Here is a 116080-nt window from a genome sequence, read left to right as displayed (position 1 = left end):
CCCAGGAACATGAGGTATAAAAAAGACCTTAGCACTGTTTGTTCTATGTGGCTTGGCTATTCCAAACAAGGCATGGGAAATGTATACACACAGATCCACTTATCTGTATTTGACTAACAGGTTGTGTGTGCTTCTGGTTCCTGTTCAGACCTGCAGTAATATATCCTGGTATCATAAGGAACTAGCAATGTATCGCTATGGCTTCTGAATGGGCTTTTCATGCATCACTATTTGCAAATAGAAATATAGCCTGTAAATTGCCTCTCCATGAGATAACTAGTCAAAGATCATAGGAACTAATTCTGGAGGTGGGTCTGCAAAATCCCCTCTGCTATTCCCCTCTACGCTCCACAGGTTCCTTAGCAGACTGACCTGTCCATCCCTGTGAATGAGGAGAACTGGACAAGGCCCAGTTCACCTCACCATTACCTCCGTGGACCAGAATTTAATGCATCTTCCTGCCCTGGGAAGTGAGGATGGGGGAAAGGAGGAGGGGTATTATTTACATGCTCTAGGGAAGAGGCACATTTGCTGTGGTCTATGCCGGTGTTATAGCATATCGGTTTTTAACCCAGCCAGTCCAGGACTGGAGCTTATCCATTCTCATCCTGGGTTAGACAGAGTTGCTATCATGACTAGTTGCACGGGGGAATGCATGCTGAGCCTTCCGCAGTTTGCTATGCTTGGGTAATAGCCACTGCAGCAATGCAGCTCCACACAAACTTTTACCCAGGGTGGAGGCTTGATGGAACACCCCTGACCTATGTAATGAAATAAAATACATGCCCACTCGGTAATGGTGACTGCATCTTCACTCTATGTGGCTGCAAAGCCTCTGAACTAGTCATTGACGTGTGGGAAAAACATCACGTTAATTTCAGCCTAACCACAGCCTGGGCTCCCTCACTAAATGATTTCAGTGTTTGCAAAACTGAAAGACAGTAGAAAATGAGTTAAGAAACCAATAGATACTTTTTTAAAAAAAGTATTGATGGGGGAAGACTGAAATGTAAGGATAATATTCAGATACTGCTCTGCTGGATGTCCCTTTTTTAATGCAGTTCCATAATGTAGCTTGATTCTCCTTAAACATTAGTTTTATACCTGTGTAATTCCATTGACTTCACTGCTGTTACTCCTTATTTGCATTAGCATAAGCAACAGCAGAATCAGGCTCAATATTACCATATTACAAGAGTACTTTTTGCTATTCTCTGTTTCCTTTGAATACATGGGGCAGAATCCTGCTCCCCTTCCGCTATCAAGGTCAATGCCAAAATTCCTATTGACTTCCTGGGGCCAGAATTTCAGTCTGATATAGAATCATAGAAATCATAGGTTGGAAAAGACCTAAAGTCTTTTGGTCCATCTTCCTCCACCTAGTGAAGGATTATGAATGCTGATAATTTTGCAAAAACAAAAGTTACTTCCTTCTCTGTGACTCAGACACGTTTATCAGGCATGTCAACATATGATGTTACTAATAAAACTGAGGAGTAAATATTACTCCACCTTTTAGTCAAACAAGTCAAGACAACCACTTCAATGTACTCTTAGCAAGCAGAGCTTTTGCCACATTATCTTTTACACTCTCTTAGGTCTATTTAAATTATCATAATTAAGATCTAGCTTATTTTTACCACAGCTTTGTTAAAATAAAAGAGAAGAAAGTGACTTTAGTCCTAAAGAAGGTGCCAGACTGGCAGCCCGGGAGACTGACAGCTTCTGTTTGTCAAAGGAACAAGGGCAGCATGTACAACAGCAGGATTAACATGTCCTCCTCCCTCATATGATTTATCCCTGAGCTGGATCGATCTCCTCTAAGACTGAAAAGGATGTTTGGTCACAACAGACCGTGAGAGCCTTATAGCAAGATTTTCACAAGAGCTCATTACCAGTTAGGTTCCAAGCTGAAATGCCCCGGTGTTTAAATGTGCTCAGCACCCTGCAGCTCCAACTGAGCGCAATGGATTTGGTTCAGTTGCCAAGCACTCTTGAAGAACTGACTTAAGCTCAGTCGTTTCAGGGGAGCTGACCTATTCTGAAAACCTGGATCCTGGTCTCAGAAGAGGCTGACAGCAGCGGTGCTATCACCGTGTGGTGGCTGTCTTGTGTGATGTGGATTCCTGACCACTCGGAACTGGACTGGGACTGCTACCTGTAAGTAGTTAAGAAACACCCAATCTAAACCTTAATTCATATCGCAGGGGCCACTGAATATTGCTGTGCTGCACGGTGTTGGTGGCTGCCTACAAGTCTTTTGATCAATGGGCAATCCCAGCTCTTGTCGTCGAGCATGCTATTCACCTGAAATGGAAGAAACAAATTAAGCTCCTTTATGGAATAAAATAGCTGAAGCACTAGAAGCCTCCACCCAAGACACTGGACCACTGGGCAAGGCCTGAGCAAGAACTGGGAGAATGAGAGGTTTCCCTGGGACTGATCGCAAATGCATGGGCTGTTGTGTCTGTCAGAAATGGGAAGTGACCAGAGAGCCAGGAAAAAGACAGAGAAGCACTGGTGAGTGTAGCCCTGGGAGGAAGCCAAAAGAAATTGCTTCTTTTGGGGCACAAGACTGGTTGGAATGCAGCCTTGGACTTCTGAACAAAAAACACACCTCCTGTTTGTTCCTCCTGTGTTTAGGGAAACAGGAACTTTTTGTACATCTTTGTAAGTGAGCGGGATTGCACCCAAGAAAGAGTTGACTCATTATCAATTTCCCCTCCTAATGGAAACCACCCAGCAAGGCCCCCAAAACTGGCTAACTGCTCAGGCCAGATGTTCAGATGGTAACAATATTCATTCACTACCAATCTGGACCACGTTCAAATGAACAACCTTGTGGTGAAAGGCTGCTTATCTGCGTACAGTTCCTAAAATACCCCACCCCCATCAAACAGCATCTTTTAACCTGATCTAAGATATAGCTTGCATTTTCTTGTCTCAGTCAAAAGTCTATAATACATTCGTAGCAACTCAGCTTTCCTTGGTGCTCAAGTTCAGTAGAGATGGTTATTCTGGAAGATGATCAATAGACGAGCTCCCAAGTGCCAGTGTTCAGTAGTGCATGAATCTTCACATCTTTCCCTGAGGAAGGGCTAATGATCAAGATGCTTCTTAAAAAAAACACTTGCTGACTGTGTTTAATTCTTCATTTCATTTTCAGGCCTCTGTCTCTGATCATGTTTTGCAACATTGTCTTGTTTGGGTCTTTAAATATCTTGAAAGAATTTGGTCACAAATTACCATTCAAAAATGACATCTGGGACAGGCAGAAGACGAAAATTTATTCAAACCTGGAAAAAAAACCCTTCTAATTAGAAGAAAAAACATTAATTTAGCTGGCTAGTTACTGAAATGGGAAAGTTGCACCACGCTTATCCATATGGTGTCAGATACACCAGGGAGGGCACATCATTAGCTTCTTTATAAAATGGAGTGAATTGAAGAAAGATTCTGAATAATCGCCCATGAGGATTTCAGACAATGGGCCAAATACTCTGCTGATGTAACTCCATTGGCTTCCATGGAATTATACCAGTGGAGAATTTCATCCATTGTGTGTATTTAATGTAAACTATCTAGCTGGTTTCAGGCCCAAAATAGATAGGTGGGCATAGTTCAGCACTTATATTTGGGTTGGGATTGGGAAAGTCTAGGTGAAGACTACACCTTTGTGATGGCCTGACTTTCACTTCCTTGTCTTTGAAGTCAGGGCACACCTTTGCCTGACTTTGGAGGACCTGTTTTATTGTCTATCCATGGAGGCTGATGAATTTGAGTAATTTTTAAACTGTCTCCAAGGGACAGTACCGTACAGCCAGTGGGCTGCTTGAATGATGGGCCTGTCTTCAGCTATCCATAATGTCTCCTAAACATCCTAACAAGTCACACCTGAACATACTAAGGCCCTACAACAAATGAAACACATGTGGCTGAAATTAGACCTCCAGTACTGATCACTCCATTGAGAACAACTGATTGTCACATGTTTATTATTAGGCTGAGAGTAGCATCTAGGCGGTCCATATCAAGATCTGAGTCCCACTGTGCTAACTGATGTACAAACGTAGTCTAGAAGACAGTCACTGCCCTGAAGACCTTACAACCTAAAGATGACAAGATGTAGCAACGGGGTGTAACAAATGATCTGTAGAATCAAGGCAGGGAGAATAAAGAAAACTGCAAGCAGAACAAGTGTTATATAGGCCTGCAGGTGGCAGTTTTCTGAGGGTAGCCTGGTAGGAATGGGTCTAGAGGAAGGATTTGAAGGATAGGATAGTGCCTTATGGATTTGTCTGAGGAGGGTGCACCGTTCAATGTGATTGCATGAAAAAGTGCAAAGGTTCTTGTGGGAGAAGCAGACAAATGCATGATCAAAGCTGGTATCATTGGTGGAACTACCAGGGTCAAGGCAATGTGATAAAATGCCATAGCAGACAAAGAGAGGAGCTAAGTTTTGAAGAGGCTGGAAAAGGGAAACCCAGAATTTGTATTTTACATGGTTGAGAACAGGGAGCCAGTGAAGAAACTCGAATTGAGGGGAAAGTAACATGGAAAAATGTAGAAACAGAAGGCTATTTTAGCAGGAAACTTGGGAATGGATCTGAGCAAAATAAATAGATGGAGTGGAAGTGGAGGGAAGGTTACATTGGATCTTCTCAATCTTCTTTTTGAAAAAGTTCACAATATCCTGGGGGTGGGGCGCGAAAGGGATGGGTTTATGAAGGAATCAAAGGCCATGAATAAGTATTTGGGATTGCAGGTGTGGGATTAAGTTAGGGTGGAGAAGTGAAGTTGCCTGACCAGGAAGATGGCAAAACTGAAGGAAGAAAGAATGATTTTACATCAGGGAAACTCAGGGAAGACCTGAGATTTTCTCTGGAGGTGCCCAACACCACATGAAGGGAAGTTAGGATCAGTGGGACAGACTTGATGATGGGACACAGGGGTAAAGAAACGCCTTGATAGTGGAAAGGGTGGAGCAGAGTGAACTGACAACCAGATCTATGGAGTAGCCAGCAGGGCAGAGAAGGCTGAGAGTGACAGATAAGTAATGGGCATTAATCTGAGGTTATAGGAACTCTGGATGGAGGGCCATAGGGCAGTGGGGTGATGTTGAAGGAGAAGTACTGGTGGCCAAAAAGAGAGAGAACTCAGTTTAGAGATCAGAGAGGAAGCAGTGTGTAATGAAGAAGAGGACAAGTGAGAGGCCATTTTAGCAAATGGGAGAATTGATCTGGGCTGAATCTCAAACAAGGCAGTGACAGTGAGGAGATGGGAAACTGAGAGATTAGGCAAGGCAGCAATGTGGCATCTGAGGTCATGGAAAATGATGGAAAGTGGTTTTGAGTAGAGGAATGGGGCAGCCAGGTGTCAAAACCAGAAAAGAAGGTGGATGAAGAGGAATAAAAAAAGTGGTGGTTAATGGCTGCGTGGTGGAGAAGGGATCAGTAGAGTTGGATGGAGAAGCAATGAGGGAAAGGGATGGAGAGAGTAATTGGAATCAGCGTGAGCAGGAGAAGAGAGCCTATAAAAAGTTGTGCCATGACTGTATGGAAGTAAATAAGGTTTTCTTCTCCATTAGTAGTCTCTGCAGAATGTCCTCCTGGGGGATTGTTCTGGTTGATGTACAGTTTGGCCATGATTGACTGCGATAGCCTGGAAACATGGTCAGAAATTTATCACTTGAGTTTTCAATCTTCTTTATGGATAAAACAAATCAGAATTGTCCAGAAATGGCTGTTTCCAAGGTGGCAGATCAATGTTGGGAGACAGCCTCATCGTCTCTAGTCGAGTTTTAACCAGATTTTCCTCACACTGGACCTAGATATGCTGAGGAACCTTCTCGTTGCTAACTGCGAATTTGACTCATGATCTTCATAGCTGGTTAAGTAAAGCAGTGTGATACCGGTTCTCTTGTAGCAGCTCCCAAGGGCAGGGCAGGGTGTCAGCTTCCCAAGTGACTTATACACCCTTCTTTTCAAGGAAGTGCTAGGCCCTTCCAGAAGAATTCTGCATTCATTCATCCTGCCAACTTTTTTTGGCCACACCGACATGCCAATCCTGGTGAGGTCCTTCTCCATTAACATGATGTAAAAAGGTCACTATGGCTTTGCAAGGAATGGACTGAAGCCCTGATAAAGTATGTCTTATTTTGTCCCCTTTTCACACCAACACACTACGTTGTGTTGTCTCCAGCAGAATCTTGTCTGACTGCATGCCTCATTGCAACCCCCTGGCAGACCTGCAAATCGGAGGGCTCAATAAAGTTCATTAAGTTCTTGAGATTCTGATATATTTCAGTTCATAAAGCAGCCACGTGGAGTTCTCTGCTTATCTTTACAAAGCATTATTAGATGGAGTCTTCCTGAAAACAGGACCCAAGGTTTAGCCAATCAGTTTTATGAAATGGGATGTCCCTGGTTATGTCTGTTATTCGTGCTTAACTAGGCTGTTTTTACAATCAAAACAAAATTATACAAAAGGACAGCCAGGGAAAAACCTATGCTGGGCCCACACGGAGGGGAAAGTTGGCTAAGCAGCATGTTCTTCACCCCTCCACGTAGCCACCACTCCTCCACTCAGCAAAATGTAAGAGGAAAAAGTCAGTGGGGCCAGAGCGGGAGGGAGAAGAGCTGGAGAAAAGCTGCAGCAAGTTGCACACTCACCTTGCAAACTGAAGACAAGCCACAAGAAACGTCTGCGGATAGTTCATGCTGCTTGATGCATTAAGTCCTGCTGCTTCCTGTGATTCTCCTCCAGAGAGCCACAAAAGGGGGGAGGGGCTCTGCCCAAGACCAAGGCACTTCTTTCCTTGGTGACTAAATTCAGTAGTGAACCCAGACGCCCAGAGATGAAAGACTCGCGAATTATTATTACCACCACCACCACCACAGAACATCACCCCCCTGTTCAGTTACCAGCAACACACACCACTACCAAGACTGTAAACTCTTTTGGGCAGGGGTACTTACCATGATGCCCTGCTCTTGAAATATTGATACAAGGGTGTGATTTTTGTTATGTGGTTAGTTTTTTGCTTTGATCCTAAGCTGTTTTCGGAAGGAGGGCATTTAATTTATACCCTTTAAATTGCCTGAAGTTTAAAATAGCAGTTAGACTACTGAGGGTCACAGGGCAAACCTCGCATTATCCGAGGGTGTTGGACATCTCCGGAGACCTTTTAATAGCTGGAGTTTGCCTGTATCGTAGAACAGAATAATGTAATCTACTTCAAATGGGACAAACTCCATTACTAAATGGGACAGTCTACTGATATAGAGCATAACATTGTTAACCACAAAAAAAAAATGTACGTTAAACTAATACAAAAGTACATATTTAGATGAAAGACCCATTGAAGATTAAAAATACGGAGAAGGACAATTACAGAGCAGGCAGTAACACACACATCAGATTGGGGTAGGAAATGGCTGTCACTCACTCTTTCATTCTTAACCCTCTCGACCTTAGGACAGCCAGCTGCCAGGCCCCACCGTAGTGCTGCCACCCAGGCCAGGGCAGTTCCTAAGCCACACAGCTCTCTAAAAGCCAGCCCACCACAGGAAGCATTCTAACTGCTGCATTGCAACACACTGAGAAGAGAGGAAGGGCTGATGCGTATTGAGACACTGCACCCTTCCTTGCATTCAACAAGTGTTGAAGTTGTTACCTGCTGTTTATTTCTGCAAACAAACTTGTTCCAGGGGATGTTTTCTCTGAAGTGCCCCTGGCTACTTTAGCCCAGCTGCCGGTCCCCTGTTACTTCTCCCAGTCGTCTGTCCACAGATGCCCGTGCAAAAGGGGCAGTGCAGGTCCCAACTGGCCTTCCCCAGACAGCTGTGGCTGGGAAGGGAGGAAGAGAGCGGACAGCTCAGAACATCTCAGACTTTGCTGAGGCATCTGTGGCATAATCAGGTGAGAGGGAGGCTGCAGTGAAGTTTGGGGGCGGGACTGGAGCAAGTCTAACCCGTTCTACTTCTTCCCCAAGGCACCCCCCCCACCAACCCCTCCCTTTCGCCTGTGTGTGGTTTGCAGCTGTGTGGTTTCCTTTTATGCGCTGCTCTTCAAAGTTCTAGCACCTGACGGCTGTCAAGCCGTGACAGCTTGAGGGAGGGAGCAAAAAGCTACCAGCTTAAAGGGGGAGCCACTGAAAGAAACCGTCACGTCTATTTTCATTATCTTCCTTCTCAAACCCTTCCTGAAGGGGATTCCCTGCAGGTATTTTTAGGTCTTGGGAGGCAGTGTTTTCCTACACTATCATATGACACTTGTAGTTATTCTGTTGCCTGGCTCTCTGGCAAGGGGAGGAGGGGTTTAGACAAACAAAATTAGTATTTAACTTTTTAAGTTTAATCCAAAACTGGCAGCATCACCCATCCAAACAAGGCAAAGCCAGCAGGTGCTGTCTACAGAGGCTCCTTTCGCGGAAGAGTCGAGAGCACCCTGTTGGTTGCTAGCGCACTTGTTATGGACACAGATGCTGAAAGTAGTTCAATTCTTGAAAGCACAGAGCAGAATTTTGACTTTGACAAGACAGATCCAGCTACTAGGCCAGAAGAGCCAGATTCTGTTCACTATTTGTGGGTAGAATATGGTCCCATCGTTACTTTAGAAAAAGAGCTTTCACCTAATGAATGCAAAGGAAAGCAAGTAATTAAATCGTGGTTCTTTGTCCAAACTCCTAATGGGGAATTATACCAGTGATCTTGGCTGAGGTACAGTTTGATTCTTCCCTCCTTGTTCTGTTTCGCTTGTTTGCTTTTTCAGTCAAATTCCTGCTCTTCCTCTGCAAACCATAAAACTGAGTTCACAAAGCTTTTGCACTTTAGTAAATGAATATAACAACACGGACATTCACAGGAACACATGGAGGCAATCGCTTGCTGGATGGAACTTGCAGAACGATTGAAAAGGAGTTTCACAAAGAACAAAGGCATGCCAACTTGCTAGCAGATTCAGAAGGCCATGTGGAATATTTTCTGTCATCTCCTGGCTATTATTTTGCTGTACTTCACTGAGAGGTGTTTAGCTTTGAGAGGTTCAGACAATAAATTGGATAGTCCTTGTAACATTAATTTTTGGGGCTCACTTGAATTACTTGCAGAGTATGACAATGTGCCGTGACATCATGGGGAAGCTATTAAGGCTGGTACTACAAAGATATTTATTAAACCAAATTCAAAATGAATTTATCGGTAAGATGACAACAGAAGTACAGCAGACTATTTTTGTAAAGGTTAGGAAAGTTAAACACTTCTCTATTATGTTTGATTGCATTCCAGATCGCTACCAAATTGGACAAGTGTATCAGGTGTTAAGGTATGTCGAGGTTTGGCCAGATGCTCTGAGCTGCAAGCCATTTGTATGACTCATCTTCACAGAGCAGGGGAGGGATAGCAGAACAACAGATGTCTTTTGTCCTCTTTAATGTCCCACAATAGTCTGTCTGGTGTCAATGGACCTTTCCTATCGGGCTGGACATAACACCTTCTGTTGCAGACCAGCACTTCACCAGACAGGGGAGAGACATTAATTAGTGTGATTTATATAGTCACAGAGGCTCACAGTACAACCGCTGAAATATTACTTTACACTATAGGATACACATGCTATAAGTGAGATTAATGCCTGCAGCAGCTCACAAACATTCCATAAAGTCTGAACACTAAACAAACAAACACTAACACACAGGTGAGCCAGACTGGTTCCAGCTCTGTATGTCAGTGTTCAGTTGACACATGGGAACTATAGCATGAGCTGACCGTTGGTCTGCCAGCATCACACCCCTAACCAAAAAATGGTGTAGAAAGGGAGTCCCTGATGTTCCTGAATACACCTCAAGTCCCCCTTTTCTTGGTAAGACATCTGCCACTACATTTTCTTTTCCCTTGATATGGATTTCTGCCATGTCATACCCCCGTCAAGCTAGACTCCCGCGAAGTGGTCTGGTATTGGTCCCCTTGCCCTGCTGCAACCTCGTTAGCGGGAAGTGGTCTGTTAGAATCTTACATTTTCTGTTATACATTAAGACTTTAGTTGTTTAGTTTCCTGTACTACAGCAAAACTTTCCCTCTCAATGGCGCACAGTCCTGTTTGATTGGGGTCAGCGTTTTACTTAAGAAGACAATGGGATGTCGTCTTTTGTCCACCATGCCCTCCTGCATTAGCACTGCACCTAGCGCACTGTCAGATGCATCAGTGCACAGCGCAAAGGGTTTGCTGAAATCAGGCCCAGCTAAAACTGGCACTTTAGACAAAGCCTCTTTTTAGTTATCAGGGAATTTGCCAGTGCCCTTGAGTCAAATCCAAAGTACTTATGAACTTTGGTCTCCCCAATAGACCCAGTAGATGGTCTTCTATTTGGGGTGAAGGGTCAGGATCAATTTAGGTGATGGCATTTGCCCTTCTAAAATTCACACAAAATCTCATGCTTTCATCCCTTTTAGATATCATTACCATGGGAGAAACCCAGGGACTTTTTTAGGTAGTAATCACTCCCACGTCTAGCATGCTTTCCACCTCCTTCTGAATTTGTCTTTGCATTTCTCCTTTAGCATGGTATGCTCTGCTAGGGGCAGGGCATGGCTCTGTGGTTTTAATGGAATGCACTATTTTGTTTATTAAATCTGGCAGATTGGAAAATACCTGCCTGTGGTATTTCAAGAGAGCCAACATCTCCTGTTTTTGGGTTGGGTCCAAACACTCCCAAAACTCCATGATCTTCAGAAGAGGGGCAAGGGGGGAGAGTTGCTTCTTACTTTCCCCCACCAAGTCAATTAATGGGGCAGTAAATGTTCCCTCATCAGCACAACAAATCATATTCATCACCGTCTCTTTCGTGGTAAGCTTTCACTCTCTTGCCATGTACTGTTTGCACAGCTCTCCTCCCATGGGGTTACATTATATCATAAGTGACTTCATTCACTCTCTCTAGCACCTCAAAAGGCCCTTCCCAACAATTTTGCATCTGGTTTCTTCCTCACTGGAATCAATACGAGCACCAACCCACCTATATAAAAACATCTGTCTCCAGTCTGCCTGTCCTATCAGGCTTTCTGAGACACCTGACTCTGTTCAAGGTTCTGATGCACTAAGTCCATCATAGTCTTTAAATTATCTTCAGAACAAGTGACATACTCCCCTACAGGCTATCCTCCCAAGAGCCTCAATTAAATCTAGGGTTTCTCTCACTTTCCTCACATAAAGGAGATCGAAAAGGGCAAACCCATAGACTCTTGGGGGTATACTGGTGTATGCAAACCACAAATAAGGGAGAAACAACATCCCAGTCATTCTCTCACCTGGTAACATACATCCTAAGCATAGACTTCAATGTCCCATTGAATCTTTGTACCAAACTGTTGCCTCAACACTGGAGCTTGCTTCTGATCGTTGCACTAATGTTAATGCAAGCTGGAAACTGGCTTAGCATCTCTTCCCCTGGGTAATGACCAGGCCAGAGCCACAAACAGCTGCAGAACTCCGCTCCAGGATGCCAAGTGCAATAAAAAAAAATCCTTAAATAAAGACTCACCACATTTCACAATTTATTCATTGTGATGGCTGCTTCTCTTAATCGGGAGAACGGTCATACTGCTGGACTGCCAGAGTGTAGGGCAGCTTTTTCTTTAAGCACTGGGATTTTTAAATAACAGGTCTGCTGCCTTTGCTTTCTATGCTGATGAGACCTCTTTTAATTGCCTATGAAAGCGCACACGTCTAGGACAATTTGGCCAAGTTTTGGATTATTATGTTAATTCCTTTCACACCATTATAAACAATGATATCTTATCACTGTGAAGCCTGCTTTAGACAAAGATCTTTGTTTTGTTTCTTTAATTACAAAGCATGGGGGAGCACAATACAATATCCTGGGTCTTAGCATCCTCATTGAACTTTGGGACAGGGTTATTGATTTGGAATCCAGACCCAAATCTAGATCCAAATTTCATGAATGACCCCCTCTCTTTATTCCAAAGCTCACTGAATGCAATAGGTGTCTTTGCATTTACTGCAGTGAGCTTTAGATCATGCCCTAGTCCCTCCACAATCTCAAAAACAGGAAAGAGCTACCAAAAACAAAAACGTAATAAGAGGCTCCTGCAAAACTTCCTCAGCTTAGTCTGCAATTTACTCAGCGACTCATGAGCTTACAGACAGCAGGGCTTGAGACAGAGAAAATGGTTTTGTTTGCATAAAAATAATCAAAGAGGGAGGCAACACTCCCGGGAAAACAAATGTTTCTTGCAAACATTTATACTTTGCCCCTGAAAACTATGTTGAGCATATTGCTGGCACAGCACAACTCCCTAGGGGTGTTCCTGGAGTGGGGAAGGGAGGGATGAAGACTTTATAGGAAATATTTTTGAAGGTGATCCTTATCAATTGCAATATTGGAGGGAAGGGACAAGGGATGAAAGACAAAATGCCACTTGGTGCAATATGGTTCATTCCAAAGGCAAAAGATTGGATCTTGAGAGATTTTTGCATGAACCCATCTGGTGGGTGTGATATAACAGTACCCAGACAGGAGGCAAACTCCATCAAAGGCAAATAAATCATGTTGAAGCTTTCCCTTCAATCTGATGGCAACATTTTAACAGAGGCCCCCACAAAAGCACCCACTAGAACATCACAGCTCTAAACTTGGATATGTTTGGAATCCTGATCACAATATTGTGGCTTGGACTCATCTCATTTATAAATATCCTCCGTCTCTGTCTAGATCAAATTATACCCCAAAATTTAATATTTAATTTTAATTATGACATTATTAAGGAAGCACAAGAGCCTACCAATTTTGAGTCAGATATTAATAGAGATCTATTTTTTAAGTTAACATAGGGAAGGCAGAGAAGTATTTTTAGCATTAAGGCTTCTTATTACTATTTCAGTTAATCACATTTTTGTCATGCATTATGCTTTTACTTACAGCGATCAAGGGCTTTCACAGCAAATAACAAAACATATAATAATAAAACCTAGCACTTACATAGCACTTTTAATCTCTGAGATATCAAAGCACCAGTATCGCTCTCCTCAAGTGAGAAAACTGTAGCAGAGGAAGACATGACTTGCCCAAGGACACACAGCAAACCAGTAGTAGAGCCAGGAACTTAACCCAGGTCTCCTGAGTCCCAGTCCAGTGACGTTTCCACTAGGCTATACTGCCACTTATCATATCACCCCTGAATTTTTGCAATTCCCCTCTCCCTCCCTAGCCTTTAACAATTAGTTCAGAATTGTTCAAATAGTTTCCAAAATGAATAATGACCTACAATACACATGCATGGGGTAAAGGCAGTTGCTACGGCTTATGGGCAGCCACTAAGAGTAATTCCATATCTAAGAGCCACCAGCTAGGAATAGTTTCAATATAATGCCCAAAGAAAACATTTACATTTATTTTAAAAGCAAAGGGAAATTTATCAGTTGAACCATATTGTTCCAAGTGCATTAGCAAACAAAGAGAGATGTTTACTGCACACACATGACAAGCCTAGTTAGATTTGTAAAGCCAAGTTTAAATATTAATAGAGTTTTTTTTTAAAACAGATTTTGGGTCTATGACTTTGGCTTTGTTTTGCTTGGATTTAGATACTTCCCTGCAGTTATAACAATCCAGTCATTGGATCAGTGAGCTAGGGGATTTTTAAAAGATCCTGAGAACGAGGTGTCCAGATCCTAGTGAAGTTCAATGGGAATTGTGCGCCTACCCTCCTTGAACTTGCTAATCAAAGTGACTAGGGGTTAGAGCAGGGACCTGGGAGTGAAGAGAGCTTCTATTCCTAGATCTAATATTAGTTAGCCTCTGATCTTTGCAAGTGACTTTGTCTGTGCTTCAGCCTGCTCATCTATAAAAGGGCAATAAATACCACCCAACGTTCTGTGAGACTCATGGGTGGAAGGCAGTGCTTTATGAATACGAAGTATAATTATTAGTGCATGAAAACCAGAGAGAAGGAAATCACCAAAAGCAGAAGTGAAACTCACTAGTCTCTTTTCATTCTCCAAGGTGAATGAAACGCAAAAAGTAAACAGCATAAATCACAGAAAAAAATGAATAAGGTAAAATTATTTCTCTTTGAATCTTTTGGACACTGGACAGTTCTCACAGAGTTGTTACTTTGGGAATGGCTAATTTTCTGGGATCTGGTTAAAAAAAAAATACTGGGGGGCAGTGTGTGAAAGGTCTGAGTCAGGACTTGTGCCTGTGCCGCATGCCAATTCATCTATCCAGGTAACAACCACTTCTCCCCTAGCTGGGTCCCAACGAGCACTGCTTCTCCACAAATGCAGACCCTAGCTACTAAGTTATCCAAAGAAGGGTTTGTTTTTTTTTACCTGGGGAAAAGCCCACAGTAGTTCATGTACACTAGCTGCTCTGCACTAATTGCTCATATGGACACTCTAACTGTGTACAACAGGTACGTTCACATGGCAAAAAACAAAAGCAAAATAAAGCACACAGCAGCAAGTCTCAGAACCTGGGTCAACTGACCTGGGCTTGCGCGATGGAGATAAAAAGAGCGGTGTTAGATGTTCCTGCTCAGGCTGGGGTGCATGCTCTGAGACCTGCTTCCCCTCACTGGCTATCGATCTACACCTTTGCTTATAGCACACTAACTTAGCTGTTTAGACAAGCCTAAAGCAGTAGGGGAAAGCTACATACAGCCAAGGAATGGGGCTCCTGGAAGAATAAGAGTTGAGGGCCCCGTCAGAAGGGAATCTTCAAATGACTATAACAGGGAGGCATCAGGAAAAGCTAGAGAGCTGGCAGTACACTCATTTTGAGGAGACGTGAGCTGGGGAACTCACATGGAACAGGTGCAAAGGGAGGGACAGAAAAGTACTGAGAACACCCCCTTGTCCTCAGTGGCATTCCAGAGGATAAGGATGCTCAGTCCTAGGGACCTGCAGGTTAATAGTCAAAGGTGTGTGAGACACTTAGAGGGTTCTGTCACCACCTGCCATGTCACCTTGGGTTCCTGTGTGCTGTGCAACTTTGGATCAGAGACCTGACAACAGCAGCATGCTCACAGCATCCTGGTTTCCACCAGCCCAGTCACTTCTTGCAGAGTGACCCCAGCAACTCTTCCGGTTCCAAGTCTCCCCAAAACTATCCCCCCCCCCCCCCCCCCCCCGTGGTGTCCAATTCCTCGTACCAGACACTCACAGAAGTAACATCAAGTCTGCTGCCACCAAAGAGCCAGTACACACACAACAGCTTGTTAGCACAACGGGGGTTACATACTCCACCTTAATACAGAGCACTGAAATAGTCTGTAGTGAAACTAGGAATCAGAACATAGATTTAAATGATTTCAAGAAAAAGAGTGAAAGAGATATGAAAGGGTACAAGCAAAACAAAAACACTTACCAGTTGTCTAAAACTTATTTCTAGCACGATATAGCTTTGTCTAATACAGTTTCTTATTCACATCCATTGTTTGCATTCTCAGACTAGTTTAGCAGGAGAACCTGCCTTTCATAGATACAAAGTGCTGGCTTCTTTGTTCACTCAGGTGATAGGTAACCCAAACGGCTTTTTGCTGGTCTCCACATTCCCTAAAGTTCATAGTCTCTGTCTCAAGGGCCAGGAAGGCTTCCTGGGGTGCAGATTCCATCCCCCATCACGTCTGTTACATGGTCTTCTCCTCTGCTTGTTAGCTTGATGGCTTTGCTTACCTTATATGTAAATGTACTTGCATTGTCCTCTGCCTGTGATCAAGCCGGTCAGCCAAGTAAATACACATTCCTTTGTCTTTAAAAAAAAAAAAAAAAAAACAACCAACAACCAAAAACGTGTTTGACCTCCTTTTCCTGATATTATGTTTTCGGATCTGTAAACAGAGAGTATCCATAATTTCACATACAGTGTTATTACATACATTTCACAGTGATAGTAATGACCAGTGTGTTATTAGTTTTCAAATGATATATTACAAGACATCTTTTAAATGAATATCGTGACAACAGTGTGTTGGGGCAATGAGTGTGTCAGGCCTGATGTGAGTTACAAAATGGTGTGCCCTCTGCCAGCTGGTATTGAGGGGCTCTTGGGGTCGCAGTGTTATTAGCAACAGAGAAGGAATCCAATGTATGGAATTCTATAATGACAAAGTCCCTTTGTGCTTGTCAGCATGCAATATGAACAGTCATTTAGGGATGATTTTTCATGGATGACCCCAGTCCAAAGTCAAAACCCTGCCACAATCCATTTCTATTTGTTGGGTAGGTAACCTAGATTATCAGGACTGGCAAATAGTTACACTGGCCAAAATTTTCCAAAAGTGACTAGTGCTGAGCACCCTCTTCTGAAAATCAGGCCCCTTTAGGATTGTTCAGATTGGACATGCAAAAATTGAGGCACCCAAAGTCACTAGTTACTTTTAAAAATCTTGGCCAACATTTATTTTGATTAAAATAAAAACTTTTGTGCAGTACAAAAAAACAAACAAACAAACAAACAAAAAAGGTCAAGTTCCTGAATGTGTCATAATATTTATATAAACAGAGTAGAGAGCACCCTATCTTTGTGCACCTTTATGTGAATAGTATTCCTATTATAGCCCATTGCATTTTTGCTTTAGATTACTCAGAAATTAATCAAGATAGCACTCAGTACTTCTGAAACCAGGCCTATCAGTTCCCATCAACTAACTAGGGTTGTGAGTGCTCAGAACTTCTGAAAATAGGGTCAGATGTGTCTGCGTTTCAGTGCTACAGAAGATGGTAGGAGCAATAGGATTTAGAAGGATATATAGGATATGATTACAAGTGGTGCACCAGAACTTACAGAATCAAATTTGGAGGTAATGTAAGTTACCTATTGGTAACAGCATGAGAGTCCACAGCAGTAAACCTGAAATAGCCTAAGCAGGAACAACACACTTGGCCCTTTCAGTCCCTGCAATATGTATCAAGTTGGAGTCCATCAAGCCTCACCTAAGAATTTGAACCAGAGTTTTCAGTGTTTTGTACAAATAAGATATTCTCCAGTGAGATCATGCCACCTAGTGTTTAAATACATTTAATCAATTACATACTGCAGCTGCAGTTTTCTGAACATCTTGATAAATGCTGACATACATGAAATAAAGGGGCCGGTCACTCTGCAGTAAAGTGGTTACACTCTGGGGACAAAACACCTTGAACCACACTTGAGAAGTTGATACAGGAGAAAGCTGGAACAAAAGGTTTAATTTCTAAGATATATACAATTTTTAAAAAAAAAATGTTGATGAGAAAACAACCCAGATGAAAAGATGGGAGAGGGATTTGGACAGAGAAGTTGATCTGAATGAGTGGGTCTTTCTGTATGGGAAAAGGGATATACATCTTCAATTTGTATAGCTCAAAGAAAAGATTTAAAAATTACTGTACAGATCGCATTTGACTCATTAAGATCTATCATATTTTTGCTAGTACGGAGGTGCTTTGCTGCAGTGGTTGCAGGGAGAGGGGAAGATACTTGCACAAGTGGTGGTTATGTCCAGGCATTAGGCTGTTCTGGGAGTAAATTATTACAGATATTCATTTTATCACACTGACAGCTTCCTAGAAATCCCGACCGGCTTACTTAATCCTCTAGTAAAGGATCTACATTTTAAACTGAACAAATTAATTTCTTTTTTATTATCAGCTGGACTTTACATTGCACATTACTGGAAAAAATGTGACTTCTCTGGACTTATGATATACTAAAATATGGACTGTCCTTGTAATAGAACAGTGCATACACAAGAGAAGGGTCAAATAGTCATTTAGAAATTTGATCACTGTTTTTAGCCTACTCCAAGGAGGAGAGCTCCCCAGCCAGCAGCCCAGAAGCTTTAGTCAAATTCTTTGAATGTTATCTTGGTCCCAAATAAGTAAAATACAGTGTATTATGTTCATGTTTTATTGTAACTTTGCCTTGGTAAGTTAAGTTGTGATGTGGGAGATTTGGGGTTATCAATACATAACCCAACTTTGTTTAACTAGGCCCCATTTGAACTATTAAATACTACCAGAGACACTTAAAATCAATCAGTCTTTAATATACAAAAGATAAATAACTATGAAAAAGATTTAATAGTCTGATTGAGATTAGAAGGTTGTTTTTAAAAAGAACAAAAACCAAAACCTTGTATTGTAATTAGCTAAAACTGGCACAAGATTGTGCAGTTAATTAGGACTACGGCATAAACTGGTGCTTCTTTTCAGAATCATAAACAACATGGGATTAACATACAGTGTACATTTGTGTAAATCAACAGTTTAATAATCAAGTGAAGACTTTTAAAGTATGCTTTATCTTGTGTTCCCTCCTGAAGCTATGGCCTTTTGTCTCCCACCATCTAATGCTCATTACCCCAAAGTTGTACCTCAAAGTGCATTTATTCTTTTGAGTGCTTGAAAACACTGCTTGCTCCCATTTGAGTTTTTCAAAGCAAAATGAAATTAACCATCTGATCTACTGTGGTTTGTTTGTTCCTCTCAAGGCTCAAAAAGAGAAAAGCTGAATGTTTCTTCTTTGTATGTTGCCTAGTTTGTTACTCATTTCTTCCATGCTGCTGTGATCCTCTTCTCTTGGGGCCCCATCTGATGCCCTGTGAAGTTAATGAAAAGACTCCCACTGGGAACAGAGAGTTTATGTACATTTTCTTATTCATGTCCCATCTTGCAATCACACCCCGTCAGATTTTTCAAAGTAAATTAGATTAACATTTGGATAGGGTGTATTCTAGGGAAACTTATCTACAGGGAGGTAGTATCAATGATTCAGTAAGTGGTACTCTTCCCTCAAAGCCTGTACTGAACCCCAGCTTCATTTTAGCACACTTTGACTACTGGAGGTGGTCCTTTTAATAAGACATAAGCCTGAGGTCTTGCCAACGTTGTAATTAACGATCTTGGGATACTTTTCATAAAAAAAGTTGTCTTGGACAAAATTAGCCAGCAAGACCATCTGGCATTTGAATCTCATTGTTCAACTAACATTTGTTTCTGCAATAGACAGGGACAGTAACGGTACAACATACAACAAAACGTATTCCAAACTGAAGTTCTCACTTCTTTACCCTCTACATACTGCCAACCTAGAGAAAAACAGATCTTAGAATGATCAGCATACCATACACACCTAAAATAGGTTAGGTAAAAATTGGGGTGTCCTCCCCCTCACCACCCACCTCTGAAAGAGAGGGTAGGGTGTGTGTGTAAATTGGGTCCTGGGCTTTAAGAAAGGTAACATTTAATAAAGAAAGTTCTTTAGAGGTGTATTAGATAAAATGAGTGAATCAGAAATGTAGAGCGGGAAGGGACCTGGCTGAGGGTGGGTCCAGAAGTGGAGCCGCAGCTGGGAGCTGGGGCAGAGCAGGGATGGGTGGTGCTCCTTCCTGGCCCCTCTTCCTTCGTGGGCGCTAGCCTGGGCCCTCCATGCACCCCTGAATATTCCTCCACATCCCCCTCGGGGGGGGTGCGCCCCACAGTTTGGGGACCTCTGCTTTAACATACTTGAAGACTATTATCAAGTCCCCCCCCCCCCCCAATCTTCTTTTCTCAAGATCACACATGCCCATTTTTTAACCTTTCCTCACAGGGTTGGTTTTCTAAACTTATCATTTTTGTTGCTCTCCTCTGGATTCTCTCCAATTTGTCCACATCTTTCCTAAAGTGCGGCACCCAGAAATGGACACAGTACTCCAGCTGAGGCCTCACCTGTGCTAAGTAGAGAGGAATAATAGCCTCATGTATCTTACAACACTTCTGTTACTACTCCCCAGAATGACATTAGCCTTTTTTACAACTGCATCATACTGTTGACTCATATTCCATTTGTGATCCACTATAACCCTTCAGATCCTTTTCGGCATTACCACCACCTTGCCAGTTATTCTCCATTTTTGTAGTTGTGCCTTTGATTTTTCCTTCCTAATTGTAGTACTTTCCACTTGTCTTTATTGAATTTCATCTTTGTTGAATTCAGACCAATTCCCCAACTTGTCAAGGTCATTTTGAATTCTAATCTTGCCCTTCAAAGTGCTTGCAACCCAAACAAGTTTGGTGTCATCTGAACATTCTGTAATACTCTGCACTCAATTATCAAAGTCATCAATGAAAATATTGAATAGTAGTAGGCCCCAGACTGACCCCTCTGGGACCCCACTAGATACGCCCTCAGTTTGACAGCGATCCATTGATGAGTACGCTGAGCACGCTCTTTCAACCAGTTGTGCACATTCTTTATAATAATTTCATGTAGCATTTCCCTAATTTATTTATGAGGGTATCATGTGGGACTGTGTAAAAAGTCTTACTAAAATCAAGATATGAAATATTAGAAAGAAAAAAGGGGAATTATTACATCTAATACCACTTCATTTGTTCAACATTACAAAAACATACTCTCTTTAATTCCAATAAGCCTAGCCAAAGTTCACTTTTACTACGTATTTTACACAGTGATTCTTAATTCTTAGATACTGAAACTGTCAAAACAATAAAAACTGGCTCAGTAGATTAGTACAGTATAGTTATTCATTCATCTGTAAACAAACATGACTGAGCAACTCAGCTTCTTTCCTCCTCCTGTATTACTCCACTTCTTTGCCATCCTGGGAAACTTAAATAAGTTTGAAACATCACAGCTGAGTCAGCCATTCACCACCTTCTTCCATAATTTATTTGCATATTACAATTCTATTAGTTAAAATGCCATAAGCTCTCCAAAAAGAAAAATCACAATTAGGAAAGTTAAGTAATACTGCCAGTGCTTACCTTTGTTTTCTTGAAAAAAAAAAGATTTAGATTGCCTATTTTAGTCCTAACTCACAGTCACTTTCATTTTCTTCTTGAAAACAGCTTGCCGTTTCCTGGTTAACTATGCAAACAGGCAGGACAGGAAGGATGTTCAGTTGTGCTCAGCATTGTTTTGAGTTCAATACAGTGTCTACCCTTGGCTTTCCTGTGCACCACACACTATTCCTCAGCACACAGCAGCTTCTACCCATGTAGGCACATTATGTTTCCATTCTCCCCCTGCTCCTTTTAAGTGCAAATTATTATACAATGAATATATATAGCACAAAGAATAGTGACTTACCTCATAACTGTTGTTCTTCAAGATGTGTTGCTCATGTCAATTCTGAATGGACATGAGCTACACATCTCAAAGAACAACAGTTACGAGGGGTGTAAACTGTTCTTTCTTCTTCGAGTGCTTGCTCATGTCTATTCTGAATTAGGTGACTTACCAGAAGTGCCTCTGGAGGTGGATAGAAGTTCAAGGCAGTGACAATTGCAACACCACCCTTCTGAATCCCGCATCGTCCCGAGCTTGCTGTGTGGTGGCATAGTGGGACGTGAATGCATGGACCGAAGACCACGTGGCAGCTTTGCAAATATCCTCAATGTGTACATGAGCCAGAAATGACGCCGAGGAAGCTTGCGCTCTTGTGCAGTGGGCTGATATTAGCGCTGGAGGTATTACTTCCACGTGCTTGTAGCAGCCCCAGATGCAGGCTGTGATCCATGATGAGATACATTGTGTGGAGACTGGGCTGCCCGTCATATAGTCAGCAATCGCTACAAAAAGTTGGTTTAAGCATCAGAAGGACTCAGTCCTGTCCAAGTAGAACGCCAGAGCCCTTCTCACGTCCAGGGAGTGAAGACGCCTCTTTTCACTTGACCTGTGTGGCTTTGGATAGAAGATATCCTGGTTCACGTGGAAGTGGGAGACCACTTTCGGCAAGAAAGCCGGGTGCAGGCGTAATTGGACCTTGTCCTTGTAAAAAAAACGTGTAAGGGGGCTCCGACGTCAGGGCCCTAATTTCGGACACCCTCCTTGTAGAAGTCATGGCTACCAGAAAGGCCACTTTCCAAGACAGGTGCATGAGCGAGTACGAAGCCAGGGGCTCGAAGGGGGGCCCCATCAATCTAGAGAGGATGAGGTTCAGTTCCCATTGGGGAACTGGATCTCTGACTGGCAGAAAGATCCTCTTTAACCCTTTCATAAAGCGTGCCACCATCTCATGAGAGAAAGCTGTCCTACCTGGGAAGGGAGGGTACAATGCTGAATTGCTGCCAAATGGACCTTAATTGATGAAAAGGCCAGCCCTTCCTGCTTCAGGTGCAACAAAAGGTCCAATATCACCTGCACGGATGCTTTCATGGGAGAAATGTTCTGATGCGCCAACCAATGCGTAAAGCGCCTCCATTTTGCTCGGTAGGATGCCCTCGTGGGAGGCTTCTTACTTTCCATTAGGACTTCTTGGACCTGAGATTAACAGAGCCGCTCCTCTGCACTCAGCCATGCAGCTTCCATGCCGTCAGGTGCAGGGAAGCGAGGTCTGGATTAAGTTGCTGACCCTTGTCCTAGGAGATGAGGTCTGGTTGTAGCGGGAGCTTCCACAGGTGGGCCACTGATAGCTCCATCAGCATGTGGAACCAATGTTGACGCGGCCATGGTGGGACTACCAAGATGACTTGAGCCGTGTCCCTCTTGATCTTTATGAGGACTTTGTGCAACAGTGGAGTTGGAGGAAAAGCATACATGAGGTGATCCAACCAGGAGAGGAGAAATGCGTCGGTCAAGGAAGCACTGTCGATCCCTTGGAAGGAGCAAGACAGGTTGCATTTTCTGTTCTGGAAGGCTTCCGGCGAGGTGGGAATCACCAGGTGCCGCAGACCTCTACCGCTACGTGGGGGCAGTGGTGACACAGGCACCGGACTCAACACCTTTACAGGTGGAGCTTCTCTTGGTGCCAATAGGGGCGAGCAGCCCGACGCAGGTCTCGCTAGCGCCCCTGACTTCTTAGCTGGCTTCAGTGCCACTGAATGACCCACTTTCCTCCAGGCTCTTCTTCGAGTGCTTCTTAGGTACTGGAGACTTTGAATGGTGCCGAATGGACTCTGAGCCCGTAGGTGCATTCCTTGTTGATGCCATCATGCTCAGTGCTGACTCCGTCCTTGGTTCCAATGCCAGTGTAAGGGCCGACTCCATCAAGAAGTCTTTTAGGCTAATGTCTCCATCCTTACGTGTTCAAGGACGAAAACTTTTGCAGATCTTGCACTTTTCCCGAATGTGTGCCTCACCCAAGCACTTTAAACAACTGATGTGCAGGTCACTCAGGGGCATTAGTTTTTTGCAGGAACTGCAGGGTTTAAACCCCGGAGACCAGGCCATGCCCTGACCCTGGGTAAACTCACTAACTAACGAGACAAACAAACATAGCTATATACACTGATTAACAAATGAATCACTAGGAGAAAAGTTGTTTGCATGCGCAAGAGAGTATTCCAACACCGTCACTGGCAGTAAGAAGAAACAGAGGAAGGGGGGCCGGCAACACCCAATATATGAGCGCATATGCGCGCCACTGCAGAGGGAGCTAGAGCCAGCCCTACGGATACTACTAGGGAAATATTTCCAGCACAGGTGCATGCGGCGTGCATACACTTAATTCAGAATGGACATGAGCAAGCACTCAAAGAAGAATGTATAGAGATGTTTATCTGTAGCACTCAGAAGTGGGTACTAGTCACCTCCATTTTATAGATGGCAAAACAGAAGTTAAATGACATGCCCAAAGTCACACTGTCAGTGGGCGTGATGGACATATAACCCGAATCTTAAATCGAAACTATAGCTCACAGATGCCTCCACGTACTCCCTTATTCCATCATTAGGCTTCAGAGTCAACACACTAATGGGGTTTAAAAGTGTCCGTGAACAGCTCAGAGCAATTATTTCTTTCTATAGACTTAGATAACTGTGCACCTGGTCATGCTTGGAAGGTTCTCTTTGGAACCATATGGTTTACATTTTAAAATCTCTAGATCATAGCTGCAAATGAAACCTTCAAAATGTGAACCCCGGGTAACCAATATGTCTACCTAACTCTGAAAACAACAGCTGAGCAAGATTATCTTCTCATTTACTACAATGTGGTGATAACAGTGAATCTTAATTACGACGTTTCATGACTCATCCAAGTAGAAAGAAAGAAGAGACTCTCATATTATGAAGACATGCAGGGTCTATTATGAATAGTATCTCATTTTTGTGAGATGAGTGGATGGACCTCAGGACAAAACTACTACTTTCGCTTAATTCAATCCTCCCTGAGAACACTGCAGCTTTCCGTTTTCTCCCAAAACCACATACACCCTCCATTAAACTGCAGATTCCTTCCTGCTCCGTGCCCTACACATCCATCTCTCTCCTGCTTCCTGCACACTCAAGCAGCACTATATTGACTCCTCTTTCCCCTCATCACCCATATAGATCACAAGCTGCTTCCTCACCAGACAATACCCTTCCCCCACCACATACACAGATCACCACAAACAAGGAGGGTTTCACACTCCAGATGCCCAAGCAGCCAAAATGAAACATTGCTTGCTGCTGACATAAAGACCCACAAAGGCATTAGATAGTTACTGCTGATGCTGCCTCTCCCTTCATTTCCTGTGCAACAGGCAAGTGCTCTCTGTAAAACCATCTGCTGACCACTGCTGCAGCCTGCCCTTAAAAACACAGGCCTTTTTACTTAATCTTTTAGATGAAGAGAAGATAAGTCCTATAACTGATGAGTGAACTGAATGGAATTTACTCTGCTGTAACATAAGAAAATCATGATGCCAAGAATTTTAATTCTTATTTTTTGCTGCTCAAAGAAAAGCCTCTGGAATCCCTCCCTGACTTCCAATGTGGTGCCCATGGAAGGGAAGAAGAATGAACAGGAGACGTCTTTACTATTTCCCAATAGAGAAGATGAAAAGGAATACACTTTCTCCCGGGGTGCAGCTACCCTTCTTGGTATATTATAGCACACCTGCATTGTTTCTACCTGCATAGGGGAAGTAGATGGCACAGATGTCTCTAAACAGCTGTATATGATACTTTGGTTTCTGTGACTGAAGGACTAGTTAGTACTGTTGATATAGGAGCCAGCAAGGGGACTCTGGTACCAGGCTTATAGACAGGTCACCTGGTGTCAAACAAGCAAAGGCATCAAAAGAGACAGTACCAAGGGGCTGGGTACCAAGGTGCTCAGTACAAAGATTGCTGAAGAGTTGCTGTCAAAGGAAAGGGAGTGAGCAGATTGAGCATTCTTCACAGCCAATATCAAGGTGCCAGAGGGACTTATCTTAGCCCCATCAGATGGGAAGCTTGAGATGAGTCTAATACATGTTGACTTGTGTGTCTGTTCCGAGGCTTCCAAAAGAAGATGATCTACGTCTCACTTGGTATCCATACTATCTCTTCCTGAAGAAGTAGACCACTGGGGTTTCAGACAACTAGGCCTTGGAGCTTGGGGTGGAAACACAGCTCATTGGGGCAGAAACTGAAAACCAGCATACAAAAGTATTAATGAAACCTTTCATGAAACATAGGAAAAATTAAGGGATGGGATTTTTAAAAGCCCTCCGTGTTGGTTTAATTCTTGTTTCAATAGAATATTATCAACTTCAATGGAAGCAGTTAGGTCATCATTGAGTGCATCTTAAAATTCCAGTCAAGGTATAGAAAAAAAAACAGCACGCACACATGTTTTGTCTCAAAGGGGAGGGATGGGGACAAAAAGCACATTTTGCTATTAAAGTAACAATTCTACAGATCACATCAGAGAGCCCAGCACAGGACTCCAAGGATACCTACCTAATTACTGACCACAAGTGCTGTCAGGTATATTGTTCTGTCACAGCCAGACTTCAACTTATAGGTTATGCAATATTATTGCAAGGTTGCTTGAAACAGTACCAGATACCTAGACTATAACAGGGTGCAAAAAAGAACTAGATAAGTTCATGGAGGATAGGTCCATCAATGGCTATTAATCAGGATATGCAGGGATTGCTGTTTGTCAGACGCTGGGAATGGGCAACGGGATGGATTATCTGTTCTGTTCATTCCCTCTGAAGCATCTGGCATTGGCCCCTGTTGGAAGACAGGAAGCTGGGCTAGATAGGCCATTGGTCTGACCCAGTATGGCTGTTCTTATGTCCTAGCAGCTGGTTCAGATTGATTCCAGACGTTTGCATTCTCTAGACAGATTGTTCTGTAGATTTAAACTCCACTCTAGAAGTAATACATACTGTAGTATATCAACAACTAAGCCCCATGCATTTTGTAAAATTATAAATAAAATCTTTATAAAAGATTATTCACCTGTACACATATTGTATCATATGCATAAATATATATTTTTACACATGGATAAATACATATTTTAAAAAATGTATAGCAGTAAGACCTCTTTGAAGATGTTAAATGTCCAAATGAATTAAGACTCAACTAAACCATATTAAAATTTGTTATAAATCCTAAATGTGAAAAGCATTGGTAAAGTTTATTTACAGGAGGAACAGATGGACAACCAACCTTAAGTCAATAGGATTTTACAGATGTAAGTCAGATTTTCCTTCACATCTCCATCTCTGTTCACCACTATGACTTTTACACAATTTTTAAGTTATATTTCCTTTGCAAAGACATACTGACCATCCATCACAACCACCCCAATATTCAGTGTGGCTCCTTGTAAAACTTAACAGAACTCTATTAAATATTCCGGGTAGATTTGGTTGGCGTCAAAGATAACAAAAATCTTTGGATTCCAAGTACTATCCACACAGCTGTCAAATAAGTTCACAAAGCTCCCATCTTTTGAAGGTGGCCTCATGTATTTGGAATCTCCAATGACATAGTCTCCAGTTAAAACACGAGCAAGGAACATGACTTTATACATTCTGAACACATGATGTTGCAGATGGACACCATGGATTTGAAAAGTGTCTCCATGCTTCATATCGTCTTTGCAGAAACGACTGGAATACGATGCATCTCTTGCAAAATAGGTCCCTTAAAAAACAAACAGCAAAAATTATACCTGATGTCAACATTCTTATTATGAAATCTAGAGGTCCTGGTTCTGATCCCATGTTACATCAAAATGGTGTAAGATCCAAATCAGTCCCTACATCTCTGTTTTATATTCACAATCAATCCAACATTTATAAGAATTATACTAGACAATCACTTCTCAAGCTTTTCCAGTGTGAAACACATCTTAGTAGGGAGATTGCCACATGAAGGACCTACCCTTCCACCACTGGACAACCGTTTTCCCCCACCCCTCTGCATAACATTCAACTGTGGCAATTACAAGAATTGCTTAATATATCTTAGCTGTCTTTTTATCACATTTAGCCAGAAGAAGAGAGCCAAATTAAACAGTTCTCCACAGACCACCAGCAAATGCTCTACACACCATGGTATGGTAAATGCATTTGTGGGACACTTAATGATGTCTTTAGAGAGTGAAGAGCAAAAGAAGTGTACTACTCAAAAATTACGTGGAGCGGTAATAAAGGAATCATTACCTCTTACCTTTTCCATATACAGCAGCATGCATACCATTTAATCTCCAGTCAAAATTATGAATGCATATTGCTTCTACAAATTCATTGCTTGTACCATGAAATAACATGTGTTCATTAATGGTAGGGACATGTCTTCTCTTCTTTAGTTGAGCTTTCTTCCTACAAAAAAAAGCCCATAGCATTACAAAAGCTTTTGTAATTGTGAGGCTGAGCCAGAGAGGGTTAAGCAACCAGCAGGTTGGTTGAACTGAAAGCAACCTTTAAGGACATATTAGAAAAGCATTGAAATGGTAAACAAGGCCATTCCTTGTAGATAGTCAGCAAAGCCATGTGAAAGACTAGTGTTCTTGAAATGTAGGCCTGTATCGTTAGAGGATCAGAAGTAGATACTAATTGTATTTGTCTATGTTTATATTTTGCTAAAGTTTAACAATATGATCTAATTAGCTTGTAGACACTACACTTCTGTTCTGGACTATGATATTTCATTATCATATTCTGTTGATTCAGAGACCAAAAGGGATATTAACATGTGGATGGAACTTGTGAAGGAATGATATAATGGTCTTTATTTCCCTTTGAAGTTTGTAGTAAACTATCTATGAACAGTCTGAATAGTTAACTGCCTTATGCTAAATTAAACTAATTTTCGGTGTATAGGAAATAGACATTTACTTCAAAGCAACAATGTACATTATCACAGCAAGCATTCCTTGGGTGAAGAATAGGTAATGTGCCGCCAAGAGGCTTTCAGCTGAACTTCATCTATATAGGGACTTTAGAGCCTGATCCTTACTATCTCAGATCTGTTTAAACTTTGACAGCGAAAGTCTAAGCCTTAAGGACTTAGATCTCCAGGCTGAATCTCCACCGAAAGAAGAATCTGAACAAGCTCTGTATATGGACTGCTTATTGGACTATAATCTATCAAATTGATTCTAGGATTTTTGGAGATCAGCAGCCTCACCATCTCTGCTACGAAACTGTCCTAAGAACTGTATTCATATCTGAATGTATAATGATTTTTAACAACTAACTCTTTTTAAAAATTAATATTACATTAGTTAATAAGAATTTACTGTAAGTGTGTATTTGGGTAAGATCTGAAATGTTCATTGACCTTGTGGTCAATGTGTCTGAGCTCTTGGGATTGGTAGAATTTTATTTATGGTGAAAAAGGTTCTAAATAATCCCCGCTATATAGACTTGGTTGTCTGGGTGGGAGCCAAAGGCTAGATTACTAAAGGGGACTGTATTTTGGCTTCTTGGTAACCAGTAAGAAGCTGTTTGGTTACTAGCCTGGTGAAATCTAATTAGAGAGTAAACCACCATTTTTGGGATTGTCTGCCTCTTCTTTGCAGTTTGTCCTAATTGAGCATTTTCAGTATGGCCCCTCCAGCAACCACAGTCATAGTAATCAAACTGGAATTACACAAACTTTCTGAGAGGAGAAAAGATACTCCAACAGCTGAATCTCAGAGAAGAGACCAAAGCTGATTCTGCTCCTTAAATGCAGCTCCAAGTTCTACCATTTAAGATGGCCTTAAAAGGGAAGCAGTCAGCTTTTTAAAAAAAATCATACATAAAACACACTTCTTTCTCAAAATCTTGGACATACCATTGTTGCAAGGAAAGCCTAACATTACTATAAATGAATAAGTCATGGAAAAAATAATTGTTTCCACTTTGTTCATTCGACAACACTTTCAGTACACTCAGTTTCCCCGATTGTCTTTCACACAGCAATAGAGAGGAAAAACTCTTCTAAAAACATTAGGAAAATAAGGTTGTAAAACCACAAAAACTGCCAGTGTAATTCAAAGGAATGTGTAGCACTCAACACGTCTTTTGACTTTTTTTTTTAATTGACTAGATTTCACACTGACAATGTCCCACTGAAAGAAAATGGCAAAGATCAAAATTATTTGGATTAGTGTGTTGCTTTATGAATGACACAGATTATAAACAGCCTATTTTAAAAAAAGATAGGATTTGAATACTTAATAATAAGTTACTTGAGTTTAAAAATTAAGCAGTTAAGCAGGTCTAGAAGCAAGTGTACAATTTATGAAACATTAAACACTCATTAAAATACTGTATCTTAAGTAGTTTTAAAAACTATATTAATATGCACACATTGCATTTGACCATGTAAATGGATGATTTTTCAAGAAATTTTTAACATACAATACAAACGAATGAGAATGGAAGAGGGAGACTAGTAGCTCTTGTTGTACTTAATGGGCTAAATTAGTTTGGGTGTTTAAACTATTAGATCACTCCATACATACACTACAGTTAGGTTGACGTAAGGCAGCTTATGTCCGTGTCTACACTACAATGGTGTTCCCACCGATATAACTCCATCTCTGCAAGAGGCTTAGTGCTGAGGTTGATGTAGTTAGCACAACAGAGCATCTGTGTAGATACCGCATTACTGTTGGCTGGCTGTCAGCCAGGCACAAAGCTGACAGCTGGAATCCCCACCCCCCCGCCACGGAACCTGGCCTTGACAGCTGGAACACACAACCTGGGGCTGACAGCCTGACCTGTGAGCCTGGTGTGGGGCTCAATTTCTTGGCAGGGAGTCTACCAGCAGTGAAATTGACATTCTTGTCAGTTTCACAGCTATTATTTCACATTTCTTCTCCTGTTCTGGCTATCAGCCCTGTAGAGGAGAGGAAATGTGAAATAATAGCAGCCATGAAATTAACAAGAATGTCAATTTCACTGCTGATAAGCTCCAGGCTGGCTCACAGGAGGAGGGCAGGAGTGCTTCAGCTGTGAGCCCTGGCAATTGTCAGTGCCCCACAATGCCCCGCTCCAGTCAGTGCAAGCGCTCCAGATAAGGACATGCACTACTGGCAGAAGGAGAGTAGTGTGGACACCAATAGATGAATTAATTGCTGTGGTGGCTGTAGGATGACCTAATTTTGTAGTGGAGATAAGCCCTTAGACAGATTCTTCAAGTCAATAGGTGTTCTGTGCAGAACTAAGGGCTAGATCCTTCATGGTATAGATCAAGCACTAATGAGCAGGGAGAGGAAAAAAGATATAATAAAAACAGCTATACTGAGTCAGACCAATGGTCCATCTAGCCCAGTATCCTGTATTCTGACGGTGTCCAATGCCAGGTGCTTCAGAGGGAATGAACAGAAAAGGTAATCATCAAGTGATCCATCCCATCATCCATTCCCAGCTGCTGGCAAACAGAGACTAGGGACATTTCAGAGCATGGTTTTGCATCCCTGTCCATCCTGGCTAACAGCCATTGATGGACCTATCCTCCATGAATTTATCTCGTTCTTTTTTTAACCTTGTTATAGTCTTCGCTTTCACAACATCCTCCAACAGAGTTCCACAGGTTGATTGCACATTGTGTGAAGAAATACTTCCTTTTATTAGTTATAATCCTGCTGCCTATTAATTTCATTTGGTGACGCCTAGTTCTTGTGCTCTGAGAATGAATAAATAACACTTCCTTATTTACTTTCTCCACACCAGTCAGGATTTTATAGACCTCTATCATATCCCCCTTCAGTCATCTTTTTCCAAGCTGAAAAGTCCGTCTTATTAACCTTTCCTCCTATGGAAGCTTTTCCATACCCCTCATCATTTTTGTCGTCCTTTTCTGTACCTTTCCCAATTCCAATATATCTTTTTTGAGATGGGGCAACCAGATCTGCATGCAGTAGTCAAAATGTGGGCATATCATGGCTTTATATAGAGGCAGTATGATAGCTAATGCAGAAAATCTCTCTTTCCTAATGATTCCCAACATTCTTTTTGCTTTTTGACTGCCAGTACACACTGAGTGGATGATTTCAGAGAACAATCCACAATGACCCAAGATCTATTTCTTGACTTGTAACAGCTAACTCAGACCTCATCATTTAATATGTATATGTGGAATTTTTTTTTCAATGTGCATTACTTTGCATTTATCAACATTGAATTTCTTCTGACATTTTGTTGCCAAGTCACTCAGTTTTGTGAGATCCCTTTGCAATTCTTCGCAGTCTGCTTTGGACTTCACTATCTTGAGTTGTTTTGTATCATCTGCAAATTTTGCCACGTCACTGTTAACCCCCTTTTTCAGATCATTTATGAATATGTTGAACAGTACTAGTCCCAGAACAGATCCCTGTGGGACACATTATTTACTGCTCTCCTTTCTGAAAAAAACTGACCATTATTCCTGGCCTTTGTTTCCTTTCTTATAACCAGTTACTGATTCAGGAGACGACCTTCTCTCTTATCCCATGACCACTTACTTTGCTTAAGAGCCTTTGGTGAGGGACCTTGTCTAAGGCTTTCTGAAAATCGAAGTACACTGTATGCACTGGATCACCCTTGTCCACTTGCTTGTTGACCCTCTCAAAGAATTCTAGTAGATTCATGAGGCATGATTTCCCTTTAGAAAAACCATGTTGACTCTTTTCCAACAAATTGTGTTCATCTGTCTGACAATTCTGTTTTTTACTATAGTTTCAGCCAATTTGTCAGGCACTGAAGTTAGACTTACTGGCCTGTAATTGCCAGGATCACCTCTGGAGCCTTTTTAAAAAATTGGCATCACATTAGCTATCCTCCAGTCATCTGGTACAGAAGCTGATTTAAATAATACGTTACATACCAGTTAGTAGTTTTGCAATTTCACATTTGAGTTTCTTCAGAACTCTTGGATGAATAACATCTGGTCCTGGGGACTTATTACTGTTTAATTTATCAATGTGTTTCAAAACCTCCTCTAATGACACCTCAATCTGAGTTCCTCAGATTTGTCACCTAAAAAGAATGGCTCAAGTTTGCAAATCTCCCTCATATCCTCAGCCATGAAGACTGATGCAAAGAATTCATTTAATTTCTCTACAATAGCCTTATCTTCCTTGAGTGCCCTTTAGCATCTTGATCATCCACTAGCCCCACTGGTTGTTTAGCAGGCTTCCTGTTTCTAATGTACTTAACATTTCTTTTCCCTGTTTCTTTTGGAGTCTTTGGCTAGCTGTTCTTCAAATACTTTTTTGGTCTTCCTAATTATATTTTAACACTTCACTTGCCGGAGTTTATGCTGCTTTCTATTTTCCTCAATAGGATTTAACCGTCACTTTACAAAGGATGCCTTTTTGCCTCTGTTTTTTACACTTTGTTGTTTAGCCACGGTGGCACTTGGTCCTGTCATATGTTTTTTAATTTGGGGTATTTATTTAAATTGAGCCTCTATTATGGTGTCTTTAAAAAGTTTCCATGCAGCTTGCAGGGAATTTCACTTTTGGAACTGTACCTTTTCATTTCTATTTAACTAACCTCCTCATTTTTGTGTAGTTCCCCTTTTGGAAATCAAATGCTACCATGGAAGACTGCTTTGGTGTTCCCCCTTGCAAGGGGATGTTAAATTTTATTGTGTTCTGGTCACTATTACCAAGCAGTTCAGCTATCTTCACCTCTTGGATCAGATCCTGTGCTGCACTTGGGACTAAATCAAGAATTGCCTCTCCTCTTCCAGGCTAACTGCTCCAAGAAGCAGTCATTTAAAGTGTCAAGAAACTTTATCTCTGCATCCCAACCTGAGGTGACGTGTACCCAGGCAATTTGAGCATAGTTGAAATCCCCCATTATTACTCAGTTTTTTATTTTTATAACCTCTCTAATCTCCCTGGACATTTCACAGTCACTATCACCAACCTAGTCAGGTGATTAGTAGTATACACTTACTGCTACATTCTTATTATTCATGCATGGAATTACTATCCATTGAGATTCTATGGTACAGTTTGGTTCATTTAAGATTTTTACTTCCTTTGACTCTATGCTGTCTTTCACATTTAGTGCCACTGTCCCACCAGTATTCTGTTCCACCACTGTCCCACCAGACCTATTCTGTTCTTCCAATATATTTTGTACCCTGGTATTACTGTGTCTCATTGATTATCCTCATTCCACCAAGTTTCTGTGATGCCTATTATATAAATATCCTCATTTAAAATTAGTCACTGAAGTTCATCCATCTTAGTATTTTAGACTTCTAGCATTTGTATACAAGCATTTTGAAAAATTGTCACTTTTTAGCTTTCTGCTATTATGTGATGTAACTGAATGGGACTCTTTTGCATTTGACTGTTTCTCATCAGAACCTACCTGTATTTTATCATCTTCCATCCTCTCCTTACTAGAGAATCTCCCTTAAAGATGGACAGCCATTGCAAAAACCTAGGTGAATAAGAAACCGCTATAGCGATGACAGTAGCTAAGGAATTAACTGAACTTCTTCCTGGGATTTAAGTGTATGGATGCAAAGTATTCAAGACCAAAATGCAGGTTGTCAGAAGGACTTTTAAAAATAAAACATGTTGTTTCAAGGTCTTTGTATGGGAGTATTCAAACAATGCTTTTAAAAAGCTTGTGAGCTATTAATTCATAATAAGAATTAGTGCCACTCAGACACAAAACCCAAAGTAATTTATTTGGGTAAGAAGTTTGCAGTATATATGACAGCTTCAAAAAGGGGTTTTTTGTTTGTTTGTTTGTTTTTTAAAGCAAGCAGGCTACAGGCCAAACCATGCCATCAGAGCCACAATGCCTGTCTTACAAAATATGTTTGACAGGTGGTCAAGCAGACACCTTTACTAATGGGACAGATGTCACCTCCACTAACTCTAACATATCTACCTGCATTACCTACTGTCTTATGTGGACTGAGTTTCAGCCTGCTAAGTTTTCATTGAAAACCTACTCTCAGTTGGACATTGGGAAAGCCAGTCAACCATAATAACTGGGTCTGATGAAACAGACACAGAACTGAGATTCATCAGCATGTTGATGACACTGCATCCCAACCCACCGTGTCACCCCTAATTGATTTATAAATACATTTACCCGACAAATGACAGAACAGAAACTTGCAGCATAAGGTCTAAAAGACATTTGATTCGTTTATTTTAAATTGAGCAACAATTTTAAAAATATTGATAACTAACCACTCTCAGCAAAGTAGGGATGCTAGACTGAAAGGGCAGAATGGAGCTACTGCAATCTACATGGTGAATGTCTACTGTCTAAAAAACTTCTGGATAGTAATGCTCAGCAGGTTTCTGATCAATAGTTCCCATAAATATAATTTTAATAGCCAACAACGAAAATAGCAATGATGATGAAGAGGGTAACATTATGCAGGCCAAAATATATAACTACCCATTTAGATCCTCTCAAGAACATGAGGTTCATATTATACTACTTAGCTCCTCAGTGAAACAATACGCCTTGAAAAAGGGAAAAGAATATAAGACGTAATTTTTGTTCTCAAATGACTATATGTGCAACAGTCCAAGGAAGTGGCACCACGGAGTGCAAAAAACCTACTGAATCAACCCCTCCAAGAGCATGTGCTTACTGAGCTTCCAATGACTCAAAAAATACCAATGTCCTCAAGTCACATGTTCCCCATCAAACTAATACATTTTTTAAAAATAGAAGTGAAGTCCATATCCTTATATTTATAATAAGAGCAGGCTCTTATTATAGAACCAGTCCCCTGGATAGGTAGAAGGGGAGGGGGAAGGATAGACCAAAAAAAAGGACCAGTCATTTGCATTCCCATAAAAAATGTAAAATGTGGCAGCAAGTTTAACTCCACAACAAATACCTTCTACTTGCTCTACTCCTATGTGACCTTTCACAACCCCAAACTCAAACATTGGAAAGAACATCACTGTTTCAGTAAAATAATTCTTCCCACACAAGATGCCCAGACAGCCATAACTCCATCCATAGGGATGCCACAAGGAATCTGGAATGTCAGAGTTTCTTCTCTCTCCCTAACAGACATCACTGGGCAATAATCCCTTGTTTGCGGCGATGAAGTCCATCTGCTCCAAAGGATTGTGTCAGACACAAGCACATTATTTCATCCCAGAAACCAGTTGAGCCTCCAAGAACATTGCTAGTGGTTTATACCCATCCTTGTGACTTTTACACAGATTTTTAGGTTTCCCCCCAGTGGAAAAATAAGGGCAAGTGATTTCTGGACTGAGATGATTCCCCTCATAACTTTATACTCCATTGTGCACAAAATGTTAGTACTATTTATTACTTTGCAATCAAAACATAGTAATATTGCAATACTGTAATAATCATACTGCATGCAATAACGGATTCCCATTCCTGAGTTCATGTTTCCAAAAATGGATAGTGGAAACGCCATAGCTTTGACATTCTTAAAGCATGAACTTTACTATGCAATAGTCCCTATGCTTATCAATTCCTTTTTTCAGCAAAAGGTAGAAAATATAAGAGAAAACAAATCTGCATTGTGGACTCAGAAGTCAGTGGAGATCTAGTATCTTTGCCTGAAATTCTATTCACAGAAGTATGCTACAAATTGAAAAGCTTCAGGGATATTGCTATAGAAATCCAGCTTAAAGCAAGAAATCGTTACAACAGGGAATCTGATAAATATACAAGTTTCAAAGTAGCAAAAATGGCACAAAACCACCAAAGCAAATAAACTCTTTAATTGTATACATGTTTATATACTTAAATACATTCCATGCCAATACATTAAGAGAAAGTTAAAGTAGTCAAATTAATCACTCAAAAGTCAGGAAATGAGAAAATTAAGACTCAATAAGCAATCTTAAGACACCTCTTTGTAAATATTCACTATAAGCGTACAATCATATGATCACAAGGTATTTCTCAAATACAATGTATCATACAATTTCATCTAAAACTGTAGTGCCTTGGAAGCCCATGTAGGCACCTTAGTATTTTTTTGTAGTTTACTTACTGATTTCATTATCACCATGGTCCATCTTCACATTGACTTTTTATAAGTTCCTTTCTTGAAAGATATGTACTGACTTCAATAACTTAGTTTTAGGTTAGGGGTCTATTACAGGAGTGAGTGAGTGAAGTTCTGTGGCCTGTGTTGTGCAGGAGGTCAGACTAGATGATCATAATGGTTCCTTCTGATCTATGAGAGTTTTCTAGGGGTGACCATGTGATACATAATGTTTGTGAAGTGCAAATATTTAAGACTGATAGGGAAGAGGTGGGAACAAAACTCAGGAACTCCTAACTCGCCCTGCTCTGTACAATACCTAGTGGGAAAGAAAGCAGGAACACTCCCTAAGCCAGCAATAGCTTCTGTAACATTGACAGGACTAAACTCGGATTTGTTGCGTAAAGCTGAATCCAATACAGACACTTTACCCTACAATAAGATTCATAAAGAGAAGAGAAGATGAAAAACGTTGACAATTCAGGATTTTTTTTTTTTTTTAAGTTACTAGCAGCACAAAAAATGCAACTCTGTGAAGGTTCATTTCACAAGGAGTTTGTTGCGACCTGTTTACTCCACTATAGCAATATCCTGGGGTCTCTCACACACACTTTCTGAGAACAATAGCCATAGTCACATCTACTACCCAGCTCACATAGAGAGGATTAAAGAGAACTTAATGCATTCCTTCATGACAAGGTAGATGTGCTTGTGCTCTTCCTTTTCATATGTTGCTGAGGGACCTTACCAGTGTTGCCACACATTCTTTACCACTTGGATAATTGTTTACTGTTCAAAGATTTGGTACATTAGAAATAATCATGAAACTGAAGTGTAGTTTGGTACCTTATTGTCCATCAGGAAAAATTATCTTTCTAGCAGCATAGAAGAGAGACATTTGAGTCCTTTAATTAGCAAGGAGGAGTTCATATCAAACCATTCATACAACCATTCAAAATTAGAAACATTTTTCAATGTCATTTTCTCCAAGTGACTACAACTGCAGAGAAAGTTTCCCTATTTCAGACAAATAAAACTTTTTCTAAAACCTTTTATGAATTTTTTTTTTTAAATAATTGAAAAATGACTGCAAAGTTAAATTCAGATGTGGATGCGAACTTCTTCAAAATTCAAAGGCATCTGGACTCATCTCTAGAAAAACCAGATACATTCTGGGAATGTTAAGACTATAACAGTAAATGGCAAAGGCTGTGAATGCCAATCTATGATTTGTGCTGTTGTACTTTTTCCCCTCCATCAAAAACAGTATATCTTTCAAAACTAGTAAATCAGAAACTTAAAATACTGCTTCATCAATTTAAAGTGCAGTTCTTGTCCGAAAAGGAATTTTGTAAAAATGTCACCTTCTTAACCACAAATCTGCTCCATGTGCAAATTTGGTTTCTAAAGTCAGCAGGTACAACTCAAATAAAAATCTGATCTGCTAAAAAGATTGCTTTGTATGCCTTTTTTTTTTTTTTTAAATTCTTTAGTTAAATTTAAATATAAAAACACGTTGAAATTAAAAACCAAATTTTAGCCCAAATGCAATTTGTATTGAAACAGTGCTTTTCAATTTCCTTATTGCTTTTCAAGCTTTACGTAGTTCGTGATCTTTAACTGACAGTTATTATAGAAGTGTCATTAAATTCCAAACTCAAAAAAATCAGGATCTTAAATAGAAATGCTGATATAGGACTATTAACACAAGAGCAGACCAACTAGGCAAAAGAAGAAAAAGAGCAGATGCAGAAGGTGTGTAGACACTAGCTATGTATCACAACAGTTTTATAATTAGATGCATTTAAATATTTCTGCTGCATGCTTTTAAAGAGATTTATTCTATTAGCAGACCTAGTACAATGTTTTAGAAAATCTCACCTGCAAAAAAGCTCCCACAAATCTAGATTTTGAATTCTCTGAATTCTTTTAATTCGGTTGCTATCCATTGTTTTCCCAAAGAGACTAGAAACTTCATTATATTCATTTGTTTGCTTTTGCAAAGGAATAAGCTGGAAAAAGAGAGGTTAGTATAGTTTCACTGAGGTTCACTGCTCTTTCATCATATGTATATTCCATGTCATAATCGCTCTTACCTGATATGGTTCCTCTGTATTTACATTCTCCCAGTGTGAAGGCATTGGGATAGCCTCATTTTCACAGATATAACTTCAAACACAAAAACAGAAGTTAAAAAAAAAAATCACACCCAAGAATTGAAGCTTTCCTCTTACCCCAATAGAATTGCTATTCTGTACAGATTTTTGTACTAATGTGTAATTTGAGATGGTGCTTGGGTCCTGAACTGGGATGCAAACAGTGGATATTTATTTTTAATGGGCAGGGAGAGGTAAGAGGTCTCATTCTGGGACCATTTGTTATCCTTAGTTAATATCTGGGTGGATCATTACAAACAACGTCTGAAAAGCATGATATAAATTGCTGTAGAAATAAAAGTTTTTACTATGCAGTCCACCCAAACAAAACTAGTAGACTATTGGAGGGCACATCAGAAAGAATAGTTAAAAAGATCCAGCAATATCAAGGATAAATCTTTTATTTAATTGCTAAAAATAAGGCATCTATATTTAGGGGGTGCCTAAGTGGTCCAAAGCCAACAGGGGCAGAAAATGGTCAGGATCTCTGAAAACCAAGGCATTAAAAGCCTATACATGGATATAGAGGTCTAAATTTAGGTACACACATTTTAAAATTATGGTCTGAATCTATTAATATATGGTGAGGTGTATTTTAAGTATTTATATCATATATGAAAATTTTAATACCAAACCAGAGAAAATAGAGGAATTAGGCAATGAAATGGAAGTGAGAAGTGGTATCACAGCACAGAAAAAGACAACATAGGGAGTACCAAATACAATTATACAATGCACAAAGAAATAAAAGATTTGAATCTCCTTCTGTATCGGAACTGTGCCATTCTCCTAACTGTTGTGCTAGAACCATGCTCTACTACAGAATGTGAGCCAAAGACATACACACATAAAAGAGAAATGCTCCAGTTTCATACATACACTCACTGACTGAATTACATTGATTAAAGAACATAAAAACTGTAAACAGCTGAACTATTAAAAATAGAAGCTTTTCTGGAATTTCAATGCACAAAGACTACTGTGTCTATATTACAATTCCTAATATTGGACAACTTCTGTCCAAAATTGAAAGTGGACTGAAATTCAGAGTTAAAATAAAACTCTAAAAAAAGTACTTGAAAACCCTACGCTCCAGCTAGTCAACAACTATAGAAACATCACTGCACAGGTCTGTTATTTTGTTTTCTGAATAACCTCAAACATCAACACATCGCCACAATTTATGGCTAATTACTGGCCAAAATGCAAGACCACAATGCTCAGAACTCAAGATGACTGGACTCATAAGACCAGATTCACATTCTGATTTGTTAGTGTTTTTACAACCACTTTGGTGTACATTACTGACTACACAGTAAATTACCGACTACACAAATTACTGACTCCCCAAGAGTTAATCTAGCCCTTAGTCTGAGCTGATTTATACAAATAATTTAATCTAATACAGTAGAACCTCAGAGTTATGAACACCAGAATGATGAACTGACCAGTCAACCACACATCTCATTTGGAACTCAAAGTACACAAATCAGGCAGCAGCAGAGACAACAACAAAAAAATCAACTACAATATAGCACTGTGTCAAATGTAAACTACTAAAACAATAAAGAGAATGTTTAAAAAAAAATTCTGACAAGGTAAGGAAACTTCCTGTACTTGATTCATCTAAATTAAGATGGTTAAAAGCAGCATTTTTCTTCTGCATAGTAAAGTTTCAAAGTTGTATTAAGTCAATGTTTATTTATAAACTTCTGAAAGAACCACCATAATGTTTTGTTCAGAGTTAAGAACAGCCTCCATTCCCAAGGTGTTTGTAACTCTGAGGTTCTACTATATATTTTATATATATATTTAGAAATCAATTAAAAATAGGTAATTAAAAATAATGACCAGTCTTCTCTCTCTTGCCAAGTCTATTCTTTCATGCTTCTCCAGTTTTAGACTCTGATTCAGCAAGGTACTTAAGCATATTAATAGGATTACTTACATGCTTGAAGTTGGGCATGTGCTTAAGAAATTTACGGAATCACGGCCTTAGTGTTTAATATATTTAGCAAATTATTCTTTATTCCAGATTACTTAATTTCTCTAAAAAACAGTGTGCTTTTATCATTCTTCCTCTCCCAGATTTCCTCCTCCTTCCACTTTCCCACTCCAATCTGCCTCCTCAGATTTAATTTGAGGGGGGTAAAAAAAGAAAAAAGAAAAATCAAATATTTCTGGTTCATCTTAATAAAGGAATGATGAATTAAACCAACAATGAATCACCTTTAGTTCTTACCTGAAAGCACTAATAGAAAAGGGAGCTCGCTTTATTGGACGCTGTTTTCCAGTAGTCAGATTGGTTTGTTTCATCTCTGTACATAAAGTGAAAAATAAGTGAGTTCCAGAAACATTCAACCTACAGAAGTATAAATGTTTAGACATCGCACATTACCCAGAAAATGACATTTTTAGAGTGAGCTAGTTAAAATTTAAGAACAGCTTTTCATACCATTATTCTCCAACAATACTACAATGCACAAACACTAGCAGAGCTCCCACATACTTAGTACTAATTCCCATGCTAAGTACTTAGACAGATTGTGTGTATTCACTAGTGATGAAATCCTGACACATTTACGCTAACGGGAAAACTCACACTGTCTTTAAGAAGGCCAGGATTACACTCTAGACCTCTACTTCTAAATGATAATTTTAATGCAGTGCAGAAGCTAACATCTTTGTACCACATTTAAATATAAAAGTGATATTATATTAACAGTATGGTGAAAATTATGTTATGCTAAACAGTTGCCATTAGTGTTTTTAATCAAAGATTCAAGACTTGAATATAGTTTAAAAATCTGTTTTTTAAAAGTAATCTCTAAGGAAGCTATTACAAAAAGTATTTAACAAAATTCTGCATGAATGTACATGTTTTCACACAGTCCACCTCTGTATTACCCTACAATTGTAGACTAGGATCAGAATACAGAGACTGCTATCCACAGAACAGAACACTCACCTCACCTGAGCATAACAACAGGTCTTTGCTCAGTTTAATATAAAAATACAGATGAAAATATAGGTGCAATATTTGAAATATTTTAGAATGAGAAGCTATTACATTGCAGATTTCTACATAAGTAAACTGTATTTAAAATTAACTACATCATAACTACACTGGAAACCAATGTTAACCTGTGATAAAGAGTCCATAGTATGAATATATGAGATCTTTATCTAAAGTAATTTTCTAGTAAATGATATCTGATGCTCTGAGGAACACAACAGAGTTGGTTTGTTGAAGTATCTGCCAGCGCTGAATTATATGATCACTCTGTCAACATTACTTATATCGTATTTGTGCAGAAGACAGAAAATCTCTTTCTGCAACATTTGCTGCTTGGATATTTAGAAGAAAAATGCTTGGTGTACACATTTATCTGAGTAAATGGTACAGCACCACGTATTTCTCAACTGAGAGGAAACAGGACAAACACTAGTGTTACTGAACAAAGTATGCTACTTAATGTAACAAAGCTTGAAGGCTGAACCACGTAACTACCATACAAGAGCTGGTTGAAGCAAACAGCATGCAAAATGTAGCGGTCAACTCTTCTCATACGACACCTACAAATATATAAATACTCTATTGTTAGAAAAAGACATACCTGAAAAGTCTAACTTGTAGTTAAATTTTGCAGTAGTGAAGGAAACAGAGCCATGTGGATTCATTTTGAAGCTCCTTTCAATGTCTTCACTGCTAACTGAACACTGAGTGTTTGAATCAGTCTTCAAAACAAAACAGAAACGACATTTAAAAAGTTTAAATACAGTACATTTGAAGTGTGCAAGATATCATAGATAACATAATCCCATGTTTAGATACCTGAAACATATGCCATTTGCCACATTCAGCCAAGTAAAACCAGCCCCATTGGGTATCAGATGTATCCATCTCCTCCACATCTCTCTCCATCTTTGGAGAGAATTCTTCTGATGTTCTCTGAAGCATTTCCTGAAATATCCACAAACAAAAATCTTCTGTGAAAATCCATTATTTATAGAAATCTGTTTTTTCAGAAACACTAGTTTGTCTTGATTTTTTTTAAATTAACATACAACTCTTATTTAAAAAAGAAAACTGCTATTTAAAAAGTTACTATATGGGGGAAGAAAGGTAGGTACAGTACCCTAAAAGATCAGTCTCCCTTAGACACTTCCTCACTCTTGTGTCTTGCTAGCTAGCTTAACAAATACTGCCCCATAAACACTCTTAAAATCCTTCCCATCTATGTCTTTCTCAAATGCCTGAGGAAAAAAAAAACACAGGCCTTTGAAATGCCCCAGAGGTCAACAGACTCAGGCTGTGTGCAACCCGGGAGAGACAGTAAGTGAATTTGGGAGCTGGAACCCTACCTGCAACCCCATTCCTGTTAAATCTGGGGATTACCAGCTCAAACACCTCCACAAATCTCACCAAGATAACCAATAACCAAGATCCAAACCATTTAGGACCTTTCGATTAAAACCAACACCTTAAATTTCATTGGGCAACAGATAGAAGCCAAGTCAAACCATACAGACCAGTTATAATACATTCCATGTGAGAAGCACTGCTGAACTGAGTGAATAAATAAATATGCAGGATTTAAAAAAAGAAAAAAGAAATCAGATTTTTCAAGACTTAAATCTAATTTTTATTTAAATTAAATACAATTTTTTAAAAAATAAACCTATTTAAATCTGCAATTATAACAACCTATGTTAAGGCCTAAAGTTTAAAAACTTACAAGCTACTAAAATAATTTAAATTAAATAAAAAACATATTAAGCATAAGCAGTACATTATCTGCCAAGTTTTAAAGAAATTCATACCACTGGACTAGTGAAACTCACTGGCTAAACACCAGGAACCAGAGTTTGTTGAAATGCTAAATGAACTTTTCACAAGCAGTAGCCTCTTCTGCAGGTACACGGAAAATATTTTCTTACTTTCAGGACACAGCTACACTAGAGCGTTTACAGTGGCACAACTGCATCAGTGCAGCTGTGCCATTGTAAGCTCTCTAATGTAGCTGCTCTAAGCCAATGGGAGAGAGCTCTCCTGTCAACTTAACTATGTCAGCTCCCATGAGCGGCAGAAGCTATCTCAACGGGACATAGCACTGTCCACAGCGGTGCTTATGTCAATGTAATTTATGTAGCTCAGGGGGGTGATTTGTTCACACCCCCGAGTGTCATAAGTTATACTGATATAAGCTCTAGTGTAGACATAGCCTCAGTTTATTTAACTAGTTCAGTTTAATGAATAGTTCATTCCAAGTTAAGGAGTCAACAGTAGTTGACAACTCAGGAAAGCTTGGTTTTTTCCTTCTACTTTGTGAATAAAAATTAGATGTGAGGATGAAATCTACTAGTTCTAAAGTCTTGAAGGACATGGTGACTAGAAACAATGCGATCAATCTACTAACTACAGATACTTCCTCTGTTTTCGTTGTAAATGCAAAACAAGGGAAAAAAGTTTATCAAAACATATCTATCCAACACATTACAATAGTTTTATTTTACTAATAAATAATTTTAAAATGCTGTTTTTGTGCATTTTAATTGACTCTGAATTTCCATTCAAATAGAGCTTGATTCAAAACACAAGTAAATAAGAAATGCATCATTCACCATTTTCTAACATAATATAAATATAAAAATTAAGAATCTGAATAAATAAGTTAAATTATATAAATTGCTTAAGTTAATTTGTATGGATATAGTGCATCCTTCCAGTTGGCGAAAAGCAGCAACAACTTTAGTGTAAAGACTGTATTTAGTTGCAATAGTTACCAATCAATGAGAATCAACCTTTTTGCAGGAAAATATTAAAAAGTGCAAATACAAACCAAGATTAAAACTGGTTATTTAAATCAAGGTTTCCTGCTTGCTGATTTAAGTCAATCCATACAGACAAGCAAGGTATAGATTTTGAATAGTCTCCAAAATGTAGTATCACAAAGAGGGTGGTTAAAGTAATCCAATCTTGAGGCACAGGTAACTGCAACAGAGTACACTGTATCCAAAGAAAGGGTCACAACCTTCTAGGCAAGCACACACAAAAAAGTACTGCTTCTGGCCACTGCTGCTAGTTGGGACACCCAAAAGCAGATGGGTTTCTATCAACTCCCCAGCCTGTGAACACTTTATCACATATTCCTCCCTGAGAATGAATCCACTGTTTGTAATCATCTGGTTGTTCCAACTGTTTTTCCCAGCCAACAGGCATTTCCTTGGTCCTTCCAATAAGGTTGAATTCCAGCTTTCATTTTAACACCTTCTTTTTAGTTGAACCTAATCTGTTCAACTATTTTTTAAAATATATATGTGGGAAAAGGGGCCTTGAAGGAGGGAAGATGGGGTAAAAACAAGCCAAGCTAGTTTTTGATTATATGAGGAAGAATTAAGGAAGGAGGAGAGAACAGAATGTGTTTTCTCCCTATAGGCCTACCAGAAATGTTGTGCTTGGATAATTCAATAATGGATGAGGCTAGACATGTCAAATTTGGACTGGTTTGTACCACAGATCTCATCAAGTTAAAAGAAAACTAGTTCAGTACTCTTGAACTTAGGTTTGTTTTTACAGTTAGCATTTTTGTACATTTGAACTTTTCTGTTTTATGTTTAAATACATTTGAAAGACACTTTCGTCTGCTAGACAAACCAGTAAAATTTGTAAGTTCTGCAAGCCAAATGTCTCCAAACAACAGTACTTTCAACATCTGTTAGGGAATCTGGGGACAAGAACATATAGACCCCATTTCTTTCACTGCAATAGAATCAGGGCTTCATCTCCAGTATAACAGAAGTGTTATTTTAATCCCTATGTGTAGTTACAAAGAGAAGTCAGTAAGAGACTTTAGGAGTGTTAGCATAAAAAAAGAACAAACAAACAGTCACAGGAATTGACAACTTAGTTTGATGATGTAGAATAAAATTGAAAGAATCCAAACATTGTGCTCCATTAATCCAAACGTGGTCCTCAAGCACCACCCACTGGTAGAGCATGCATCCTACTTTGCAGAAATCATCAACCAGATATGATAGGACTTGCTAGCCAAGGCTGAAAATCTGGGACTGAACCATACAACATTGCACTACCCCGATAGAATCCTTCATACACAATGACATCCTTGGAAGCCCTTACAAACATTTAACTCATTGTATGTAAAAGTGATACATACCCCTTCTTAGCTTGTGAAAGCTAGTGAAAAGTAACTAACATTTATAAAGGGAAATAATAAATGCATCCTTCAGAGAAGAGAATATCATCCTCCCTGAAAAATGCAATCGCCCATCCAGTGTTTAAAATGTACATACTCGAATGAGATGACCTTCCCAACCTCCTATTTCTATGCAAAAATATTAAAATACTAGTGACAACCAAGCTCCAAAAATCACATGACCATGTTTAATATCGTGGATGCCTCATAATAAAGTCTGAGGTCACAGCACAGAGATAAAACCCTTAGTGGTAGTTTAAAAAAAACCCAAACTTTGCATGGCAATGGATGAAGGCTACATCTCAACAGAGACTCAATAACTTTCAATGCAGTTGACCATAAAGTGCTCCTAATCTGTGTATATACCTGGAGTAGGTGGCAATGGCTCCAACCTCTCCTTGAGAACTCTCACTTAGAGAAATCCATCTTTCCCACTCTCCTCTTCAATGTATACGTGAAGTCACTGAACAGGTGGTGAGATGACATAGGCTCAGCTACAAATGGTACACCAATGACCCCCTGTTGTCTATCTCATTTTCTACAGATATAACCAGCACCACTGCAAGGATGTCACAATGCTTGCAAGGTTAAGTATAGCTGTCTCCAATTAAACTAGAGCAAAATCAAGAAATACTGATTGAAATGGCAACATCCTCTGAGGACCTCCCTGTTGTCCTGTTTCACAGGGCATGTCTACACTACAATGTAAACCTGTGCTCGACCAGGCTCAAGGCTATCCCCGCCCATAGCGTCCACACTGCAGTTGCACTAACCCAGGGGTCGGACTCAGGATCCTGCAAGGCTAGAGGGTCCAAGCTCGAGTCAAGCCAGGACCCAGGGTCTGAGCCCTACTGCTCTGCAGTGTAGAAGCAGCCCTGCTTGACTTAGGTCCCAGGAGTCTTCTGGAAGCATTCCACAATTCCATGGGACAACTTCCTTAGTCCTTTCTACCCCAACAACCTGCAATCCACTCTACTGAAAATGGAAGCCACGCCCCCTTTGCAAACTGCAGCAGCTCAGGTTAGCATTAACCCATTCTGTTCTGATCAACAATCTGCAATCACACTATCAGAGAGCCTCCTGGGTCTGCAATGGAGAGCTACTTGATCAAGCCTTTTGCATAGTGGGCTGCTTCCTGGTAATGTTCAGGGCAGGCAGTAATGTTTTCCCACAGTGCACCATGATCCTAGGGCTAGAGCAGCCATATTTCAGGGGTATGGTGCTAGGGACTGTGGGATATCAGGTCTGAACACTGCAGTGTGGATGCCAGAGCCCTAGGTTCGAGCATGGGTCAGAAAATACTTCACCTAGGGCTAAAATACAATGTAAATGCTCAAGCCCTAACACAGGTCAGCTGAGTTCCACTAATCCTAGGCTTACACTGCAGCAGACATATCCACAGAGAGAATCTCCATAGCCCCCTCTCATTTGTCAATATGCTATGAAGTCTCAGAGTCCTGTACAATTCATCACTGATGCTAAATCACAAAGTAACATTAGTAGTGAAGACAAGTCTTCTCTGACTTTCAGTTTGCTTCTTGGTCCCTGGTAAAGATTTGGTCACAATGACCATGTATTTGTTACCTACAGACTGGATTACTGTAATCCATTTTATTTTGGGGCTAACGTGAAAAGAATGCCTTCCCCAAGTTCTTTACAATGTTGCTGCCCACGTCCTCACTCAGATGGACAACTGTAAATACATCACCTCTGTCCTCCTAATGCATTTCCAGTGTCGGTTCAAGGCTTTGGTCCTGGTTTTAAAGGCCATTTAGTGAATTAGGAATTTGCTACAATTGTGACCACATGTGATCCATGCCCCACCAAAACCACTGTACACTTCTGGGACAATGCAGCTCACAAGACAAGTTGCAGAAATAAAGCATTCTTATCTAAGAGGAGACTTATAGAAAGAGTTCCAAGAGGAATTCAGATTAACCTAATGCTTAACCACCTAGATCCGCCTCTTTGTGAAAGCTTTCCTACCAAAATCAGATAAATAACCAAATCAATAGTCACACTGTTGTCTCCTGGACACCAAGCGGCAGGGACTATCTTTTGTTCTTTGTACAACAACAGTCACAACAGCGTCCATGATGGGGGCTTTTGGCAGCAACTGCAATACAAATAAAAAGTAGTAAAGGTTAAGATTATGTCACAGTTATTTTTAGTAAAAGTCACGGACAGGTCATGGGCAATAAAATAATTCATGGAAGCCCATGACCTGTCTGTGACTTTTACTAAAAATAACAGAGGATGGGGGGCACACAGCTTGGACTTTCAAAAAGCTGATAAGGTCCCTCACCAAAGGCTCTTAAGCAAAGTAAGCAGTCATGGGATAAGAGGAAAGGTCCTCTCCTGGATCCGTAACTGGTTAAAAGACAGGAAACAAAAGGTAGAAATAAACGGTCAATTTTCACAATAGAGAGGGGTAAATAGTGGCATCCCCAGGGATCTGTAGTGGGACCAGTGCTGTTCAGCATATTCATAAATGATCTGGTAAAAGGGGTAAACAGTGAGGCAGCAAAATTTGCAGATGATACAAAACTACTCAAGTTAGTTAAGTCCAAACCAGACTGCGAAGAGTTACAAAGGCCATGTCTATACTGATGGCGGCAAATTCGCCACCGCCAGATCGATCTTTCTGGATCCATTGAGCAGTCAGTGTAGACCTGCTCAATCGATCAGGAAGTCAACGCTGGTAAACCACCCCCTCAAGTAGCGTAGCACTGTGTCGACAGGAACAGCGTAGTGTAGACAGCGCGCAGAAGGGAAGCACAGCAGTCGACGTGAGTTACGCAAGCTACTCTGCGTAGTTTGCATAACTCCCGTCGACTGCTGCCGAATCTCCAGGTAAGTGTAGACCAGAGCAAAGGGCTCTCACAAAACTGGGTGAGACCGGGTAACAAAATGGCTGATGAAATTAAATGTTGATAAATGCAAAGTAATGCACATTGGAAAATATAACCTCAACTATACATACAAAATGATGGGCTCCCAATTGGCTATTACCACTCCAGAAAGAGATCTTGGAGTCACTGTGAATAGTTCTCCAAAAACATCCCCGCAATGTGCAGCCATAGTCAAACAAGGTAACAGAACGTTAAGAGCCATTAGGAAAGGAATAAAGATAACAACACTGAAAATATCATCACGCCATTATATAACTATATACTATATGAATCAATAATATGCCCACACCTTGAATACTTGTCACCCCATCTCAAAAAAGATATATTAGAATTCAAAAAGATAAGGGCAATAAAAATGATTACGGGTAAGGAACAGCTTCCATAGGAGGAGCGATTAAAAAGATTGGGACTGTCCATCCTGGAAAAGAGACGATGAAGAGGAAATATGAAAAGGTTTATAAACTCCATTAGGCAGCATACATCAGGAAGTATTTCTTCCCACAACACCCAGTCACCCTGTGGAACCGGTTATCAAAGGATGTCGTGAAGGCCAAAAACATAACCGGGTTACAAGGCGCTGGGTAAACGTATGGGGGATAGGTCAATTCATAGCGATGGGCCAATTTGGTCCCTACGTTGCCCGAAGCTGGGAGGGGGCCACACGCAGCAGCTGGCTCATTCGCCCTGTTCTGGTCCTGGCCTTGGCCAGGCTCAGAGACAGGAGGATGGGCTAGCTGGACCCTGGACGGTGCCCCTCGCAGACCCTCCTGCTAGCGGGGAGCACCCCTTCCTGCCTGCCTGCCCCGGGCTGACAGGGCAGGGCTGACCGACCGACTGGGGGGGGGGTATTTAAAACCTACCTCCATTAACATTTCTCTCCCTCGGGCAGAGAACCAGACACCCCCCGACAGACAGACACTGACAGGCAGACAGAGACAGCCCGCCCCACCGCAGGCAGAGCGTGACACCGGACAGGGCAGCGACACACCGCCCGCAGCTGGCGGGGGGGGGGAGCCGCAGAGCTCCGTGGCCGGGGCGTTTCCCCTCACGCGCGGCGGGGGGAGGGGAGGGGAGGGTCGCTGCCGCGGCTGGGCCAGGAACAGGCCCTGGGCTGGGTGCGGCGGGCCAGGAGCTTCGGGCGAAGCCGCCTCCCCGCGGGCCCGGCTCTCTCGGCTCGGTGCCGGGGCGGGAGAGAGAGAGAGAGAGAGAGAGAGAACCACCGCCCCCCACTCACCGCATTGGCCACTGCCGCCACCGCCGCAGCCCCCCACATGTCGCCGGGCTAGAAGCGGGCCCGGCGCCCGGCCGCTCCCCGACGTCACTGCCCCAAACTGGGCGCTTCCGGTAACGTCAACAGCGCCGGGGGCGGAGCTAGCACAGCTACAGGTTGGGGGGGGGAGGAAGGAGAGCGCGAGGGGCGGGGGCAGAGCGCGGAAGGGGCGGGGGCTGTATGCAAATCAGAGTGGAGGTGGGCGGGCTTTGTGGGCAACGCCCCTCCCACCCGCGTGCCTACCAAGGAACCTGACGCCCATCCCCCACCATCCCTCTCACCCTGGGGACCATCCCCCCCACCCCACGACCCCTCACATCCCTCTCACCCTGGGGCCCATCCCCCCCACCCCACCACCCCTCTCACGCTGGGGCCCATGCCAACCTCTGTCCCAAATGTCTCCTTTGCCCCTCATTTCCCACCCACCCCTTAGGAGAAGCACTACATGTGCTCTGCTACTTCCTGGCATGAAAGGTTTCCTGTGACCTGTCTCTCCTCTGACAAATTGTTGGTGCTAGTGGCGCCCCGAGCTTGCTTTGCTCGAGATGTGCCAATGGGCAGTTGCGTAGGATTGTCCTACCACAAAATAAAACCGCCTCCATGAGAGGTGTAGAGCTTTTTGCACTAAACTTTTAGCAACAAAACATCACTGTAGACACCGTGCTTGGTTATGCTGCAGTAAATGTCGTCCAGATAAGTGTCCCACAATGCCCATGCAGATGGCTCTGATCATCACTTTGAACTCCTCTGCCCTGCAGCCATCTGTCCCCCCTCTCCCCGCTTTAAAATCCCAGGAGTTTTTGAAATTCCACTTCCTGCTTGGGCAGCATGGAGAGCTCACATCTCATCTTCCCAGATGACCATGGTGGCTCCACACACCAAACCCTATCCCGCTTGGAGCATACCAGAGCTTCTGGATCGGACTGGCATTTGGGGAGAGGCTACTGTGCAGTCCCAGCTTCCCTTCAGCCGAAGGAACTATGATACCTATGGTCAGATTTCTAGTGCTATGATGGAGAAGAGCTATGAATGGGACACACTGCAGGGTCATGCGAAAATCAAGGCACTGCTGCAGGGGTACCAAAAGGCTAGGGAGTCAAACTGTCATTCTGGTGGAAAGCCAAAGATCTGCCACTTCTATAAGGAGCTGGAAGCCATCCTCAGCAGCGATCCCACCTCCACCACCAAGAGACCCGTGGCTACTTCCACAGGACCAGGGGCAGCGGACTTAGCCCCAACAAAGATGTGGACGAGGAGGTCAAGTTGGAGGATGATGCAGAGCAGGGGACTGGGTGGTTTGCTGACATAGGGAATCATGACCTCTTTTCGACCCGGAGGGTTCAGACCAGTCCCAGCCCTAAAGCTCTGGCATGAAGGATGTAAGGGAGGGCAGCTTGGGTATGTGATTTTTTTATCTAATGCTGCTCAGTTATATGAAGTACAGCTGTCCTTTGTTGCATTATACAGCCAGTTGAAGGGATAGAAATGCACAAGTGTAGTTGTATTTGCCTATGCTTCCCATTCCCCTGTTAAGCTAGACAGTGTGACAGAAAAGGGTGTTGATACATACTGAGATTTCACGGGAATCCTCCAGAGAGATTTCTAGGAAACTTTCCTGGAGGTACTTACCAATTGTCTGCTGGAGATTCCTTGGCAGAACTACTTTGTTTCTTTCCCCGTTGTAGGAAACTTTCCCATGCCAATTGGCAATCACTTCTGCAGGGACCAAAGCAGTACCAAGGCGAGCAGCATAGGGACATGGCTTGGGGCTGCTCGCATAGAGGAGATACACCCTAGCATCCTTGCTTACTCTCAGGAGAGAGATATCGACTTCTATGGCCCCCGCCTATGGAAAATGGTGGCACAATTTGAAATTTTGTCCCCATCTACCTGCATCAATGCCCCAAACAACCACCCATAACCTTTTTCCTAGCTTGAATCCTGTCCCCCGGCACAACTCACCATGCCCTGGTTGATCATCGAGCTGCGTGCTTGCCAGGGGACAGTGAGAAAGAGGTGTATTTTACAGTAATTCATCAATTCTGTTATTGCACTCATCATAATGCTTCTATTCACTGTTTATTATGCTTCTACAGATGTGCCTTTGAGGGGAAACCCTCCACACCTGCCAAGTGCCTATAGCTGATAAGAAAACGACCACAGCGAAACAAAGAGGACATGTTCTAGGAACTCCTCCAGTCCTCTGAGGCAGGAAAAAAAAGAGAAAAAATGGTGTGAAGGCACACTGTGTCCAAAAATCAGAAATTTGTTAGGAAGGAGAGGAGGGAAAACCAGGAGCAAGTGATATCAGGTCACAAGCACATGATAAAAGCCATGGAGGAGCAGATGGAGCTGCTAAAGTCACTCATAATGCTGTAGACTGAATTCATGCATGCTTGCCCGCCCTTGCAGCCAATACAGAACTGCTTTCCATGCCCTCCTCAAACTCCACCTACACATTCCTAACAAACTCCCGGCCCATCTCAGTACCATTCACTCCACCCCTTCAAACAGTTTCCAGAACAATAACTGGACTTACACCCACTTGTCATAGCTCACACTGCCCCTCACTGTTTTCTCCACTCCAGCCCAGTTTTTTGTGTGTGTTGTGAATTTAATAAAGACATACTCTGTGAAGAATAAGCAATCTTTATTTGTCTTTTGCACACGGTGGTTGCAGCTCACATTGATACACAATTCAAGCTGGATATCAGTCATAGCATGGCACAGTGCTGTTTACAAAGACGCCTAATTGGTCCTCATTGTCAAAATAGTTCAAGTTCTCCCTGATTCGAATGGCCCCTGTTGTACCCTTCTAATAGCCCTGACATCTGGTTGTTCATATTCAGCTGCAAGGCGATCCACCGCTGCATTCCATCTAGAGGGAAACTTTTCACCCTTAGCGTCACAAATATGGAGCACACAGCTATAACCATAGGAATATTTTCCTCATTTAGGTCTAACCTGCCATAAAGGCATCGTCATCAAGCTTTTAATCTGCCAAACTCACATTCAATGGTCATTAATCACTGGCTCAGCTTCTTATTGAAGTATTCCTTGGTGCTATCCAGGTTGTCCATATAAGGCTTCATGAGCCATGGCAGTAAGGGATAGTCTGGGCCTCCCAAGATCACTATGGGCATTTCTACATCCCCCATTGGAATCTTTTGGTCTGGAAAGAAAGTCCCTGCTTGCAGCTTTCTGTACAGACTAGTGTTCCTGAAGATGTGTGAATCATATACCTTCCCTGACCAACCCACTATGATGTCAGTGAAATGCCCACGGTGATCCACAAGTGCCTGCAGTATCATAGAGAAGTACCTCTTTCTATTGATGTACTCCATCACAAGATGGTCCGGGACCAAAATTGGGATATGTGTGCCAGCTATTACCCCATCACAGTTAGGGAATCCCATCGCTGTGAAGCCATCCACAATTTCACATGTATTTCCAAGACTCACAGTCCTTCATGGCAGAATGCGATTAATGGCCTTGCACACTTGTGATAACACAGCTCCAACGGTGAACTTCCCCACTCCAAACTGATTAGCAACCGACTGGTAGCAATCTGGAGTTGCCAGCTTCCACATGGCAATTGCCACGCTATTCTCCACTGAGAAGTCAGCTCTCATTCTAGTGTCCTTGCACTGCAGGGCAGGGGCAAGCTCTACACAGAGTTCCATGAAGGTGGCTTTGCGCATTCGAAAGTTCTGCAGCTACTGTTCGCCATCCCAGACCTGCATAATGATGCAATCCCACCATTCAGTGCTTGTTTCACATGCCCAAAAGTGGCAGTGCTCCATGTGCAGATGTTCCATGAATGCAAACAGTAATCCAGGGTTGTTTGTTTGCATGGCACACAGCAGGTCAGGCACCTCGGATTCCTGTTCCGATTGGGAGCTGATGAGATACTGCATGACCAGCTGTGATGTGTTCAGAACACTGACAACAACAGTGGAGAGCAGTGCAGGAGTCATCATTTCAGATAAAGATGGCAGGCGCTCAGGAAACTGGGGCCATTGAAAAATGCCACGAAACACAGTCGGAAGCCCATGGAATGTTGGGACTAAAATCACTGGACCATGGGACGTTGAGCTCACACCCATGATGCACTGCGATCCTCTCCGCCTTCCCACAACTCCTAGCAGCACAAGGTGGCAAATTGTACAGTGGGATAGCTGTCCACAGTGCAATGCTTTCAGTGTCGACACTAGAGCATCAACTATGGACACACTTCGGTGACACAATGAGTATGGTGTGGACAGGCACAAGCGCTGTAATTACAGCACTTTTTTATCACTGCTGTAACTTGTGTCGACAAAACTTTCTAGTGTAGACGAGGCCAGAGTGTGTGTGTTGGGAGAGTATGAGAGACAGTGTGTGTGTGAGAGAGAGACAGTGTGTGTGTGTTGGGAGAATGTGAGAGACAAGGTGCTGTCTCTTTAAACACAGCACTTACTAGTCTGAAGGCTTGCTCAGTCATAGCTCTCACTTGTGACCCAGACAAAGCAGCACAGACTCCTGTCCCCCCCCACCCCAGCTCAGCAGAGACTGGATATATGGGCAGAGGGATGGGGACACCTTGACATCAGCCCCCTTCCTCTGCTCTGCGCAGCAGACAAGAGGCACCCAGGAGCAGCTTGGCCCTGGGGCAGCTCCAAGCCGGGGTGGTGGGAGGAGGAGGCAGGAGCAGCAGCGGTTACAGGCAGCCGCAGAGCACCGGGGGAGGAGGGACAGGACACCCCTGCTCTGGAGGCACCCTCCTCAGCAAGGCACCCTGGGCAATCACCCAGGCCACCCATGCATAAGGCCAGCCTGGTCAAAGCAATCAGATACATATATGTGACTCCAGAGGCCATATAGTTCTTAGCAGCATTGATTAGTTTGCTGGCTTGTTAAGTCTCTCTGGAACACATCCAAAGCTTGGATGGGTCTGTCATACTTATTTATAACTCACAATACAAAGATGATACCTACATATAAACAAGCTTACCATCTTTAGCAAATCAGAGCTTTTCCACTGATACCTTACATGGCATATTTGGTATAAGATTCACTGCAATTTTGTGATATTGGTATCGAAAATATTATAAATGGTCACCCATATTCCATACAGCGTTACAAGTGTTAAGGTGGGTAAATGGCGAAAAGCAATTGTGACAATGGGCCCTTATTTAGCAGATCTCCTCCCTGTGTGTGTTCTGTGTCATGTCTGCTGAGTTGGCCGAGTAAAATAAGATCTTGCTACTTCTTGCTCCTTTTTGTCCTGTTTGCCATGCAACTTGGAAAGAAGGAGCTGGAGTCCATTCTGCCTCATGCATTGACCACTGCCTTGTAAACAAGTGTTAACTGCAGAACACTTATTGTTGGGGATGCTTGAGCCAGGAAGACAAACCTGGCTTTACTCACATTTCCCATGTGAGTTTGGAAGGATAGCAGCTAGACAATCCATCTCTGTGCTTACAAATTCAGCAGATTTGACCTAGAGTCACTGAGAGACAGTAAACGTGCAACATCTTTATACCATTTTTAGACTCACTTTTCAAAGCAGCACTTGCCCTTTAACATTCTAAGTAGTAGATCTTAACCTGTGTGTTTCAACAAAGCTCAAAGTGAACTAACAGATGCAGCTGTTTTCTTCAAGACTCAAATCTTCGTTTGTTATTTACTACATTAAGGATGTTACTCACATTTTCCTAAACAAAATTGGTTTTGGTAGAAGATATAATATATGTCATAGTAGCATGGCAAATAAGGCACAGAATATTAACACAAAGTGCCTCTAACAAAGACCTGAAGTGTCTTTGTCATAAATAATAATGCTTAACACTTTACACGTTCAAAGCATTTAAACATTAAATAATTAATTCCCACAGCACACAAGTGACATTCTTGCATGGATCACATTACTGAAATTTTTGAATGATTGTGTCTAACAGTTTGGCATTCCTACAGCCTCCCACTGGAAAATACTGTAAAACTTCAGTGTCTCTAGGCCTGCCACATGTAGCAGTCTGGAGGATTTCATTTTGATTTCTTTGCAAGGAAAATCTGGAAACAGCTCCTCTGCTTCTCTACCAGTCTCAACTATTCGGGTGGCTTCATTTAGGTCCATTTTTGCCAAAGATTCTATTTTCTTCTGACTAAGTAATAAATACTATACTTGACACACAGGACTGTTGGTAAGAGACTGGTCTTTATTTGCTGGCATTAGAGTTAGTGTTACTAACACTTAACACCCCTGTTCCATGACAGAAATCAGTATCCACTGATTCCTATGGTAAATATTACACTCACGCTTTTCCAGACAGAGATCACAGTTTTATTCTCTGAAGGATCACAGTAAAAGGAGAAATGAGAGCACAGAAAAAATGAATGATAAGAATGCTTTGTCTCTCTTGTGCTTTGTTGTGAGAGCTTTTCATCTGCAGAGGCGCAATAACTAGGTTCAGCCTTTCTTCCAGATAAGGACAGATGGCATCTGGCACTAGTGAACTTTACTCCTAAAAAAGCAAAGGTACCTTTTCCTAATTCGGGGCTAAGTATGATGTGTAGGCAGCAGACCCTGCCCCTTCTAGCTGGTGGAGTAAGATACCAGGTTCTAGATACAGACACCTTCTCAGTGTTACATATTGCTCAGACTGAATAATATTTTGGGGCAAGCAGTTGATGTATTGTTAAACAGAGAATCTGAAGAACTGCAGTAAATGATACACCCCTCAAAATTCAAATGTGAAACCAGTTTTAACACTAGATGGCGTCAGAGTATTAAATGAAGAACTAAGCAGGTGCAAAGGCATAAATAAATGCTTCTTTGTTTTTTTATTTGTATTTAGAATTTAGTGCTTTAAGGATATTACATGAGCAACATGACAATAGATCTAGCAATTTTAAGTAAATTATACATAATCATTTAATTTAAGATCAAGTAGGAGAGAGAATAGGGTGTGGGAGTCGAGATTCCTAGGTTCTATTCTTGGGTCTGGCATTGACTTGCTGTATGACTTTGGGTAATAATACTTACGCAACCTAATAGGGGTTGTTGTGCAGCTTAATTTATATCTGCAAAATGCCTTTATTTCTTGAGTACAAGGTGCTACAAAAGGGCACAGAACCATTATTATTTACAGACAACCGTTTCCATAATGCAGTTTTAAAGAAAGAAGAAATATAAAAAAGGCAAGATAATGTCAAATTAATCCTATAAGGATAAAATAAGGTCTGTACATTGGGCTTCACAAACTGTGGCTCACTCAGCTATTCTTTTTGCTTGCAACACTTTGTCACATTGCCTGTTCTTAGGCAGAATGAGCAGAGCACTGATCAGAGGAATGCTCTGTATTTTGGAGACTCCTTATACTGCATGAAGAACAGGAGGGCTACATGTACGGGACAGGCCAAGTCAACTGTTTTCCATTCTGCAGGAGAACTCGAGGGCAGGGGAGGCACCTGAAGGGAAGAGCTGTCTGTTGGCCTGCTTCCCTAGGCATTGCTGTTTGTCAGAAGCTGGGAATGGGCAATGGGATGAATCTGATAATTAACTAAAGGAGATATTGTCAGGAGACAATGAAGGGGGTGACCATGTTTGAGATGGAGGTGGAGGTTGATGAATTAACATGAAAAATGTGGTAACAAGGAAAGAAAAATGAGAAACAAATATGGAGCCATGCAACTATGCTCAAGTACCATCAACATATGCTCTGTCTTTGATGAGTGAGAGGATGTTTAGACTGAATTCCAGTGTCGGATGACTTTATACGCCACATTGCCCTTGGCATTGAGGATACTCCTGAGATATTCAACAGCAGGTTTATTGAGAAATTGGGGGATACTAGATTGCATTTCAGAGAATATAATAAAGCTACTGGAAGATGTTCTCTGCAAAATAGATCATCTAGAGAATGCAGTTGCAGCAATTGACACAAGGGGCCAAACTGTGTCCTTAGTTTCATTCTGGGAACACCAGTGCAATCAAGAAAGGCTGCAGTTCCAATTTGACCCAAACTGGGCAGACAAATACACAAGTGCATAATTCTGAGAGGAGGGCAGATATTTTAGATGAGAGTGAGCTAAGCGACCAAGTCACCAAGCACAACAGCTAGGAAGAATGAATAATAAGCAAATCCCAATAGCCTGATTTCCCCCTCTGAGATTCAACTACAAATTCGGAAGGTGGCGATAGATGGTCTGTTTTTCAATGTTCTTTGATTGCAGAGATGTCTCAGGTAGTAGTGTTGTGAGAACTATCACCAGCAACCAGCATTTCAGATGGATAATCACAGGCTTCCCATAGTTTCCAGTGTCAACAGGAACCTGATGGTATGCAGATAGTATTCAAACAGTTCCAGCTGCTGAACTCTGTGCTCTATCTCTGACATCCAATTTATCCTCTTGCCTTCATGTTTTTGCTGGCGTAAGCAGTTCCTTGTACCCTTGCACTTAGCACAAACATTTTATAAGACACATGATATAGTCATACTGTATCTTCCAGGACATTTTACCTGCCCAACACCTCTGTGAGGTCACTGATATATGTATTCTGTAGGACAGCTCACCTGGTATGGGACCTCCATGAAATCACTGATACAGTCACCCTGTATCTATAGCTTGCCTGGCTTGGTCCTTTATGAGGTCAGTGATGTGATCATTCCTATGTCCTGCAGGAATTTTTCCCTGCCTGTAGAGCCTATGGGAGGTCACTGATAGTGTGACTCCAGTAACCCACCCAATTGTTCTTCTGCTCTGAGACCACTGTGAGGACATGCCCTGTCTCCTGCAGGACAGCTCTTTTATTATTGTTATTTGAATTCTATTAGTACCTACAGGGCCCAGTCAGGGCTAATATCCCAATTGTGTTGGGTGCAGTACAGACATGTCAAAAGATAGGTTAATGATGATTGTAGCTGGTGGTCATATAAATCTGGTTTTGTAATGAATTAAGTCCACCTCCCTTTGAGGGCTCACTCATCTGAACACTGACTCTTTCTTTCATCCACACACTGCTTAATTTGTAATGAAAGAGATGCCAGGGCTCAAGCAAACGTTTTACGTTCATAACTGACCTGGCTAGTCCAGGGATGCCAGGACTATAAACTGCTGAGCCTAAAGGTGCTGGGACTCAGCTCTGGCAAGCCCTGGAACAAACTAAGCCCTGCATCTACTCTTCTGGCTTGATATAAAAATGGAATGGGGTCCCTGCAGAAGTGTACCCCAGAACTTGTCAGTCTTTTCTTCTGCTGCCCTTTAAAAACACCTGGTCTGCAGTCTGCATGTCACTATAGAATTTATTCTGCTTTTGGGTTCTTAATTCTGTTCAGAGATGCTGCCAGTGACTCATATCTGACTCTCCCCTCTCAGAGAGGGAGACACCATGGTTGGATTTCTACTCTCATTTACACTGGTGTAAATCCACTCATCTCTGTAGAGTTATTTTTGGTTTATATTGGTGTAAATGAGGTGAGATTCAGTCCCTATGAGCTCTGTGGCTCGACTAGGCTTTTAACTCCCAAGAAGCAGGAGATCTGGAATGCAAGTGTCCAGTATAATATCAAGAATAAGTCTCTATCCACCTCTAGAGTCTCCTTTTTATTAAAAATATTGCTGTGAGTTGGTAAGAATCTCCGCTCACAACAAGAATGTTAGGAATGTGCAGGAATGTTTTTCCACACACATTCTGCCTTTGTTACCTGAACTAATCTAGGTTAAAATGAGCACTGAAAGTGTCTACAAACGTGCACAGCCCATGTGTGGAGAGTTATAATTTAAAAGGATGTTCTTGAATATTGTACAGTTAAATGGTTACCAATAAAACATACCAGGCAGGTATGGAAACCGGACCAGTAGCTGCTTGTGCAGAATGTTACTTAATTGGTGGTAAGAACATTGAATTCTTGTGAAGTGCTGTTTCACTGCTGTGTTCTGCTTTGTCTCTTTTCATAGCTTTTTCCACAGGCTTTTCCAACTCTTTCTCTGGAATAACCTGTTTGGTTGTGTTCTGCACTTTATTTTCCATTGTGTCTGAGGAAGGTGTGTTGAGAGTTAGTCTTTCATTTGCAGCAGTAGGATTTTCAGTCAGTTCACAGTTTACTTTGACAATCATATCTTGACAAGTGTTTTCTTCTGTAAAAAACAAAATAAAATGAAAGCGTGAAACTGCAGTGTGACAGCAGCCCACGTTAAATCTTCAAAGGGCCAGTCAATCATTTCCTCAGCATTTCAGAGGATCAGAACCACCAACCCAAATGCCTTTTTTCTGTCATAAGAACTAAAGTGCATTGTGGTTGGATTGTAGATGCTGTCTCTGATTATTTTCCAATCAAGATAACTGTATTAAGGATCTTTCTGCAGGAACCTATGGGACGTCAATTGTTATTTACCCTGCTGGCTGTAGATAAACCACATGACCCTCAGGGTAACTCTCTGTTTCTACAACGAGTGAATGTGGCCAATGGAGAATGCTATAGATTAGGCCAATGCTTGTATGGAAGGTTCCACCCTTTTACATTTACTTCATCCTCTCTTTTTAACAAAAGCCATTTGCTTGAACTTGAAGGCCTCTAGAAATCATAACTGCCAATGTGTGCCAGAGATGAATATATAAAGAACTTAAAACATTCAGACTACTGCACCTCGTTGTCCAGGCAGTGAGTGTTTATGTACATTCTCCTTCTTCTTCTCTGGTGTGAAGAAGGAGCTTTCACTTGCACTCTGAGGATTTTGTCTTGGTTTATGTGTTCTTGGTTCCTGGATCCATGCATGCTGCATTGCTTCATCTGGAGTCATGCGGAGGGCAGGTTCCCACCTTAAAATACACATACGATAAATAATAACGGAACAGTATTTTTTTTTATATAACACTGTAAGGGAAAATACATTAAACTTAGGTTAGGCCAGAAAATACTTTCGTTGTCTTCAGGAAAATTGAGCCAGGAGGACATTTTTCAAATTCACAAAAAGAAAAAAAAGCCTAGTTGACTTTATCCGTAGTCCCCCATTCGCTAAAACCCTCTTTCTGCTTTTTCAAATTTGCCTGAGTTACTGATCAAATTCTGTGCTGTATCAAACAGACAAACTCTTACCACAGATACTCACATGCAGATCACAGTATTACCAGCAGACCCCTTATATGCATTCCTGAGTGATTTTGTCCTGCTAAGTCTGACAAAGTCAGACCTGAAGTTCTGGAGGGTTGATGAAGGCAAGTATATCAGTATATAGAATTGTTTAAATCCTTTTTGCTACGAATTGAAAGAGGTTACCTCAGATTAATTATAGACACCTGAGTCTAATTAAGGACGGCCTGTGACCTTTAAAAGCCTCTTCCAGTGAGAGGGAAAAGGGAGGAAGGATGAGAGGCTTCTCCTAGGTAAATAGCTGCTTTTCCCTATAAAGGAAAATCTTGTGTTTATTTCTGGCCAGGGAGAGAGCCTTTTTTCCCCACATAGGTGAGCCCACAGCGGGTTACAGAGGGTGGCTGCTGATTGGTAGCCCACATAAGAAGAGGCAGTACTCCATCTGGAGATAGAAAATGTTTTTTTTTTTGTTTTGATTTTTTTGTTTAAAGAAGCCCTCGGCCCAACCCTGTAAATAAACCAAAATGAAATATTAAATCTCTGGAGTGGAACCAATTTACCCCAGGCCTCCTTAAATCCAGAGGGAAACATGCTGAGACCTGATGCAATGACAGAGGTGTGTTGTCACATAAAGTAATAGGATAATATTTATGTCTTGTCAAGTGTTTGAAATTTAGCTTCCCTCAGGGCTGAGTGAGACTTGTGAGGGAAAACAACTGGCAGATGAATGAATTGGTTCATATGGAACTCTAAAACAATTTGGGGCAGGAATTTGGGATGAGGTCTAAGAGTAACCCTCTCCTTACCCTGTATAAGGGTATTCGCCATGAGTGCCTGCATTTCCCCTACCATTCAGGCTGAGGTAAATGGATATTGCCTCAGCTTCCTCAGGACTCTTGGGAACATGAAGATCAGTGAGAAAGTATGCATCAGTCTCAGGGCCCAGGGAATGAGAAAGGCATCTGACAGGGGCGGGAGAAGGAATGAGCAGAAGATGAGTCTGTATTATACCTCCCTGGAGAAGATGAAAAGGAATACCCCTCCTCCAGTTGGGAGGGAGGTTCCCCGATTTCGGCTGTGTTGGGGTGCTCCTGCATCCTTTGTACATGGGCAGGGGAAGTAGACGGCACAGATGTCTCAACAGCTGTATGCAGTACTGTGATCTTGGCGTCCAAAGGACTAGTTAACACTCCTGACGTTGTACAAGCCAACAAGAAGGATTCTGGTACTGGGCCCAGAGAGAGGTCACTCAGTGCCAAATAGGCTATAGGAGCCAAAAAGGGACAGGACTGAGGGGCTGGGTGCCAGTGTGCTGGGTACAGAGATTGTCGAGGAGCCACTGACAGAGAAAAGACGGTCAATGGATTTAGCCTGTTCTACAGGCACTCTATTCATAGCTGTACTAAGGTGGCAGAGGTATCCGTTGTAGGCTGTTGGCTGCTATTCTGCTGCAGAGCTAGAGACAATTCTAACACATATCGACTTGTGTCTCCGTTCTGAGGGTCCCAGAGAGGAGAATTATGCTCCTTCCTCCCTCTTCTTGACAAAGTCAGCATGTGGACTAAGCCTTAGCTACAACCTTCTCTTTATCTGAGGAGGATTCATGGAGAGCTCCAGATGAAATAGCTTTAGGCCTGCATCCCCAGCACTCTGAATTCACTTGGAAAAAGAGCAGCAGGTGGAGCACTGGTCAAGGACATGCCTTTGCCGAAGCAAATAAAAACGCACTTACTGGGCCCACCATTGAGTGGCACAGAATAATCACAGGAGGGCCATGTCTTAAACCCCCGAGATTTAGCTTCCACCAAAACAGTTCAAATCCTGGTACGAGGGGGACAGACTCTGAACCTACTTTCTACGAAAATGAGTAAAAAGTTTCTTTAAAAGCCAAAGGGCAAAGTAAAAGTTAACTAACTACCTGACACTATGTTAACTAGCCACTAACACTAACAGCAGCAGCGTGTCAGAGATGCAGGAGGGCCCTGTAGGGGTTCCGACTCACTCCCATTGATGGTAAGAACTGAAGGATGGTTGGGTTGAAACTATTCCATCCTTTATGACATGTAGTGTGCAGGCTTGTCCCCAACAGACACTGCTGGCCAAAAGAATCCTATTTTGCAGACATAAAGCTCATACACGACAAAAGCAGGATCCATGTGGACAAATACCCAGGAAGAACCAAGTCTTTTACAACACGGCACATTCTCTGCTGGCACTTTCCAAGGTACACCACAGATGCTGTAGTCAAGAACCACAAATCAATGCCCTCATGTGACTCCCATTGACGTGAATGGAAAGATTCCCATCTGCTGCAATGGGACTTAGATTATTACGATAGCTGTTGAATACAAAATTGAGCATTGATCTAGGGAGGTATACAGTGTGATTCCACTCTGCCACCACCCATGTTACCTACATGAAACTTTACCTTAAATCAGATTGAGGTGGTTAATTACTGGGGCTTTTATAAGTGAGGAAGGATGCTTTGATGGTTTAGTCACTGGATTCGGAAGCAGGAGATCTGGGTTTTATTTCCTGGGTCACCTTGGACAAATCACTTAAACCTCAGTATGTCAGTTTTCCCTTATGTAAACTGTGAATAATACTTTCTTGTTGCAAAACTAAGTTAACTAATCTTCGTGAGGCACTCAAATGCCACAAGGATGGGCCTATAAAATAAACATGGGTGAAAAAATTGATACAAAAAATCTTTAAAGGCATAAAAGAAATAAAGTAGGGACTTAGAATCAATGTTAAACAAGTCTGCAGAAAATAAAGAAGTAAAAAGTAACTCACATTAAGCATCCTCTCAGAAAATCCAGGAAAGCAGCATCGTGGATTTTTAACACCGTACTTAGATCCTTGGAGTCTGGGTATCTTTTTTTCCCCCTGCTGTTTGTTATAGTTCTAGGAAAACCTTTGGAATCTTTAAAAATAAAATATGTTTTTTAAAGTCATGTGAACATTTTGCACAGTAATGGTTTAGCTATAGTCATGATATTGCCCTTCAGGAGTGTGAACGTTAAAGAGTTAAATCCATAAGGAAAATGACACATTTACACCACGACTTTCATCCGAAAGGATCCTAAAGTTCTTCACAAACTAACATACAAGAAATATCTTTACCTACCGCTGAACTGCATCTACCTCAGGTGACACATGGTAACTGTTTAACAACACAGAAGGCACAACACAACTGTTCAGGACAGGAAGTGAAGAATGCCATGGCCCATTGAAACCTGTTGAATCTTAGGTAGATCGAATCTAATTACCCAACTGTTATTTTGTGAGAACACCTTGAATCTTACTCACGGCCAGGTCTCTGAGATGGCACCAAGCATTCTCTCTTTCTCAAGCGCTTGGCTGGCTGGTTCTTGCTCATATGCACAGGGTCTAACTGATCACAATCGATGGGGTCAGGAAGGAATTTTCCTGCAGGTCAGATTGGCAGTGACCTTGGTGTTTTTCTCCTTCCTCTGCAGCTTGCAAGTGCAGGTCGCTTGCCAGGATTATCTGGGTATATCTCCCTTAATCATTTCCCTGCCATTGCTGTGACCATGGGCACTAGTGCGCTTCAGTCCCTCCTAGTCTCTGCCTGTGCCACAGAATAGTCTAGTCTCCTGTGGGCTGTAATACTTTGGTCTCATTTTGGTTGTTGGGTTTAGCATGCAGGTGCTGGGTGGTGTTGGTGGCCTGTGATATATAGGAGGTCAGATTGATGATGCGGTGGTCTCTTCTGGCCTTAACCTGTATGACTCTTTATTTAAGGTAAAATCCTGATTGATGTCAATGGGAGAAGGATGTGAATAAGAAGTCCTGAATGGAGTAGAATGAAATGAGTTTTCCCATATTACACCCCATCCCACCAATACATGGTTTTTCCTGCTGTGTGAGTAATCCCTCTAGCATAACTATCTGAAATTATACAGATGGAATGCTGCACTGTGTTATCAGTTTACTCTGTATGTTTTTCAGGACCAAAGTATAATCAGTTCTAGAAAAGAGCTCTTAATACAAATTTGTTTCCAAAGTGGTGTTGCCTCCTTTCATGGTTTTAGCAAGCAATGAAAAAACACTTGTTTTAAAACAGGAAAACAAATATAGATTTCCCAGTCTCTCCTCCATTACCTCTGCAGTGAGAGGCCCTTAAACTATTGACAGCACATTACTGAATTTTTGTATAGTCCTCAAATTACTTATTTCTCATGGATATTTGTTCCTAAAAGCAGTTTGAACTAAGTGGTGACCCAGGGAAGAAGAATCTGAGGTTCTTCTAACCCCATCCTAAACCTGCACATGAAAGCACACTTAAAAGCACAGGGAGTGATACAAGAAAGAAAGAAAGATAATCTCAGGTGCTTACCAAAGAATGTTCTCCTTCTTGATGCAGTCTGAATAAAATCAGCTGGCGGAAGACCCAATACCTTCAAGACAGAAAATTAAATATAAGGAGTTATTCACTATTTCTTGAGTATCTCTAGAAGTCTTGGCTAGAGATGAATGTGCTGTTCCTCCTCCTATTTAAATGTGGCAATTTACAGTAAAATGTTTATAACTTTCTCCATCCCACCCTCATTTTTAATGTGCCTATCACTGTAATACAGTATCTAAGTTCCATATACAGAATTAAGGGATCCATTATAATTGGCTGAAAATGGACTTAACACTCTCCATTTTTAGCTATTTTCTCACAGTAGATCAGTCTTGGTGGTTGTCTCCTTCCATAAAGAATGCTGCCAGGCTAGTGTGCTCTGTTACTAATGACGGTCTTGCTTAAACAGATTTGTTTTCACAGTTGGACTCATTCTGATGTGACTAATAGAATGTAAAACACTGAGGGCCCTCTGTTGAGATATCTCTTTCCCCAGCCCCAGAGGTTTCATCTGGGGACCCTAAAAACAGCACTCCTATTGATTGTAGATGCTGTGGGAGATTGTTGAGAGAGACAGTGTTTCTGAAATAGCTTTGTACCTGCTGATTCAGGGCATGCCCTGGGCTGGAAATCAGACAGGGAGCTAGCATAGGATGCTGGGCAACAAAGTGATATGCTCTCATTGGTCAGCCTTGCTTAGAAGCAGTGATACTCAGACTGACACTCATGAGCCGCAAGTGGCTCTTTAATGTGTCTCCTGTGGCTCTTTGCAACACATGATATTAAAACACTGTGTGATTTAATTCTTAACCAATCTACATTATTAACCATTCAGGAAGCTTTTACTATATTATTAACCAACTGTAGTTGATAAAATAATTATACTTGGTCAGCCATTTTGCTGTGAGAATTATATATATATATATATATATATATATATATATATATACACATATATATATACACACTATATATATATATATATATATATATATACACACATACACACACTAAATATTTCCTCTGTCATACTGCTTAAATATTAATATATAGTAGTACAGTAAATTAAAAAATGAATTCACATGACTGTGGCTCTTTTGGATAATGTGGATTGCTAATTTGACTACTGGACCTCTCGGAGACCTGAGTATCACTGCCTGGAAGACTGATTGCAGCACATTATACCTGCCATAACTTTTGTATCACATTCACAGTTGGCCACAGGTAGAATACATTACAGTACAAACAAAATAAAAAAATGTAACAGGAAAAGGAGACGTGATTAAAATATTATATATTCCTTTACTTCCCCCTTAGACTCAGACATACTTTTGTCATAATCACTCCCTACAATTCTGATCAGATTACAATTTGCTCCCCATGTTGACTGAAATAGCACAGTGACGGAACAAACTGACAGCGTTGACCACAGGGAGTCGGTTTGCCACACAAAGAGAAGGCATCAGCTTTACATGCTGCCTTTTCCTTCTCACTGGGCCCCCTGGCTGTGATAAGCTTCCCTCTCACAGCTAGCCCATCTCCAAAAAATATTTCGGAGTTGCTTCATGTGTCGTTCTGTGGCTGGGAGTGCAGTTTAGCAAACAGCATGTAACCTGTCATTTGAAAATTCATGGCAATGAACCCCTGGAGAAGGAACTGTTCAAACAATTCATCTAATTATAAAATGCTTTGTTTCCGAGACAGGAATGTAAGGGATGGAAGAAATGGCACTTTGATATTCTGACTAAAAATATCCCAGAAGTTACCTCCATGATGCAAGCAAGTTGCTCCACTTCATTCTCTCCTGGAAAAAGGGGATAGCCTGTGTAAAGTTCAGCCATGATGCATCCCAGGCTCCACATATCAATGGGGGTAGCGTAAGGGTGACCAAGAATCACTTCGGGCGAGCGATAAAATCGGCTCTGAACATACGTATACACTACATTAGGAAAGAAAATCGGACACCAAGGAACATATTGTTTTCAGGGCAGCAATTCACATCACAGAATCATAGACATTAGAGAAGAGGAATACACATTAGTTTATCTACTCCGTCCCTCATGTGCTGGAGTGGAACTATTCCCTGCTTCCCATATGTTTCTAATACTTCGTCCAGTCCCATTTTGAATTACACACGTGATGGGTCTTCCTCCACTTCTTTTGGGAACTATTTCACAGTGCAACAGATCTTGCTGTTAGGAAATTTCTCTAAATATCCTCAGTTCATTCCCTTACATGCAGTTATATCCCTTGAACCAGTCTAAATAATTCTTCAGCATCTATAGGCCCCAGGCCTGCAATGGGATTTTCTATCACAAATCATTCCATACCTTCAGAGACCTATGCGGTAGGGTGACCAGATGTCCCGATTTTATAGGGACAGTCCCAATATTTGGGGCTTTGTCTTGTATAAGTGCCTATTACCCCCGACCCCCGTCCTGATTTTTCACACTTGCTATCTGGTCACTCTACTATTTGGTGAAATTCTCATTGACTTCAGGAGGGTCCCATTGGCTTACTAGCTCAATAGAGGCAAATGTTGGGCGTGTGTCATTGTATTAGCACAATGAAAGAAACATCTTTTCAAGTTATTAAAAATTAAGAAATCTAATTAATAAAATTACATCAACTTGACTTTTCTGCAAACCTCTTTGGTGTTCATAGCAGCTTGATCCAAAGTCAATAACTTTCACTGAATTTTGGCCTTTGTGGTATAGCAGTATGTTCTCCTAGAGAGGAAAAATAAAAGGGGGAAAAAGACAATAACACCCCTATAGGTTAGTGAAGTCTTTGGTTAAAGTAACATACAATACGTTGAGGTTATACTTAACTCTACAATAGTCATATAAATAGCTTTATCTTGCCTGTTCACATGCTTCACTGATACTAGCAGGCAATCCTGCCTGATTTTTTGAAATAAGACCAAACTCCAAATGAAAGTTATGAGAGAGACAGAGTAAGAGGAGGAAATAGGGACACCCTTGGCTTGGGTCCTGGATCCAGAGCAGGACCATGGAAGCCCTGAGAATGCTGGCCAAGCCAAGGCGCTCTTCAGGGTCCCTGCTGCACAGCCAGGATCCTGGAAGCCAGGGGTCAGGCTTCCAGGGTTGATGTCTCTAGCAGTGGTGAAACTGACAAGAACGTCAATTTCAGTCAGCAGCTGCAGGGGTCCCAGGGAACATGTTTTGTTTCATAAAAACCATGTGCTGGTGTTTCAAAAAAAATTTTTTTTCAGAATTTCCAGTTTATGAGAAATTTTTTTTAAAAAGGTGGTTAACTTCAAATTGGAGTGAAATCAAATTGCAAAATATTGATGTTTCCCATGAAGCAGAAGTCTGGTGGCTTGACCAATGCTAACCTACCCAGAGCCATTTTTCCTGCAGCTGCAAGATGGCTCTGGTTAGGGATGCAGAGCCAACACTGCTCCATTTGTCCCTCTCTACCAGCCAGTCCATCTCTCTCCAATACAGAGCTGGATTATACCCTCGAGAGATATCTGCTGAGACCAAAAGTTTCCCTCTGACTTCTGTTCTGTTTATGCATTGTTTTGCACTCCTCCTTAGGAGATGGCTACATTTCCCAGCTAGTTGTGTACTGTTTTTACTTTTAACCTATAGGAGACTGAACAGTTCCCAAATGGATATCTACCAAGTGACAAAATAGTTGTCTGGATTTTTTCTAGGGCCACTAGGATGCACTGTGCCTGGGAAGAAGGAGGGTCTGATGCCGTTGCATGTCAAGACCAGGACTTTTGTTGCCCCTGATTCTCCTCTAGCATGAAATGGCCTCTCTCTGCAACTAGCCCTGCCTTCCACACTCACTGTAAGCTGCCTCTGATGCTGGAGCCTGTCTCCGCACACATGCACTGCATCATATACAGAGAAAAGGACAAATGCCATTGAGTTCTCAGTAAGGCCTCCATTAGCTTTGCCAATTAAGCTAAAATTCTCATCTCAGGTCAGCAAAACAGACCTCCAACGGTATTCTGCTCCCCTTAAATATGTGACTATTTGGATTTGTGAGTGAAGATCCCTTTTGCATATTGAAAGCAGAATTTTATCCTTACAGCTTGTCTACACAGTGAGTTGGTGCATGGCCAGCCAGGACATAAATCAAGAGTGCATTAGCCTGCTGGGCACTCACTGGCCATGTGCACCCTGTTTAACAGCAATACGTCAAAGCACACCACAGAACTTTATTGTATGTTAGCAGGGGCCACACAGTGACTTAGTAGGCTACTGCACTGTACATTCCCATCTCCATGTGTATAAGCCTTAAGTATTTCTAATGGTCACAATACACTTTTAGGGTATATCTTCACTTGGAGTTGGGGTGTGATTCCCAGCTTGAGTGGACAAAGACACCTGGACAAGCCACCCTGAGTACAAACCTACCCAGATCCTGTGGGTACGTACTCAGCACAGCTACACTATTATTTCTAGCAAGCTAGCATGAATATGTCTACTTGATCTGGGAATCACACCCCCTGCTCTGAGACTAGTTGTATCCTTAGAGGAATCACAGCTTCTACCTATGACTGTTGAGTTTTAAAGATCCTCTCAGAGGCTCGTCTCTGTCCGTGAAAGATAAGAGGCACCTTACAAGAATTGTACACGGTGGCTTATCATGAGATGACAGTACTTACAGGTTTCAGGTCACAGTGGATAATTTTTTCCTGGTAGAGCATTTGTAAACATCTCAGCACACACTGAGTGAATCGTCGAATCAAAGACAAACTAAAACCTTGGAACTTGTTCTTTTTGATCAGCTGATACAAATTTATTCTGTGGAGTGAGAAAGAGAGAGACCAAGGCACTTTCGGTTTATGGGGTGAATAGTTTAGGGCAGAAAGTTTAAAGTTAGAAAGCCTATTATTTTTCTCCTACATGAGAGAAAGGCATAGGAGTAGGAAAGGCATAGGAGTAGGAGAAGGGCTTGGCAATGAACTAAAATGGCAACATTGCTAGTTGGTGTCAAAGGTTTACCAACAGCATGTGCATTTTGTAGAACGTGGAGACAGAATTTTCAGAATAATTGGTAGTTTTTAGGTTTAGATTCTTCCCTGTATGCTGGAAACATATTGAGGTAGGGTGTGTGGGGCTGTGTTGCCACTGGAATCCCCAGAAATAATTCTGTCTGAGTTAGGCAGATTTCTTCTTAGGGGCTGTGGGCCAGAGTGGTAGCTCCACAACTCCTGGAGAAGGTGCAGCACGTTTCCTGCTATGCACCTGATCAGTTGTGCTGGGGACACAGCTAGTTCCTGCCCTCACCCAGCTTACTTTCAGGCAGCTGGTACCTCTCGAGGCCCTAGCAGGGAACTGATGCTATGCTCCCCAATGGAATTCTGACCTCTTACTGAGTGTAGCTTCAAGACTGGGTGTGTAGGGGAAGAAATTTCCACCTCCCTCTCTTGCACATCCGCACAAGGGATGAGCAGAGTCTGGCTGTTAGAAAACAAACTAATTAGTCCATGATGTTTTCATTCTGTAGGAAACAAAGTTCATTAACCAAGTTATTGCTTTACTCATCATTTAAATTACCATCAGGCCGATAAGGCAAAAATATGCTTTTATGTTACGGACAGAGGTTCCAGGCCTTTTTTAAAGGGACGAACATACCGGATAGCCAGAAACTGTTTTCCTATCAGTTTCCCACAGTGACTTTCTGAGATCCCAGGCTTGTGCCTTTATTGGACCCAAGAGGCCTTTGATTACATCATGTTAATCAGCACATGCAGCAGACTTCGTGTTTATACATACATCAGTATGAGCTGGATGTGACACTGAGTTTAGGTCAGAGTCAGGGATCAAATCTTCTAATAATTTGCCGAGTCTTCAGGATACTGAGCATGCTAGAACGAATGGGGAAGAAAAGCCTGCTTTTCCTCAATTGGGGAAGAGATTTTTTTTTTTAGAAAACAGAAAAATAAGCAACCACTTGAACTCCCATTTGACATTTGATTATCAGAAATATGAAGAATAAAAATGTCCGTGATTTCTCCAAATTTCCTCCTATAAAGTACATTCACAACAAAACAATAATAGTCATATTTTTAACTTCCGACATATAGTATCTTTAAAAATAGCTGAAATCATGGAATAATCATTTTAAAACACACCCCACAAAGCTCATGTTCCTGATACTTGTTGCCACATTCTTGATATTCTGTTGTCAGCCAACAGATGCAATTATAAAGGTCAGGTTCACTTGCTGTTCAGACTTACTGGTTCCTCTATTTTTCTCCTTTTCTATCATCTCCACCTGGTTACTACAGAGGGAATCATGGGGTTTTTTCAGCTCAATATCTTATGGGAGTCTGTCATGGCTTGTTTTCCTTTGTTAAAAATTGCTGTGTTGTACCTTATGTATATAGCATTAGACTGTGCTATAGGACAAACCTAAACTACCTGTTCTTTATCAGGAGTTGTCAAAGGGAACAAAAAAGGGCAGATCAGCATAACAAACTCTAAAGTTCACCAACCCCTGCATTCACTTTTTAATTTTTTTCCATTTCATTCCATCAGCTAAAGAAATGTAACATGCACAGAACAAGAATTATGGGCCAGATTGTCCCTGGTTCTAATAAGGGTGCATATAGTGTGTGTGTGGGGGGCGAATTAGGAGGAGTCCAAAAGAAGCCTTTTCCGGTCTGCTCTCGAACACCAAGAACTAATGTCAATCACATGCTCTGTGTTGAGAGATTGCTTCTTCTTTGCACCACTCAGGAATGCAAGTTGCCCCAAAAAAGGGTGGGGAAGGGGCAGGACCGCAGCTCCTCCTCCTTAGCATAGCCCCTCAGTCACTTATCATTGGATGGTCACCATGTACACCCCCCTGTGCTCTGGGGAGCTAAGGAAGGGATTGTGCCTCTTGGGACACGGAGGTATCCTCTCAGGGCTTCCTTTACATGGTGCTGCCCAAAGTGCACCTTACGTTGGGCTGTGGCTAAATACCACAATCTAGCCCTAAAAGTAAATAGGTCATCTGTGTCCTTTCTACATTTTCAGGCCATTTTACTTTACTTTGTTCCCCATCCTTTTCTGAGGGCTCTTGTTATTCAAGGGGAAAATGACGTGTAAATTAACACAGATGTCTGTAAATTCACACTACCTGGTGTGAACCAGAAAAAACCCAACCAACCAACTCAAAAATGCCTAACAAGCAAGAAAATAAGTAACAAGTTATCTTCATAATGAGTGGCTCTGTGATGCTCTCTCATTTGGCCCATGATATATGTAGAAGAATATATGCCTTACCCTAGCAGTTCAAAAGAAATGCAGAAGTGATTGCGAAAGTAAAAGCATTCCTTCATATGGACAACATTGTGAGTATTGTCTCTGTCCTTCTTCCGAAGAGCATCGAGAATCTTCACTTCTACCAAAGCCTGATTGTGAAATCTACATGCATAGGACAAAGTCACATGATATGGCGAGGACCTGATTCATTTAGTCCAATTGTAAATGGAATACGACAACCAACATGATCTTGCTCTAGATATAAAACAAATGGCTGCAATTAAAGAATCAGTAGTTACCGGTAATTACCGTACAGTGGAATCTGAACTACAATCGTTATTTCCTAGTCTAAGTAGAGGCAAATACTGTGCGGTAATTATTGGCAAATGCTGACTTTATATTGCTGACCACTGTCTACTCTGGGTATTTTGAACCTGGCCGGCAAAAAAAATACAATGAAAAAAATGTTTCAAACAATAAATGCTAGAGCATCTAGAGTGAAATCCTGGCCCCAGTTAATTCAATGGGAGCCAACCCATTTACTTCAACAGGGCCAGGATTTCCCCCCTCAAGTAACAAGGTCTTCAGTTTTCTATATGATCTTTACAAGAGGCTCACTGAAGCAAGAAGAAATGTACAATGAAAGGGGCTAATCCAGCTCCCGCTAAAGATAAAAGCACAACTCCAGTTGACTCCAATGCTGCTGGATCAGACCCAAAGAATTTTAGTAGTAAAATTCTCTGGGCCTGATTCAGTAGCACTGTTTAGTAGAACAAGCCTGGCCATTAGTAAGAGGGAAAGAAAATATGTGGGACCATACTGTAGAATTTCCTGTGCCAAGACCAGCCACTGGTCCTCCTGACGCAGTATGCTGCCTCCAGCAACGGATTATTGCTGGGTCCTTCATAAGAAGGTGATGTCACCCACCCTACTTTCTAACTATGCAACGTTATATCATGCTGGAAGAGGGGTGAATTTCCTCTGCTTTGGGCTTCAGCACAGGTCTGGATATTCCCTGTACATTTTATACATTTCCATATCAACAGCTAAAGCTTTTAAAATCATGCTACACTGTTTGCCCGGTTGATTTCCTGTGGCACTTATTCCAACAAACTGACTCTATGCTGGGAAAATAAACCGCTCCCTTTTTGTCAGTTTTAAACTTGCTACCTTTTGATTGTCTTCCCTTGGTCTTATGCTAGGAAGAGGAATAAATAAAAGCATGATCTTTGTTTTCTGCATATCCTTTTTTTTTTTTTTAATTTTCCTCTTATTCTTCTCTTTTCCAAACTAAATAGTCCTAATATTTGTAACCTCTTTTACAACTAAGCCTGCCATTCCTACGCTTTTTACCATCTTTTTTTTTTTGCACTTCTGGTTTTTTCCACAGTGAAAGGCTTTGCTGATACAAGCTGTACCAGTGTAGCTATGCTGGCAGAGTCCCCAAGTGGAGACTCAGCTTTTACTAGAAAAAGGAGTTCTTTTGTTGGTATAATTAAACCCTCTTCCCAAATGATAAACTATACTGGCCAAAGGACTCTTTTGCCGATAGAGCTAACTCTACATTGGTGGGGTGGAGGGTTTGCCAGCATAGCTATGTCACTCAGCGATGTGTTTCTTTAACACCGCTGACTGGCATAGCTACGCTGACAAAACTTTGCAGTGTAGACCTGGCTTAAGGGTTTGTCTATCCAGGGGGAAAGCCTGGAATAGCTAGTGTGGAACAGCTACTCTGCATTGTGTGGGCATTCTTATTCCACACCAAAAGTGCCTTTGTGTGGTTTAGATTAATCCACTTAGAAATGGATTAAGATAAACCACAAAAAGGCATTGTTATTGCAGAATAACCGTGCCCCCATGGGGAGCAGGTGTGGAATTGCTCTGTACTTTAAAGTCATACTCTAGCCATTTCACACTAACTTCCCCATGTAAACAAGCCCTACTCACTGGACAACTCTTTAACAAAGCAATTTGGGAGCCCGGTATTGGACTAAAATGCAGTTTTGCAAGCCAGGATAGAAGTGAATTGGTAAAGTTCTGAAGTGGCGGGATACAACTGGAATTGTGGGGGATGCAGTGGGACAGGGATGAGGTACATTGGCAGAGCTACGTGTAGGGAGCTTGCATCGCTCCTGCCCACATCATGCCTCACTCTGCCAGTGTATAGCGTCCTCCCAATTTTATTGCTGACAAACCCATTTGAAATTTTTTAAAACATTTATAAAAATGGAATAAGCAAGCGTCCTTTTTCTTATGACATATACAGATCATTACTTGTAAATTACCCATAATAAAGCAGGGGCTGATTACTCTGACAAATAGAATAGTATCAGCATATCAAACACCTCTTTAACATACTAGTTTGAAGTCGTGACATGCCATACCTTTTCTTGTTCCTTATTATTTTCACTGCCACGACTTCATTGGTTTTGTGATCCAAACATTTTGCTACTTGTCCAAAAGACCCTTTCCCAATGACCTCTAGCACCTCATAGCGGTATGCGATATGGTCATGTAGGACCTGCAGTAGACAAGGAAATAAAAGGCAAAGTTCTGGCGCCGGCAGCAATTCAAAGTTCCTGTTCTAAAGTGGTGTGTATGTTTGTGAATTCACCGTTCATGAAAGGTGCTGGACTGGCAAAACCTGAAGTCTTATGCCCCCAGGAGAAGTTGGGAGAGGCTGCAGAAGTGGCACTAGTCCCCGACTAATGTGACTTGTGTCAAGGGAAGGTGGATCTCCATTCAGAGCTTCTCTTCTAAGATTCAAACAGGTTGTCAATAGTGCTGGGTTTGCAATGTGGACATTAACTGCTAGCTGCTGGGCTGAGACCATCTTTTTCTCACATAGACTAGTTAACAGTGGACAAAAAGTCACTGCAAATATTGTTGCCCAGAATACCAGTCCCATGATTTTCCCTCTTACCTTTATGTAAGTGCCATGTTCGTCATCATAACAATTATTATTCTGTGTTTCAGGCAACCCTTCGATCTTCTTAGCTTCCAGCCCAAGAAACCACAGCTCTGCATAGCTTAGAATTTCTTCTTGCTCATACACTGTTAACTGGCTTCTAAAATATTTCAAGGCTTCTGAATTGAAAAAAATTAAAAATCAACAGTGAAAATGTGAAATACCTGAGTCATGCGACTCAATTGTGATTCTTACAGTGAACGTTTTCTTTAAATGTAATTAATTTGTTATTTTTATTCTTCCCTACCAACTCCTGGGTTCTTTTCTTGACTCTGCCTCGTTGTGTGACCCTTAGCAAATCATTTATTCTCTGAGAGTCACACTTCTAAAGACATTTAGGTGCCTGGTAGAAATGTCAAAAGCCTAGATGCTTTGCAGTTGGGCATGAGATGAGGAAACAAGTCAGACCTAGATCCTCTGTATTTCTAAGCAGATTTCTTAATTACCCACTAGAGCCTCCTCTCTGATGTCACTGGCATCATTGGCAGCTGGAAGATTAGTCTGCCTGCATCATGATGAGGCAGTGCTCTCCACAGAAGGGCTTTATGGATTAAGCCCAGATGCTCTGAGTAACTGGGGGACCTGCTAATGCTTCTTCTTGGGCAGCCAAGGGATGGAAAGAGCCCCAACTGCCACTGCTGCTTGATCTTCGTCTTTGGCCCTAACTACATAATCTGCACTCACAGTTAAGTAGGTAGAAGTTTGATGAGTGTGTTTTGTTCCCATTTTTGAATAGTGGGTACATACAGCGTCTGGAATGCACATGTGGGTGGAAAATGTGGGTGGCCAATGCGTGTCCATGAACAGAGCTGCTGGTCTTTGGAAGTTTGTCTTCATTTGCACACTGCTTATTCTATTTGTAGGGCTTCTGATTTTTGGTTTTAACCCATAAACACTGATAAAATACCCCCAATTAAAAAAAAATTAAATTGATGTTTATCCAATAAACCCTGGAAAAACACCAGAAATGGTTACTTGTATCTAAGGGCTTGTCTACACAGATCAGTAGTGTGGACTACGGGGGTGTGATTTCTGAAGTGCACTAATGTGTTGAGCATTAATTAGTCGGTGTAGATCCTGCTGGTACATACTAAAGGTTCCCCAGTGTGCTTTAACAAAGGACTGTTTGAAGACTGTTAAAGAGCACTAGGTAACATTACCAAGATTACTCATTATGGTATATACAAAGAAAGTCCCAAAAGCCATCTACATGAAACTTAAAAATTGCTAATAACCCCCATCCCCTAAATGAAATGAATAAATCCTAAAAAACAGAAGTGCTGTCTATCTATCTGTCATGTTGTAAGAAGGACTCTCATGCTCCTTTGTCTTACAATTTATCTTATTTATTAAGTGTGGAAATTTCAAATCCACTCAGCACTGGCTTAACTCTGCTCCCATGGAGATCAATGGTATAACTTACATTGACTTCGGAGGGAACCGAGCTAGGCTTAAGCTGAGCTCTTTTGAAGATCTCTGCCTGAATTTCTGAAAAAGCATCTATCACAGTTGTCCCTAGGCACATTTACAACAACACACGGGTTGGAGGCCCAGAACAATTTGAGTTGCTTGACCACTGTCCTACAGACCTAGCATAGCTTCAGCTGCTTGCTTGGCTATTCTGACCCCTGTATGTGACATCTTCCAGTTGGCAGAGACTGAATAACCTTATAGATGTCTCAGTTTCTGCACAGCACAGCACATAACAAGACAAAATACAGATACAGTATTGCTTGCAGCTGCACATAGATAGCGGTGATGGGAACAACAAGTTATCCTTGAACGTCTGGGGTACACTGTTTTATTGCCAAGGGGCATACTTTTACTCCGCCCCTCCTACCACCAGATGTTGTTTTGATGACCCCAATTATTATGGTAAGAATGGAATGTAGTTAATGGTGGAAACCCAATGTAGGTAATTAGCATATATGATAATGAGAGAGATAATTAGGTGAAGGTTGTTTATGGAGGGGTATAAGTAGTCACCACTTAGACAAAGGGGGGCGCTCCATCAACACCTGACTCAGCGGGAGGTGCTGCCGGTTGAACCAGAGGATCCATTGGCGTGGCCCCTGAAGAAAGACGTTCCTGTATACAGCCTTCTGAGTGCTTGCTTAGCTCTCCAGGCTTAGTGAGTATGAGATATTGTAGTTAATTTTCAGCTTTATATCTAACTAGTATGTTTATAGAAAACCTTGCACATTAAACCTTATTGATCTGCAAATCAGATGTACCGTGTCTCACTGGTATCCACACTAATCACTAAGTGTCCAGAACCAACAACACTAAAGTCAGATGCTCTCACCTCCTAAAAATAGCTAAACAGTCTTCCATCGCTCAGGCCAAGGCCTCAGAAAACAAATGGATTTAGTCTTTAGAAGGGCTAACCCTAGCATCCGCCCTCTAGTGCTCACAGGATCACCGTTGAACGGTCAAACCAATGAGCTATTTTAGCTAACTTATTTTTGCCTGTATATTGGTCTGAAGACAGCCTTATTGGCGTCAGTAAACTTCTCAGCAATTGAAGAGTCCAGAATTGTTCCTGTCACTGCTGGTTGATTTCCAGAAGAATGTTGCCTATGATCACACAACAAGGTCACACACCCTGTTGTCACTTACCTATTCGCACTTGTCTATTTGTTCCAAAGTTCGTATAAAAACAAGTTAAATTATTATTTTAAAATGCTGTCACACATCCCTTCTGCCATACCCCAACAAAGGCATTTCAGTGAACACGTACAGCAGTACACCTTCCCAGTGAGCATTGCTAGTTACACCATTCTCTCTGGCATGCATTGTTTCTGCTCATACTGTACCTGGAGCTGTCAGAGGCAGCCTGAGACTGGTTTCTTCGATCTCTGTCTTATTGGACTGGACTTTGGTAGCACTTTCAGGCAGGTTTTCTGCAAGGTTAAATCGGGAAAATTGTGGCTGGCCTCGAGCTCTGTTTTCCTGCCAAGCAACAAAGATTTTCATTTTCTTTTCTGCTCATCCCCATCCTTACAGAAACACTGCTGTATGTAGCCTACTCAGAAGTAAGCTCTGAAGACTTTGGACTTTATTAGGGATTTTAAAGTTAATGGAGTGCTGAAAAAAGGCCTGAAAGCCTTGGAGACCATATATTTATCCACAGAACAGGTGCAGCATGGGCAACAACAGTGAAAACTTCCAGCACAGTGTGCCTTCATTCCGATTTAGAGAGAGACACCTTCAGGGGAGAGGAGGGAATTCAGTTTCCATATGCATGTCCGATCAGCTGGTGTGAACCATCATAGCTCCACTGACGTCAAGTAAGCTATGTCAATTTACACAAGTTGAGAATCTGGCCCTCGTCTTTCTGCTGAGGAGATGGACAAGATGATCTAAGAGATGTTTTCCATTTCTGACTTCTGTGAGTCCATGTGTCAAAGTGTGTCTCTTGACTTCTAAACTTGAGCAAACAGGTTTGGGGGGAGGAGGGGGAACCAAACTGGCCGGAACCTCAGTCCTAATATGGGCCCTGATTTACCTAAACATGATCGGAGTACATAAACATGCATAATGGAAGCGCTATGCTCCTGTGGGATTTCTAAGTCTTGCTTTAGGAGGGAGTCTGGTGTCTATGCAGCTTCTTAGAACAATGGCTTTTTCAAGTGTTTTCTTAAAAAACAAAGCAACCTCCCCAAACCCTTAGATTAGTAAATTAACCTGTTCATAGCATGTGCTAGGGAAGAGACTGGAAATGATTAGCGTTGGAACTTGAGCACTGACTGCGATGGGACTTGAGCACATGTTTGGCTGAACCAGGCCATGGGATTTAACCATTCTGATAGTTCAAACCATTTCAGGTAAGCAGCCTCTCTACCCCCTTCTGTATGCTGTTCTGTGGCCTGGAGCTGTTCCCAACCCTTACACCCACATTTCTAAGCAAGTTATACAATCCACAGCAGTGTCTCAGTAGACTTCTGTCTGGTAAGCTACAGTTTATAAAACTTGCATTCTCCAGGCATTCCGTGGCATCTAGTCCATAAGATCTGAAGATAGAACGGAACAGGGCCCAAAAGAACCTGCCAAATCTACTGAGACTCCACCATAGATTTGGTACACTAACATCACAGACAGGAAGAAAAAAGGATCAACATGGTGGAGATGAAGAATGTGGAGTCACCAACTTTAGATCAGAGATCTGATCTATTGAAGGAAAAAAAAGACAGGAATTTAGAGAGCGGGGATAGGAGAAGGATGGAGGAGTTGGGCAGAAATGAGGAAGAGGAAAGGAACTGGTTGGGCTTTTAAATGCCAACATTGAATAATACTTCTTAAAGGTTCAAGTAACTTTGGATAATCATCAAAACTTTTGGGGACATTTCCAGATTTAGCTGCCACACCTAGGTTTTCATCCCTCACTAATTCTTTTTTTTTTTTTTTTGAACTGGAGCTTTGCTAGTGAAAATAGAAACTGAAAAAAATACTGCCAGTAAATTATATCTATCTATACATATACAAACATATAGATAACTCTCTAATCAACTTCACTAAAATTCCATAGCTCCATTAGAAACAAATCAGTTAACATCAAACAAAGATGTCTGTCTCATTGTTAGACAAGGCGGGTGAGGTAATACATAGTTTCTCAACCTGTGGTATGTGTACCCCTGGGGGTACACGAGACATAGGCAGGGGGTACACAGCTGCCACTCATCTCCCAGTTCTGAGCCGAGAGACAGCCTCCTGCATCCTGGCTTGAAGACGGGGACAGCAGCTGCCTGCCTCCTGCCCACATCCCCGGGTCCCAGCCTGAGCGTGAGCTGGGCTCGCAGCTGGGTGGCTCCTCCGCCCCAGCTTGGAGCAGGTGGCAAGTTGCCCCTGCCCACATCCCCGGGCCCAGCCTGGCAGCCACCTACAGCAGGTGGCTTTCCCAGGTGGCAGCTCCCAACTTGCCCAGATGGCTCAAAGCCTGGTGCCCAGAAAGCCAGGTGGAGAGCCCAGCGGCTTGCCCAGTCCCGGAGCCCGGCTTTACCTCGCCAACAGAAGCTGGTCCGATAAAAGATATCACCTCACCCACCTTGTCTCTCCAATATCCTGGGACTGACATGGTTACAACCACACTGCATGTAACGATGAGATGTCCGTAAACTCACCTGAAACAATATGTGCACATTCTGCAGGTTCTTTGTTATGTGAGGAAGGCTGCTGTCTTGTGGATGAGGCCTGGCAGCGTTTACAACGAAACTGTGCTTCGTTTGGCCTTCCAGGTGAGGGAGTGACCTAACACTGCTATTGAATTTCTGAAGTCAAATAAATAAATAAAAATGACATGGCACACTGGTAAAGACGCTTTTTTAATAGAGCTTCTTTTGTAGCAGTGACCTCAATAGCTTTTCTATGCTTTTCAAATTGGTTTGTCAAAACCATTTAAAAATATGTACAAGAACACAATTATTAATAGATGAACACATATATTATAACAGCAGCAGTAGCTTCCGCTATAAATTAATGGCATGAGTTTCCTTAGAACGACATCATTTTAGTTTCTCATAGCTTTTTTTAAAATGTTGCCTTTTAAGTGGAAATTTGGCTATAGATTCTCAGCCCAAAGGTTATTATTTTTCTGGAAAATTTGAGCAAAATTCATTCAGCAATTTCTGAGTTAAACTTAAAAATAAATCCTGGCTCTAACCACCAGGCCACAGAGTCATTCTCATGCTTGTGCTCTCTCTCTCTCCACCACCCCCACCCCTCAATGTCTCCCCGCTCAAATGACAAAGTGCAATCCCTTCAACAGGAGAGAACAAGGGAGTCTGCAACTCAGACTATCCTAGCGGTTACAGCACTCATGTCAGACATGACAGATTCCTGCTCACATCCCTTCCGGAGGGGGAACTTGAACCTGGGTCTCCCACATCCCAGGTGAGTACATAAATCAATGAGCTAAAAGTTATGAGGGAGGTGAAGGATCTCCTTTCCCCCCCAAGTTTTGTGTGAACTCTCCTGAGGGGCCTGTTCCAGTAGGCAGCCTTTGAAAACAACTACAGGATCAGATCCCATATGTGATTTAAGCAGCCGAATGCCTACCTTCCCCTGGTTTGTAAATCGCTGTAAGGTTTAGGGGGCGGATAGGTGTCTGGAAACCTAGAAGGAGGCAGGAGTACAAATGCCCAGAGGCTGAAACATAGGCACCAAATAAGTTTAGGTTCCTCCAGGGCTCAGTGCGAGTTGTGTGTGTCACAGTGGTATCTAACACTGGGAGTTAAGTGCCTAAAAAGTGACTTTGGTGCCAAACTCCTTTTCTGGGTCCATCTCTAGGTCCTTTTGTTATCTGCAAAATATTTCTGCCTCGTAAGTGCTTTAAACTCAATGACTGATGTGTCTAGTAATAATTTTTGTGAATGCTGGGAGTTTGCATCCCCTGTAATATCTGCAGAGAAAGTTTTCAGTGTAGTAAACTTTCTCTTGTAGACAGATTTCAGTGCAAAAATAGGCTCCGATCCTGAAAGAGATTGCCCGTGTGCTATCAATTGCAGGCTCAGGACCATAGAGTCTACATTGAAATTTGTATACTCCTGTGGAATGTCAAAACTCTGAAGAAGGAGGGAGTCTGGTTCCTATGGAGCTTATAACGACAAGGGGTTTTTCCTGTATTTTCTTAAAAAAAACAAACCAAGCCTCTTAGATGAATAAGTTGTCCCTTTCACAGGAAATACTATGGAAGGGACTGGAAATTCTTAGAGTTGAAACCCATAGAGTGTCCCATGAGAAAGTCCTGCAGAGGGAGAGGGAGTGTTCGTCCCCCAATGGGCAGCAGACATAGCTCAAAATACTACTGAATGACTAGTGGAAGTACAGACTGCTCACAGGTGCTAAACACAAAATCCCACAGCTGCAGGGGAAGGGAAGGTGGGGAAGAAAAGAACTATTCCTCTCCCCTACCACTGTGGGACCCTATCTGCCTAGGTTTATTATATCTGAGGTGCTCTCCTGGAAAACAAGCAGTTGGATATTCTTTAAAATTGATGGAAGAGTCACATACCTGATGGAAGACTTTGCTGGAGCCCAGTTGATTGCCCTCTTGAGTTGGCAGTTGAGACTGAGCAAATGAATCTACTTGGGAAGACTGAAAAAGATGATTTGACATTCTGTTCAATAAAGGGATTCTGAAAGGTGACATTATAACATTTTTAGCCTCATTGGCACTATGAGCACTAAATTGATTACGGCTTTCTCCTTCCTTTCACTTCACTATGTACAATGGCAAAATAATCCCATGTGAAGGAAATGAATCTGGGGGGGTCTAAATACATGTTAATAGGCTGAACCTCCAATATCCACTTGTGCTAAGTTGCACAAAGACACTTTTTATGCACTATTTTTCATTTGTGTGACCAACAAATGGCTGCAACCTTCCCTCATACTCCACACAAAACACTCAGAAAGCGGCAAACCAGGTGACATTCTCTCAGCAAAAAGCCCAGGTAAATGACCTTTGTGTGATGGAGCTGCGTAGGGCCTAGGAAGGATGGAATTCACTCAACAACCCAGATGGGCTAGAATAAGGACCGGAATCCATGCATGGCCCCCCCCAACAAAGGATTTTTTACCACTGGATTTGCACAAATGCAGACTCATCAGCCATATTCCTGCTGTTACACTAGCTCACTCTCCTCACTGGGGTCAGAGTCTAGCTTTCCCCACATGATCACACAACACCTGCAGGAGAGGAGCACAAGAAGTCTTCTGCCACAGGAGGCTTTCCAGAGTTTCTGTGTTACTGGCTGAACTTCTCCCATAAAGAAACAATTTTACAACATGGAGGGAGGGGTTACTTATCCTACACTGACGACACTTCAGAATGTTGTAGTCCGTGTGGATCTGACTGTAGAGTGCGTATGTGGCTCAGAATAGCACGGTCTGTCAGAGTTACGCATGCACTATGTGCCTCCGTGTGCTCCCGTCCAAGGGCATAAGGGCAGGGCCGCCATGTCCCTTCCTTCACAATTAAAAGCTTGTGTTGCTGTCGACTCTGAAGAGCAAGGATGGAGAGCAGCTCATGGGCTCCACTCAGCTTACAACATCTCAAAGAACCTCAGTGACCATAGAGTGTATGTAACCATTCTTTCTTCTTCGCTTATGTGTCAGCGTGGATCCCACTGGGACTAGCAAGCAATATCCCTGCCGGGTGCTGGGAACGAGAAGTACCAGCTGCATCAGTCAAATAATGATTGGAGCACTGCTCTCCTGAAGTTGGCATCAGACCCAGCCAAGGGCATAAGACTTGACAAAAGTCAGTTGTTTGCTCTGTGTTGCTGCTTTATGGATCTCAGAGCTTCGGCTTCAGGATGAAGACAGTGGTCAACAACTACTGCCCTCTGGCACAGTGGAACTCTCTGCAATAAGAATAATGCTCCTCTGTGAGGAAATAGAACTTTTTCCAGAGATGATCCAAGACTGTGGCATGAATTCCCCCAGGAACTTAGGGACATCAGAAACCTCACCACCCCCTGCTCCAAGTGCAAGGTGCATTTCTTTGACCTTGCCCTTTTCTAACATAAATACAGAGCATATATTGTGACCTGTCCATGCCTAGGGTAGCCACCTGAAAATGCCAAGGTCAGGGCAGGCTGCAAAAGGAGAGCAGATTCTCCCAGCACTGGTGGGTGACACTGAAGTCAGACTTCCCAACAAAGCACAAACAGTGCTTCTGATTCCCCACACTAGTTATCAAGAAGCCAAAATAAAAAGATACACAGCCCCCTTTACTGCATTTCAGCATCTGGCTCCCAATCAGCCACTAGGTCCAGTAAAGAGATCAGTTATTTAAAACCCTATGCTCTTTACCAAAAAGGTTTCTCCTGACCCCAAAGACTCAGACACATTACCAGATCAATATACGTTTGGATCTTACCCAAAATACCATGCTGCCAGCCAATCCTTTAGTAACTAAAACTAAAGGTTTATTATAAAAAGAAAGAAACAAACTATAAGAGAAATGTTAAAGGATTAAAGCAATCAGATACATACAAATGATTTGACAGTCCATATATATCAGGTTTCTAATAGAATCGTGGAGTTTGCAGGCTTGTATAGTCCCCTTTGGTGTACATCCATCACCTGGATGGGTCTCAGTCCTTTGTTTCACAGCTTACGTTCAGTTCAGCTGTAGATGAGTTGATCCAGAGGTAGGTGAAGACTTGAAGACAAAGACAGACTAAAGACAAAATGGATGTCGTGCAGCTGCCTTTTATGTCCTTTGGCCTTGGTCATGCTGCTTGTGGAATTTTACAGGAATGAAATGGAGTCCAGAGTCACATGAGTAAGTCCTGGTGACTCATCAGGTATATCTCTGGCTTCTCCCCCTGGGCCCATTGTACTTGTGAATTTCCTTAATGGGCCATTAAGCAGGCTAGTGCTTCAGCCATCCTGTCTGGGGTGTCGCCCAGACACAGCACAATTTGAAATACAGATATATCAAACATACCCATAACTTCAATTACACATATAACATCTCTTGACTTTTCATTGAATCCTGAAGTCAAATATATTGCACTCATCCAAATCTGCCTTATCTAAAGAGAAAGGATATAACCAGATCGTAACTAATCAGGGTCCAAGCACCAAGTGTCTTGGTAGGCTTGCCAGCTAAAGCATCGACTTGTAACTACCTAGCGGTCCTGTGTTCCAAAAGCATCAACAAAAGCCATGTTTCACCTATCTTTTCTATCCTGTCTCTCCTGTACCTTGTGTCTGTCTGTATAAAAAGTATAGTTATGACCTTCCGTCAAGCTCAGAGCATGTGTAAAAACCCTAATATATGACAGGAGCACATTTTGTGTGGGCCTTAATCTGATATTTCTTTGGACAAAGTTTCAGACACTTGAAAATCTTATGGTTTATTCAAATCAAATTTATTATCCCTTCTTATATCCAAATTGTGAAGACATCTATCAGCCTCATTGGAGGTAAAGGGATGTAGGGAAGGACAAGCTCTTGATTCTAATGGAATTCAGCGGGATACGTGTGAACAAAAATTGATTCCGAACACAGCACAGCATTTTGATTACTGAAAAGTAAAACAGCTGGCCTGTAAGCAAGGGCTATTTGTTCAGAAACCCAGAGAGCAGAGACAATTACTACCAGAAAAGTAACGTATAAGTTAAAAATTAAAACAGGACTTCCATCTTAGTCTCGAAGGGAAGATTAAAAAGAGCCTGGAATATGAGATTCAGCCTCCAAGTAGGGACCATCTGCTTAACAGAAGATTTAAGGTAAGATTTTATGTCCCTCATTTTGTGATCTCCGAAATTTTGAGCCCACTCCATCATTGTCTTGCATCTTGCACAGTCATTAACAACAGTGCAGAGTGGATAAGTAATATTTCCATTCTGATTTGCATTTTACGCCCACTTTGCACTTCTTTTGCAGGGTGCATGAGGAGCAGAGAAACAATTAATCAGATCCACCAGCTGGAGCATGGAAAGCTGAGAGGTGGATGTGATTATTGCTGTATTGTAAGATGAAATGCTGCCATGGCCATTATACTCGGAGCGCAGTCCGAAGCAGAGAAAGTTAAAAACAACAGTCCCCATAGACTGATGGGAGCCTAGTTTCTAGAGAATACAGGCAGTGATTTGAAAACCAGGCTGTCCTATTAGCTGTAATATAATACGTGAACAGGAATGTCAAATCCACGTCTTAACCAGTGCAAACATGTAAACAAACTGGTAGTTTAGGGCTTTTGAAGAGGACCCACGAATTCTAAGATTTACCTGAAGAAAAACAAAAAAAAAAACCCAAAACAAACTGTTGTCAATGAATCCCAGCTGCTTTGAAAAAGAATTGCCAGCCAGTAGATTTCTGAACACTTGAGCAGGTATGTTCTAAAGGTTCCTGTAGATGGCTGAGATATGATCAAATAAAAGCAACGTTTGTACAACTTGAATTATTTGCCAGCGATCAGTTCCTATAGAACTTACTCACAATGCCAGCTACTGTTAGAAGCTGCTCCCGCTCCTCCTGAATAACAGTAATAAATTAGTAATACTTAGCAATTCAATAACCTTTTCCCTCTGTAGATCCTAAAGCATGTTACTAAGATGGATAAGTATTGTTACACTCATTTTACAGATGGAGAAACTGAGGCACAGAGAGATCACAATTTTTAAAGCCCGAGGCAGGAGCATGCCATGACGCCCAAGTTAAAGAAATGCCCAGTGAGAGACAGAAGGTGGAACGGGTACATACCCTGGGACTGGGGGAATAGGTTTGAGTAGAGTGGAGAGGAGGAACTGCAGTGCAGCAGCTGACTATGCTGGGAAAAGAGGTGGCAGGCAAAAGAGGCCCAGAGGAAGAGGCACCCTTAACCCTCCTAACAAGGTCCATGAGCCTTCAAAGACCTTCCTCAACCTCTCCGACCTCACGAGGTCACAGAGAGGCACAGTTTACCCTGGAAGCCATACATCACCTCTGTGATGAGTTGAAGGGGGAGCTAGAGAGGCCGACACAGTGGAGCCAAATCGTATCTGTCCCAGTCAGAATCACCGTTGCACTCACTATCTTTACCACTGTGCCCTTAAATGGGGCCATCACAGACACTTCAGCCAGTCAGCTGCCTCTGTCTACTTAGATGGCTTCCTAAAATGCTACCATGTGCAGAGTTAACAACAACAGGCCTGACTGACCACTGAAGTAATTCAATGGAGGCATTCTGCCATAAAACTTGAGGGAGGGATCGGTGAATGAGGCCCCATGTTAGTTTCCTTCTAGACAGCCAGAATGTCAGCAAAACTGCAAGAGATTACACTTAAAAGTTAAACTCTTAAGACATCATTTTTAAAGGCAGAACATTTGATTTCAGACTGCTTTGAAACATCAGGATTTCTACAGCTCCCCTTTCCTTCTCTCTCCAGTAAAATATTAGATAAAGCTATCAAAAGACAATTTCTTAACCACACAGTCTTTGTGAAAGCCACAAGATCAATTTGAAATCATGTTGCAGGACCCTGGACAGTTTGGAACCTGAAAAAATCAATAATTTACCTACAACTTAAGCAGAAACCCTTTGAAATAATCTTTTTATTTAAAAATGTAAACCTTGCCTGAGCTTCCAACATTAATAACGTAAATACTGTTCTTAAATATTTGCCTCTTCTCAATTTCCCTTCCCCTCAAACGATATAAAATATGTATAATGATTAACCCTTAAAAGCTAAACAAATGCCACTGCTATTACCTTAGGCTGAATTCTTCTGTTTCTTCTCATTTGTAAACAACACTGATTGAAGAAGCTGAGATCACAGCAGTTTTTGCCACTCCTTTCTCCCCCCATAATAGCAATTCTCCATGTCTTAAACCCTTCTCCAGGACATTTTTCACCTTTAACATTTAAATCCAACACCGTCGTTTGTCTAATCCAAATCTCTCAAGCAGGCCCATTTCTATCTAAAGAACAGTTTGATCACTTACAGTGGAGCTCCTTGGTATCAATTATATATTGCTTTACTACAGTTCCTCAGCATTGCCATGAACCAAATATCCAACCTAACTCTGAATATTAGCGTATTTGCTGATGTGCTAGGAAGTCTTGGAGGACTTAGTGCCAGCACAACATATTCATCAATTAGGCTCAGCATGATTGCAAAACTGTCCCTTGAGATGCAAGCTATATCATTTTCTTTCCATTTTTTTAAAGAAGCATCCTCAGCTTTGGCTCTAATGCTGTAAACAGAAACTCTTTGATTCACAGAGTTTCAAATAAATTACCACACACACACACGCACCAGAGCATCCCATCTATCACTTCCCGCTGGACCTTAAAACAGAAAGTTGAAATGACTTGTTTTCAATAGTTCTGCTTATGGTTTAATCTTCTATCAGCCCTGACAGCCTTTTAGGTTTTCCATTAGCAAAACAAATGCTCGCAGAGAGCGAGCTGCTTAGCTTTGGAATATTAAGGAAACAGACTTCAGTGATCTTTTATTCGATACTTATAGTAAATCTGTTTATATTCTCAGCAGGATCCATCAGGGAATAATGATCAGTCTCAGATCATCTTGTCCCTGTATTTTCCTTCTGAGGATGATAAAAGCAAATTTTATAAGATAATGATGCATGGGCAAGGTTTTTTTTAAAAAAACAAAGAAAGGATGACAGCAACACAAATAATGTGACACTGAGTTCGTTACCGGGTAAGGTTAAAAACAAAATATCCAAGTCATATTGACAGTCTTTGTGAAATGTTGAAATTGGAGCTGTCAAAATATTCCATTCAAAACTTTATTTTTTCAACAAAAAATGACCTTTTGTCAAAAATTAAAATTCAAAATGTTCTGATGAAAAAATGAAACCTGCAAAACTGGAAAATAAATTATTTTCCCCCCTTGTCTATCTCCTTCGTCCCCCTTTTTGCAATGGAAAAATTCTAAGAAAGGGGAGGGAGGAAGGGAAAAAAAATGGTAAGAATAGGGAGAGACAGGAGGGAAAATCCAAAATCTGAAAAAAACAAAAAATTACAATTTATTTACTATGATAGGAAATTGAACTACTCCAAAAAAAAAAAAAAAAAAATGCATTTTTTTCAACATTTTGTCCACAAAACAAATTTAGCATTTTTCAATGCAGGTTTGACAAGTGGAATCTCTAATCATGAGAAACGTTGTAGAGGATTAGAAATCTTTACATTACTGATGATTTACCAATGAAAAATAATAATGCTATATTGTAAGCTACAAGGTCCAAAATAAAGATCAGATTCCACCCTGGAATGCATATGCTGTTCCAGCTGAAGTGAATGGGTGCTCTCTGCCCATGGGGGTTTGGAGGAGGACAGAAAAAGAACTGGGAAAAATGGGGAAAAATGAATAATTCAAAAAGATATAATGTCTGTCCCAATAAAGAGCTAAGTATTTCATTGTGAAGACACTATCAAAATAAGTATTTGAATTGATGGACAGTTTAATAGAATTTTTGCTTTTGAGATTGTCTCAAACTTGAGACAGCCTTGAGTTTGAGAACATTTTGAGCTTGTGCTGTTTGTGGTTGGAGGACAAAATTGTGGCTCTCCCAGAAAATTTTGAGACAGCCAGGAGGCCTCAGTTAAGAAAAGCTGATGTCTAGGAGGCCTGAGCTAATGACATCTGTATCCAAGAGGTAGCAAGCCAGAAGCCTTCAGATGAAAGAAACTAAGTCTTCCAAAAGCGGAACAGAAGAACGCAAAGTTTCCTTTTGCCCATTTATCATCCAAAATTGACAGTGGAAGCTGCTCTGCCTCTGCCAGAATGAGCTGGGATATGACCCTCTAAATGCAGGTCCATGGGGCAGTAATGAATATAAACGTATGGCTATCTGGTTAAAGTCCTCTTTAATCAGCTCCAGATTGAACCATGAGGATTCTCCATAGTTGAGCATAGTAAAGAAAAATCTCTGGGATGTGCACATAGGTGTGGGAAGAATGTTAGCAGGACAATAGACTCACTAACGTGGAATTCTGTCACTGTCTTCGAGAAGAATCTTGGATGACACTAACACCAAATTTAGTATAAGGTGGATCGATCACCAGAGCTTGAAGCAAATTGACTTTAGGAATTTAAGTCACTAACACCAGGACAGTAACTTTCCATGAAAGAAATCTGAGCTCACAACTACGAGGTGGTTCAAAGAAGCTTTTGGCAGTCTGGTTAAGCCCACATTAATTTTCCATGACATAAAGCATTTCTTAATGGGATGTTTCAAAAGTGTTAAGTCCTTGAAGCTGACAAGATTCTGCTCAGACCCTGGTGTATCTTTGACTACCTCATGATAGGTTGCAACATCTGTCAAATGAAGCCAGATGAAATTAATCTGTAGTTTCAGATTAGTGATGAAAGTAGTTAAATAGATTTTGTGGGGGGAAGTCAAAGAGTCCATATGGACCTATTTGTACCACACCACAAGTTCCACCATGTGACAATGATCTAACTTGCTGTAACTGAAATCATTCCCAATAGGAAAATAATGGGAGCTGCTGGGTGCTGAGCACTTCTGAAAATCCTACCACTTCATCGCCTAAAGGGGAACGGAGCTCTTTTGGAAATCTAACTCTGTGTGACTTGGCCTTGGTCACACAGCAAATTAGAACCAGAGCTGGGAATAGAATCCAGAGCTTCTGACTCTTATTCAACTCCAACCCTCAGGCCAGTGTTTTCCAAACTTTTGAAAACTGAGCCACCCCTTCAGGAAATTGAAACCAATTGTTCCCTCTGCCCCTGGCAACCTTTTGTGTTGTTAAATTATTGCCCATCTTAATTTATACAGCTTCTGCATCCCCTGGCTAGTCCTGCAGGCACAGCCACACTTTGGGAAACACTACCCTAGACAATACTTTTTTTCAAGAGATATTATCCCTTCTACGGTAGTTTCTAATATTCATAGTGTTGGACTCGCAGGTAATTTACCATAGTGTTTCATGTAATTAGAGTTCTCTGAATGCACTCTTCTTGATAGATCCCCACTCATCTGCTTTTCTCCTCAACATGACTCAGTTCACTCCATCATTAAAGATATGGCTCAAAATAAAATGAAATTGAAGGTTTATTAACAATGTGTGTATACTACTTAACCCATTGGTTGCCATATTTCTAAGTATATATATATCATATATATCGATGTATCCTTATTATTTCATGTATAAACAATTGTAAAACACTCCTGCAATAAGCACCATAAAGTGTCAGGGCAAAATTCTCCTCATAGCCCCATGTAGATCTTTGGTAATATTCGGCACTCTCTACCTGCTGGAGCTCTCAGAGGGTGAAATTGTGGTGATGAGAGTTACCCTGCAACTATGAAGAGAGAATTTTCCCATTAGAAATAGATGGAAAAGGCTTGTACTGATGAAGTTAGGATTCACTCCCTTGATGTCATATCTAACATTAATAAAGATATGTAAATACACATAATTTTAGAAATCTGTCTATTTCCCCCAAGTCATGAGATTTCTCTAATTATAACTGCTCCAGTTATCATTATAGAAAAGCTCAGATGTAGAGTTAGGTGTATTTATTGTAGTGTAATTACTCATCTGAGCAAACAGCTCCAAAAAAGGACTAGACTTTAATCTGAGAAATACCAACACCAGCTTCCCATTTTCCAGTGACCACATCACTAGACAAAGATATCCACTGCTGAAGCACAGACCAGATCCATTGGCAACAGCTGAAGGTGATTTCCTTTGGAGTACGTCCCTTAATATATGATAGTGGTTTTGCCCAGCTGTTCTTTTGTTCTAAAAGCAGAGTCACCTCCAAAATACGGTAGATCACAAAGAAGATAGTGAGAAAAGATCCAGCCATATTTTTAATGGGCTACAGATCATATATGTTGTGTTGTAGCAGTGTTTTGTGCTGCATGTTAAGCACTGACCGTATAATGCTGCAGTGGCCCCGAGAAGGCAATCTGGATGACCTAACTGGTATTTTCCATGTGTAACTTCAATGACTCATTCTGTATCTCCTCCGAACTATGGCTGGAATGCTATACTTTGCAAAGAGTAAATCTTAAATGGGTTGTTTCTGTCTCAGAGAAGCCAGTATAAATGAAAGCTCTTGACAAATGTCATGTTACATTTTATGACCACCCTGAGTTAGAGACATTCCGTTTACACTGATATTAATGTTACTGTTATTAATTATTTGTATTACAGCATGACTAAGATCAGGCCTTCATAGTACTAGGTGCTTACATATGCAAAGTAAGACAGTATCTACCCTTAAGAGTTTATAATCCAAATAGACAAAATAGGAAGAAAAGAAGCAATATTGAGACCCAGTAACACCATATTTTAAGTACTGAGGAGGATTTGGTATCAAGATAACTAGTCCAGAGATACAGCCGGGAGATATTAAGCAACTAAAGGGTTAACTGGTAGGAATCTAAACTCAAGTGAATTGTTCAGAAGAGTGCTCTAATCCTGGTGTCAGCATCTACCTAATGACAGCCGTAAGAGGGCAAACAAGGATCTTTCACACCACTTAGTTCCTTCAAATTCCCACAGTCCAATAGTTCAGGAAATCTGTGCAGCCCATCACACTGTAACCAAATATTGGTAGGGCAAACCCATGCCCTACTGGGCCTGAGAAATCATGGTTCTGCTGCGGATCCCAGGAACTCTAAGAGATTGTTTTCAAACTAGAGCATCTACCTTATGTCCAGCCAGAATATGGGAAATTTTAAATGGGGTGCTGTCAATTTAAATTTTATATGCTTGAAACAAACATATTTCTCTACCTATATTATTAATAGCACCTTAGTTTATTAAAAATGAATTAATTTTAAAATTCAACTTACATATCACTATTTATTCTCTGTTTCTTTTTGCATTTGCCTCAAGGTGGAAAATAAAAGAAATTAAGTCAGTTTCACATTTCTTTCTGATCAGTTTCACTTGCAAGTTTTTAACCATCTTGTGCAAAACCCACTGAAATCAATGGAAGAACTCCCACTGTGTCAATTGATTTGGATCAGGCCCTTAGTACTGCAATGTTTGGGTTTCAAATACTGGAAAGGAGAGCTGATTTGTTTGAAATACCAGTTTTCATGAGATTAAAAAAATGACATAAAATGTCTATTGGTCTTTGATCTTATAAAAAGTTTGGTTTAGACAATTTAAAATTGGGGACAAATTTCAGTTGGTGATGTCCCTTTAAACTGTGTATAATTTTAGAGAACTAGATTCCGCTCTAAATCACACCTGTGTACATCCACAATAACTTCACTAAAGTCAAATGAGTTGTTCTGGATTTAACCAATGTAATTGAGAGTAGAATTGGTCCACTGATCTCCCATTTTCTCTAACCTTCTCAAGTAGGTACTTCTGATTTGTCTGCAGCAAGATTCCTTTTTTGATTTTGTATATCGGGTAATTGTCTTCATTGACATAAGACTTTATCTGATTCTGTCTTTGGACTTCAGGTGTCTGGTCTAGAAGAGACTGTAATGAGAACAGATCACAGTATTTTGTATCTGTATCTCTATGCATATATTTCAAAATTATTAAATGAGCAAAAATGTGTTATTTTACTTTTGAGGCAGTGAGCTTCTGTATGAATAAGCTCTTAGTAAGTAAGGCTCTTATGGCCGGTCATGTATCCAGTGAATTATTACTAATAGCTGTTACAATTTCATTGCTTACCAAAGATACTTGAATACAGTCTGTCTCACTTGATGATTTTTGGTCTGTTTTTCCTTTGCATACTGAATGACACACATCTCCCCGAGGAGCTCTTCCTGTTGGACAAAATATCATGTGTGGGATAAATCTAATAACAATACAGAGGGCAATACATTTCTTAGAACAACCAGAAATAGTGCACTCAAGTTACACAGGGAATTGTATCAAACTCATTACTTTGGTAGATAGGTAGCTAGATGTACTCATACCTAAAAGAAGTAAGCAGGTGATCTTATTACTGTAAAACCTTTTCTTCCTCATCCCATCCCCTGACCACTATCTGTTAGTCCCTCTTGTCAAGACATGTCTAAAATGAGGTTGTCAGTGATTCTGGGAAGAGGCCACATCTTTTCATTTATACTGCAAAACACCTAGCACACTTTTGGGTGATGAAAAAACAATTAATACAATAATCATACTAATAAACAAAGTAATAGTGGTAGAGTTTGTGAAAATACACAGAGGAATAAAGAATGCACAACCAAGTAATTCAGATACACTTAGTGTATTACAGCCTATATTGCATTAGTTCTGCTGTCCAAGTTTCTTGAGTTTTTATTTAATCTCACTTATTATGCTTTATTAGAGTTACTATGTATTATTTTAATTACAATGGCATTGTGCTAGGTGGTATATTGAAAATTAGCAATCTCATGTAAAAATGCATCAAGGGGATGAGGCAAACAGAAGGGTGGGATAAGGGAGGATGAGGAGGTAATAGTGAAACAATTAAGTTTTGCAGCCTAAGAAGCAATCACAGTTTACCACCTGGGTAGCCATGATTGATTGGCAAGGTTTTGTAGCAAGCAGTGTTTTGAGAAAGTTATTGACTGAAGGTCAGATTTAACAATAGGGATGTGACATTTTCAAAATAGTGCAGCTAAGCTACAAATGTAAAGCGTGAGCAAAGTAGATAATGAAGCACCAGTTCATCATGAACAACAGGAAAGTGCAAAGTGCACATGCAGTAACATGAAAATATTAACCCTTCATATCCTATTAAAACCCCAGAACTTGAGGAAATCAAGGTTCAACCAACAAAACAAAACAGGGATTGCATTTCTTGGCAATTGTATCGTGGCTCATGAGGTGTGAGGTATATGGCAAATGTAGTTTAAATTAATGGACGTATACAAGAGTTGGATTTGAATATGCAGTTGCACGGTCAAATTATTATAAGGAAATAGAATTACATGGAAAGAAAAATAAAGACAGCCACAGCTGTATGATTTTTGATTATATCTAAAAACAAATTAAATGGGGGTAGTAACATGCCTGTATAATGCAAGTTCAATAAAAACAAATGTGAAGCCACAAAGAGAGGGTCAGAAGGATTTATTAGTAATTGTGGACTCATTCAGTTATTTAAAAAGCTAAGGAAAGGGGTGAAGGAAAAAAGGAAAAATAATTTGGGATATTTCCCTCTATATTTAGTTTTAAAAAATATTCCTTATAATTCATTAAAATATATTTTAAAAGCACTTGCTGATCCAGGAAGCAGCCTTCCAGTGACTGCTGAATCTAGCACTTTCAGTTTCAGCTTCATCCAAAGCCTTCTGATCTTGGGTGGAAGCCATCATCAGCTCCAAGCTAAATGACAATGAATAGCAATAGGGAGACAAGGTGGAGGAAGTAACATCTTTAGGTAGACCAACTTCTGTTGGTGAGAGAGACAGCTTCCAATCTACGCAGAGCTCTTCTTCCTATCTGGGAAAGGTACCCAGGGCTTGCCTACACATACATGCCAACAGCAGCAAAGCTGCACCACAGTAGCGCTTCAGTGTAGACACTACCTATGCTGATGGGAGGGTTGCTCCTGTCGAGGTAGGTAATCACCTCTCCGAGAGGTGGTAAGTAGGTCAACAGAAGAATTCTTCCATCAACCTAGTGCTGTCTGCAGAGACATAAATTGGCTTAACTGCACTGCTCAGGGGTGTGGATTTTTCACACCCCTCTGAAACCAATCTAATTTTCTAGTGTAGACCAGGCCTCAGAATGTCACAGCTAAACACAAGGTGGAACAGACTGTTTAGCATAAACAGTTAACACATCTTCTAAGGGATCATTCAAGGGAAAGTGGCCTGTTAACAAATCATAGGCCAAAAAAAAGGGGAGGTTAGCGAGTAGCTCTGTGTGTAGTTCAAAATGTTGTCTCTCTTACCACCAGAAAGTTGGTCCAGTAAGAGCTATTACCTCACCCTCCTTGTCTCTCTAATATTCTGGGAACAATGGAAAATTGTGGAGGAAACACCACTGCCACCAATGAATGGCAGTGATCCTTAATGCTCTGTTCTGTGCCCATTCAGATCACCGCATTTCCTCATGGCCACTCCCTTTAAAAGAATATTGCTTAGTTAAAGGACAGCAGAACTAAGAGTCAGACAGAAAGCTTCAGCTGTCAAAAGTGCCATAACCAATATTCTGTGTCATGAAATTACTACACGCACTTAGGGCTTATTCTTTATTATGGATCTTTTCCTCACGCCGATGGATGCATACTCTGCCTTCTCTTTTTAAAGGAGCAGGTTAGTATGGACTGGGCCAGGGTACCTGTTACTGCCTCTTGGGGGGGTCTCTCAAGGAGCCTCAGCTTCTCCTGACTGACCTCCTTAGTTTGCTGTCCAGCAGGTCTAGCCCCTCACCTCCAATTAAGCCTGACAGACCTTCACCTTTCGCACTTGCCTTCAGTCTCCTGGAGGCAGCCTGATGCAGGGGTGTTGCCACCTTGCTATCCCAGGCCTTTTTGTCTCCCTTTCCCTTGCTGTACTCTCCCCTTTATAGCTGTTTCCTCTATTGGTTGCAGCTGTGGGTGCTGGCTTCCATAGATGGGCCGCTCAAGCTGCTTGCTTGTAAACAAGAACAACTCTTCTCCCCCCTCTGTCTATGTTGATTCTGGGGTTTGTAGACTCCATTACAGTAAGACCCCATTACATTCTAGTAAGTGCCCATCAAGATTTCTTATTCTGATCATGCAAAAAAACCCAAAAAACCACAAAAATGTACCATGTAATGGATATTATGCTGGAGTCACAGATGTGATAATAGAAAAGTAATTTGACTTCTCCATCGTGCTTTTTTTCCTGCCTCAGAAATCAGCAAGTGAAAGTAGCATGACCTAGTCAAATACTTTGGCTGGGTTTTAAAGAGCTGGATAATTTTGTGACCAAACTTTTGTGGCAATACAAGCCAAAATCTAAGCAAAGGGAAGCTCCCACATCTCCAGGATTGCACAGCTTGCCAAATGTATCATGGGGGAGATGATCACTTTCCTTGGAAGCATAATTTATTAACCACTGCCAGGGGCAGAATACCAGCCCAGGTTGGATTAGTGATCTGATATGGCAAATTCTATGTTCCTAACTCTTGTGTCTAGAAGAACATGTTTACACTAAAGTACACTTTTCCACAGAGAATTATATTCCCCAGTCGCTATGCAACTGCTTACCTTGAAAAGCAAGGGATAGAATTTTCTCAGCAACTGGTTCTCTGTGGAACTCACTTGCAGAGATTAGAAACATCACACATCTCACCATTTGCAGAACGAAATATAAAACATGGTTTTTCAACTAAAGAAGAAGATTCACTAGGCTGCCTCTGGGGAAGAAGGAAGTAAACTGGACTGCACATGGGCCTTTGTATTATGGTGATAATTTTTGTTAAGTTCTCCCACACTATAGTGAGAAGAGCAATATAAATGCTTACATAGATTTTATGTGTGGCGAAAATTGATAGTGTTTTTACAAAATGTGTAACTAAACAGTACATTAAAAAGAGCCCAAAAAGTTTTAATTTTTCCTTGAAATTGAAAACCTTTTTTTACGAAATATTCCTTATCCATTGGCTACATTATGGATTGTTGGATTAGTAGGGCTGCACATAATAGTTAGTCTATTGATATTAAACCAGATTATAATTTCATATACACTGTTTTACTCAAGTGTAATGTCAATAAAGTCAGTGGAGTTACTCCTGATTTACTCCAGAGAGGAGAATCAGACCTACTGATTAATTTATTTTTCTTAGAATGAAAAAAATGGGGGCAAAAGTGGAACTTCACACAATATGGGCTTTGCAAAGAAATATAAGAAAATAAAAAGATTATATTTTGTTCCTATAAACCTTGATTGATATGCCCTGAGAGAAAAACTGAATGATAGAAGCAAGAATAAAGCCAGTTAACCCTGACTGACTCTTCCCCATTCCCTCCACCCTCCCATCTACACACTCAAAAGAGGATAAAGAACCATGCTGGAAACTCTTGGTAAATTTCACACAAGTGGCGCAAAATTGACCAGGAAGGCTACAGCAAAATGCATTAACAGAGACATAATCCTGAAGGACAGCACATTCAGCACAGCAATCAGTCATGTCTAAGTAGGACATTATATTGTCTTTAAACCTATGTTTTAATTTATTGTTATCTACAAAGCATGTGAAGAGCTAAGGTACAGATCAGGTAGCAGAAGCGCAAGCTTCTTCACATTGGTGGGGCAGTGTGTGTTAGTTATGATTGGAAAGAAACACTTATAAGGATGAGAGTCTCCATAGCTTCATTCCTTGTTCTCTCTTTTGAGATTGCCACCAGTCAGGCCAGTTGTCCTATAGGAAGTGATCTGGGACCACTAATTCATGTCACACATTCATTGGCCACAAAACAGCCATCAGTAGGAAACCACTTTGAGTTATTACACATCTAGGGCAAATTACCAGTTCCTTGAGGCATTCAGTCCCATTACATCTGTTTTGAGTGAGTTCTTTTCTGCAGCTTTATAATGTACAAAGACTCTCTCAGAAACATTCTACTATATTTTTTCCTTCAGCTTTTTTGTATGGGAAAAATCAAGAATATTGCGTCTATCAATTGCATTTACATTTCCTAATAGACGCTCTGGACTGATGACATAGAATAGGTAAATTTAGAGAATCCAGCTCCCATCTTAATGCAGGAAATACCATAAGACTTTCAAAGTTGTTGTGAAGCAAAAGCTGTTATCCGGAAAAAGATCATTTTAACCACTTTTAATTTAGCCATTTTCCAAAGTAATAGAACTTAACTTACAGAATTCGGAAAGGCTCCCATTCGTCTTGATTTTGATCTGCAATGCCTGTGTCTCAAATGACAGTGTCAAACTGTCAAGATGGCAGTTTCCTAATGATTTTTTGTAAATATATTTGAGACATTTGTATTTAGTTTTTTAATCAGTTAGGAGCCTAAATCACCTTTTCAAAAGTGATGTAGGCACGTAGGCCCAAAACCTTGAAGATATTTAGGCTTCTAATTTCCACTGATTTCAGTGGAAGTTAAGAACCTAAATACCTTTGAGGATCTGGGCTTTAAAGTTATTTCAGTACCTAGGTGCCTAATGGGATTTTCAAAAGTGCCTTGGCTCCTAATTCCCCAAATGGGAGTTAGACACCTGGACCTATCTGAAAATTCTTCTAGGTGTCTGTCGGCAACATTAGGCACCTAAATATCTTTAAAAATCTAGTCTTTAGGAACATCAGTCTCACCGACAGTCAATGGGACTTATGGCATGTGCAACATAGTTTAGACACTTTGTACAAAAATGGAAGGGTTTTTTCCATCAATGTAGCTAATTCTTCCATTTGCCTAGCTGCATCTACACTGGGAGCTAGGGTGATCTAGCCACCATGCAAAACGTATCATAGCCCTGAGCAACATAGCTAGGTCAATCTAATTTTTAAGTGTAGACCAGGCCATAGGCGATAGGCTGTGTTGCAAGTGCTGTTATCAAACTGAGTACTCAAATGTGACTTGAATGCATATATATCAGGCACAAAACCAGTTAAAAGGCAATATCTCAGTGGGAGAGAGTTTCACTACTTAACGCCCCAGTCCAGAAAAACATGTACATTTTAAGCACGTGAATAATTCCAATTATTTCAATAGAATTACTCATGTGCTTAAAGTTATGCAAGTATTTATGTGCTGTGCTAAATCACGACATTGGTGCAGTCTCAATTTACAGTATGTTGCATATGCACATGTAAATTTTATTGACTAATAATAGCTAATAAAAATATTAAATCAACTTTGCTTTTGAGGAGGAAGGAGCCCTAATACCATCTTGAATTAGCATCAGGAAAAGTTTTGTTTTATCAGATCTATAGCTCAGCATCTCCAAAGAATTTATTTCAGTGTGGGGAGGTGTTAGGCACTTGAGTGAAACCAGTGGGACTTCTCCCACTAAAGCAAGCAGGATTTGGCCAAGAGGGAGCTAAATAAGTGTGTGAGAGAAGGAAAGATATAGCTAACTTTGGTCCTGCAGAACCTCACTCATGCAAGTAATTTATGTTCATTTAAATAAAAGATAACACATGTCAATTTTGCTTCATTTAGCACCAAATGAAAAATCTCTCCCTTTGTGGTGAGAGAGGTGTGTATTAGAAGTTATGCTCCAGTATTGCTAGTTCAATAGAAATAGCTCTTTTATAAATGGGTTTTCTTATGATTTGAGGGAAATACAGTAATAAGACTCTCTCAAGTGTATTTATATGGATAAACAATTTTAGTGAGGCTCTTAAGAAGGATACTTTCTCATTTAAACATCAGGCAAGATGGTTATAACTTCATTACTTACCATATGCACAGGAATTAATCTGCCCCACGTTGATACTGTTTTTTTCACAGTCTTGTTTCATATTGTGAACAACAGCACTCGCTTCCTTTTCCTGCGTGAAGGGATGCCATCAGTGAGGCAAATTCAGTAACAGTGTACAAGGTAATAATCTCATTAGAACTACAAGAACTAATACTACATTTAAACTGTAGAAAATCTGATCAGAAATGATCTTCTGGCGGAGGGAAATGCACAGACAGAATCAGAAATATACACAGAAGTAATTCAAAGATATGGCAGGTACGTTGGCTTACTGATGGTAGAGGTCTGAATTTGGGTACCAGGCTCACCTCTCACTGCCACCCACCGGTTTAATGGATGGGAGGCTTGACTGGATCTCCAAGGTGCAGAGAGGTTTAGAATGAGAGAAGGAGTGTACACAAGAGTAGGTCCCCCCTCCCCTGGTGTTCCTCAGCCCACTGGCCGGCCCGAGCAGTGTGAACCATTGGCTCTGCCTTTCCACAATCATTCATTTAATTTTTTGCCCAGGGTTTCCTGAGCACCTGCTGTTACCCTAATGACACTCTCTCCGACTAATCCAGGAGTGGCACTGAAGAGTTCTGCAGGGAGGTGACCTTCAAACCTCTTTGGCTGGAAGGATGGTTCAAAAGTAAAGGAATTAAACAGGAGAAATGTGAGAGGAGACACACACGTTCCTCAAAATACATTCATTTCAGTAGGGCATATGGGCCTAATTCTTATCTCACACCGGGGTATATCATAACTTCAGTGAAGTTAATGGAGTTAGTGCAAAATTGATGAAAGTGGAATGGGAGGGCCTGGTCTCCCCTACCAATCACCCTGATCACAGAAAGGGTGTAAAACCTCCTGTCCTACCCCTCGTGGCGAGAGCCCCGGGTTGAGGGCAAGTCATCCTCATAGATCTGGAGGCGGGTTTGAAGTGGCTGTCAAGTTGCAGGCTGCAGCAAGAGTCTCTATTAAGCTTTATTATCGTAATTATTATTTAACAGCTCTATTTTGGTACTGCCTACAAGGTCTCAGCCAGCTAGGTGCTGTACAAACATATGATCGACTCCAGTCCCTGCCCCACAGAGCTTACAGTTTAAAAGACCAGACATAACACGTGGAGGAACAAGCAGGTCAGGGCAAGAGAAAAGAGGTAACAAATATAACAGGATGTGTGCAATTCTTAGCCAAGAATTGTGTGTCTTCTTTACTACTTAATTGTTATCACTTTTGAACAGCAGTTGCCTTTGGCTCAATCGTTTTTGGAATTTGCCTGTAACATTGAAAAACTGAGCTTTATGAACCCAGTGTTAACTGTATATTGAAACATCGTTGCATTGTTTATAATTATAGGTGGAGGAAAGTAAATACAGGCTTTTCTTCCCAGTGTGGCTTTGAAACCCAACTGGTGCTAGCCAATTTAATTTTGCCAGCCCTAACTCACACAGCTCCCTGCAAATGGCAATCTCAAAATACAGCACACTATGTAAGAGGCAGAGCTCTAGCCCGTACACTGTATGTGCCATGTTCTGTGCATTCCAGACAGGCTAATGCTGGCTCTATAATCAGTAAGCCCCATTTCAGCATTAATAGCACTGCAGGTAGCCAGTGGGCACATCTTATTTCCAGCATCCTTTACTGTTCTATTGGACTGCTGAATCCTCTTGGCTAAAAATGAATCAGACATTTGGACCCAGGCCAATGCCAGGAGCCTGACAGCAACTGCAGTGACAAGCCACCATCAGTTTCACTGCGTGAAGTCCACGTATGTACAAGCAGAATTTGGACAAGCTGATGAAAGTGAAAATCGCAAGAAGCACCAACAGTGGCAAGAGACAACCAAGTCACCTGTCACGCATAGTTACCAGAGAGTCCACTAGGAACTCAGGGAGTGGAGACCAACATTATGTTGTTATGAGAAAAAGATGACTACCAGTATGAGCAGACATTCCCTGATCACTCCAGAAAGTTCAAAGAAGAGCAAGAAAGCTGTGCAATCTGCTCCATTAAAGCTACATAGTCTCAGTGGCCCAGACGCCAGCAGAACTAATCAGTGTATTGAAGCTGTCAGATGCAATTGGCACTGATTCTTAGCAGATAAGATTTCATTTTGAATTTCAGCGCTCTCTAGTGTTCCACTGTCATTTCTGCAAATCTTTCAGCAGCTCGCTCTCCCCCGTTTCACCACCATGTCACGCAAAGAGCATTTCCCCCAGCTTGCTCAAGGAAATTCATTGTATCCTTTTACTGAGCCTCAGGCAAAACAGAGTATAGTAATAATCCAATAGCAGTAAAATGTGCTCCATAGCATGGCTAATAGCTATCACGGTAGGTTGAAAATGTGTAAATGACCATGTGGAGTGACACCTCTAGTTTATTGCCAGAGAAAGATCTTTTTCTATGCATCACTAGGCTAGGAAATCAGTTCCGAAGTAAAAAGACGACTATTTGCAGGTGGGGGAGGGGATGTAAAAGAAATCTTTTTTTAATATTAATTGTGTATCACTTTTTGTTTTCACAAGAAGAGAAAACAAATAGCATCTCTTAGAGTAGTTGTTCCCAATCAGGGGTACACGTATCCCTGGGGGTACGCAGAAGTCTTCCAGGGGATACATCATCTCATGGAGGTATTTGCCTAGGTTTACAACAGCCTATATAAAAAGCACTAGCAAAGTCAGTACAAACAAAAGTTTCATACAGCAATGACTTGTTTATATTGCTCTATATATTATACACCGAAATGCAAATACAATATTTCTATTCCAATTGATTTATTTTATAATTATATGGTAAAAGGAGAAAGTCAGCAATTGTTCAGTAATAGTGTGCTATGAAACTTTTGTATTTTTATGTCTGATTTTGTAAGCAAGTAGTTTTTGAGTGAGCTGAAACTTGGGGGTATGCATGACAAATCAGACTCCTGAAAGGAATACAGTAGTCTGGAAAGGTTGAAAGCCACTGACTTGGAGGGATTGTGGATGTTCCCCCAGAACTCCTTTGACAATGAAACTCAAGATGACGTTGGGCACGTCCCCTAGCCTTTTCGTGCCTCAATTTCCCATCTGCAAAATAGGGCTAATAGTACTTCCTTACTTACAGCGGTATTGTGAGGATAAATACATTCAAGATTTTGAGGTGCTCAGATGCTGTGGTGACAGGGACCATGTTAGTACCATAAAAAGAAGATGGAGAGAGGGAGCTGAGACCACCTTTACGTTTTCACCATAAAGTTTTCTTCACAACATATTACACTGGCACATGACACAGGAGGATGTCAAAGATATGCTGTAAGCACGGTGTGAAAGCAAGAACACATGTGAATTCTACCCCGCATACATGATTTATGAAAAACACTGCACTATATCAGAATAAATGAGTCATCTAGAGCATCTCATTGCCACCAGCCCAAGACAAGGCCCCGATGGATCCTGATCATGGAAATGGAAGCTGGAAAAGGGAGCTTCGGAACAAAGGATCACAGAGTTGATACTTGCAGTCCTCAGTGATAAACACAAGGCTCCACATTTTCTGATAAAGTACTGGACAAAAGGGCAGCAATACTTGAAGCACAGAGAGACAGGCAAGCAGTGAATTGTTAAGCAAAGAGCAGAATAAAACTAAATGTTCTGTGTGAAATGATTAGTGACTAACACTACCCCAAAGGAGAAACATATGTAATAACTATAAAACCTCTGTTAATAACACATTCCTACTTTGATGCAAATGTTGACGGTTTACTACAGATCCACCATCACTATTCAATGCAACCATAGCATTTCTGCGTCTAGGTTTTCAGTATTACAAAGCTAATAAAAATGTCACATGGCAAGTGGCTGCTTCACAGATGCCCAGCTCTTGCTCTTATTGACATCGGTGGCAAAACTCGGTTCGGTGGGAACAGGAATGGGTCCACACAGATCTAAAATAGTGATTTTTTTCCTGACCTCAATTGCTCTTGCGTTACCATTAATCTCCAAATCCCCCTTTTCGGTTGGCTGCTAACCCTAATTTGAAGTATAACCATTGCCTTGCATTGCAGACCCATCAATGTGCACAGTGCGATCTTTAACACAGTGAATTAGCGCCTATAGAATGAACAGGGAGAGACAGGCACATTAGACTGCGATTCACAGCAGTCAGCAGGCGAGATGTCGGCGACAGGCGTGCGTGCTAAGCCCTGCCCCTATCTTAAAGATGGGCTCCTAAATCTGGACTGCAGGGAGGCACCTTTCTCAGCTGTAAGATCTCCCTTGTGTGAGGCACCTATGCCATTGAAGAGTGCATGAGACTGACTCTATTGACTGGAGGTTAGAGCACTCACTCAGGAGGTGGAACAGCCAGGATCCAGTCCCCCTGCTCCAGTGACTCTCTCAAAGATCAAGGATCTTGCAAGGATCAAGCTATGGGGCTGTTGAATTGTAGTGTAGATGTCCGGGCTGGGGCTGGAGCCTGGGATCCAGGACCCTGCAAGGTGGGCGGGAGGGTCCCAGAGCACAGTGTGAAGCCCAAGCCAGAACATCTTCACCACAGTTAAACAGCCCCACTGCCCAAGCCTCACGAGCTTGAGTCAGCTAGAACGGGCCCACGGAGGGTGTCTAATTGCAGTCTGGACAGACACTAAGGCCTGGTCTACACTGGCCGTGCATTTCGGCGGCAGTCGACAGGAGAAACGCAATCTACGTACAGTAACTTGCGTATCTCCCATCGACTTCCTAACATATACTGACCGTCTCCACTGCACTGCGCCGACGGAAAATGCCCTCCCATCGACGCAGCGCTACGCTACTTGCCAGGGTGGATTTACAGAGTTGACTTCCGGGTTTGATTGAGCGAGTCTTCACTGCTGCACAATCAAACCCGCAAAAATTGATCCTCAATGTAGACATTGCCTCAGAGGCAGCAGAACCTTGTTCAAATCCCTTTTTCCTCTCAAGCGGAGGGGGAACTAGAAGCAGTCTCACCTCCCAGGAGAGTTCCCTAACCACTGGGCTAAAAGTTTTGAGGGAAGTCCTCCTTTCTCTCCTCCCTCTCCTCCCCCAGCTATTACTGTGCGAACTCACTTGTGGGGCAATCTGGTAGGCACCCTCTGCGCATGCTTACCAGATTGGAACCTGCACATCATGTGGCTTGGGCAGCCGAATACTTATCTTCCCCTGGCTGGTGAATCACTGTGGGGCTTAGGTGTGAGATAGGCATCTGGATGCTTAGAGGGAAGCAGCAGTGTGCATGTGCAGAGGCAGTAACATAAGCGCCTAGGCAACATTTATTCTGCAAAATTTAGGTGATGAGTTAATTTAGGCACCTACAGGATCTGGCTGGAGTTTTGTGCATCGGAGCGGTCCAAAAATTTGGACTTAGGTGCCTAAAATGAGATTAAGACTATGTCTACATTACAAAGATAAGTCGACCTATGTTAGGTTGACTTACAGCCACCGCAGTAACTCTTGTGATGGTTGATGCCCACACTACCCTGCTTGGGTCGGTGGTGGGTGTCCTCACCAGGAGTGCTTCCATCGACCTAAGAGGGGCAGTGGGGGGAACTGAGAGCCTGGTTTCTCAGCTCCGCTGGGAGCTCTTTGCCAGGACTCTGGATGCCCCCCAGACTCCCAGTCTGCCCCCCCTTGGCTCCCCTTTCCCAGCTGAGAGCGGGGGAAAACCGCCTGGGGCTTCTTGCCTCCCCGTTCCCTGCCAAGAGGGTGGAGAAGCTGCTTGAGGCTTCTCACCTTCCCATTTCCCACCAGGAGTGGGGTCCAGCTGCCTGGGCTTCTCTCCCCATTCTCACCCCAACACCAGCCGAGAGTGGGATCCAGCCACCCAGCTATCCAGGGGAGGAGGGGGGAGAGGGCAGCGGGGCTCTCGCTGCCTGACTTTCATGGTCGTGAAATTGACAAGAATGACAGCCAACAGCCGATGTAAAGAACACAGTGCCTACAGTTTCAGGTTTGTCTACACTGACACTGTGTCGCCCTAACTACACCGACATAAGCCTTACGCCTCTTGTTGAGGTGCTTTTATGATGTCGGCATAGCAGGGGCGTTGCATGGGTGGGAGGAGCATTTCAGTGTGCACACCTCCACTGTTTTGTCGACAAAGGCTGACTTTTGTGAAGGAGGTGCACAGAGGACTAATAAAGCTTCTTGTGTCCTCCAACTCTGCATTCAGTCAGGCTGTTGGTGGTAGCTGCCAACTGATTCCTACTTCTGCCTTAGGAAAGTGCCATAATATTCTGACTTAACAGGAAGTTACACCTACGTCTCCGAGATCTGCAAAGGACTAAAAATCAAGTGCTCTTACCTTTGCCTGTGTTAACTGTGTTTTTTTCCCTGATTTAATGATGACAGGGAGGACGCTAGATCTGCCTATTCTTAGTTTTTCAGGTTTAGAAGCAATTTTCTTCCTATCAAGTGATGACAGAGAAAATTAATCAGTGGGACCACACAACTAAAGACATATATATTATGTCCGTGGTTATGGGAAAACTATTCTGAACATCCTGAAAAAAATGTTCTGTTATGAAACTACTCAGTTCACTGAAATATTGCAAGCAGTATCTATTCACCTATAATTTCACCATAAGAATATAATTTTGTTCTTGCTATACTTTGATGAAAAATAAGTGACCAGTGTGGCTGGCTAGTAAGTATCCACTCATGGAATGATAAAAAGGATTTTTCCTTTAGGGAACAAAATTGCATTAAAGAAAATTGAGTGAAGATGCATGGGCAGGAGATTTTTTGAAGAACATTGATAGCAACATGTTACAGTGATTTATTTGTAAGGAGCAAGTCAGGGAAACCCTTCTTTTCCAAGGACCAGATACTGATACGCTTGCTTACACTATCTTATTCTATGAATCGCTCCAACAAAGTCAAGGCAATTATTTATGGAGCAAGGTACTATTAAGGATGAGTTAGGCTACCAACATTTGATCTTGAACATCTGTTTTTGGAGCTAAATGTTTTAACAAACCACCCAGCCAGGATGACGTTTTCTATTTCCTTTACGTATGTTTCTACATCTTGAATTATCTTTTTGCTATATACATCATATCCCTACTATTGACATCCTCCACAGCTTTCCAAGACCTTTGGTGGCTCTCCCTTAACTTCTAAAAAATTCACAAAGAAATAATTTATACATATTTACTCTTTCTTAACATGAGGCTTTTTGCTATTGTGTTGTGTGATAATAAAAGTTCCTGGGAAAAAAGAAAGACTTGACAGGGGCAAAAATAAAATACACAAAAACAAATAAATAATAATAATAATAATTGCACCTAATAACAATGAATATGTTTCCCAGATTACGCTAACCAGCAGCCTGATTTTTATTTTAGACCAGAGAACTGAGGAACTAAGGTTTGAAACTGGTAGAAAATTCTGAGTCTCATTTACAAGGTATAAAAAATGTTAGGAGAGAATCCTGAAGCTCTTACTCACTCTAGTAATTCCACAGCAGCATGGACTGCAGCAGTGGTTCTTTATTCTGTATGAGTTGTTGGCCACGTGTTCTTCCATGCTAGTGGACTTTTAAGACTCAGAAAAACTAAAGTTGACAAAATATAAGCCTGGAATAGCTGCTGCTTTTTCTGACCAGCTAAGTTTCTCCAGCGATCCCATCTAAAGCATCAAGGTGTGCATTTTCCTCAAATATAAGAATACCGTGGCTGAGTCAAGTGCTTCAGGTGTGTGTTGACTGAGAAATGAACAACCTGCAACATACTGCTTGCTATACTTATAAAATATTCTTTTAACATTAAAGATTAAGATCTTATTTAATGTTTAGAAAGTAGTATTTGTGGTTATTGTTGTTCAAAAAAAATCATAGAAATTAAAGATGGAAAAGGCCCATAAGATCATTATGTCCATCACCCTAGGACTAATGTATGTTTGTTTCCTACAAGAAATTAACTAGAGCTTTGGCTAATCTATGTACCAGAAAATGGGGCTTCCGACACTTCCTTTGGGAAACTATTCCACGGCCTACATTTTTTCCCTAAGGTCACGCTGGTGTGGATGGGGTGGCATACCCTTCAAAATGGAATCCCTTGTCTTATACCAGAAAAAAAACACACACCTGGTTTTGCCTCAGTACCAGACGGGGAACAAACTTTAGAAAAGAAGGACAAATGGCCTGCCTAGTGTTAGAAGATACTTTTGAAAGAAATGTCTGATTATTACCCTCTGCAGTCCTTCAATTCAATTGGTGCTGAAGCATGACCACAGTGCAAATTTTTTCCAGATTTAAGATAGATACCAAAACTGAAAAAGCAAGAAATGCCCATGTAAGATGCCTCCTCTGTTCAAGAAGAAAATCAGAGATAAAACTGGCCAACCTCAGATTTTCTGGAGCTTTCTCAAGCTTTCAACGTCTGAGGAGATTTGGCAGCCCTGTAGAATGTGGATGCTTTGGCCACAAGCACAAAAATGGTGAAAGTGAAATTGGATAAAATAGAGAAGCTTGGACACCAGAGAGATGGGCATGTCACAGATAAAGCAGACACATGGAGATAAGAATTGATAGGAGTAACATTCAAGTGGGTCCTGTAAAGTAAAAGAAAAAAAAGAAAGAGACAAAGGGAGACTACTATTGAATTTTTGAGCCCCTTGTCCAAATTCATTTAAAGTTAGGGATACATTCTTTTTATCTTTTCCCTGACTGGACCAATATTATGTTTATTTGATGTCTTTTTGCTTTGTAGTGGCAGTGGGGAAAAAATGGGTGTTGGATAAGGGAGGAATCTGCAAAAAGCGAAACCTCAGATTTTTAAGTGTCCCTCTGTCCACAGGTATGGAAGCAATCGTTCACCATCATGGCAAATCCCAAAGGGATGTGGCCTTCTTGCAAACCAAACACCTCCTGGATTGATCTCTGGCAAGTTGTTATTCAGTCTGTGTCCATCACTTGCGATCTTGTCGCATCACCAAAGCTTTGGACACCCACATGATTGCTGACGGCGAAGCAGTATGCCTTTGGAATTCGTTGATCTTCCATTCTAATAATAGGTCCATCCCAGGAAAGCTGCAGCAGCTGAACTAGCGCTGATAGAGGCTGTTGCTGGGTTTGGCTTTGAATGTCCTCATTTCTGGTCTTGTTCTGCCACTTGATATGGAACAGCTGATGAAGACAACAAGAATTGAAAATGTCAGTCTGGTATTCTTCAGCCTTCCTTAGTGCCGGCTTTTCACTTCTGTATAATAGAGTTGGTAAACCTGTGGTTCTATAGGTCCACGGCTTTGTAGAAAACAATATCATGAGATCTTCACAGAGGACATGAAACATGGCAGTAGTTGCTGATATACGAGTGTCCACATCATTCCAGCATCTTCCAGTACAGTCTATGATATTGTCCAAATATGTGACAGTTGTCACCTGCCCAATGTCCCACCCAGACAGATCAATACTGAGCTGGTTGTAAGCTGGAGCTGGGGGGTTGCTTGGTGGCAATGACCAAGGACGTAGTTTTATCCAGATTAATAACCAGACCAATGCACAGTGCTTCTTGCCCATACAGACCAGCTGTCAGCTGCAGCGATTCACCAGAATGAGCCAACAAGACAAAGTCATTGGCATATTTTGCATCTGCTCAATGAGCAAAACTCCCACTAACGTCAATGGGAGTTCTGTGGGGTAGGAATGCAGATTATGCAACAAAATTCTGCAGCATAATCAAGAATTAAAGAACGTGAATAGGAGTTAGATCCAAAGGCAAGGTCTTAACTGTAGTGTCAAAGTTAGTTTCCAGAAGTATTAGGATGCTACCAGGCTCTCCCATGCCTTCTGATACTTTCAGTACAACCTATGAAAACCCAACACTGCTACTGCTCTCCAATCTATCTATTTTTAAAAATAATATATATTTTTTAATGAATACACTGGGCACATTATTAAGTCTTTCAACCTCCATTTCCAAATATCATTGACCTAGCTATAAAATGATAAGTCATTATTAATAAACAATTAGTAAGCGTCTGCAAAATTTTCCCACCATGATTCAATAGACGTTTCAGTTTTTAACAATTGTGGAGCCAAGGCATCAATCTTAATCTCCAACCTTTCCTCCATGGATCTTAATGCAGAAAGAAACGTCTTCCATGAGATCCCCAGAGAATCACCATTTTCAAAAATGGGATCCCTGGGACTTGCCTGGCGTGAAGAAGAATAGGGAGTTGCACTGGGCGTACCCAAACATGCAGCTTCATCCCACCAATCACCAGTACTTAACCTCAAATTGTGTTCAGTAGGCCGCTGCCGATTTTTCTCATCTGGTGATTTTCTTTTTTTCTGTGGCATTTTCACTGTACTCAAAGAGAGTTTGAAGTGAGAAATGCACAAGCCGATGACAGAGAAGAGAACCTGCAGGGAAGGAAACCTGCTGCATGAACATTCACAGCACCACGGTCCTGCACTGTCCCCAAGATTTTGCCATTTTGAATCTAGTTTTTATAAGCATGCCTGAGACCAAGGCTCATATTAGGGCCAGAGCAGATGCATGGTGTCTTTGTGGCAGTGGAATTCTGCAGATAGTATTTATGATGTAGCAATATTCTATATGACAAACCAGCATTCTTGTGGTCATAGAGACCAAACTACCATGGAATGCTATGCAAATAGTTTGCAAATTTGCATGTGAGCTTGCAATTAAATTGGTTTTGACTTCATCTCCAGGAGATGGTAGCCAGATTTGTATATAGCTCTGAATAAAATCCTTTGTTACCTTGGAGTGAGTCATCCTTTTGCATCAGCCAGGGTGAGTGTTACCCAGATCAATCAGATTTTTTGGAGGAGTTGGAGGCAAGGTAGTGGACCAGGAGCTACAGCCAGAGATCTTGTCTACCATGACCTTTTTCTGAAACTCTCTCACTGTTTTCCCAACACCAGTGCAGTTCCACCAATGGTAGCAATGGGGAGAGCATTAGTATAGATAGGGCACTGGCTGTGCTTACTACTATGCTAACTATCCCTGCACACCTTAGATTCACAAAGCACCTCTCCTTCTGAAGGCTCTCAAAGTGCCTTACAAACTAAAATCAAAATGTACACAAAGATCACTTAGTGTCTCACTAATGAAGAGTCAACCAATGGAGTGAAACACAGAAAAAGTTTAACTGTGCACAGCAACACTGCATAAGAATTTAGAGCAGAAAGGGAAGAAGAATATTATATATAACTGAAATTGAAGGTGGAATTTACATAGAAATAAATACAATCAAATACAATCAGTACAATCAGACTGGGTCTGAACAGGGACTTGGAATGGTTATCTCATTACAAAAAGTAATTGTCACTGTTCACACATTCTCACCTTCTAATCAACAGTTGTGAATGTCGTAATGGGTTAAAATAATTGTACTGTGTGTGTGTCCCGAGTCCATGTTGAGAAACAGACAGAAAAATCCATTGAGGATTGTTAATTGTGCTTCAGTTATTTTGTAGCCATTTGTCCTTATAATTGTTCCTACTTATATTTGTAATAGATAAGGGGAAGTTGTTAATCTTGTGTAATAGATAAGGAGGTAGGAGTTGTAAGCCACCTGGGGAGAGAAACTCAGAGGCAGCAAAAAACCCTGACTGAAAAGTGACCAGTTGAACTTGGAATAAGGGGAACTTGCAAGCACAGCAGTTCCTGGCCCAAATTTGGAAGTTTGTAGTCACTGCAACTTTTATTTGGCAAGTTACACCCGGTCAAGGACGACCTTCTGGCCTGGGGACTCCCCAAGAAGGGACCGACAGTGACGTAAAAAATTTCCATAATTGGCTTGGCAGACATATAGGCCAGAGTAGAGATAAAAGGGGTTGTGAGGCAGGCCCAAATCGGAGAGCCACACATCAAGAAAGGGGTGCACCAGAATCGCACTGCATAGAGGGTCTGATCAACCGTCATGCCTCTCTCCAGCCCGTCGCCTCGACATTGCATTAGAATAGTCAGCTGGGGAATCACTTGCAAAGTTCCTGACTGATCCCATTAGAACATAGGTTTTGATAGCCCTATTAACTCAAATGAGTTTTACTGATGCAGAGTTGAAAACATCTCCCACCCCCGAAAAAAAGTCAAGAGAGAGGAAGAGAGAAAAGCTGAGAATGTACATGTTTCTTTTACGATTTGTAAGGTGCTCAGATACAGCAGTGTTACCTGGACTTTTCAGGAACTGAATGGTAACAATAAACCAATAGCCCTGTGAGAACTTCTGTCCTGTTTTATAGAATACTGCTACATGAAGCATCTCTCTCCCATTAGCTCCCAAATCTTTTAAGGCCATCCTGTACAGTGCTCTTACATGGCAGGGATCTGAGATGGTTTCAAACTCCATACTTTTAAAATCAACCAAAAGTAGAAATTATTTTATAGAAACAAAAAAATGAGCAAGAAAAAATGACTTGAGATAATAGTTCATGATTAAGCCAGATACGACAAAGTGGGAGCTGAATAGGCACTTCATTTGATATAGAATCACAGAATCCTAGGGTTAGAAGGGCTGTAAAGGTCATCTAGTGTAACCCACTGCCACAATGCAGGATTTGTTGTGTCTAAACCATTCGAGACAGATGGCTATCTAGCCTCTTTGTGAAAACCTCCAGTGAGGGAGCTTCCCTGAGTTCCCTAGGCAGTCTGTTCCATTGTCCTACTGTCCTTACAATTAGGAAGCTTTTCCTGAGATTTAATCTAAATCTGCTATGCTCTAGTTTGAACGCATTGCTTCTTGTCCTGCCCTCTGTGACAAGAGAGAACAACTTTTCTCCATCTTTTCTATGGAAGCCTTTCAAGTATTTGAAGACCGCTATCATGTCCAGGACCTCCATGATAGCATTCTCTGAAGTGCTTCCACTTCCATGAACAGGGCCTGTGAGACAGTCAGAGCTGCAGGGTCTCAGTTCGTGGATGAGACAATGGTATAGGGAGGAGGGGTTTAGGGTTATTAGGAACCGGGGAAACTTTTGGAAAAGGAGAAGCCTATACAGGAAGGATGGGCTCCACCTAAACCAAAATGGAACCAGATTGCTGACATGTAAAATTAAAAGTTTAAAGAGGAGTTTTTAATCTAAGGGCTGAGGAAAAGCTGACAGCTATGGAGGAGTGCACAGTTCATCCTTTATGGGAAGATCTATTAATGCAGGTTCTCTATGTCCTAGTAAAGCAGTGAGTATAGAAGTTGATATAGCACAGGTAGGAACTGGAGAGAAACAGTCAAATGAAAAAGAATCCCATTCAATTACATCACATAATGGCAGACAGCTAAAAAGTGACAAATTTTACAAGCGCTTGTATACAAATGCTAGAAGTCTAAACTCTAAGATGAGTCAACTTGAGTGCCTGGTATTAAATGAGAATAGTGATATAAGAGGAATCACAGAAACTTGGTGGAATGATGATAATCAATGGGACACAGTAATACTAGGGTACAAAATATATAGGAATATCAGAGTAGGTTGTGCTAGTGGGGGAGTGGCACATGTGAAAGGAAGCATTGTCAAATATAGTAAAAAACTTAAATGAATCAAACTGTGCCACAGACTCTCTAAGAATAGAAATTCCATCCTTGAATAAGAATATAGCAGTAGGAATATACTACCAAGCACTGAGTAGGATGACAACAGTGATTATGGAGGAGATCCGGGAGATTAGAGAGGCTATACAAATAGTTGAAATCCCCCCTTATTATTGAGTTTTCTATCTTTATATTGACTGGGTACATGTCACCTCAGGATGGGATGCAGAGATAAAGTTTCTAGACTCCATAAACAACTGCTTCTTGGAACAGCTAGTCCTGGAATCCACAAGGGGAGAGGCAATTCTTGATTTAGACCTAAGTGAAGCACAGGGGAATATAGCTGAATCGTTCAGTAATAGTGGCCATATTATAATTAAATTTAACATTCTTGTGAGGGGGAAATACCAAAGAAGCCCACCACAGTAGCATTTAACTTCAGAAAGGGGAGCTACACAAAAATGAGGAAGCTAATTAAACAGAAATGGAAAGGTACAGTCACAAAAGTGAAATGCCTGCAAGCTTCATGGAAAAACTTTTTTAAAACACCATAATAGAGGCTCAAATTAAATGTATTTCCCAAATTAAAAAAACATGCAGGACCAGAAAAGTGCAACCATGGCTAAACAACAAAGTAAAAGAAATGGTTTGAGGCAAAAAGGCCTTCTTTAAATAGTGGAAGTCAAATCCAACAGGGGGAAAAAAGAAAGGAGCATATACTCTAGCAAATCAAGTGTAAAAGTATAATTAGGAAGGTCAAAAGAATTTGAAGAGAAACTAGCAAAAGACTAAAAAACTAACTGCAAAAAAGTGAGTACGTCAGAAGCAGGAAGCCTGCCAAACGATCAGTGGGGCCTGTGGATGATCGAGGTGCTAAAGGAACACTCAAGGAAGACAAGGCTATTGCAGAGAAGCTAAATTAATTCTTTGCATCAGTCTTTATGGCAGAGAACATGAGGGAGATTACTACACCTGAGCCATTTTTTTAGGTGACAAATCTGAGAAACTCTCTCAGATTGAGGTGCCAATATAGGAGGGTTTAGAACTAATTGATAAACAGTAATAAGTCACCAGGGCCAGGTGGTATTCACACAAGAGTTCTGAAAGAACTCAAATATGAAATTGCAGAACTACTAATAGGTAACCTATTGCTTAAATCAGCTTCTATACCAGATGACTGGAGGGTAGCTAATGTGACACCAATTTTTTAAAAAGGCTCCCAAGGTGATCCTGGTAATTACAGGCCATATGTCTATCTTCAGTACCAGGAAAATTAGTTGAAACTATAGTAAAGAATAGAATTATCAGACACAAAGATGAACATAACAGGACAGGGAAGAATCACCACAGTTTTTGTAAAGTGAAATCCTGCCTCACCAACCTATTAGAATGCTTTGAGAGGGTCAACAAATGTGGACAAGGATGAGCCAGTGGATATAGTGTACTTGGACTTTCAGAAAGCCTTTGATAAAATAAGCCTTTCACCATCAGCTTTTAAGCAAAGTAAGCCATCATGGTATAAGAGACAAGGCCCTCTCCTGGATCGTGAATTGCAGAACTATTAACTGTGGTAGGTAACCTATTGTTGGTCCAATAAAAGATATTATTTGAACTACCCCGTCTCTCTGTTAGGATTAGAATCAGTGATCAGAGGTTCTTTTGTTCCGTTTTGTTTTAAATAATTTTGATAAAGTTGTCAAACTATAGCAAACTCAGCTAAATATTGTGTTCTTCATTTATTTATACCTTCACCCACTTTGCTTTTTATTAAAAAAAAAAAAAAAGCATTGTTATTAATGTTAGAAACCAAATTATACAATTACTGGTATTTATGACAGAAACCAAATCATGCCATGTAGTGATATCTGTTGTGAATGCATTTCGAGCTCAAATAAATTGTATAAGGAATTATCTGCATTCCATTGAGATTCCAGCTTTTACCCAACATTGCCAGTGGGATGATTGAGGCACACAAAGGTCAAGTATATTGCCTAAAAAACTGAGTCCATTACTTAGAACCAAGAATTCCTCTTAGTCATTCCCAGCAAATAATAAACCTCCTCAGTTTCTTAAATCCACAATAAATAATCTTTTAGTATCTTATTTTATTTTTATAATCATATTTGTACTGCAAAAGTATAATTCCATACAGAATTAATTACAGTTAAGTTATATTTTACTTCAAACAGCATCATACTTCACCAAATTATATTATTCAAATATTATTTTGAACAATGGGGTTATTTATCCCATTAGTACCTTTACCCCATATCCCAGACTGATGGGAATTCAGAAGTTAAAAACTATCTTCTATTTGAAAATGATTCACTGATTCATTACCCAATCCTGTTAATTGTTATGAGGTCAAATTCATCACTTGTATAAACTGGCACAATTGACTTTTGTGGGAGTGTACCTACTTAGACAAGAACTGATTTTGGTCCATGG

At 41.3% G+C, this 116080-nt stretch overlaps 2 protein-coding genes across 6 annotated transcripts; both read right to left on the bottom strand.

Annotated features, from left to right (window-relative positions):
* Window positions 1-26306: 26306 nt before the first annotated feature.
* On the bottom strand, window positions 26307-49760 carry PARP11 (poly(ADP-ribose) polymerase family member 11). 5 transcript variants are annotated; one of them, XM_067531039.1, is made up of 8 exons: window positions 49677-49760; window positions 42149-42277; window positions 41931-42051; window positions 40556-40631; window positions 38254-38326; window positions 38039-38169; window positions 27386-27537; window positions 26307-26857 (listed from the first exon to the last, which is right to left on the bottom strand). In XM_067531039.1, the coding sequence occupies exons 1-8, from the start codon at window positions 49713-49715 to the stop codon at window positions 26544-26546; spliced, it is 1035 nt and encodes a 344-aa protein (XP_067387140.1). In that variant the 5' UTR covers window positions 49716-49760; the 3' UTR covers window positions 26307-26543. The 5 variants fall into 5 exon arrangements, with proteins under 5 accessions (XP_067387140.1, XP_067387141.1, XP_067387143.1 ...); XM_067531040.1 differs by lacking the exon at window positions 49677-49760 and adding an exon at window positions 49303-49388; XM_067531042.1 differs by lacking the exon at window positions 49677-49760 and adding an exon at window positions 48732-48749.
* Window positions 49761-59280: 9520 nt separating this feature from the next.
* DYRK4 (dual specificity tyrosine phosphorylation regulated kinase 4) lies at window positions 59281-100200 on the bottom strand. Its single transcript, XM_067530960.1, has 15 exons — window positions 100140-100200; window positions 93499-93593; window positions 82369-82452; window positions 80480-80626; window positions 78176-78311; window positions 75315-75478; window positions 74776-74912; window positions 72413-72553; window positions 69802-69940; window positions 67804-67885; window positions 66923-67095; window positions 65148-65208; window positions 63581-63710; window positions 60341-60513; window positions 59281-59831 (listed from the first exon to the last, which is right to left on the bottom strand). The coding sequence occupies exons 1-15, from the start codon at window positions 100198-100200 to the stop codon at window positions 59572-59574; spliced, it is 1983 nt and encodes a 660-aa protein (XP_067387061.1). The 3' UTR covers window positions 59281-59571.
* Between the last annotated feature and the right edge of the window lie 15880 nt (window positions 100201-116080).

The sequence above is a fragment of the Emydura macquarii genome, unplaced genomic scaffold, assembly GCF_026122565.2.
Source record: "Emydura macquarii macquarii isolate MOO-44397 ecotype Brisbane River unplaced genomic scaffold, CSIRO-AGI_Emac_v2 contig_3122, whole genome shotgun sequence".
In the NCBI taxonomy this organism is placed as follows: domain Eukaryota; kingdom Metazoa; phylum Chordata; order Testudines; family Chelidae; genus Emydura; species Emydura macquarii.
The sequence above is the reverse complement of the archived record's forward strand: the minus strand, read 5'-3'. Positions and strand labels throughout refer to the sequence as shown.

Bases quoted from the DNA above. Each gene is read 5' to 3' on its own strand.
- PARP11 (XM_067531039.1), bottom strand. From the start codon at position 49,715: ATGTGGGGGGCTGCGGCGGTGGCGGCAGTGGCCAATGCG. The intron at 38,170-38,253 runs GTAAGAGCGATT...CTCTTTTTCCAG, and splicing joins ATACAGAGGAACCATATCAG to CTTATTCCTTTGCAAAAGCA. The intron at 27,538-38,038 runs GTGAGATTTTCT...TTTTTTTTGTAG, and splicing joins TTGTGGGAGCTTTTTTGCAG to GAAGAAAGCTCAACTAAAGA.
- DYRK4 (XM_067530960.1), bottom strand. From the start codon at position 100,200: ATGAAACAAGACTGTGAAAAAAACAGTATCAACGTGGGGCAGATTAAT. The intron at 78,312-80,479 runs GTGAGTTTACGG...GTTGCTTGGCAG, and splicing joins ATGTGCACATATTGTTTCAG to GAAAACAGAGCTCGAGGCCA. The intron at 74,913-75,314 runs GTAAGAGGGAAA...TGTCTACTGCAG, and splicing joins AACATGGCACTTACATAAAG to GTCCTACATGACCATATCGC.